General features: G+C 41.1%; 3 protein-coding genes across 5 annotated transcripts; all 3 read left to right on the forward strand.

Moving 5' to 3' along the window:
- The first annotated feature begins 384 nt into the window (after nt 1-384).
- Nucleotides 385-67527, forward strand: SMG1 (SMG1 nonsense mediated mRNA decay associated PI3K related kinase). Of its 2 annotated transcripts, XM_074598728.1 has the most exons (63): nt 385-728; nt 10184-10347; nt 14326-14481; nt 19719-19855; nt 22182-22240; nt 23002-23215; nt 24040-24165; nt 24261-24333; nt 25001-25098; nt 26662-26835; nt 27897-28121; nt 28825-28926; nt 29360-29629; nt 30195-30325; nt 31042-31203; nt 31667-31785; nt 32514-32601; nt 32683-32784; nt 33305-33445; nt 33740-33939; nt 34219-34415; nt 35107-35274; nt 36035-36189; nt 37303-37448; nt 38130-38331; nt 40149-40258; nt 40659-40806; nt 41192-41351; nt 42027-42147; nt 42798-43046; nt 43354-43638; nt 43947-44091; nt 44385-44523; nt 44823-45053; nt 45153-45330; nt 46137-46298; nt 46617-46834; nt 47032-47186; nt 48120-48342; nt 49321-49567; nt 50179-50408; nt 50970-51218; nt 51631-51769; nt 51857-51966; nt 52587-52805; nt 53232-53422; nt 54053-54225; nt 54603-54882; nt 55621-55893; nt 56029-56263; nt 57745-57971; nt 59162-59312; nt 59403-59592; nt 59826-60295; nt 61324-61461; nt 62336-62488; nt 62815-62994; nt 63217-63444; nt 63896-64107; nt 64309-64415; nt 65179-65358; nt 65506-65612; nt 66274-67527. In XM_074598728.1, exons 1-63 carry the CDS (start codon nt 640-642, stop codon nt 66349-66351), a joined length of 10989 nt encoding a protein of 3662 aa, XP_074454829.1. In that variant the 5' UTR covers nt 385-639; the 3' UTR covers nt 66352-67527. The 2 variants fall into 2 exon arrangements, with proteins under 2 accessions (XP_074454829.1, XP_074454830.1); XM_074598729.1 differs by lacking the exon at nt 10184-10347.
- A 5172-nt stretch (nt 67528-72699) lies between these two features.
- Nucleotides 72700-80166, forward strand: ARL6IP1 (ARL6 interacting reticulophagy regulator 1). The gene is made up of 6 exons (XM_074598731.1): nt 72700-72875; nt 75069-75202; nt 76963-77082; nt 77991-78108; nt 78775-78859; nt 79055-80166. The coding sequence occupies exons 1-6, from the start codon at nt 72840-72842 to the stop codon at nt 79171-79173; spliced, it is 612 nt and encodes a 203-aa protein (XP_074454832.1). The 5' UTR covers nt 72700-72839; the 3' UTR covers nt 79174-80166.
- A 535-nt stretch (nt 80167-80701) lies between these two features.
- Nucleotides 80702-85376, forward strand: RPS15A (ribosomal protein S15a). Of its 2 annotated transcripts, none has more exons than XM_074598732.1 (5): nt 80702-80827; nt 82003-82140; nt 82333-82412; nt 83927-84012; nt 85241-85376. In XM_074598732.1, the coding sequence occupies exons 2-5, from the start codon at nt 82008-82010 to the stop codon at nt 85332-85334; spliced, it is 393 nt and encodes a 130-aa protein (XP_074454833.1). In that variant the 5' UTR covers nt 80702-80827; nt 82003-82007; the 3' UTR covers nt 85335-85376. The 2 variants fall into 2 exon arrangements, with proteins under 2 accessions (XP_074454833.1, XP_074454834.1); XM_074598733.1 differs by lacking the exon at nt 80702-80827 and adding an exon at nt 80845-81205.
- Nucleotides 85377-143109: the final 57733 nt, after the last annotated feature.

The raw sequence follows: 143109 nt of genomic DNA on the forward strand, positions 1-143109 counted from the left end.
CGGGAGCTGCCACCTCCCCTCACGCCCCGGGGACTCTGGTCCCCTCAGGGTGCAGGGGTGCCAGGCTGCCCTCAGGGCCCTGCATACCCCGGATCCCTTCACGCTAGTCAGGCTGGGATCCCCCGGCCGCCCTCACGCCCAGGGGCCTCTGGCTCCCCTCAGGACCCGGGAGGGCTGTGGGATCCCCCGCTCCCCTCGCGCCGCGGGGCGTGCTGGCGACCATGGCCGCCCGCTCCCCCACGCCCACTCACGGGGACACCGCCGCCCGGTGCCCCGCGGGGCAGGCAGCGGCAGGGACCCCCCTCCCCGCAGGCGGGGAAGCCCATCCCGCAGCGGCCGGAGGCGGAGCGCCTCCGCCCTCCCAGCCTGCCCCGCGGAGGGGGCGGGCGGCTCATGTCCGCCATCCCGGCATGCCGCGCGGCCGGGCAGCAGCCGGAGCAGTCGCGGCGGCCGCGTCCCCTCCCTCCGGTGTGAGACAGCAGCCGCCCGTCGAGCGCCAGTGAGGAGCTGCCGCCCGCGCCTCTCCCCACCGCTTCCTCCTCCTCCTCCTCCTCCTCCTCCTCCTCGTCCTCCTCCTTCTCCTCCGCCGCCCCTGTTCCGCGCCGCTGCCCGGCCGGCCATGCCGTCTCGGGCAAGGTAATGAGCCGCAGAGCCCCGGGGTCTCGGCTGAGCGGCACCGGCAGCAGGCAGCACTACCACCCGCGGGGCTGGAATGACTGGCAACCCAGGTGGGCAGGGCTGGGGCAGGGGGCGCGGCCTGGCCGCCTGCGGGGCGCGGGGGGCCGGGGCAAGCGGACCGCTGCGGCTGGGTTCGGCTCGGCCCGGCCCCGCCGCTGCCGGGCCCTGGGGGAGCGGGGCGGTGCGGGCCGCGGCGGCCCGGAGCGGCGGCGGAGCCACTTCCTGGCTGTTGGGCCTAGGGGCGGGCAGGAGGCGGCCGCCGGGCCTAGCGTGGGGCGGGTGGCGGCGGGCCGGCCGCCGGGCCTAGGTGGCGGGGAGGGGGCCGGCCGCCGCCGTGGCCTGGCGGGTGGGGATTTCTGGATCCGTGTCTGCCGGCGGCTAGAGACGGGACAGGGACAGGTCTGTCACCGCGCAGGGCTCGGTGGGACCCCGGTCTGGGCTCCGAGCTGGCGGGTGAGAGCCTCTCCCTCCTCCCTCCCCCGCTTCTCCCGGTGTCCCCTCGGTCCCTCCCCGGTCGGGGTGGCTGTAACGTGTGTGGCGGATGGCGGTTTGCGTCCGTGGGCGGCGGCTCCCCGCTCCCCACCTTCCCGGTGGCAGACGCTGGAGTGGGGGGCTGAAGCGTTGGGGGGCTGCGGTGGGGCGAGAGCTGGGGCTGGGCTTGATACCGGCATTTTTTTTCAGCCTATTTCTCAGATGGCAGTTAATGAGGGAAGATCAGAGGCTGCAGAAGTACTCCTAGTCTTTTGAGGGTTAATAAAATAGTACGGGATTATTTTCATATTTTTTTTTTAATCTGGGGAAAGTAGTTGAGCTGTAAGCAGGCTGGAGTGAGAGCTTATACAAGGTGTTAGGTTGTAGGGTGTGCTTATACCTGGCACTTCTTAGCCAGTGAAATTCAAAGTCTGTTGACTTCTTTAGTCAAGTGCAGAGAGTGTATTTCAGATCTCGATTCCTTCTGTTATCGCTGGCACTAGTGTATTTGCTGTACTGCTCTGCTTTGCTAGTCAAAATTGTCATGTAGAAATTGTAAAGAAATGTGATGTTTCTTTTATTATTTTAATGTGGAAGATTTGGGGCTTTTTTAGTGTTTTAGAAACTTCAACACGGTATGGGATCCTACTTTTAAAATTTCCAGCAAAGAACAGTGTGGCACATGCTTGGGAATGTATTTACAGATGACAGTCTGAGTCGCGTGTGATTTGGGCAAGGAAAATTGGGTGGATGTGAAGGTAGATCTTATGAAGCACAGATGTAACTTCAGTATTTGCTGTGAAGGAAGCTTTCCTTTTGCTCGAGCGGCTAGCAGCGCAGCCTCTAGGGCTAACGCTAGAGGCTATCCAATTCTTAATGAGGTGTGGGGCATGGTTATTTATGTTCTAATTTCTTCTGTTATTGAACTACTTGGTTAAATAACTTACTGTTTTTTCCCTCACTTAAAAACTTGCAAGCCTTGTTGGTGACATATTCTTATAGCATCTAGATTTTTTTGGGGGGGATTAAGAAGTCTGATATCTCTCTTACTCCTTCACTACTACCTTGCTTCAGATTTCTGGGCTGCAGCCTGGAATTCTGGACCCTAACTCTTGACCTTCCCACCTGGAAGAAAATGGATGATGTATATCTTGTCTTTGCAGTGGGTGGCTTCTATAAATGCTTTCTAGTTGGATATATTAATTTGTCACAAGTTCTATCTTTTATCCTAAAAAATACCTCTTACCGGGGTCTAGGAAGCTGACGTTTTGCAATATGGTATTGTCTGCAATAGGTTCAGTTGTGTTAGGGGTGAAAGTAAGAGTGTAGCTGCAGAAATGCTTTGCCCGGTGATAAGGCTGCTTGAAGAAGTTGGTTCCCTCTGTGTCTGACTCTGTTCCATTCCCCATGCTGTAGTTTGGTGCCTCCTTACTGCTCAAGTACAGCTGCTGTAAACTGGGCTGCTAAAATAATTATCCCAAAAGCCACAGCAGAAGCAATAATTTGAAAGCAGTAGAGAAAGTGTGGCAGAGTAGGGGAACTTCATAGCACGGATAGGGCCTAGTTCTGTTTCCGCCACACTATATGGTTAGGGCCCCTGCTAAGAAATAGGTAACACCTTTTCACTGATCCTGTCACTTGTAAGAATTTAACTTTATCCTTTCCTTTAAATATGATGATTTTTTTTTTTAATCTGGTGAGAGCGCCCGGGAATCAGAAATGTTCACACAGTCCCAAACACAGAGGACATTTTTCTCTATATGTTATGCTCAAGTTTTCTTAAATTTCAAAAAGATAGCTTTGGTGATATGGAACCTGTGAGTCTCCAGTAAGAGCTTGAAAGAATGAAGCAGAGATTAAATCAGTCTTTGTTGTTTTGGCGTTAAGTAATTTTTAAAAGTGATTCACATGCATGGTTGAAAGGATATCTGTTATATAAAACTGGCAATGAGCATTTCTTTTTCGTTGATTGTTTTGAGTATGCTCTTAGACAAACCCTGCAACACAAATTATACCCCGATATTTTTTCCTTCCCCTTTCTTTTCTGTTGACTGTTAGTTTCGTTTAGCAAGGGTGATGTTACTGGTAAATGCTTTCTTGCAGGGTGTGGAACAGGGAATGCACGTGGCCGAAGTAATGAAAACTATAGTTGTTTCATGTTCCTAAATGGGGAAAAAAGGAACTGCTAATGCACAGGTGTATTATCGGATGGATTGTGTTTTCAAACACACACTTGTGTGTGTAAAAAAAATGACAAGACCGACTGTCATTACTAGGTCCGTATTCCTCTGAATTTTTAGTAATGCTAATCAGCACTGGGAGTTGAGGTGAAAACAGTGGGAAACTGAAGGCCAGAGCCCACGTTGTTCTTTAAGGGAGAGTAGTTTTTAATTAGATTTTGACTTCTTTTTTTTTGTGTGTCTGCATGAATGCAGTCATATCTGTCAGATGCACATGGACTAGTTTTCCTACAATGTGTGTATTGATAGAGCTGTATATTACAGAGGAAGAAGTTGTTCTAACATATGGGGGCATATTAGTGTGTTCACTGAGGTGAACCAGACTCTAAATTAGTAGCAACACAAACACTTTTTAGGTAAATGTTGGATGTATGTGACAGAGAACAGAGAGGATCTTCTTGAGAAGGCTTGATAAGATCTTGTTCACCCTTCTCCTAATCTTCATAGCTTTCTAGACCTTTACTTCTTTTTTCTTTCCTTTTTGCTTGTCAGATCTCGCTGCGTTTTTCCCGATACGACTTCTGGGGGAAAAAATAAAATCATGTCAGTGTGCAGATCTTGCATGTGAGCAGAGTAAATTTGGTAGAGTACTAAAGGCTAATTACATACTGAAACATGCAGTACCTCCCTTTGATAGGAAATGCTCTGGGTGGCAAAGCGAGTTTCACGTGCTTGTGGCGGTACTAAGCAGGAGTGAGAGTGCAGGGTAGCAGGTTAGCAAGTGTAGGGTGCACTGTGGCTTTCTTATTCTTAGGTGAAAGTGGGAAAAGGAAGGTAAGATTTCAATTAACAAGACCTCTCTGTCTCTCTTATCATAAATGTAGATTAGCAGGGGAGTATATGGAAAAGCGAAAAAGAAAATCTTTCACATCTGAGAAAAGTTACAGAAGTGTCTTACTAGGTTCAGTACTGAAATTTGTTCTTGAAAGTGAAGTGTATTCTTCTCATGCAATATAAGTCAGTGTTATGAATTACTAATTTCTGTTAGCACAGTGCTTGCCAAACTAAGCTACCACCTAGGTCCCCATGGGTCTAGACACAATGGGACAAGACAGTAAAATATGATTCTCCTTCCAGGTAGCTTATAACCTATGCAGGAGAGCAGTATTGGCTAGTGCTTCATCGTTGAGGACAAGTACCCTCTGTTTAATTAAAGACAGAATGGGAGGTATTGGCAGGGAGCAAGGAAACTCATCAGAGTAAATGGGCTAAGAAAGTGATGGTTAGAGCAGTGCTTTTTACGTGGCTGTGAAGGGCAGAGGCGTGTCTTTTGTAAAAGGCAAGCACTAGTTGTGGGTATTGTCTGTTCATACTGCTGGATTAACACGTTGAATGACAAGCAGGATGGGTGCTCTATATAAGGAAAGTTGAGACAGAGACCCTTTCTTCTGCGTTTGCATGTACAACAAGGTACACAGAAAACTTTTGTTGGAAGTAGGCTGGAATCTTAGTCTGGATGGATGTGTAATGTAGAGACCTGAAAGATGACAACATAGAAATGTTTGAGGACATTGCTGAAATTACCTGAGAAGGGGTGTAGAATCGTGAAGGGTGAAAGTGGTGAGGCTTCTCCATCTCTTCAGGGATAGTGGGGAGAGAGAGAGGAGAGCGCAAAGGGTGAGAGAGTTATGTACGATAGGGTGAGAGAGAGAAAAAAATAGCCTGTGATGCTGAAGGCAATTTAGAGAATGAGATGCAAAATCAGTTGTGAGGTGCCATTGTGAAGAGGTCAGTGGAAACCTTGGGAGGAGATTCAGTGGACTGTGTGTGGGAGATGCTGAACTGGCAACAAGTAATTCTTGATCTCCTTTCACATCTGAGTGTGGTGAATATGCTGATAAAGTTGGGAAAGTATGAGATCAAAGGGCTTTTTGTTTTTTGGTAAAATGGGGGAGCCTAAGTTTGTGATGTGAAAGCCTTTGTTTTTAATGTGAAGACAGAGGAGAATGAGATGTGAGAAAGATGAAAGAAGATGAAAGTGTGTCAGTGGGAAGAAAAAGGAACTTGGAGTGCTGATAGTCTTCCATACAAGAATAGCCATGCTAGGTCAGACCAATGGTTTAGCTAGCATAATATCCTGTATCCAAAACTGGCTATCAGAAGATGCATATGGAAACAGAAGAATGGGGTGCATATACGTGATACATATCCCTGACATTCCCTCCGAATGTTCATTGCAGGACAGAAGGAGATTGGTGAGCTACTGTGCAAGAAGGGAGTGATGCAGAATCATGATTTGAAAAGCTATTGTGACTGCAGATAGTTGTCCAGCAGTGAAGACAGCAGAATTGCAGTAGGAAAATAATTAGTTGTTATTTCACTAGTAGAAAACACAGCCACTTACACTCTTGTGCTCTCTCAACACAGGAGCAGGCTTTGGGGTGGGGTCAGCCAGGCTTGGGCTTGGCAAGATGGACCAAGTGATGATAGAAGAGCACAGCAAAAGAAGGTTGGCACAGCTGCGTGCCAGTGGAAGGAAGGTTGGGAACTTGGTGGGAAGCTGTTAATTTGAGTGGATACAGTGATTCAAAGTTTTAAATGTTTTCTTGATAAAGATTTTAAGCAATGGAAAATTTATCTGCATTACAGCAAATAAACTTGGCAAATAGAGCAAGTAAAATTGACTGACTTGAACAGTAATACAACTTATACAGTATAGCTGTCCCAGAATAAATCTTCCATGTAGATCCTGTGCTTGGAAATAAAATCAAATAGAATAATTAAGTGATTTTTGTCTCAAAATAATATCCATATGGCAGGGTCGTTCTGAAAGAGCTACAGATATTGAATAGTATATACCACACTGTTCAAAACAAATTCCTTGGACAAAAATTGTTAAGGCTTCCATATAACTAAAGAAACACGATATATTTTTGATTGACCTATTTCTCTTTTTTTCTAGATGAAAAGGTGTATTTTTTTTTTAAAGCCAGTTGTTCTCAGCCGTGCTTTCTTCAGTCATACAAATTGGCTAGTCAAATTGTGCTGATACTTTTGATGGAATGAGATATAGTTATTTTTGGAAAAGTCTAACTTTCCTTTTATGTGTCCTTGGAAAAAAAAATAAAGTAGCTTTTTTTTTTTAGGGAGAACTAGTGCCCATTTCATCTTATTTAGGTGGGTGGACTGTTTTCTTTTTCTGATGGATAAAGGCCGGTTAAAAATCACCCTGCAGAAAACTGAATGCAATCTCTTCTGTATAAATGATATTGCTAAAACAGTGTACGCAGGCAGTTGGCGCTGTGTTGGTGGTAATCAGGTAGTCTTCCACCCAGAACCAGGCACAGCTGAAAACTGTCATGTGAGCTCTTGAAGTACTTTGCTTAGTCTCCATCAATGAGCTTTTCAGGTGGAAATAAAACAGAGTAGTGTTGCATAAAGTGGCAAATAAGCTTTTGAAGCTACAGTATAAGGTAATAACAGTCATGTTCATCCTTGCAATTTCCCATTCCATCTTTGTCTAATACCACGTTTGTGTTTGTACTTCTGCTTATCTGTTGCTAACATTGTATCTTGTGATTTTATTAATATACAATGTTCGTTCATGTCTATTACAATGTCAATATATGTAACTGATAAATCTGTTGTTACATAGACTTCTTCTGAAAGATGACGCTAAACCTTATGTCTCTCACATAACCTCCCATCTGCTTGGCACAACATAATTAAAGCGGAAATACTGCTGTGTGAACAGGAAAAGTGCCCTCCTGCAATGCGGGCATGAGTTGAGGAAGCCGGGGGTACAGTTCTTCCCGTCACCTGGTGGAAGGGCTGCAGTGTGCCTTAAAGGGCTGAAGGGAGGGGGAAAAGGTAATTGTGAGACCTTGGCAAGTACCTGTCCATAGAGTGACTGCATTTTGAGTTTTAAGTGGTTCTTTTTCAAAATCATGAATACGTTACTGACATGAAAAATGGTGTTTTTTCTGGTACAGATTTGAAAATTAAATGTCTCTTCCTGTACACACAGGCTGTGCTTCACTGTGAGTTTACACAGCAGTGTCCTGTGTCACCCAGGCTTCCGTGTTCCTTGGTACGGGAGTGCAGGTGACAGGTACCAGGGCCACATCCCCAGGTCTTGATGAGCCCAAGCCACAAACTCCCTGAGTGCTGATGCAGGAGCCTAGAGTGCGGTTCTTAAATGCGCTTCCCACCTGAGAAATAGTGTGTGTCACTGGACAGCTAGAAATGCGTGGGCCCGTGAGATGGTGGGGTTGGCTTCTGGTGTGACTCTTACGGCAGGCTTCTTCCAGTTCAACATCCTTCAAAGCAATAGGGACCACAGAAGCCAGTTGGGTTACAGAACCTAGTTCTCTGCAAGCAGTATGTTTCTATGAACTGTTTTTTTCCCTGCCTCATAAAGAAAGGGCAGAAACCGCTGGATATCTAAGCTGCACATACGTTGTAGTGGGAACAATGTCTTCAGTGGTAACTCTTGGCTCTTGAATTGAAACAAAGGAGAAAAATATATAAATTTTTAATAAAATTGTGCTCACCTTTAAGTTGGGTGATGAAGTGTGAACAGATTAGCTTGTAGAAAACTGTTCCTAAAGACAGTATGAAGTGAGTGTGTGGTTCTTCCCAGGGAAAACAATAGGCTTATGTATTTTACCACAATGGAAAATTTTACAAAATGTTCAAAGACTGTGCTGTGGGAAGTGAGGTTAGCTGAGAACATGTATAGTCCTTCAGTTGATTGGGATATGCAGAAAAATCTTAAAAATTTTACGTTTAATCAGCTTGCCTTCAGACTTAAGAATTTCAGACTTAATGCTTGGCAATTGGAGATGATACAGTCTACAGCACATCGCCTTAAAAAAAGTGATGCTCTTTGGGGAGGTACGCTGTTAGGAACCCATCAGTACTTAAATTCATCAATTGAAAATTTGTCAGTCTGTTTCATTGAAAGGCTTAAATAATTCGAATCCTCTCTAATAAACTCTGCTGTTCCTCAAAGTGAACTGGAAGTCTCCCGGGGTTTCAGAACAGGAAGAAAATCTGGGTGTTCTGTAGCAGACTGGAAAACTTGCAGGTGGTGTAGACACACTAAAAGTTTGTACCATTTGAAGGTAGAGTGCAGAACTTTGTTGTTGTTCAGTGTGATTTATGTGAATGATGAAGGTCCAACTTGTGTAAGTATTTCTAGAATCCTGGCTGACTGTCATGAGGAGACTTTTACTAAGTTTTACTCCTGAGTAGCATAGCCTATTTTATAAAACAGTGCAAGTGTTTGACAAAACAGTAGATGTGATGCCAGAGTGAATACTGAGTGAGGAAAATGTCTTATTGTGTCTATCTAAAGATGAATTTGCTTATGGAGCAGAAGGGAATAATACCTGCCAAACAAACCTAGTGTTAGCCTTTCACTGTGAGAACAGGGCAAAAGCACAGTTTTCTTCTTTTGAACCCTGTTCCAAATTCCATGTTGTCTTTTAACATTCTCAAGAGAATAAAATATGTGGGGGAGTTTCTTTCATTCCAGTTGTTTTTTCAAATATCAGCCCTCGTGGTATTACTCTTCCAGTTATACTGAGGACGAGCTATATTTGAAAATAGCAAGCCTTCAGAGACAGCTTAAGTAACAACTGCTTTTCAAAAATGTTATCTGTGTTTTTCCCTTTTGTCCTTCAGATGTATTTAATTCCTTTTTCCTGAATTTGTCTACTGGTTCTGATCACAGTGTTGTCTTTAAAAGTAAAAATGAGGCTTTTTCCCAAGAACATGTGGTGTTTATCCTTACACAAGTTGTAGTTAATTTACAGGAATGAAAAGGAACGATCTGTCCCGCTTTTTGTTAAATAATCAAATGAACTATCCAAAGCTTAAAATAAAAACAGTAGGTCTTTAGAGTTTGCTTAGGAAAAGCCCTCTGTAAATAATTTGAGTGATTCCAAATATACTTGAGTTGAACAAAATTCTGCTGATTTTTGTTTTGGATGGGTATTGTTTTAATGTAAAACCTCCACTATTGCTTGGAGGAGTGCCTTTAAAGTGATTGGTTGAATTTAGGTTCTGAAGTCTTGTGTGCACAAGTTAGTATATTGAAGTTACTGTATTTTTAAAAATGAATCACTTAGTATGTCCAGTGAGAAGAGCTAGTTTCATAATTTTCACCTGTTTCCTTTAAAGTTTATTATGGGCTATAAATGAGTTTTCTGATATGAGAGGGCAGATTTTTTTAACTTGCTTCTTGTCTGCAAACACTTACTCTAAAGGGTAACAGCTCTTAATTTACATTCTGGGTTTTTCCACAGTAAAGCCTGTTTCCTTGTTTTGCAATTTTTGTTTTGCAAAAACTTAATGTGGGATTCCTATATTGATTATTAGTTACATGCTAGTACCACCTCCATTTAATAATTGGTTTTACATTGCTCAATAAGGCCCATAGCGTATTATGGAAATGTTCATGTGTGGGTTAGTATTCACTTTCACTAATGATAGACACTGCTAGCTGTGGTATATACCAATACTTAGTCGTATTTTGTTTTTCACTTCTGGGAAGTAATCTGTCCTTATATCTCATATAGGCATCTAGCTGAAAAGAGACTTGAGAATGTCCTGAGAAAAGGCACTGAAGCACTAGAATGCATTTCCTTTGCATGTTGCTGTAATAATTAGTGAATTCTAATCCCGGTGTGAATTTAAGGTCATGTTTTAAGAAGCAGGTTAGACATACAACTCTTTTAACACAGGAAAATACATTTGGGATTGTCATTTAAATATGTTGCATTTATGAGTGAATGTGAATCCCACTCCTGTTATACCCCTACATAAAAAAAATATTTTTCTCTTTATAGAACTGACAGTGCATCAGCTGACCAGGACAATTTAAAATACTCTTCATCCAGAGATCGGGGCAGTTCTGCCTCCTATGGATTACAACCCTCAAATTCAGCTGTGGTGTCTCGACAAAGACACGATGATATCAGAGTCCACACTGACATACAGAATGAAGAAAAAGGTATACAGATTGCTGTTTCATGTGTAAATTGTGAAGGGACATTCAGAGAAAGGCAGTAAACTTGAAGCGGTGGTGATTTATTTTTTTTTTTTTTCCAAAAAGTGTCAGTGAACTGATACAACTCATTGCCACAGTATCAGTCTGTTGAGAGATTTATCAGGGATCAAAGGAATGTTTGCGATTGATATGAGTAGTGAGAAAAATATGCAGTTGCATTAGGAGAAGAATGTAAGAGATGATGTACTGCGTTAACAGATTACGCACCTTTTCCCTGAAGAATAGTGTTCTGGATGTGTTTGTTCTGCAACTTGTAATTTCTTCCTGAATACTATTTAGTGCTTCTGGTATTGAAAAAGGACTGCCTAATTAAATAGACCTACTAATCTGATATTTTATCAGTTGCAGCTTTACTGCAGCAAACTGGAATCTTAGTTTGGGAATCAAATCTATATTTGTCATTGATGGCAATTTCTACTTCTATGTGCCTCAGCCTGACTTCATATAGATTGCGCGATGTATGGCTCATACTGGTTTTTTTTTCTGTTTGTTGGGTGTTTTTTTGAGAATGGAAAGAATTTCTCTAGAAAATAGCTGAAATTTCAAAATCATATCTCTTTACCTTTATGAAAGAGAAATCTGTATTCTGAATTTTTTTTAATCACCAAATACAGATATCAAATAGGAAGATTTTTTTTTTACTTGCAGAGTCACTTTTTAGACTATGTAAATTTTCTTCAGGCAGGCCAGACTCGAAAAAAATCTCACAGTAATATTACTGTGGGAGTTTTTGTTCAGGAGCCTAAAAAGAATTCACACTCCCCCTACTTCTCTGTCCTGTAGCTATCTGTAAAGAACATCTTAAGGGAAGTTACAGCTGGGTGCGCTGATGCAAATTTATTTTTTTATAAGAAGTAGGTACAGTTAGTAGGAGGCAGGAGGATGAAACAGGTATTTGTTTATCTGCATACCTTGAGAACCTTAAGATTTGGTTAACTTGAACAGAGAAACTGCTTAGAAAGTGAGTATATTTGTCAGTGTGTCTGCTAACATGGGGAGTTTTACTGTGTTTTGCCCAGACTGGCATAGTATGTTACTTTTATACTTGGAAGTGTGCTAGTATTTAAAGACTGTACTGGCAATATAGTGAAATAGTAAGTTTTGGAGAAGTTTAGTAATGTAGTGTGTGAAGGTGCTGGGAAATTGCCATTTAAAAGAAAAATGCACCTATTTCTCCCTGAAGTACTGTATCTTACAGGGCATGTCTCTGCTAGCTCAGCACTTTAACTATGCTATTTTGGTCAGGTGTGACTTAAAAAGAGGTGATTAGGATATTCTCTACTATAAAACCAAATTCCAGGTATCTCTAGTTCTTCTTTTATTTTTGGAGAAAATTGTAAGTTTACAGATGCAGAATAGTTTCTTTGCTTACTAAGATTCTTCAATTAATCTGTTGGAATCTGACAGCAAGGAATTGTCGTTTTAAAAACTTCTAGCTTTTCTATCCTGGATAACCATATGTCATAAGTACCTAGAAGAGATTCCTTCCCCCCTCCCCCAGTTTCTGGTGTTGATAATAAAAATGACTTCCAACTTAATGATTTCTGGAAGTTGTTGAGATTTGAAAAGCTCCAAGTATGGGAGGTTCTGCAGCCTGTTTAGTGCTTCACCACTTTCCTGGTAAATGATTGCTTTCTCATATCCAGTTTGAATTTCCCTTGCTGCAACTTATGACTGTTGAGTCTTGTCCTTTTGCTCTGCATCTGTAAGATTAGTCTGACTATCTCTCTTTTTTTTTTTTAATAACCTTTCACATTAACTAGTGGAAGACTGCAATTAGATCTTTCCCCTTTGTCGTCTTTGCTTTATAAAATAAGACAGGGAGTTTGCAGATTTAAGTTTTTAAAACTAAATAAAAGATTCCTGGATTTTTGCTTAGAGATGAGATGTTCGTCATTCCTGTACATTTTCCTCCCTTTTGATTTGTAGCTTTATGATGTGCTCAGAGTCCTTATTGCTGAAAAGATACTGCAGTAGTACTCGTATGTTGTGCTATCTGCATATTTATGCTAAAATTAATAACAGTGACATAGCTGAGCATATTCTTATTTGGTTTCAGATTTAACATTTGAAGGGAAGTGAATAGAATTTGCGTATATTAGAATTTTCAAAATCTTTTCAGACCAGGAGATAACTGAAGAGAGTGTGATGTAATATTTATGTCTTTATTGCTGAAAAACATGATTGCCCTGCTGTTTTTTAGTTACGCTAAATGACAGTTTATTTCTTACTGTTGCCAGCAGTGTACATCTATATGTCAAGTAGCAGAATATTGGTTTGTGTTTAATTAATTTAAGACAATGTCAAATATGCTGTAGCAAATACTACGTGCCTTTGCAGACAACCAAAACCAGGATTTTTTGTGTGGTAGAGGTAAAGTATGAAATAACTTTAAGAACTCCAGTAGTATATGGTAGTATGTCAGGTTTTAATAGCTGATGTTTGTCGTCTGTATGCATGATTATCTGACATCTTCAGTTAAATTAATTTCTTTGTTGCTTTGAATTTTAGTGATATGACTGAACAGAAGTATAATTGTTGCTGTTAGAAGTAATTTTCTTCATAGGACAGTGTTGGTTTGTTGTGACAAAATAATGTTAAGGTGGCAGACATGCTAGTTTATGTTTAAAAATTGAGTTTAATGTTGTAAATCCAAATATACACAAAGTATCCTTAGTGTAATTGTAATTATCTAATTATAACTGAGACTTTGCACAGGACTTTCTGTAATGGTAGGGTAGTCCTATGTGTATAGAAATACACAATCTTCTACCAGTACTTCACAGATTCTTTTTATCAAAAGCTTTGCTTTCAAGATGACATTCTTTACATCTCCTAAGGTCCAGATTCACCTTTATATTTGAACTTTTTTTTTTTTACCCATCCTGTAGCCTCAGTAGGCTGCCTCTTTTTACAGAGAGCCACCTCTCCTTTTCCCCAGGCTTCCTTTTATAGACTGGTACAGGTGCAGTTGTGGGAATATCTTTTCTGAAATATCTTTGGTGGTTCTGGGTTTAATTTTATTAGTTGATTCCTCCCTGTCTCAGACAGGGGAGGCTTTTTAGAAAGCTGCCTGCCTCGAAAGTGAGCTCTAGTAGATCGTGAAGTATTCATCAGGCTCAGGGGAGCAGTTTGACTTCACAGCACGGCGTAGGAAGAACCTGCCCCTCAGAGTGGTGTGGCAGACTGGAAAAATCTTTGGTTTCAAAGATTTGGTTTAAGTATGTAAATTCTTGTTGATCTAGGAGTAAAAATAATTTCATTACTCAAGATGACACTTTTATTTCCGTTTTATATTGTTACTAAAGATGTACCATGTGTATCTCAAGTGGGAGAATGTAGGATTGAGTTTAATTAATTTAAGATAACATCAGTAGTAGTGTGTGAAAATAGTGACTGATGTATGTTTTAAGGAAAGTTGTTCAATCTGTACATGATAGTATAAATAATCTATGGCTTTTTAAAAGCTTCCTCCCTTTTTTTGGCCATTTTACTGAACCCGTGTGGTGGATTTACAGCAAAAACCAAAGTGGAAATTTGATGAACATAATCAAGGAGCAAGTAAGTGAATGCATCTAGCCATGTGTACTAGCAGTTGGACATGAAGGGCCTTGTAAAATACAGAGTCAAAAGTAATAAAAAGAAAACCCCAAATGCAACAAAACCGATGTTAAACTTCATTGCAGTAGAGTTTTTTCATACACTTCAAAAAAAGACTGATCAGATTCTGAATATGTGACCTGGAAACTTACAGGGCATAACAAAATGTTTTTGCATGTGAAAGTGAAAAAGGAAGCTAAAGAAGGTGGTAGAGGATAGGGCTGCTAATTTGCACGTGAATTTAATAACTCATAATATGTACTTCCCTGCTAAATATATGGTCTGACAGCCTGTTTTAATCTTGTGTTGGTTTTTCCACAGGTGGCTACAGTGTCAATGGAGGATCTGGGGAAAATACTTATGGTCGGAAGTCGTTGGGGCAAGAGCTGAGAGTTAACAATGTGACCAATCCTGATTTTACCAGTGTTCCACATGGGAATCGTGCTTTAGCCACAAAAGACATGAGGAAATCACAGGGTAAGGATACCACAGGTTTTCAGGAAAAGAGGATCTCTTTTGGCAACCTCTTTTGTGTTCAGAATATGAAAAGTTCATTATGATTAGGCAATCTGTATGGATTTTATTTTTATTTTATGATTAGATGATGTTTATGGAAACTGTCGTCTTGTATTTACTGTTGCCTGCATTGAGACTTCCTCCATAGGTTAGGCACATCTCTCGAGTATATGGCTTATGCTATCAGTCTTTCAATTTCCTATAAATAGCTTTTGAACCCTCATTCAGGTTAGCCAAATTTGGCAAAGAGATCAAGGGCTCTAAGGAGGAGGATTTGCCCATAGATTTGTTGAAAATTGATGGCTGACTAAAAAGTTGTTAATTAGTGAGTCCCTACTGCGGGAAAACCTGCAACAGTGAGCTCAACCGTTATCTGTTCTCATTCACCTGCAGGTCAACTAGTCATCACATCATACCAGCTGCTTAGTCAGTAGATGTGTACTCCTGAACCAGCCACAATTCATGCTCCCTCTTGCTCAGCTGAGGATTAGAGGCCAGGGAGGAACTGGAGGCATCATAAGAATGTGGGCAAGGTCTTGGGTGATGCAGCGAGAGTAAATCTGGTGTTGCAAGAGGATACAAGAATGCTGGGCATGCATTTTTGAGAAAGAAGGCTTCACTTTTCCCACTATTTGGGTTTAAATCATAGCTTAAAAAAAAAAAGTTGTTCCAATGATTTTTGAATGAAAATAGAAATTTGTTATGACTAAGCACTGTCATTTATTGCATTAGTTAGTGTAAGTGGTAATTGAGCCACTGACAAAAACTGTGACTGCTTTATGCCAGGTACATTATAAACATATGAAGACACAGTGTTTCTCCTCAGGGATTTACATTTCAGAGGAGACAAAAGGTCAAAGGAGAGTGTTCAGTGTGCTTTGCAGCTGAAAGAACTGAGGTGCGAGTGGTGTTAATGACTGTTGCAAAAGCCTGATCTTTGAATGGGTTAAACTCTGACTTTATAATCCCATTCTGGTGTCATGATATAAAAATTACTCAGTCCTTTTAATGTCTTATATTATGTCTATAGAGAGGAAATAGGGAGCTCTGTAAATAATACTTCTGGTAGTGAGGTTGTGTGTGAATTTACTATTAGTTACTACTAGCAGAAAATTGAGACTATTCTCCTAGGTACATGCACACCTCTTTTAATGCTTAAAGTGTTAGGAACTATAATTTTGGATAACTGAAGTTGCTGCCTGACGTGTATCCTTCTGTACGTATTCTGTCCTCTAGATATCAGATTTCAAGAGTTTCACCTCTTTAGCTGCGCTGTCTTTGTGATTGTTGTAGGTTTCAGCAAGTCATTTTGGTTTTTTCATATCTTCAAAATACAGTGGGATTATGTTGCAATAGGATTTTATTTTTTAATTATTTTATACTTCCTTGTTTGTTACTGTGTGCATTAAGCAATTTTAAAAATGTCTGTCGTCTTTGAGTGAGTTAGCATGTGGCTGAGACCTTGCTGATTTTTCACAAGTGGAAGGTCATACGTGTGTGTGTTTACTAGTGCTTTGATTAGAATAGCTTCAGTCATGCTCTGCTTAGTTTATTCTTTTGTATTTTATTTTTAGGTTATGATTATGGCTCAACAGAGAGCTAACACTTACTCTCTTAGGGAGTAAAGCTAATGTTCATCAGATATTAACTGAATAAAAACAAAGCTGCTTTTGGTAGAATTCTGTACAGTACATCTTGTTCTAGCAGCAGTTAAATGTGTGTCTCATACCAGTGACCTTAGTAGTGGTAGTTTTATTTATACAGCTCTGGTTTTAGGATTTTTTTTGTATGTAGAACAGCACAACCATGTTTCAAAATAAATTACAGTTTTCTATAAAGAGATTGCAAACAAAAAGATAAATGCAGAGAAGACAACACTAAAAAGTTGCAAGTTGTGACTTTAATTAAAGCAAGGCTTATACTTACTGTTGACTCTTCATCTGACACCGAAGAGTCAATCAACATTTTTGGGGACAGGAGGGGGGACTTTTTTAGGGACCTTGCAAAGATCTAGAATATCTTTATAAAAAGTTATTCAGTAAAAATAATTTTCAGTGTTTTCCAAAACACTGCATCTTGGCTTGCTCTTCAAGAGCAGTAACTAGTGATCTAACCTGGCTGTGCTGGTGTAGCTTCCCACGTGCTCACCGAGTGGCAGAGATCGGTGTAAACTGGAGGAGGGAAGTGACATATACTGGGTGTTCCTCGTCCAGGTTAGTGTTGGTAGAGTGCAGCTGTAGCAATGCTGTGGAATGGACTTTTTTCTTTCTCATGAGGCATGTCTGTTGTCTTGGAAAGGACTGTATTATGGGGTCGCCAGTGCATTGAATTATTCGAGGACAGATTTAAATTGCTGTTTTGAGAGGATTCATATAGACAGTCTAGTAGTGAAATAAATGTGTGTGGATTCGGTTCGGCTTGAGCTTTCAAGGTACCAGTCAGTAATATAGAACACAGTACTTTTCTAGTAGAATAGTTTTCACATGCAATTATTTATGACTAGCGGTTGCACTTTTTGGTTTGTGTACTGTAATCTGTGTTAATTTCCATTGTAACCAGGCTGTAAAAGAACTTTCATTCTTGTTTCCAAGCTACTCCCTTTGTACTTTCAAAAATTTTTATTTTTCCCTGATCTGACCTTCTACTACTGCCCAGGTTTTAAAGTTAGACATGGTAAACCCCTGGGCAGGCTGTGTCCTTCTTTCTTCTCCAGGGTTGATCAAATTTTCTGGGGTGGGTAACTGCACTAGGTCCATCTTTGTGAAATATGGCTATGTATTGACCAGTGGCAGGCAAGCCTTGGACTACAGCTGCTGGCTTGATTCTGGGCAGAAATACAAGGAGATCTTCAGGTGCAAGTGGTCATCTAGCAGGGATTGTAGTTATTAGTCTGGCACCATCACTCAGGAAGACCTCAGATACTGCTTCAGAAGGTGTTTTTGCTGATCATGATTCCTTGTGTGTTTCTCATCAGACATGGTGACTTTCTGGGGACTACCAAAGATGGTGGTTTCCAGATAAAGCAAGGGGGAAAAAAACCTAATCCTTCCTAAATGGATATGTATGCCTTAGCCTTCTGTAAAATCAGTAACATCTTAAAAGAAGTGCTCTTCATGCCTGTCAGATAACATCTCAACATGTCTTGTGTAGTTGTTCTAGCTAGGAACAAAATGTAGATTTGATCCTTCAGACTCTCTTGCTATTTTAATGTTTGCTAAGCCTGCCTAATCCTTCAGAACGTCAGGTGTCTTCAAAATTAATTGCTTAAACTGATGCCTGGCAAGAAACAGATTATCAAAGCCTATTTTATTCTTACTGTCTTCTAAAATTCAAAAAAAATAAAGACATGAAAATAAGGTTGAGAATGTTCTTCATGACTGTAATACAGAAGACATGCTCTCCTGTAGATGATGTCATGACCCATAAGAGTTACTGGTGGGTTCATAGGATTCTGTAATACACAAGGACGCAAAAGTTTTTGTTTCTTAAGTTTCTTTGTTACAAGTTACTATAAATTACCACTAGTAAAGCAAGTATATACTTATGATTAATTACTTAAATGCACACCTCTATGTATTATTCAAAGTGTTACCAGTACAGCACTCACCAGACTTCTCCCAGAACTGTGGCCGATTGATGACAGGCAAAGTCTCACTTCAAAGATGATTTGCATCATGGAGCCTGGAGTCAGTCAGGTGTTCCCAGCGAGGGTCTGGTCTGTCCAGGAGATCTTGTGTGACGAAGTCTTTGCAGGGGGAGCTCTCGGAGAGAAGCTCTGGTTTTGGTAGAAAGCGAGTTATTTTTATATTGTTAGAGACATAAGGGGTTATAGAACACAACCAGCTGGAGCCACCGGTAGCTTTTACTAACTGCTGTTTTTCACCTGGAACAGCCAATAGATGATGCTGTTTTCTATTTTCTCAGACCAATGTTGGCTTTCTCAGTCTGTTTTTCCAGCGGGAGCAGCCAATAGCTGTTGCCCATTCCTGCTTTGTCAGAATGTTTTCCACTGTTGCAGTCTGTTTTTCACCTTTCCAGGCAATAAGTTTGTTGTTGCAGTTTCTTGGTTTTGTGCTTATCTAGGGTATCTCGGGATGTCTCAGATTCTTAGGTGCCCAGCTGCCCTTCAAGGATGCTCCAAGTTCTCAGGCTAGCAGTTCCCAGACATCATCTTGTGTCAGTATTTTTCCATTATAGCTAGGTTGCCTTTATGGCTGCTCCCATCAGATGGCTGATGTGTAATGTAGCAGAGAAAAAAGCTGTCTGTGGTTGTCTTGGGTGTTCTCATAAGAGTCATGGTGACTAAGAAAACGTCATCATGTTCCATGAATCCTCTAATTTTAATCACCACGAAATATCTAATGTTAAACTTTTCAAAAGAAACTTTGTTTCCGTTTTGCAAATGAGGGAAATTACTTATTCATATGAACTCACTGTAATTGGTGCCTAAATCAGGTAAACTGAGTTGTGACCTTCACTGGTATAAGTAGTGCTATTGGTCAACTTAAATGTTTTCTTAGGAAGATGCTGTATTATTTATTATTCACTTAAATCTCCTGTATTATTATTCACTTAAATCAATAGCCACTGCACCTCTCCACGGAGTATACTTTTGTTCCTCTGTAGAGGAGGAGTAGATCTATTTTCCTTTTCAAAGCAGAATCCTGCTAGCCATCAGAGGACTACTCATAATCTTTCTTCTTGTGCCAAAATGATAGAGAAAATGTTGGTTCTTCATAGTTGCTTGAGCTTAAATCTGGTTCTTTGCTTGAAGAAGCAGCTTGTTCTGCTTCTTCAAGGTTTTCTTTAAATGTTATTTGTTGAACTATTTTTGTTTATATAATTCAGTCAGAAATCTGATTTAACTGTAGCACACTTTTTTTTTTTAGTTCCATTTATGTAGAAGGGAACTAAATCCAGGTTTTTGTGTGGAAGTAAACCAGTCCTACTTAGTTCTGGATGAGTTCTACCCAGGTACTGGGCTGTCCACTGAAAGAAATGAAATATTTTGGTAGCTAAATTAGACTTTACATCTAATTTTCCTCATATTGGCTTTAAAACAAACCAGGCTTTTCTTTTTTTTACTCTTTTCTTAAATTACTATTATGACTTACTGAGTTCACAAATATGCATTTCAGACAATACAGATATTACTGATCAAATGCTGTAAAGAAAAGAAATAATTGCCTTTTTTTCAGAGCGATCGTTGTCTTATTCTGACGAGTCTCGACTGTCAAATCTTCTTCGGAGGATTACTCGGGAAGACGACAGAGACCGAAGACTGGCTACTGTAAAGCAATTGAAAGAATTCATTCAGCAACCAGAAAACAAACTGGTTAGTAATTTTTACCTTTCCATAGCACTGGAGAATTTCTCGTTTTGTACAACTGTCTTTTTAAAAATCTGACTATTGGGTTATGTCTGCAAGGAATATCTTATATATGAGGAATTTCATTCTACAACAAAGGAAGGATTGTCTGTCGTTTTTCCAGCATTCAGGAAACTTTTTTTTATTTCTTGATTACTTATGACATGTTGCCTTAAAGCAAACTACTGAATGCATAAGCTGCAGGAATAAACATGGCATGCATGTGGGGTTTTTTGACTGGTCTTAGCAACATCCTCTGGATCCTTCAGCAAGGAAGTGGAGGAAAAAGGAAGTAAAACATGTTGTCTTATTCAAGAACTGTTTCTGTGTTTTAAATTTAAAATATGCAGATATTTATACAGTCTTGTGAATGGCTCATCTTAGAGTTACTTAGCTTTCTAGTTAAACACCTTTGTATGTGGATTTCGTTTTATGGGAAGAGAACAAAACAAGTCTTTGTTTTCATTACATTTTTGGGTTTTTTAATAGATTGTTGAACTCTCTAATATCCTTAAGTGTTTCTTAAGGATTTGGGGGTGGAAGGGGAAGTATCGCATTGTGGGTATATGTTTTTAGTACTGCTTTTTTTTTTTTTTTTTGAAGTGAAGCATTGAGAGTATTTTGTCTAATGCATCTCCCCCGCTGTTTTGGAGAGCTTAGGAGTTCTCCAGGTATTGAAAAAGCAGGAAGTGGAGGTTTAATACCCTGCCACTCATTTTCGGGCAGTGCAGTGATATTCCAGCTGCGGGTTATGTGTCTATCCATATTTATAAGAAGTTGGTTCTTTCTCTCATTATATATTAATTAATCAGTGGTAATTGTGCTCTTTTCCAAACGGCCTGACAAACATTGAGACTTCTCTGTGCACCTAGGTATAAGCAGACCGTGTGCAAGCCTAATAGCTTGGCTTTGCTCAGAAACAAAATCCTTGTTAATACAAGGGTTTGGGGAGTAAATGCTTTCCACAGTTATTCCATGGTTGTTTTTTTTTAATTACTTCCAGTGTTCTCAATGCATTTTTTTTGCCCCCCCTTTTCTTTTTGTAACAGCATTTTATTTAGTTCATTGATATCTCGGAACATATTGGAATTGCCATTCTAATATCTAACTCAGTGGTGACAAACTTTGTACTTGTTAGTGGTCAGGATGTTAAAAGTTTGTCAGTGACAAACTTTAAACTTCTTCCAGCTTGCTAATGAGTACAAGATCAGATGTCAAGTGATATCCATGATGTCAAGGCTAAACCTTTTAAATGGAGAGTGTTTAACCTAGCAATAGCTCCTGCAGTTCTTGACACTATTAAGTGTAGTTTAACAGAGTTCTTTTCGTTTTCCAGGTTGAAATGTGTGTTCAACAAAGTAAAGTAGTAAAAGTGCTATTGTCATGTGCCATTGTCATGTAATTGCATCATGCTCCAGGTTCTAAATTGTATAGATGCCTTCTCCTGTCTCTTTTGTACCCTTTTTTTTGGATTCCAGGCACGTTTTTAAAATGTCCTTGTGAGTTCTGAGGGGCCAAGGCTGTGGACCTCTTTCTTGGCCCCCAACCCCACTCCATCCCGCAAAAAGTGGTGTTGCTGAAAACTTCACAAGAAAAACTAGATAACATCCACTGTGTTAAAGATTAATATCTTTCTGAAGAAAAGAGAACAAGCCTTTTCATTAACTCTTAAAAAAAAATTCTTGTTAATATCTTATGCAGTTACAGCTAATATATTGTTTTGCAACTCAGCTCACTAATGTGTGTTTTTTTTTTTTTTTCAGTTTTCAGTTAGGAAAACAAGTATTTCTAGTTATGTTTCCTGAGAAGCACTGGTTCATTAATAATGTTTTATGCCTCGAAATACTACTCTGTTTCTTTGAAAGTCAGGATTACCTAGGGAGAAGTTTTAATACTTCAGATTGTATTCTCTGATCAGTTAAATATTCTACTGATACAATTGATTACTGGTATAGGAGGCTATGTCTTCAGTAGGCGCTAGTGATGAGCTGTATGGTGAATGTGATGTAATGTTATCAGCAAGAACTAAACTTAGAACAAACCTTGATCGCAGGCTGCCAGTGTATTTTTGTGGCTACTCTAAATAAATACGAAATACAACATGTAGGATAATATTGCAGTATTGCTTAATATAGTTCATGCTAGTCTGCAGTGGCCATGGAAAGCATAATAGCATTCTATTAGTAACCAGAATTGGCAGTGGTGTGTTTAATGTGGGTGTAAACAGGACCTGGTTTGCAGAAGTTACCGTGCCATTATTATGCTTATGCCTTTTATGTATCTTATATTATAGGTACTAGTTAAACAACTGGATAATATCCTGACTGCCATTCATGATGTACTCAATGAAAGGTAAGCTGAAGAAACTAAGCAGTTTGAAGGCTTTAAAGAGGAAAAATAATCACAACATTATATTTGGATTTCAGTATAGGCATGGAACGGAGTGGGGAAAGGTTGAAAGAAATTAATTTAACTAATTTTGCATGGGTGTGACATTGCAGTAACAGGACGGAACTGGGGGAGAGTTAAGTCTCTCTTAGGTATAACAACACCACTGTTAGTCTGGCTAGAGTACGCTTGAAATGGCGAGAATTTGAATGCACAAGTGTGGCTTTTATGTTGTAGATAATATGAAGTCTGTCTCACCTATGTTTGATCACCTGGGTGTAGTAGTGCACTGCTGTGGTTTTCTAGCTTGCAAATCGAACATAAGTTTTTTTTACAACCTCATCTAATTCATTTACATCCAACTAATAGCATATGTAGAGGGAGCTCAGGTGTGTTTGGGCTTTTTGGTGTTTAGTTCAGTGTTATTACACAAAATTAGCTGTATGTTAAGAATTTTTTTCCTTGGATAGTGTGTTGCAAGTAGAATGGCCTATTTATTGCATACTTCTAACCAAGTTGATTTATTCCATAAAAATAATATTTCATAGAATTTTTCAGATTATTAATTTCAGCTTCATCACTGCTGCCATTAAGTAGGAGAGAAGCAGCTTCATTCATGCATATATTTTTCTGCTTTAGAAAATGTTTTAATTTGTTCGTGATTTCTTCTGTTCTGCTCTCATGTCTGGAGATTCCACATGTCTCTCTCTCTCCCCAAAATACAGTAGCAAATTGCTTCAAGAACTGAGACAGGAAGGAGCTTGCTGTCTTGGCCTTCTTTGTGCTTCTCTGAGCTACGAGGCTGAGAAGATCTTCAAATGGATTTTTAGCAAATTCAGCTCATCCACAAAAGATGAAGTTAAACTTCTTTATTTGTGTGCAACCTACAAAGCACTGGAGACCGTAGGAGAAAAGAAGGCCTTTTCATCTTTAATGCAGGTAGGACTGCAAGTTAAAACAGGGTTATTAATGATTCTTCCAGTGCAATGCTGAATCGACTTTTTAAACTGGACTGAACAATAAATAATGCTATGTTGACATAAGTAAATATAATTACAACTGGAAGGAAACTTTCTGACTGAATGGGATTCTTTGATCGTGATTCCATTCAAAAAATATGTCAAGTCTTTGTAGGATGATATATATTTTGATGCGACTTTTTAGTATATATTCTAGATCTAAGAGGAAGAATCTTGTTGAGACCAAAAAGAGAACTCAAGTGGAATGGTACACACAACCCGACCCTGTTGATTGCTTTGTGCTACCTCCTATTTACAATTGCTAACTTGAATTGTAATTAGATCTGAGAGGCTGTAGCACGTGTACAGACAAATCTGGTCCCTCGTTCAAGTTTTAGGGTCTGTTATTTTGGGTGTAGAACAGCTATATCCAGGTCTCTGCTCAAATTTAATATTGCCTTTACAAAGCCAAAAAGCTTCAGCAAGAGAAAGAGGAACTTAGAACAACTAGTTGTTCTGTGGCTAAAAAATTAAAGAAAACAGTGTCCCCAAGGCTTGAACTGGGGTCTGCCATATTTCAAGCAAATGCTGACTTGAAGTGATTATTTTTGTGCGGTATATGTGATGCTTTTTACTTTTTTCCTTCCTGCAGAATGAGTATTGAGATGTTTCTGTTGTTTGAATCAAAGTAGTTTGCTAAAAAGTGTTCAACACTGAATAAATCTGTGTGTGTCTAATATTTTAACTTTTTCACGTGTTGTTTTAATGAAGTGAAATGTCTAGTGGCTTTGCTTTACTTTTTAGCTTGTAATGACCAGCCTGCAGTCCATTCTAGAAAATGTGGATACACCAGAATTACTGTGCAAATGTGTCAAGTGCATCCTTTTGGTGTCCCGATGCTACCCACACATTTTCAGCACCAATTTTAGGGTAAGCTTACTTTGTCCTCTCTATCTTCTTGCTCACGTAGAAATGTTGGTGTGGCAAATTGGGTAATTAACCGTTTTTTCAAAATTGCTTTCCAGGACACGGTGGACATACTGGTTGGGTGGCATATAGATCACACTCAGAAACCTTCATTGACGCAACAGGTGTCTGGTAAGTTTGGGCAAAGAGTCGCTAATGTAGTCTGCTCTGGCTTGCAGATGGTGAGGGTTTACTTGCACAAGTCTGGTCCTACTGACGTGAAAGGTGACATAAAACCAAAATGAGTTTCTGGCTGCATAACAGGAGACCTTGTTCCTATTTTTTCAGTAAATTTGCATTTGCCATTTTTTGCTGTATCTGGAAAAAGGGTATGCAACATTTAAGCATCAATTGCTTCATGTAACTTTTCAACAATTTTAGTAAGTTTATAGATCTTAATATATTCTTTCACAGATAATATATTTTCTCCTATGTACTTCTAGAAAATCTTTGTGGTAAAGATACCGTACTGGCACTTAAGAAATTGGGAAGCCTCTTCCTATGGCTGTAGCAGTTGTCTTGGAGTTATTCACAGCAAGTCTTATGTTTCTTGTGTCGTAGTCCTAGATTCTATCCTTAATGTTTAACAGCTGTGAAACTGAACCTTAAAATTAATTTGTCAAAGGGACAAAAGAGAGAAATACAACTTAAGTATTTTAAAAACTACTTACATTAAAATTGTCATGCAGATTACCTTCTCTTACTTTAGCAACTTTTACCTCAGCAATATGCAACTAAAATTTAATCTTAGTGTGTTAACTTCTTCCCCTGTTTTAATCGCCCTGGTATTTTTATACAGGATGGCTGCAGAGCTTGGAGCCCTTTTGGGTAGCTGATCTTACTTTTTCTACCACACTCTTGGGTCAGTTCTTAGAAGATATGGAAGCTTATGCTGAGGTAAATGAGACTTTATGGTATATACCAGAGTTAACTGTTGTGGATTTATTAAGAAATCCGCAGCTCAGATTCATGTGGATGTGTTCCGTTTGTAGAAAATAAAATTACATGGTTTTCCTGGGGAAAAGAGGATCAAATTTTGGAGTATACTTAAGGCGTGTACAATAATGACAATTCTACACAAATTCTCATGACCTATTTAAATAGCATCACAGCCGGGCCTTCAGCCATTGTTGACGGAGACGATCATATTATAATAAAAATAAGAACAATTAACCAAACAGGAATGCCTTCATTTTTAAAAAGCTGCAATGAAGACATTTCATTCTCCTTCCTTGGTGTTTTCTCTAATTGTTCAACTTGAGAATTTTTTTTAGAAGTAGTTACTATTGGGGGGAGAGGGATTCTTAATGCTTCTGTAGATGAATGGGAAGTTGATTATATTGTGCAGGAAACAATGCAGCAGGAACTTATAGAAAACTAAAGTGTGTTCATTTCACATACTTTGTTTTGACTTTGACTTTTTCGTAGTTAACAGGGCATAGAGTTTATCTGCTGCTGTCATTAAAGGAAGAGTTTTGGGGGGGGGTTGTCTTCTTAAGGTCTAGATGCTTATAACTAGATTATGCTGTGTTTTATATGTTAACATGCAGATCCTATAGGTGAAATTGTACGGCCAGCATAATCTGTTTTACTCAAAGTAGAATAAATAATTTGATTATATTAGTGTACTTGTATGTACACCAAGGCTTCTGATGGTGCAGCTTTAAGAGGCAGGATTCACAGACCTCCTTGGCAGTGTCAAGCCCACAGAAACCTGCGCTGCTCTGACTGTGGGCCCAGGGTTGATAGCGATTAGTCGCTGCAGTAAGTCGCTGCTTATCAGCTTGTCTGCTGAACTGGACAACGTGCGTATTCTTAGTCACGGAAGAGTTTTAAGATAACATGCGTTAACATAAATCACAGAGGAGGTGGTTCCAGCTAGTGTGTTTTTATCTCACAGTGGGGTAGACCAAGGCTATATCTATACTAATGAGATCAGCACTTCTGGGAATGTTCCCAGGCACTGATGCCAGCTGGCACAAAGCAGCCTGCTGGTAAACTCATGGTCTCCAGATCAAGGTAGCTGCATGTAAACAGTGGGATGGGAACGGCCACTTGAACATCCTGACTCCAATTTGTGGGTGGGAATTGTCTGGGAGAGTGGTAAAAGTGTGCAGACAACTGTTCTAACAGTCCAGCAGTATGGATGGTCATGTTCCAGGGGCCAGGAACATCCTAAGCCTCTGTTTTAATTTACAAGATAAAGTCTCAATACTCTGTTTCAGATACTAAACTAATGAGCAGGAGCTCATTACTGCTCTGTGACTTGCTTGTTGTGGTTGTGTGCCTATCCTCAGATATATGTGAAGTTAGAAATATCGGATAAATATGTCTATAATTGGATAGTATCTATAATATGTCTGGAAAATACATATAATTTCAGTCTCATATTTTGATCTTTTGTGCATTTATTATAACTGTTAATGATGTGTGCTGATATATCAAACTTCTGTGCTGTAGGACCTCAGCCATGTGGCTTCTGGGGAATCGGTAGATGAAGATATTCCTCCTCCTTCAGTGTCACTACCTAAACTGGCTGCACTTCTTCGGGTTTTCAGTACTGTGGTGAGGAGTATTGGGGAACGCTTCAGCCCGATTAGAGGACCACCAATTACGGAAGCATACGTAACTGATGTAAGAGTTGAAGTTCCTGTTTTTATTTTTTGTTGCTGAAATGATTTATCACCATATAGCGAGGCTATTCACTGTTGAGTTTATTTAGGTTTTGTGAATTTTATATGAATATGTATATGCTCAGCTTTGAGAAAATATATTTTCTTGAAGAAACGTGCTATGAGAATTTTATTAAATATTAAGGCATAGATTGTCATAGTGGCACATGGGAGTTATGTATAGCAGAAACTGTTTTAGGCGTTTTAATTTCATGCAGCTAGGTTCATGCTTGTGTTACCTGTCTTTGTAACCATGTTACCACTTATTCAGATTGCTATGAAACTGAATTCAGATTATCGGTTGGATTTTATAAAATGTAGGGTTTTTTTTATCCATGCTGAAATTGTATCTATCAAATCTGGTAGCAAGGTGGTCTTGTTCTAAAGTATAGTATAGAACAATGTAAACTGAATAAATATTAGATAATATGCTAAGTAGCTGCCATACTTCTTTAACAGGAACTGTAGAGAGTGTGAATGATTAAAAAAAAAAAAAATTCAACAAGATAAAAATGCTTACAGTCAAAATCTTGTTGCTGCATTGCCTGCACAACTGGAATTTATGCTCCGCAGAGTTCTGTGAGGTTCAGAACTTCTTGGATAAATAAATGTATAGATTTCCCAACTAAAGCCAAGAGAGTTATGTAACTTGTCTCTTAATCTGCAGCAGATCCTTGTGTCACAAGCTCAAAAAAAGAAAACTAACCTGTCTTTTACAAGAGGAGTTCTGTTGACATCAGTTGGAACGGAACAGAATTCTGAATAATGAATTTAGGTTTTCTAGGTCTTTGCAGGTCTTTAACTAAGTAGGGAAACCAGGTAATTGAAGGTTCACTTTTTGTTTTATTTCTGAAGTGTGATGCTGTGATGTGCGTTATTCAGAATATTTTGCTGGGAGAATTTACCAAGCTGCAGAGTAGGTGATGGGTCAGGATATCAAATGGATATGAGTAAAATTAAATAGCATGCAGTCCTTGGCTCTTTTTAATGGAGTTTAATTTAGGTATGTTTTTAATTTTCCAGGTTCTGTACAGAGTAATGAGATGTGTGACTGCAGCAAACCAAGTATTCTTTTCTGAAGCCGTACTTACAGCTGCCAATGAGTGTGTTGGTGTTTTACTTGGCAGCCTGGATCCAAGTATGACCATACACTGTGACATGGTCATCACCTATGGATTAGATCAAATGGAAAACTGTCAGACTTGTGGCACTGATTATATCATTTCAGTCCTGAATCTGTTGACACTGGTTTGTACATATTTTTTTATTACTGCGATTTTCCCATTGGGAAATATTATTTTCTAAGCAACCTTGCTTTTTTTGTGTGTGTATTAGATAAATATTTGAAACTCTTCTTTTCCTGGTCACAAGCAAGAAATTCCTCTTCTAAATGCTTGTGTTCTTTTCTGTAAAGCGTATGCTGCTAGCTTGCTTATGCATTTGCCTTGTCGATGAAGTGGTGTTTAGTTTTAGCCTGGGTGTTCCATGTTTTGTTTTTGTCTTTTTTTTTTTTTTTTAACTTTTTCTCCCTGTCTGGCTTGACTGTCAGACAGTGCCATTCTCTGGCCTCTGCAGTTGATAACATCACCTGATGAATTTCAGAATCTTAGTGCTTAATATGCTCTAATTATCTACTTATGCCATGACCTGGGAAAGCAGACTTCTTCAAAACTTATCTCTTTATGTGTAGGCCACAAACTCTTAAACACATCAGTCGTGCACCGTTCTCTCTCAGCTGTGCTGTTAAAGCCTGAAAATAACTCATTCTCTGAATGTGAATTTGGGAAATTCACAAATACAAAATAACTTGCATTGCTGGGAAGCTGTTTTTCCTAAATATAGTGTATACAAGCTAGAAAAACAGTATTTTAATTAATCTTTAATAATCTGTTCTAATAAAAAATTAAGTCAGGTAGTTAAAGGTATTCATCATTTTGGTTTTTATCCTCAGATTGTTGAACAAATAAATACAAAACTACCATCGTCATTTGTAGAGAAATTATTTATACCAGAGTCTAAACTACTTGTTCTTCGTTATCATAAGGAGAAAGAGGTAAGAGCAGATGATTTCTACAGGTGTATTACAACAACCTTCATGCATTTCTTAGAATATATTTATTAAGCTGTAAAGCTTTGTTCACCTTAAATATATTTTTTTATCTAACTATATGAAACTTCTGAAAAGGCAGATGTAGCTAGATCTTGGTTTTGGCATCTAGGTTTGATAAGGAATTGGTGAGTTGGCCATCATGCCAGATAGAGAAGTCCTTAGTTGATGTGACTTTTGTACTCAGCATGTTACGTGGATAATCCAGAAAGTAATACATTCTGTAAGTAGTACTTACAGAAAACTGAAGATAGGCATGTGCATCAGACTAGGCTGTTCATAGATAAAGAAGCAGAACTTTAAATTCTGTGTTGGTGATTAACATAGCTTATGATCTCATGCTAATCAGTTATTACTGTAATTATTTTATATTCTCAAGGTCATTGCAGCAGCCCTTGCTGTATACCAAGCCGTATTGAGCCTGAAGAACATTCCTGTTTTGGAGACTGCATACAGGTTGATTCTGGGAGAAATGACCTGTGCTCTAAATAGTCTTCTCTATAGTTTACATCTTCCTGAGGCCTGTTCTGAAATCCAGCATGACTCTTTCAAGAAGCGTATATTAAATGTGGATAATGCAAAGTTTGTTGTTATATTTGACCTCACTGCTTTAAGTACTATTGGAAATGCTAAAAACTCATTAATTGGGGTGAGTAAAACTCTACAGATAAAGTTTGTGCAATAGGTGTAAAAGCACTCTTTTACATAAAATACACCACAATGTATTTCCCCGGTAGTGCACCTTTATAATTAAAACGATAGTATTTTTTCTCAACTTACGTTCTAGAAAAACTTCCAGTATTAAAACTTAAGGAAACAGAATGGGTGGATTGTATGTCTAGTTGCTGCAAAATGAAAAGCAGTTTCTAGGGAAGAGCACCCTATCAGGGTTATTAATTGATTGATTCTAACATTGTCATAATCATTATTTTTGAAAATCAAGACTGATAAAAGCAGGTTTAGTGTGTCCTCTTTTAGTATATCAGCCATGTGAAAACTCTTGTTCCAGATCTTTCCAGTTAAAAACATAAACTGCTTTTAACGGGTTGTTTAAAAAGGGGAAAGAAAATAGTTATAATTAAGGTCAGGAAATTAACAGAGTTAAATTATTTCCCTTGGGAAGAAGCAAAACAATAATTAGTGGTATGGAAACTACACTTAAAAATAGATCCTATGTATTATGTTTCTTTGCTTATCTTGCAATTGTTTTATAGATGTGGGCCCTTTCACCGACTGTGTTTGCACTACTGAGTAAAAACCTGATGATTGTTCATGGTGACATAGCGGTTCATTTTCCTGCTGTCCAGTATGCAGTACTCTACACCTTATATTCACACTGTTCCAGGTACGAAGATTACTAATTCAGCAGGATTTTAAGAGCACTAGGATGGACTGATCTGAATAGAATAGTGTTGGAGGGATGAATTTAAATGGGCTGTTACAATTAAGCTTTTGCCCGAACTTCCCTAATCAGTTTTTACTTTCATTAATTGCAGGGAGTCTGTATCTCAGCCAAGAAAGCATATCCTGGCTTAAAATTTGGCATTTTATTCAAAGGCATATTAGAAGTCTTGTGTTTGAATAGAGATAACTGAGGGAGAACTCTACTGAAAGTAAATAAGGAAAGTTTATTTACTATTTAGCTTACTGTGAGATCTAGGAGAGGTAATGAAATGTAAACAACAGATTTAAACACATTATTACTACAAAGTATTGTCAAACTAAGGGAATATACTAGTTTAACTGCTACTTTGTATGTGTCTTGGTTTTTGTGATTTTTTCACTAAGTGTTTGATACTAGCCACAGTTGAAACCAGGTTACTGGGCTGCGTGGACTGATGTAAAATTGTAGTTTTGGTCTTTTAGGGCAGGGATCAAAGTACTTGGGATTTGATACAAAGTGGTTACTGTGTGGGTGTACGTTAACTTTTGCTGCTGGGCTTTTCGGTTGGGTTTGGTTTGGGGTTTTTGTTGTTGTTTTTCTCCCCTCCTGTATACTTTAAGGAAGTATCCCTAATCTTGGGGTGGTTTTATATTTTATGTTTTTCCTTGCCTTTTCAGGCATGACCATTTCATATCCAGTAGCCTCAGTTCTTCCTCTCCCTCTTTGTTTGACGGAGCGGTTATAAGTACTGTAACCACAGCAACAAAAAAACATTTCTCAATCATACTAAATCTTTTGGGGCTACTGCTTAAGAAGGATAACCTTACTCAAGATACCAGGTAACTAGCATTTTCTTCTTAATCAGGAGGGTAGTTTTTTCCAGTAGAATGGCTTAATTCAGAAACAAGGATAATTTTCATCGGTAAAACTTGGGGTAAATCAGTTGAGTATTTGTTTTTTATGAGAATTAATAATGAAATACCTGTGGAAAAAAGCAGCTCATTTTTATGCATGAAAACTAGAAACATCGAAATAATCATAAAATCTATACAGTAAAAGCAGAGCTATCAAACTTTACTGAAAAAGCAGTTTTTGCTCATGGAACGTACCCTTTTACTATAGGTACACTCTTGTATTACCAAAATGCTGTGAAAGCTAGGGATATTTTTAATGTTAGAAAACCTTTTGTTTCAAAAATACGAGTTAAGGTATGATACTAATTTGTAACATGAAGTAGTTTGTTATATTAAAAGATAATCTTTCTGTAACTGTATAGAGTGACTAATACTTTTGGTTTTTAAGGAAACTACTTACGACATGGGCTTTGGAAGTGGCTATTTTGATGAAAAAATCGGAAACATACGCACCGTTATTTTCACTCCCATCTTTTCATAAGTTTTGTAAAGGACTTTTAGCAAACAGTAAGATACCGCATATTTTTACTTATTAACTCTCTTTAGCATGGCATAATGAACTACATAAGGGACCTTGTCATATACCATTGATAGCTGTAAGTGTACTTGTTGTTTCATTTATTTTTAGGGATGTTTCCATTTTGTATTGTGCAAAAACTTACACTTCCTTCTATAATTTTTCTTAAGCTAGCTATTACTTATGCAAATAATGTTTTTCAAAAATAATATTTGTGATTGTGAAATTGATCTACCAAAAACGTGAGTGATGTGCCAAATCTTGTAAGAATGCATTTTATTTTATCAAAAGTAGTGGAATAATTCCATAATGTGACGTATTGTTTTGGATTTCAAAATAAGCTGGAAATAGAAATATGGGAACAGATGCTTTCATAGCATAATACTAGCAAGAGCAGTAACTCCCCAAGGCCAGAAACTAGCTAACTAACTTTACCATAGTTCATTCTTATTGAAATATATGGTGTATAATGCCAACGTATAGAGACCATAGAAGGATTAATCCGTCAGCCATCAGAAAAGGCCTGCAAGTAACACGTAATGCAAGTGACTTCCTTACTAAGTGTTTACTTGTTATAGTAAAAACCAGTCAGCTAAATCAGGTATTGCTTAAAGCCTCTGTCTCCTTCTATGAGCTATACTGTTCTGCCACAACCAGAATAATATGTAATTTGTGTAATTCCAGCAAGAATAACTTTTCTTTTTACTCCTTAATTCAGCACTTCTGGAAGATGTGAATATTTGTCTTCAAGCATGTAGTAGCCTCCATGCCCTGTCTTCCTCCCTCCCAGATGACCTTTTACAAAGGTACTTGCACAAAATTCTCTATATTTTGAATTATGGAGTTAGTGGAAATGTTATGACCTTTTTTCCTTTTTGGTCATGCAGGTGCGTTGACGTGTGTCGTGTTCAACTAGTACATAGCGGTGCACGTGTAAGACAAACTTTTGGAAAACTTTTGAAGTCAATTCCTCTAGATGTGGTGTTGAGGTAAGTTGTTCAGATTAGCTGAGAGAGAACTTTAATATAGAGAAAATTCAAAGAAATTTATCTGAAAAAATAATGAATATCTGAAAAATAATGCCATCCAAATGTCACTGTATTTTCTTAATTTAAAATCAAAAAGCATGACAGTGTCTTGCTGTATCTTCTACTGTTACAGGCTTAAGAACAGTGGGTAGTACACGAAGTAGTTAACAAATTTGATAAACTGTGCAGCATTTCTGGCAGCCAAAATGAATATTTGCAAGGTCCATGTTATCCAGAGCTTCAGCAATATTATGTCCGGCAATTTGTCTCAAACACCTGAACACTTAAAGCACTTTTTCTTAATAGCAAACAGTGTACTTAGTTCCAATCACTGCGCATATATATATATATATATACATACACACACACATATATAACTTTTTTGCACAACATTTTTTGATTTATTCAAGTACATTATAGCATGGGTTGGATTTTTGTTTTGTGTTTTGTTTTTTTTTTTTCCCCTCCCCTCTTCCTGCAGTAACCGTACCCACACAGAAATACAAGAAATTTCTTTGGCTATAAGAAGTCATATGAGCAAAGCTCCAAGTAATACATTCCACCCGCAGGATTTCTCTGATGTCATTAGCTTTATTTTGTATGGAAACTCTCACCGAACTGGGTAAGAACTTCCTTTAAAACTGAAATTCATGGATATTGAATTAATAGTGACCAATTCCATACCATATCTAGTTTAAAATTTGTAATTATCTTTATAAATTACATCGCTTTACCTTCAGTCTGTCTTTTAACCCTTCTTTGGGGCATTTAATAAATATCTTCAAATACACACCTATTTGCATACGTACAAATCTCCTATAAGAGATTTGTTTGAGAGTAATAGGTAGCTGAAGTGCGTGCAGTATAAACTTGTTATCACATGAACTTATATTAACGTACTGATGTTTTTTTTCAGGAAGGATAATTGGTTAGAAAGATTGTTCTATAGCTGTCAAAGACTAGACAAGAGAGATCAACCAGCCATCCCTCGTAATTTGTTGAAGACTGATGCAGTCCTTTGGCAATGGGCTGTTTGGGAAGCAGCTCAGTTCACTGTTCTTTCGAAGTTGAGAACTCCTCTGGGTAGAGCCCAAGATACATTTCAAACAATTGAAGGTAATGTAAAGAATTTAATTTATTTTAATGAAATTTTTTTTGTAATAAGAGATTGTGCAGCTTCATGTCCAAGGCAAGAAACACAATGGCTTTATTTTTCAGTGATTATAGACTTTTAGTCTGTTTTGGTCTGACACATCAAGAAGCGCAACGGCAGACCACTTGCATAATTACTATTAGTTTCTGAGTGATTTTACTTCAGCATTGCTATCCCTTGACATATTTAAATAAAATATTATCTGGTAATGTTCTTTTCCTTTGTTTTGGTAAAATGTGTAGGTATTATTAGAAGTCTCGCAGCCCATACATTAAACCCTGACCAAGATGTTAGCCAGTGGACTACTGCAGACAATGACGAAGGACACAGTAGCAACCAGCTTAGGCTTGTTCTCCTTCTACAATATCTGGAGAACTTGGAAAAGTTGATGTACAATGCTTATGAAGGATGTGCCAATGCCCTCACCTCTCCACCCAAGGTTTGTCTGTCTTACAGTGCTGATCTTACCTGAAAGAGTCTATTGAATGAACAGTGTTTTCAGGGTTGTTCAGGTCTTAACTGTGGAACTTCAGAAGAACTTCTCAAACAAAGTTTGAGACTCTTAATTCATCTGGCTTTGACTTTGGCTTATTCCTAGAGAACATGTGAAAACAGGATTTATTTCTGCAGTACCAGCTTGTATAGTGCTGCAAATCAAGCAAGTCTGTAGTACCTCTAATTTGTAGCAGTCATGTATTTGTAGATTGTCAGCAGTCCTGTTATAAAGTAACACAATTATTTGGGGCTTTAAACTGCTTCTTGAGGAATATAATAATTATTTATAATCAACGTACCCTTTTGTGTAGTTCTAACTGCAAAACGTTCTTCAGTGTTGAAGTAAGCTGTTTAATTACTATACTTTGACATGACAATAATATATAATTTAGAGTCAGTTCATTTCAAGATTTTTAGCTTGCCAGTAGCATGCTATGCATGATTTCAGACTGTCTGTTTTAAGAAAATTCAAGATGCAGAATTTTACCTGTTTCTTCATCTCTAAATTGAAAACTCAACTGGAGAAAATAAACTTGTCCTGACTTTGATTGTTATAAATATTAAGTACTTAATATAACTATTTTGATTCATAGAGAAGAACGGTGTTGTATAACTTATCTTTTCTGTCTTTAAAGGTTATCAGGACATTCTTCTATACTAATCGTCAGACATGCCAAGATTGGCTAACACGGATTAGACTTTCCATCATGAGAGTTGGATTGCTGGCTGGCCAGCCTGCGGTGACAGTCAGGCATGGTTTTGATTTACTCACAGAAATGAAAACTAATAATAGTATCTCTCAGGTACTCTCTTCTCAGACTCTGTAGACTACTGCAAAAATATTCACGTGGTATTCTAAAAGACCTAAGCTAAGGCAGTCAGTGGTCTGTAAAAGACTGTGTTATTTAAAGCTACATTTTAAACTTATAGTTCTGTATTGACAGACTTTTGTGGTTAAGTGATACAGTAGGTTAGAGATTAGGATGTACTGTATACATGTGGTCAGATACTATATGTAAATGAATGCTGTAGCGGAAGGTTCTGCATAAACATTATGAAACTTGTCTTGTATTAGTGTGAGACCTCCCCGAGCTTGTGGTAGTGTAGTGTCTTTGCTTACCTGTGAGTACCAGTGGGAGGGGGATGTATCGTGGGGGTATCCTTCCTCTATAAGTAACTAGCAGGTAGGTGCGGGGATGGGATGAATAGATATAAAGCGGTTAAGCCTTTTTAAAAAGGTTGAATACTTTTTTCAGTACCTGACCTGATTTGCTTAAATATTTTACCAAAGGAGGTTTGATAGATATTTATTGCTTCCTGCGTATGAATTCTTATATAGGTGTAGGCCATCACCTTGCAATGGTCAGGCTGTGAATTCAGAGCATATGCTCTACCCTTAGCTGCCCTGCTTTTCCAAAAGCAGTGTTATGAATGGATATGCAGAGCCCTGACTTGTAGATGCATGCGATGAAATACTGCTTTACCCTTTCTAAGTGTTTAACCATGTATATAGCTCTTATTTTGTATGAGATTTGTTAAATAAAGCTTTTGGTTTGATTTTAGGGAAATGATTTGGAAGTGACAATTATGATGCTGGTAGAAGCACTGTGTGAGCTTCACTGTCCTGAAGCTATTCAGGGTATCGCTGTCTGGTCTTCTGCTGTACTTGGAAAGAGTCTTGCCTGGATCAATTCTGTAGCTCAACAAGCAGAAGGGCGGTAAGCTTTCTTGGGTAGCTGGATGTTACGAACTTGGACATTTTTTTCCTTCGTATGCATAGTTCTGCTTCCGAATTCTTTAAATTGTGGTGTGAATCAAGGCTACTGATCTAATTTCCATGTCAATTGAAGTCATTGTGTCTTTTAGAGATACCTAATGCATGCAACATTTTTAGATATATATTTTGAACCTTTAGTTTTAACTAAATTACCAAGACTTAAATATAACTGGTGCTCCTAAGCTGTTTTTTTTAGTTTTTTGTACACTGCGATACTAATTTCATATTGTATTTAATTTTCCATTGCAAAATATTACTAATTTAAATATTTTCTAATGAAGTTTCTGACCAATGGCATGATCTGATTATCTGCCACAGTTTGCCAAGAAAGGGAATCCGAGAGAGATGCCTTGCAGTTTTAGTTCAGCTTTGAAAAAGTGACTTCTGTGTCTATTGAAGTAGAAACTTTGGCTGCAGATACAAATAAGTGGGTCAATGTTCCAGATAGGGTGTGCCTTCATTTTGGTGTTTTCGTCTCCTTAAAGGAATGTATCCTTTATTCTGTATGAAATGAAAAAGGGACACCTTTCAGTATTTACCTGAAGTGTAAAAAAAAAACCCAAACAAAACAAAAAAAACCATGGGGGTTTATATTTATAACTATCATTTCCCTATTTTCATAAGATTATTTAAAATAATTTGCAGCTTTGTAATACCTGAGACGTTTCTCAGGAATGTCAAGTTTAAGGTGTGAATTGTTGCCCTGGAACCAGTTTTACAATCCTCTGTTAAATGATATATATTTAATCACTATTCAGCTTTACTCATTCAGGTAAGAAGTGAGACAGTCTTATATAAAACTCATTCATCTCCTTCAATCTGTATTTGGTTTGAAGTTAGCATTAGAACCTGAATGGAAAAGCTTTTATACTATGCTATAACCTGGAAATTCAGCCAGTAAACTTGTATTCTATGTTAACTCCTTTCTTTTGCTGAAGGTGACACATGGACTCTTTGAGTATTGTGGCAAAGAAATGTTTAAAATATAGTCTATTTACAGAACCAGTTTTTTCTCTTTTGGTAAAATGCTGACTAAGATATTAAACCATTTAAGGTTTGAAAAAGCAACTGCGGAATACCAGGAGCACCTGTGTTCCATGACAGGAGTGGATTGCTGCATAACAGGCTTTGACAAAACTGTTCTGAAGTTGGCCAATTCAAACAGTCTGAATAATGCCAGCCCAAAGCATTCCTTGAATGGTCAGTATTTATTGGTTTCTTTTTAAGAGAAATACAGTTTTGTAACTGTATGTACAAAAAACATTAGAACACTCAATGCTAGAGCCGTGGTAATGGTAGTGTCTCATTCTTAAATCTGAAAACCTATTTGTCTGCAGTTAAACTGAACCACTTCATGCCATTGAAATCGATATTATGTGTAGATATGAGGGTTTGCGGTAGTGAGGTCTAGCTGAACGAGACGAAAAATAATAAGTAAATTATTCTGTAATTTACTAATGTAATTCTAAATTATTTATTAGATCATCATAACTTAGCTTAGTATTTATGACATAATTGTACCATAAATGCACTAGTTACTCTGAGTTTAACTACTGAGACTTTGTTTCAGTATTCTGTTTCATCTTTGAAAAGGGCCCTTCTTTGTTTCTAGTTTAGTTCTTCTGGTTCCTTGGTGTTTCTTTACAGATATGGACTTAACTTTTCCAACACCTCCTTTGAAAAGGTTCTTCTTAAAAAAAAAAAAATAAAAAATTGGAAGAATAATACTTGTGTAATGTGTAACTACTGGATTTTTTTTTTAATTAAGTAGTTTTGTTGACAAAAGACATAGAAATTACATTTGAGTAATAGAATTTATACGTAAACGCATATCAGCATAAATATATATTTAAGTATATATACTATATTTTCATTTTGCAGGAGAAACTAGAAAAACTGTTCTGACTAAGCCAAGTGACTCTTCACCTGAAGTTATAAACTACTTGGGTAACAAAGCATGTGAATGTTACATTTCCATTGCTGACTGGTCTGCTGTTCAGGAGTGGCAAAATATGGTCCATGACTTGAAGAAAAGCAATAGTAATACCTCAATCAATTTGAAAGCAGACTTTAACTACATAAAGTAAGGATTTAATTAATTTATTCAACAGTACCTTAGAGTTCAGTATCTTAGAACTGAAATATTGAAGTTTTTATGGATTTTAGAAACTGGATGTCATTGAAATAGGGGTGTGATAAGAAGGAAGTTGTGTTCTTGGAAGGGGGAAATCTTGGCCATGATATTTACTAGCCATACAGATAAGTAAAGAGGTAATGTCATTCTAAATAGTTACTCTGGCTTTCTGGCTGCTGAGATTTCTTAGTATTCAAGAAAAACATCTTTTCACTGAAAGTAAAAGATAGCAAATTTATTCTACTGGCAGAAGGTGCATCCTTTTGTACAACTCAAGTAATAGTAAAGAATAAAATGCCTGTCAGTGGTACAGTTTTTTAAAAAATATTTTAATTCATTGATGTAATGTAAAAAGTATATTAAGGAGGTGGTCTTGGATGCTTAATTTTTTTGTTTGTTTTTTGAAATGGAATTTAGAATTGTAGTTTGTGCATTTATTTCCTAACCCTTGATATTTGTCTGGTTCATGAAAAAAATCTTTGTGACATTGAAATAGTCCTTCAAGGTTTAAGGGTCCTTTCTGTTTCATTTGACTACTTGATGACTTTCCATCCTTGTACTATTGTGGTAAACATTGTAAAAATCCTTTTGGCTGAAATTTCTTGACTTCAAGATAAAGGCATAGAAGGAAGCTTTGAAATAAACCCTTGCAGGTCTGCTAAGGTGACTACTTCTGTCAGAGAAAGGGTCCCTCCTTTTTCTTACCGCATAACTCAGCGTTGTGCAGTTAATCCATTAGGGTAGTGAGGGCTGTCACGGGTGTGAAAATGTATCATTGCTCAATGTTCATGTCTTTGTAAACTAAACCCACTGTACTTCTGATAAACATCATAAGTGCTTGATGTACTACTGCAGAGGTTTGGCCGTTTGGGCTGGTTTGAGTTAGTTTTTCATCCAAGTAATTACTGGAAGTAAGATACTGTATCATCAGAAACATCCTGCAAAAAGCTGCTGAGGATGCACAGCACTTTAACTTGACAGGCTGAGAAGGGACTCTGTGTAGTAATAAGATTGAAATAGTTCAGCAGAAAGGGGAGTTTTCACATTCTGAATATTTTTTTTCTCTTTTCTAATACAGATACTTAGATAATTCCTTCTTCAGTGGATAGTAACAAGAATATTGAACCTTTGAGTCTTCTGTATTTAGCCATCAAGCCTCTTAACCTTTCAGTGTCTTGTTTTGTGTAGTTCTGTGAAAATCTTTAATGTCCAAATTATTTCCTAATGTAGAACAATGGTGGGAAAAAAGTTAATTACACAGATTTATATTGCATAACGGCCTGAAGCAGCAAATTTATGATCTGCACAATAGTCCAGTATTTCTGGAATTTTGGTTTCAAGTAAACTGCGGAGTTGAAACCACAGCATCATGACGTTCTGCCCCAAAACTTACTTTCCTGTGTACAGAGGGGAGAAAAAAGTTTTGGTGTTTTCTTTGTTTATTTTTAAACTCTTCCAAAGTCAGCCTTTTCCTTCCTGATTATGGTAGAAGAGTATTATATGTAGTGTGATGATAATATGAAAAGCTTCATAGCTGGAGAGGTGTTTTTTCCTTTCACTTTGATATTGAATTTATCCATTTGGTGCAGTTCTATTGCCTTTTATTGACCTATGTGGAAATAGGGATTTTTTGCTTAGAATTAATCATAAGTGCTCTGTAACATTTTAAGTTAGACTTGAGTCTTTCTTTTTTACTGTGTAAGATATTTAGCAACTGGAATGCAGTGAGAAATATGGAAAATAAAACTATAAACATTGAATTGCAGATCTTTGAGCAGCTTTGAGTCTGGACAACTTACTGAATGCACTGAACAACTAGAATTATTACCAGGAGAAAATATCAACCTACTTGCAGGGGGATCCAAAGAAAAAATAGGTATAAATGCATAAGTTAACATATTACTTCAAATACAAAAGTAAATACCTCTTCATGTGTCTGCCTCTCTAAATGACAGACTGAAACTTATGAATGCAGTTTGCTGTGTTCAGTGGACTGACCATAACCTTTATGACTCAAGATTCAAAACGATTGGCAGTGGTCATTCTAAATGTTGATACAAGTGTTTTTTCTGGAGTTAATGTGTGTGTTTATAAGTAATCTATCATCAATTTCTGATATGAATACATACACATTTTTATATTTGTATATATTTTTATATATATATAAAAAAGGCTTTTTTCCAAACTTCCTTGCTCTCAAAAATGCATTCTCACATGGTTACACTTGATAAAATTTGGCAGTTCTAGTTGGTTTCAATTGTTTAATCTCCATGTAGACATGAAGAAGCTCCTTCCTAATATGCTAAGTCCTGATCCAAGAGAACTTCAAAAAGCAGTTGAAGTGCAGCTTTTGAGAAGTTCGGTGTGTCTGGCAACAGCTGTAAGCCACATAGACCAGGAGCAAAAATGGCAGTCAATATCTGAGTAAGTTGAAATGTGCTTTGAATGAATGTAATATACTGTGAAAAGCTGTTCTAGTTTGTTAAACATAACTTTGTGAAAAGCATACTCTGCTTTGTACTTTAGCACCTGTGGTAGTTTGCTACCAGTTTCAGCTGTTGTGAGTTATAAGCTTACTGAGAAAAAATAATATGAAGTTTAATTTGGAGATTATGTAGCTCTTTGAGCTGATAAAGTACTGCTTCTTGTCAGTTTAATAATGAAGTATCATACTATAACTTGCATGTGATATTGCAAGATTTTCTTATCTCTTTGAAGATGCTGAATTTGCTTTTTCTTCAATAATTTTGATATTACTGTTTACTCTTAAAGTCTAACAAAAATGAGTGATCTGATTCTTTTATTTCAGAAATCTTATTAAATACTTAAAGCAAACATCACGAATAGCTATTGGACCTTTAAGACTTTCCACACTCACTGTGTCTCAGTCTTTACCAGTGTTGAGCACTCTTCAGTTGTATTGTTCTTCTGCTTTGGAAAACACTGTATCCAACAGGCTGACATCAGAGGTATGTCTGTGTTTAAAACCTAAATTGGACTAATGTTTTTCCTCCATGTCATGTCATGAAGTATTGACTACGGAACATACATTAATTGTTTTGACTGTTGTTAATTCTACTGTAAAAAGACCTCATTTAGTTTTCTAACATGCCTTGACCCATGTTTTTTTAAATTTACATCTCAGTTGGACTTCTTTCTGTAGTTATAAATATACTATCTCTTTCAACTACTTACAGCATTTTTAAAATTTCATTGGTAGTTGCTTTTTAGAGAAGCATTGATATATGTCTACATTGTAATACTTAGTCCTACAACACCCACGTGTAATGTGGTGCTTTAACTTTAAAATATTTATCAAAACTCAGTCTATTTAACCCAGTTAAAAACTCAATGTCAAACTTCAACCAGCATGAATGATCTAGTTCTAATTTCTAATAACATTATTCAGAAAAGAATTCTGCTTGATTTTGAGCTATTCCTAGTGTTATCTTCTCAAAATCAGCATGTCTTTCTGGAGTTGCACAAAATATATTTGTGTTTTATTAGTTAACGATAAAGAGTAGCTGCTGTACAAGTAAGAATATTTACTCTGCACTAAAATGGTCTTTGGTTTTGGTAAAGGAAAATACATTTTAGTGATGATGTCTCTGATGACAACTATGCAACTTCTGTGCCTCTTTCAGGACTGTCTCATACCTCTCTTCAATGATGCTTTGAGGTCATGCAAACAGCATGATGTAAGGCCATGGATGCATGCGCTGAGATACACAGTGTACCAGAATCAATTGATGGAAAAACTTAAAGGTATAATAAGCTTTCATTTTAGTATTACGAAAAGTAAATGCAGAATATGAATTTAAATCTTCTACTGAAAGCAGTGGCTGTGTCTTTTTCTTTAATTTAGATGCATTACTTCTTAAAAGCTAAGTTTTGGTTATTTAGGTGTCTTGCTCTTCAACTAGGCGTCTCAATTATTACTGTAATCTAGACAGTGTCAAAAAGAAAAAAAAATTATTCTGAAATGCAGTTCTATACTCAGTCTTCTAATCACACTTGACTTGCTAATCTCTTCATACTTTTAACTACTTTAGTTCCTGAACACAGCCATTTAAATGTGCGGTATGAGAGTGGGAGAAAAAGTAGTTCTGCTAGGGGATAAGTAGATTCCTTAGTTACGAAGAATGCTTGTAGTGAAAAAATTACTCTTTTGCCCAGCAGATAATCTATGGATATATTTCAGATATATATTTCAGATGGGATGTATAAATATTCTAGGCAGAAATGAAGTCATCTAAATTTCTGAAGGAATTTCTGTTAGGAAATAGGAAAGAGCTGAGCAATTTTTTACTGATGGCCATGTACAGAATACATTGGGTAGAAATTAGCTGCATACCCCAGATGCAATTATTGTTTGTTTAATAATTTTGTTTAGAATGTTCTGCTTTCTTCTTCAGAACCAACAGTCCCAATTAAAAGCCATCTAATGGAGCTGGGCTTAACAGCAGCGAAATTTGCACGGAAGCGAGGAAATATTGCCCTAGCTACACGACTGCTTGCCCAGTGCAGCGAGGTTCAGCTAGGAAAAACTACCACTGCACAAGACTTAGTCCAGCACTTTAAAAAATTGTCTGCACCTGGTCAGATAGATGAAAAATGGGGTCCTGAACTTGATATTGAGAAAACAAAATTGTTATACACAGCAGGTGAGTATTTGCTAATTATGTTGTAGATACTTGGGCATCTTTTCTTTATAACCAGGCTAATTCCCCTGACCTTAAAGAAATCGTAATAGGACAGTATCATTAGGAATTTATTTCATCCTATTAACTGTTGTCTCAGTCTGAAAGTGTTTTCACAAGTCTTTTCTTCCATGTCATTTTTAACTTCAAAAGATGATTTTCTTTGTAAAAAATATATATTGTTACAAGCTGTATCTGAATATGTTGCATTTCAGAAATGTTTTGAATAAGGTTAACACACTACTGAGGACATGCTTTTCGTGATATGCAGGTCAGTCAACGCATGCCATGGAAATGCTGAGTTCTTGTGCCATATCCTTTTGCAAATCTGCCAAGGCTGAATATGCAGTTGCTAAATCTATTCTCACTCTGGCTAAATGGATTCAAGCAGAATGGAAAGAGATTTCAGGACAGTTGAAACAAGTGTATAGAGCTCGACAGCAGCAGAATCACACTGGTCTATCTACCTTGTCTAAAAACATATATACTTTGATTGATCTCCCAGCTGTTAATACACTGGAAGAAGAATATCCTAGGATTGAAAGTGAATCTACAGGTAGAGTTGTGTTTCTTACTCATTTTTTGTTAAATTAGTTACTGATGATCCCACTGAGGGATAGCACCGATTATATTGATAAAGTCTTAAGTGCTCCATCACTCTTGTATTTATTTTACTATTACAAATGTAGACAGTGTGCATTTGTGCGATAGGCTACTCTACACGATTGAAAACCCAAACACCTTAATATGATATTTTGCATTTCTTTCACATTTTTCTCATCTTTTGCTGTTATTTTGTGGGTTGAGGAAATTACAAGTAGGTTTTACATCATAACACGTGCTGCTCTATTTCTCCCATCACAGTAAATATTGGAGTTGGAGAACCTGATTTCATCTTGGGACAGCTGTATCACTTGTCTTCGGTACAGGCACCTGAAGTAGCCAAGTCTTGGGCAGCCCTGGCTAGTTGGGCTTATAGATGGGGCCGGAAAGTAGTTGATAATGCCAGGTAAATTCATCCTAACGTTTCAATTTATATGGCACAACTAGTTTTCTTTCTTAAGATAAACCCTAGCTTTGCATTTGTGATTATTCTTCTCTGGGGTCAGAAGTTGCGTGTGAGCAGAAAATTGTGAATGTTCTCTCAACTTCTTGCGCTCTCTAAAAAGAAGTGAGTTTAATTCTGAGTTAAAGGGGTGAAGATTTCTTCCTTTGGGAAGTTTTATATATACAATGTTAATGGGTTCAGTAACTCTACAAATATGAATATATTGGGGATCAATAATTCATTAAATGTTACAGTCAGGGAGAAGGTGTTCGTCTGCTGCCCCGGGAAAAATCTGAGGTTCAGAACTTGCTTCCAGACAACATTGCAGAGGAAGATAAAGAGAAAATCTATGGGATTCTTGGGCAGGCAGTGTGTCGTCCAGCTGGGATTCAAGTAAGTATAAATATGCTTGCTTTAAAAAAACGTTGAAGTTCAGCATGAAACTTTTCCTCTACTTCTGATTCATACTAACTCTTGTAAATCTTTTGAAGTTGACTTGGGTAATGCAAGAGTTCTCTAAGCAACCATGTGTTAGCGAAGTGGTGACATGCCTGTTCTGTGGCCTATAGGAATATGAGCAAGTAATGCAATTTCATGAGTTGCCTAGACAAAAACTGGATTAGGAACCAATTCTGCTTGTAGAAATAGTTGGAGGACTTAATCTAATCTATTGTCTCTTAATTTGCATTTAGGATGAGGATATGACTCTACAAATCACTGAAAATGAAGACAATGAAGAAGATGATATGGTGGATGTTATATGGCGTCAATTACTAACAAGTTGTCCTTGGCTTTCGGATCTTGATGAAAATGCAACAGAAGGGTTAATTAAAGTCTGGAGGAAAGTTGTGGACAGAATCTTCAGTCTCTATAAACTCTCCTGCAGTGCATATTTTACTTTCCTCAAACTCAATGCTGGTCAGGTTAGTGTTTGTACTGATGCGGAAATCCAGTTACAAACTTTTCTAAATGATGATATGAACTACATACTTAGCTTAGAGGAGTATTTCTTTCTTTCCAAGGTTCCACTTGATGAAGATGATCCCAGGCTGCACTTAAGAAATACTTCTGAGCAAAGCACTGATGATGTTATTGTGATGGCAACCCTAAGACTGCTACGCTTGCTTGTGAAACATGCTGGAGAACTTAGACAGTATCTAGAGCATGGGCTAGAAACTACACCTACTGCCCCTTGGAGAGGTAAGTACAAGTTATCTAGTTGTTAAAATTAATTTTGACACATTTTTTCTAAATGCAAGCAGAAAGGTATTCATTGCACTTCCATCATGCTTAAATAAAAATTTTTATGAAAGGAGAGCCTGTTTTTAACAAATAATTTCATTAAAGGCATTCAAGTCTCCACCATGCATTTTGATCTTAGAATAGAGAAGTAGCACAGATTCTGACCCCCCCTTCCTCCCCCGCCCAAAGATATTGAAGGGAGATGTAGTTTTTGAAGTACTACGTTGCATTACTACCTTAAAATAATGAGGTGGGATTTTTTCCTAGCTGCAGTTCGAAATACAGTTCAGAGAAAGATGTCTCAGAAGTAGTTGTTCGTCACTACTGGTTCTGGTTGTTTAGGGACTTTCCCACAAAAGGTTATTGAGTGAAAGTGCGGAGGGCAGCAGAAGAGGAGGCCAGCTATTGCAAAACTTCTTTTGAAACATCAAGTTATGCTAACTTCAAGAACTATTAACATGACTCTCCTTATTTTTTACAAATGAAATAACAGAGATACAATGTGCAAAACTCAATTCCTAGTGCTTGACTAAAGGATTTATATATTGCATCAGATGCTATCTGTATGTGAGTAGTAGAAGAAAATAAGCTATTGCCTGTATAGTGAAAGACAGTTATTTAAAACAAGAAGTTTTTATTGGGAAACTAGACATTTATGTTCTCCTAATGCAAAACCAGCCTGCTTTTAAAAATAAAACAAAATTCTGCTTTATTTGAAGTATGTGGAAATGAATTGGCACATTTTCTTTTCCTCTTTATTGAAGGTATTATTCCTCAGCTTTTCTCCCGCCTGAATCACCCAGAAGTGTATGTTCGTCAGAGTATTTGCAACTTACTGTGTCGAGTGGCTCAAGATTCTCCTCATCTCATACTATATCCTGCAATAGTGGGTACCATTTCACTCAGCAGTGAATCCCAGACTTCAGGTATGGAGGGAAAAATAAATGTTCAAATACACTTTAGCTAATATATTTTATATACCGGATAAAAGTTGTTGATTTTCTTATTTTTTATCAGTAACTCTGATACTGCTTCTTAACAACATTTTTATTATGGGACCTCATTGATACCTTTCATTTGATTTACCAGTTTGGCAAATAAGTTAGTTTTTTCCATTTTATCATCACATACTTGGTCAGTACTTAATGTAATATGGGGACCTGATGCTAAGTGTAGTATTGAGTGATGTATTTTTCAAGGCCAGAACAGTGTAAATAATATTTTAACATCTGCTTTTAATTTAGGAAACAAGCTGCCTTCTGCCATCCCTACTTTGCTAGGTAATATCCAAGGAGAAGAACTGTTGGGTGGTGAATGTGATGGAGGGAGTCCCTCAACTTCTCAAGAAAGTAGTAAAGATGACACAAAAGTTGGATTAAATGAAGATCAAGCAATGATGCAAGATTGTTACAGCAAAATTGTGGAGAAGCTCTCTGCTGCAAATCCAACAATGGTATTGCAGGTAAATAATCCAAATATATGTTACTTGTGCTCTTCCTTGAACCACAAAACACATAATTTGTATATCTTGTGGGTAGGCCTAATGAAAGTTTGGTGCACCTTTGCAGTTAGGCTGTCATCTTTTTTTCAAGTTGTTCAAGAATAAGTCTTCATACTAGTACTCTTAAACGTAAGTGAATCTTAATTTATTTTATACAGGTTCAGATGTTAGTGGCTGAGCTGCGCAGAGTTACAGTTCTTTGGGATGAACTTTGGTTGGGAGTTTTACTGCAACAGCACATGTATGTCCTCAGAAGGATTCAACAGCTGGAAGATGAAGTCAAGAGGGTCCAAAACAACAACACTTTACGGAAGTATGTCTTTCCTGAATAATTCAAGTGAGAATTGTAACAAATGTTTGTTCTTGGGGAATCATACAGTCAAACTGATCAACAGTGTTGTTGCTCCTGAATTCGTACTATCCTAGCTGCTTGTTTGTAAGCCAGTGACCTTATGTCAAGAACATTGTGACACTACAGCTAATACTCTAAGTAAATGAGAAACAACGACAGTCTGCCTGTGAATCCATGTTGGTGTTTCCTCAGCAGTGATGCGTTAGAACCCAATGCATATGAAGTTGTGGATTATGAGATCATATATTTTTTCATTCCGAGATCTTTCTTACAAGTCAGATGAAATGAGGACAAGCATGTTGAAGGGTGTAATCTATTTGGAGTTTACTGTAAACACAGAATTTTTTGAGTAAACAGAACGTCTCTATCTGCTCTTGGTTTTCAGTGTTCACAAGCCTTTTTTGCTCTCACCTGGGTTCTGTTGTGAATGGATTTGTGGAAGATGAAAGCCATTCACTGGCTAAACTTAACAGCACCTTTTGAATTCTAAAGTCAGGGCTTACATGGAATGGGAGAACGTGGTGATCTAGATAGCACTCTTCCCCTTCTTTATAGTGTGTTGTACCCTTAGGAAGTAGTATTTAGGAACTCTTTTATTAAACAAAACAGTTGCTTAGGGCGATTTGAGCTCTCTGAGTGTCTCCTCAGGGTTTCCAGTGGTGAAGAGCCCAGTTCAAATGTTTCAAATTTAAAAAAAGTATGATTCGGAGGAACATGCATTCAGTGTGGAATGAAATACTCTTAATGCAGTCATCTTTGAAGACCTCATTTTAGAGATGTAAACATTTTTGTGAATTCTTAGAAACTTTGTGAATTTGCACTCTTATTTTAATGCTCTGCTTATGAAGTAACTTTGTTTTATGGAGTTAAGAGGAAATTCATTTTTTTTAATAGAGAGGAGAAGATAGCAATCATGCGTGAAAAGCATACAGCTCTAATGAAGCCCATTGTATTTGCTTTGGAACACGTACGGAGCATCACTGCAGCTCCTGCAGAAACTCCTCATGAGAAATGGTTTCAGGATAACTATGGAGATGCAATTGAAAATGCGCTAGAGAAACTTAAGAATCCTTTGAATCCTGCTAAACCTGGAAGCAGCTGGCTCCCATTTAAAGAGGTATTATATGCACAGACTAAGAGTACAATGTAGAGACTCTTGCTGCACCATGTGCTTGACCCTATCCGTAGTATTCTCTTGCCGTATCAAAATTGTGGCCTGAAACTTTGTGTTCTCTGCGATCACCACAGGCATGCTAGGCACTAAAGCGAAGTAACTGTTGACTCTGTAACAAGTCTTACTGACTGTCTGCATTATTGCATTTCTACCCAATGAAATTTTTTTTTTTCAAATCTTGTATCTTCTGCTGTCTGAGATCCTGTCAGTTTTGGGGGCTTTAAATTTTTTAAACACTGTCTTTCTGAAACTCTATGCCGTTTGAGTTTAGTGGATTTGAATTCTAACAAGTTGATACTCTGGTTATCTAAGCGTAGTCCTCAGGCTGTGCAGTAGCCTTCAGATGATCAACCATTCCAATATTCACTTGTTTTTCAATTATGTGATCTTGTCTTATTAGTTTTTTATGGGTATAAGGAGAAACAAAATATGTATTCACTTGGCTATCCAGAGCCAACCTGTTAGTCTTTAAAAAAAGTCCTAATAGACAGAACGTAGGTGTTACGCACAAATAGACTTTTTTTGTAGTTCCCCTTTTGCTTTGCAGAACAAGTAAGCATGCAGATGCATAAACAGGAGGTTGCTGAACGCTGCTGCTTTTGACCACAGCTCAAATATTTATAAATGCAGGAACAAACCTCCTGAGGAGTTTGATTTGTTGTGACTTTGGTGCTTATCACCAGGTGGGGTGTATTTCCTCTATAAAGGGTGCTTTTTAGATTATTTTTTTTATCTTCATCCTAAGCTATAAGTGGATTAGTAGGGTGGCAAGGATGAAAGGTAGTTTAAGAAAAATCTCCATCCTTTGTGGAAGATGACTACCATTAAGTCTGTTTTGGTGTTTGGTGTTGGTTTTTGGTGTTTTTAATGCTAGCTGTTAATGTCAACCTCAACGTAAACCAAAAAATTTCTTTGGAATAGGTTATGCTAAGTTTGCAGCAAAGAGCACAGAAGCGGGCTAGTTACCTTTTACGGCTTGAAGAAATCAGTCCTTGGTTGGCTGCCATGATGAACACTGAAATAGCACTTCCTGGAGAAGTATCTACCAGAGACACAGTCACAATTCATAGTGTGGGCAGCACCATCACAATTCTGCCGACCAAAACCAAACCTAAAAAGCTGCTTTTCCTGGGTTCAGATGGGAAGAACTATCCCTACCTGTTCAAAGGTAAGAAATTGAGGTTTTCTTGAACAAGTTACTGTCTCCTCTTATAAATCAGACTATACGGAAGTCGGGAAGACGCATCATTGCAACTTTTGCTCTCTCTGCCTGTATGATATGGAGAAAGTGCTGTTTGGAACATCTGTTCCCTCTCCTCCCCACCTCACTGTATATTTTTTGAGGATTTTTGCATTGCGAAGCTGTAAGTCAGGGGTATTTCAGATCCCTTCTGTATAAGGGTTGCATGAGAAACAGTGCTCTGCTTGCATACTGAAAGGATTATCTGGATGCACTTTTCCAGAAGCTTAAGGTAGCACCCAGAAGAGAACTTTTGAGACTTCATGCCTTCCCTGAGAGGGAAGGACCTATTCATTATGTTAGTGACTGTTGTGTGTACTGCTCACAGACACCTGTCATAAACTGGTGCTTCTAGTAGGTAAATGCTATGTAAACATTTAGGTATAGTCTGAACACCTCATCCTTAATCTGCATAATCTATAAAGCTATTCATAGTCTGAAATGAAGTAGGATTTCAAAAAACGCTGAGTTTTGGGCTTTAAGAGAATAATTTTTTTTCATCTAGAAACTAAATTTTAAACAAAATAACTGTATTGCAGGTTTGGAAGACTTGCATCTAGATGAAAGAATCATGCAGTTCTTATCAATTGTGAACACGATGTTTGCTACCATTAACCGTCAAGAGACGCCGCGGTTCCACGCGAGGCACTACTCTGTGACACCTCTGGGAACAAGGTCAGGCTTGATCCAGTGGGTGGATGGAGCTACACCTTTGTTTGGTCTTTACAAGCGGTGGCAACAGCGAGAAGCTGCTTTACAAGCACAAAAGGTAACAACTATGTTTTATGCCAGCTAGCACAATTCAGAAGGGAAACATTTATTTTGATTTGCTTTTCCATTCTAAATAACGTAGGCTTTAAAGGATTGTGTTTTGTTCATAATCATGCAGAATGGTTCTGTGTATTCATATCTCTTGGAATTTCACCAGATGTTAATGAAATTGCATATATGTATTTATATTTATTACAGTATGTAACATAAATATACTGTTCTGGTATGATAATTAAAGAATTGTTTTTAACAAATAGAGTTAACCTTGCTTAAAATTATTTTAGTTCTGCATCTCCTTCTCATTTCATTTTAAATACAGTTTTGTTTTGTGTTTTTTTTTTTAAATTGGTGTTGATAAGAGTAAAGTTAGGCTAAAGCAATGTGTTTTCAGTTTCTTCAGGTTTTCGTAATTACTGAGTTTTACAGCTCAGAATTCTTTCAAAAGTCATCCTCAGTAGAGAAGTTGACTTCATATTATTCTCACCAAAACTGAATTTGGGATACTTTTCTGTGGTAACGAGAGCTGCAATATTTAAACAAGCATTTTTACCTTTTCTAGGCTCAGGATTCTTACCAGACTCCTCAGAATCCTGGAATAGTGCCTAGACCCAGTGAACTTTACTACAGTAAAATTGGACCCGCTTTAAAAGCGGTCGGGCTTAGTCTTGATGTGTCACGTCGTGACTGGCCCTTGAATGTCATGAGGGCAGTTCTAGAAGAACTGATGGAAGCAACTCCCCCGAATCTCCTAGCTAAGGAGCTCTGGTCATCATGTACTACACCAGATGAATGGTGGAGAGTTACACAGGTGAGTTACAACAAATATATTTTCCCTTTGAAAGATTGTGTATTTTAATGGGATGAGGGGCAACAAATGCCTGGGGTGTGTTCAAGCAATGCTACTCCTGAGTTAGGTGAGCTAGGACTGCTGAAGTTTCACGTAACAGGAAATGTTAATATTTGGCAGGAAATGATGCGGTTGTACCACCTGGAATAAAAAAAATGGGTATACACCTGATAACTACATTATTAAACTAGAATTATCAGCCTAAAACATGAAAACTCTTGTAAGATATCATCAGACAACAAATAGAATACAGCTTGGAATAAGATGGTTTTGATTTGTCTTACGCTTAAAATAATGTTTTAAGATGGTAGTCAGTCCAATGTGTTGGCAGAGGATTCCCACAAATAATTTTTTCCTGAAACTCTCTTTAAAGTCGTATGCAAGATCCACTGCAGTTATGTCCATGGTTGGCTACATCATTGGTCTTGGAGACAGACATCTGGATAATGTTCTTATAGATATGACTACAGGAGAAGTTGTCCACATAGATTATAATGTTTGCTTTGAAAAAGGTAATTTAAAAAATGCTATATGTTATTCAAATAAAAGTTTTCCCTTCTTGACAATTAAAAGAAACAACTTAAATTTTTATCTTAAAGGGAAAAGCCTTAGGGTACCAGAAAAGGTTCCGTTCCGGATGACGCACAATATTGAAACGGCACTTGGAGTGACAGGAGTAGAAGGGGTTTTCAGGCTTTCTTGTGAACAGGTAAGTTAGGAACTTGCAAAAAAACTGAGGGCTATCACTTACCAAATATTCTCTTAGAACTTCTATGCATTCCGCTGTTGATTTATAAAGCCTTCATCTTTTCTGGTGTGATTTTAATTGGACTTATTTTAACTACATCCTATAGCAGATCCTTAAGAAATGTGAAAAAGTCAGATAAATGCATATGCAGGTAGTGGTACAGCTATGATTTGGGGGGGAGGAGGACTTGTAGCTGCAGATGTAAAATGTTATATTTTCCGTGAAGCGTTTTTTGTGAAGTTTTGCTTATCCTCTTTCTTCGGGACTTGTCCTTTATAAACATGACAGGCGCGTTTTTAAAACAAAAAGTGCTCTGAGCAAAGGAGAGGTTTCTTCCTCAGGTGGCTGCTGTTAGTTTATGGAGTTTGTGTGGAAGGCTAGAATGCACTCTTCTGTTTTAGTGATGTTACTACAGGCTAGCTGCATTTGTACCTACTGTGGTGGTCTTCCTGTGTTTGTGCCGGTTAGGCGTAAGTTACATATGTCTGTACCTACGCAAATACAGTATTTTGCATTTAAAATTCCACTATTCTGCAAGGACAATGCAAGATCAGAATGAGTCTGTTTAAAATACGGTGCAGGTCCTTCATATTATGCGGCGTGGGAGAGAGACTTTGCTTACGTTGCTTGAAGCTTTTGTTTATGATCCTCTGGTGGACTGGACAGCAGGAGGCGAAGCAGGATTTGCTGGTGCTGTCTATGGTGGTGGTGGGCAGCAGGCTGAGAACAAGCAAAGCAAAAGAGAAATGGAAAGAGATATAACGCGTAGTCTCTTTTCTTCAAGAGTGGCTGAGATAAAGGTGAGCTTATTACAATAATTTTCTGTTTTAAAACCATAGTAGGCCCTGTGTTTTCACTTCACTTATTTGCTTTTTGCTGGTGGTGGAAGAAGTGGTCATTTATTAAAAATAGTTCAAAAATTTTACTGAGCTAAATTGAGTTTGTATTGAGGGAAGTGCTCATATGGAACTTGCAAGTGTTTAATTTGCACTTTCTGTGTGTTTAGTTCTAAAACGTGTTATAATGTTTTGCCTGAATCTGGGCTAGAGGAATAAAAATAGAGGTGCAGAAAGCAGTCTAAATAAAGACTGTTAACGCTTTAGCACTTGTAGCCCTGGAGGCAGTCCTAGATGAACATCAATGAAGGGTTAAGTGCTGCCACGTATTGCTTTCTCTTACCTGTTTGAATTAAGTTCAGTTCTATAACCTCTGTGTCTTGGTTACAGGTTAACTGGTTTAAGAACAGAGATGAAATGCTTGCTGTGCTGCCAAAATTGGACAGTAGTTTAGAAGAGTATCTGAACCTGCAAGAGCAGTTGACAGATGTAGAAAAATTGCAAGGAAAACTACTGGAGGAGACAGAATTTCTGGAAGGTGCAGAAGGAGTGGATCATCCCTCCCATACGCTTCAGCACAGGTACAGAGGAGCTGAGAATTCTGTCAGGAATCTCACAGATCTATATATATACACATTCGGTGGTTTAGTAACATACTTATGAGTTAAATGTTAAAAATGTGTGGTTTAGGGAGATTAATAGCGGGGTAAAAGCTGTTCTTGCAGTAAGCAAGTCGCTCCTTGTACGGAAGAACTGTTGAAACCATTTTCCTACTGAATAATCTTATTTATATCCTACGCTTCATAGTCAATATAACACAAGCTTGTCCATGTTCCACTTTTGACCCCCAAGGCAAGAGACAGAATGCACTGAATGTGGCGTCCCATCAAATTAATCTACATAATGCAGCTGTTGATAAATAGCACAAAAATCTCTTCATCTAAGTTTCTAATTCTTAAATGTTTTCAAGTTTATTTGAAATTTATCAAGGATTTCAGAATTGCATGAATATGCATGTGCATTTGTTATTTTGTAGGAAAGCAGAATTAATTATTAACAAAACATTGTTAAGGTTTTATGTAATTTGTGAGAATATATTCATTTTCTGGTCAACAAGGTAGTTGTATTGTTCAGTATAGTTTTGTATTCATTATAGTTAAGTATTGTTTTTCTTGTAGTACCTACTTGATTCTGTGGTATCAATAATCCAGGTATTCTGAGCACACGCAGCTGCAGTCTCAACAAAGAGCGGTCCAGGAAGCAATCCAGGTGAAGCTGAATGAGTTTGAGCAGTGGATAACACATTACCAAACTGCTTTCAGTAACTTAGAGGCAACGCAACTTGCAAGTCTTCTTCAAGAAATTAGCACACAAATGGATCTAGGTATAAAATAGTATTATTTTTTTTAATGGGATGAAAATAACTAGAGTTTAATATCAGGAGGCACTGTGAGTATCCTGTAACTTAAAGGCAAATACCTGTATATAATAAATGAAAGGGGGATCTTCAAAGAGTGATTTAGAGCACTTCAAGGTTTCTGTGCCAGGCTGTCTGAAGGAACTTGCCTGTTTTACCCTATCTGGGCACAAGATTATTCTCTTATCTTGTGCTCAAATTCTCGATATGAATTCTCCATGCCTCCTTTATCACAAGTAAAAGAATATATTTGAAAAGATGTTAACGCCTAGTATTTGTATACTCTAAAATATGTGTTCTTAAGAGAGGAGTAAATCTTAATTTTTAACCATCTTTCTTAAAAGGTCCTCCAAGTTATGTACCAGCAACAGCGTTTCTACAAAACGCGGGCCAGGCACATTTAATCAGTCAGTGTGAGCAACTGGAGGGGGAAGTTGGTGCTCTTCTCCAGCAGAGGAGATCTGTTTTACGTGGTTGTCTTGAACAATTGCACAACTATGCAACAGTAGCTCTTCAGTATCCAAAAGCTGTGTTTCAGAAGCACCGAATTGAGCAATGGAAAACCTGGATGGAAGAACTCATCTGTAATATGACGATAGAGCGTTGTCAGGATATCTTTAGGAAGTAAGTTGACAGAATAATGAATTGTTTGCAGAACTTAGTTTTCAAGCTACTTCAGGATTTTAATTTTCTAATGAAAATTAATACTTTTGTGAGGACCAATCTGATTATAAACCAAGACAAATTAAGTCGTAATTCCAGAAGTTTGGAGAAAAATATGAAAAACTGCTTAAAAAATATTGTTCCAGAGTTTAATCTGTGTACTGCAGAAAGAAAACCAAGTAATGTTGCCCTGTAATGAACAAATCAAGACTCATGTTTGTGGCTTTAGGGTAGTGATATTTAGGGGCTTTAGAAACTTCTAGTATTGAAAAATCACTTAAGTCAGCTAAAGATTTTTTTTTTATTAAAGCAGATTGTCAAGCAATTTTTTAAAATCTCTTTTCCTCCAAAGTTAGCCCATTTCAGCATTATTACTGCTTGGTTTATCTATCTATATTATATACAAGCATTTACACTGCAACCTGTTTCCTTCCTATTTCTGACCTTCTATTCAGTCTTTGCCTCAAGGACTACGATTGTTTTCTGTCCTTGCAAATAGTTAAGAAATATGGTGCATTCTAGGACTTTATGAAAAGTGTCATTAGGGTAGCCGTCAACTGCTGAGGTGTTTCAGAGTTGATATGCAGTAGGTGATGTGGGAGCTGTTCAAATGCAGAGCATTCTTCCTACCCACAGAGCAGAATGCAATTTGCTAGAGCTTGAGAAAGGAGAATTTGTCATTGTACTTTTGCTTTACAGGTATGAAATGCAATATGCTCCTCAACCACCTCCAACGATGTGTCAGTTCATAACCGCTACAGAAATGACTCTACAGCGCTATGCAGCAGATATAAATAACAGACTTATCAGGCAGGTGGAGCGTTTGAAGCAGGAGGCAGTTACTGTACCTGTTTGTGAAGAGCAGCTGAAAGAAATTGAACGTTGCATAAAAGTTTTCCTCCACGAAAATGGAGAGGAGGGCTCACTGAGCTTAGCAAGCGTCATCATCTCTGCTCTTTGTACACTGACGAGGTGAGTTACCTCTTGTGAAATTGTTTTGGATGCGCTCATGTTTGAGACCACATAAGAGGAGTATTCAAGTGACATAATTACGTGGAGAATGCAATAGCAGGCAGGTTGTCTAACTAAGTGTCATAATTCATCTAGGCGAAATCTCATGATGGAAGGTGCAGCATCTAGTGCTGGAGAGCAGCTGGTTGATTTGACTTCGAGAGATGGAGCTTGGTTCTTGGAGGAGCTTTGCAGCATGAGTGGGAATGTTACGTGCCTTGTGCAGTTGCTGAAGCAGTGCCATCTTGTACCCCAGGATTTAGATATTCCTAACCCAATTGAGGCATCAGAAGCTGTTCACTTAGCTAATGGAGTATACATCTCACTTCAGGTGATACTTACATTTATGTTATGTTTTATTTCCGCATCACCATCCTCCTTGGGCTTTAGCTCAGCCATTCTTAACAGCTTCTTCCTTAAACAGCTAGATGTTTGCTTATGATACTGCTGAGATTTTTTTTTTTATTGTTGGGCTTCGGTCTTGGTTGCTGTATTTGGCTGAGCTGAACAGGAATTTACCTCTGCCATTTACGTTTTTATTGATTGAAAGAAACCATGTTCATCTATACATGACAAACAGTAAAAACTGCTGTCAAGTAACCATGAGAAAGAAGTTAGTATCAGATTATAGACACACCAGCTTCATGCCTTGCCTTCGTTCTTTTATTCTGTTGCTGGCAGTCCAGAACAACTTCCAAACCGTTTAATCTGTGCTTTCTGTTCCTGACAAGCCTTACTTATTTTCACCTGAAAATAAGTAGTTTGAAACTATGAAAACCTGTTTTACAGGCCCTTATCTCCAAGATTGGGAAGGAGAAAAATGCACTTCTAATTTTGTGTTTTAGAAATGTTTTCACTTCAATAAAACAAATAAAAAATCATTAGCGGCAGCTTGAGTAAAATATCTGCTGAAGACATAGGGGTTTATGAACTGTGGCTGGTGTGAGTAGCTTTTTGAGGCTTTTGGTTCACTATTTTGCATTCCCAGAATAATTTGCTAGCAACCTGTGTAAGTGCACTGAGATTTTTGTAACTTTGTGTCTCCCCTCTTCAAAGTATTAACGTTTCAGAAACATGCATGCAATTTAATTGCATTGCAGCTGAGATCTTTCACCTACACGTTGTTGTCCTCTCTGTGAGCTCTTAGGTAAAATGTGTAACTCACGGAGGAGCCGAGATAAGTAATCTTTTTGTTGTGTCTTGTCTAATTTTGGAGACAGAGTGCATTGGTTGGTTCTTTCTGTAGCTGTATTTGCCCCCTGATGCCATTTGCTGGGGAAAATTGCTTCATGCCACTTAAGGTACTGTTTTTCTTACCTGCACTGATTTCTGTGGCGTGAGTAGGAGACCAACAAAACAATCACTTTCTGGCGCGTTTTTGATTCTTTTCCCTTACCTAGTCCAATCAGTTTAGCAAATCATAAATTCAGTAAATAATTTAACTCGCTCATAGTTACCTAATGGAAAAGAAAAGCTACATAATTTGATGAAATTGATTTACAAAGTGTGATCTCTGTATCACTAATCCTCTGCTGAGGGTTGCTGTAGGGTATTGCTGCTGACACTATTGAGGTAGCTGTTGCCACATTGTGCAAAGGTCAAACCTTTGGGTTTGTACAGGGCTTACTGTGTTCCTGATTTCTTTAAAAAAAAAAAAAAAAGTAGATTTTGACCCTTGGCTGACCACTATGATGTTGTCTTTTAGATAACGTCTATGGCAGGGTGATGTAATACTAAAATGAGAAAGATGTTGTGTATGATACTTTTTGAGAGGGGAAAATTTCTTATGTCTTCATACTTACTTCCCAACAGGAACTGAACTCAAACTTCCGACAGATCATTTTTCCTGAAGCGCTTAGGTGCTTAATGAAAGGAGAGTATACTTTAGAAAGTATGCTCCATGAATTAGATAATCTTATTGAACAAACAACTGATGGAGTCCCTTTGCAAACGTTGGTTGAATCTCTTCAGGCCTACTTACGAAATGCTGCTATGGGATTAGAGGAAGAAACACACACTCATTACATTGATGTTGCAAGGTAAATCACTACTTTTTTTTAAGTTCAGGTATGAGACAATGAAGACTGGAGAACATTAGTTTGTCTAAATTTTATTATTTGTTTGATGTACAGGCTTTTCTTGCCCAAGAATAGCCTTAAGCAGACTGCAGTGTCTAAAGTGTGCACGTTTCCTCTCTGTGTTTGAGCATTTATCTGCATACATACATAGACATACAGAGCTATGGTAATTTACATCTGCTTAAAGTTGACTTTTGGTAGTCAACTTTTTCTAAAATATGTTGTTGTGATTTTGTTCGAAATTAAGGAATGCTAAAAATAGGAACTGGTCCATTGGTCTGTGGGAGGAACAGTGAATGGGAGAACTTGTAACCACGGCACTCCTCTCATCAGGAGGTTTGATGAGCAGCTTTTGCAAAATGAATCAGTGACTTGATTAAAAAAACGAAACACAAACAAACAGAACCGCAACCAAAGAAAGACTTGTGCATCTTGTAAAGTGAGACAGTACCTTCCTGGGGAAGCACTTGGTAGATGACTGAGCCAATTCAAAGCTTCCTGCTGAGCAGAAGTAGTGATCTTGCTGCTTCCCTTGGGCCAGTTGTGGTGACTCCCATCAGTTGTACAATGAAGGCTGCTGTAGCAGTTGAAGACAACTTACTTTTAGGTTAATTTTCTTCCTGCTTTACTCATTGGCAAGCCTGCGTAGCCTGTTCGTTGAGGGTCAGAAGTGAAATAAGGGAGGGGAGAGGATAAGACTGCTCTTTCAGGTGCAGCAAGCTGTTAAACCATCTCAGCCGTAACCTGAGACCTCATCCTCTACCTTTTAACCCCATACTCCATTCAGTCAATTATATATGAATATGTTATAAAATCAATACCCAGTTTTCAAGGAAGGAAAATAAACTTACTATTCATAACCCTTTTACTGTGCTTATAGGAATTACAGTCGGTATTCTCTATCTGTATTTTGTAGCTGGTCCTTTAGGATGATCCCATCTTACATGGTATCCTTAGCTGTTTGTATGAGACCAGCATTAGGATTCACATAATAAGCAGGGCAGGGGAGCAGGTAGGAAGAACCTGAAAAAATATCACCTTGTTCAGGTGCAACTTAATGCCAATCTGCTCTGGCTGTGCGATCAATCAATTTAAGAAAATCCTATTTATTTCCTGTAGACTAAGCAAAAACGTGTACTTTTTTTTTTAAGAGTACTTCATGCTCAGTATGGTGAGCTGATTCAGCCAAGAAATGGTTCAGTTGATGAAACTCCCAAAATGTCAGCTGGTCAGATGCTTTTGGTAGCCTTTGATGGAATGTTTGCTCAAGTGGAAACTGCATTTGGTTTATTGATTGAAAAGGTATGGATTTGTTCTTTTCAGAGTACTCTGGGTAAGGAACATGGAAGTTGTATAAAAACAAACCTAATTTATTTCCTTTGTATTGCTCAGCTAAACAAGATGGAAATACCCGTTGCTTGGCGTAAGATTGACATAATTAGGGAAGCGCGCAGCACCCAAGTTAACTTTTTTGATGATGACAACAATCGGCAGGTTCTAGAGGAAATTTTCTTTCTGAAGAGACTGCAAACAATTAAAGAATTTTTCAGGCTCTGTGGTACCTTTTCTAAAACATTGTCAGGTAAATAAATGTTAGCAAATATTCAGTGTCTTTGTCTACTTCTCATCCTGTGTCTTTTTGAGAAGAATGTAAAATGGTCACTTGTACTATAACTTACCTTTCATATATGGCAAGTATCCAGAAATTAAAAATTAATTCCTGTAATGTTGCTGTGTTTATAAGTCGATAATATTTTTCTAGATGCATCAAGTGTTTTGTCTATAGCAAAAATACTATTTATTTTCCTTTTAAAGGAATCAGTTCACTTGAAGACCAGAATGCAGTAAATGGACCCGTTCAAATTGTCAATGTGAAAGCCCTGTACAGAAACTCTTGTTTTAGTGAAGACCAAATGGCCAAACCAATCAAGGCTTTTACAGCTGACTTTGTGAGACAGCTTTTAATTGGCCTTCCAAATCAAGCTTTGGGACTTACTTTGTGCAGTTTCATCAGTGCTTTGGGTGTGGATATCATTGCTCAGGTAGAGGCTAAAGACTTTGGAGCAGAAAGCAAAGTTTCTGTGGATGACCTGTGCAAGAAAGCTGTGGAGCACAATATCCAAATTGGCAAGTTCTCGCAGTTGGTCATGAACAGAGCAACAGTATTAGCTAGTTCTTACGACACGGCGTGGAAGAAGCATGATCTAGTGCGCAGACTTGAAACCAGTATTTCATCTTGCAAGACCAGTCTTCAGCGAGTACAGTTGCATATTGCCATGTTCCAGGTAAGACCGAAGACCGCACCGCATGTTAATTCTTTCCAAATTGTGTCTGTGGAAAGTGAACTTTAGTTACTGTTGTTTTTGTTGAATGAGCTTCAGAGTATTTTAATGGACTTGATAAAGTAGTCGATCAAAAACCTTGATTTAGGTTTTAAATTATTCTGAAAATGTATAAGGAAAAAGTATAAATGTACAAGCTTCTGAAGACTAGCTGCCTTGTGAGATGCAACAGTGGCAGCGTGTTCATTCTTTTTTGTAATACACGTAACTTTTTTTCAATAACCATTAAATAATGTATTAGAAAAGAAGTGATTCACTGTTCATTGGCTTTCTTAATAGCAATGTTGTCCCATTCTCCCCCTGTTTTTAAACAGACTATGAATTTAAGGGAGGAGATTGCTTAAAACAGAGTTATGCGTTGCTGAATGTCATCTTGTACCTTTCCTTCCAAGTTTTAATGCACTAACTCTCCTTGCTCAGCTGTTTGCCTCATGGAAAAATATAAATAGCAGCAGTATCAATCCTGAAAATGGTCTTCTGAGGCTTTAGATAAATGCCATTGTGGCCCTTGAACTGTATGCTGGTGTCCAGTTGTATTGTTGTATCATTGATCTTCATTTGGTAGTGATTTGTAGGTTAAGGCTACAGGCTTTCTCCATGTCAGTTATGAAACCATTTCATAGACTGGTAAGCAAAACTGTCTTCGTTTTAATGCATCACAAGTGAATTGTTTCTGAATATTGCTGGGTTTTCCTTTAGATCAAGGAAATGTGTGTAGATCACTTCCAGTAAGTTAATGACTGATTTAATGGTATAAATATTTAAGTCACCAAAACAGTTTACTTATAGAATTTAACACACTCTAATGATTTAGAACTTGTAAGTGTGCTGGCATCATCCTCTGACACCTAGACCTTTTGAAGCGCTCTTGCTTATAAAGCGTACCAGAGCACTAGAATTGCTGTTTGTGAAGCAAAGTATTTTGTGCTGAGCAATATTGATAATCAAGTGTTCCCCTTACTATCTTAAAGTGGCAGCATGAAGATCTCCTCATCAGTCGCCCACAAGCTATTTCTGTGACTCCTCCACCTCGTTCTGCAATTTTAGCCAGCATGAAAAAGAAACTTCATACGCTCAGTCAGATTGAAGGTTCAATTGCAACAGTCCAGGTACTACTATTGTTGGGGGGTTTATTCAGCAGCATGTTGGAATATGACTCTAACGCACACTTATGTTATCTCTCTTGCTATCGAAGCACAAATTTAGTGGTATTTTCATTGATCGCAGCCTGTCTGGTGTGTACTGTAACGTTGGTTGATTTTTGCACAAAATATTCCCTCTGGAATATCGGTATATCTGTTTCATGAGCGAAAATACAAATATGTGGAAGTACCTTTCATTCTGAAGGCTGATAATGCTTCTATTCTTTAAGTTTGTCTGACTTACTTAGATCATCTGTCATTTTACTAGCTGTCAGAAGCTTCCTTTGTAGATCTGGGCAAATCAGTTGTCCTGTGTGTTACGGTTTCTGTGTGCTGTGGCTTGGCTCAGCTTTTTAGAATTTTGGGTATCAGTAATATAGAATGTTTAATTGTTTAAAATAAATACTGCTTAGCTGCTTGAATTTTAACTTCCTGTTTAGTTGTGAACGTACTATTTGTAATCATTTTTTGAAGATTATTTGTAAAATAATTCAGGACTTCTATGGTTTTGTATCATTTTAGTCTAGAAATGTGATTACTTTTAACCTCCTTTTGTAATTTTTTTTTTCTGGTGGGTTAATGTCTAGACAGGTGGCTTTATTTCCATAACAATCAAATACAGTTGTGACGTGTGCTGAAAATAAACCTTTAAACAGCATAAGCTAACATTTGTCAATCACGAATACCACATTCTTTTATATATATATGTGCATATGTGCATATAAGAATGTGTCTGCATGTGTTATGTACTTGTAACTTTTTTAAAGTTAGGCTTAATGTGGTATATATCAGTATGGATTATCTACATCTGTGTACCTTTTTTTTCCCCCCCACAATGCAGGAGAAACTAGCAGCACTTGAAGCAAGTATTGAGCAGCGTTTAAAATGGGCAGGAGGTGCTAATCCTGCGCTGGCACCAGTCTTGCAAGATTTTGATGCCACTATTGCTGAAAGAAGAAACCTTGTACTGAAAGAAAGTCAGAGAGCAAGTCAGGTACTATACATTAAGGATGGTGCTATTGACTTGAGAAGTGTGTTCACTCTTCATTTCCTACTTGAGAGTTATGTTTTTCTCCTCAGCATCTAAAGAGCAAACACAGATAGCCAAATCCTTCCAGGAATCCCACTTTAAAAGCAATATGAATAATCTCTGTGAGAATTGCTGCAGGGTTGGATGACCCTGAAATGATACCGCTACTGTAACAGAGCGGCTTTATTGCTGTATTTAAACTCTCCCTTCTAAGGATATGGAACAAATGTAGCTTGTATAACAGACAGTTTAATTGGAATAACTTTTCTCATTCTTGCTTTGATTTTCAGGTCACTTTCCTCTGCAGTAATATCATTCACTTTGAAAGTTTACGTACTAGAACAGCAGAAGCCTTAAATCTTGATGCTGCATTGTTTGAACTTCTCAAACGCTGTCAACAAATGTGCTCATTTGCATCGCAGTTCAACAGTTCAGTCTCCGAACTGGAGCTTCGCCTGCTTCAGAGAGTGGTAAGTAAAGGTCAGAGCAAAATATGTAATGTCACAAAATCGCTGTGATCATGAGTTCCCAATTTTGTCTTTCATTCTAAATTAACGTTATGCACACCTTCTAATGGGTTGCGGATCTACAGAGTTTATTCCATCAGCTGCTAAACCCTTGGCAGAAGCGTCTACACAGTAATTGAATTTTATCTCCAGATACTGATACAAAAGTGTTTCTGTTATTTTTAGGGCACTGGTCTTGAACATCCTATTGGCAGCTCTGAATGGCTTCACTCGGCTCACAAGCAGTTGACCCAGGAAATATCTACACAAAGAACAGTACAAACAGAAAGAGAACAGCAAATAGAAACAGTTTGTGAAACAATCCAGAACCTGGTGGATAGTATTAAAACCGTGCTCACGGGTCATAACAGACAACTTGGAGATGTCAAACATCTACTGAAAGCTATGGCAAAGGTATGCCTAAAACTTCGGTAAATTTATTCCTCAAAGCCATGACAGTATAGTTTAAGAAAAATAACACTGTGATTTTTAAAGTATCTAGAAACAGTGAAATGTGTTTATGCATGTGGAATTCAAGACAAAATTCACCTCTGAGAACACATAAAGCTTTATTTCTTTATTTTATTTCTTAAGTTAGGCTAATCAGGCTTTGGTTGAATTAAACATTTGCTCTCATTTTGGCAGTTGAAATGTTTCCTTTGTGTTTACAAATCCTCGTGGTTTTTAATCAGTAAAACATTTGATCTTTTTCAAGTTTATTTTCTTTAAATGTAACTACTGAAAATGATGGTTGTTTGTAGTCAAATGACAAATGGAAGGGTTGAAAAGGCTAGGAAATGCTCAACTTTATTCTCTTAGCCAAAATATATTGAGTAGTTAACCTTTTTGCACATCTTTGTTACAGGATGAAGAAGCGGCCTTGGCAGATGGTGAAGACGTTCCCTATGAGAATAGCGTTAGGCAGTTCTTGGGCGAATATAAATCGTGGCAAGATAATATTCAGACAGTTTTGTTTACATTAGTTCAGGTTATGGGTCAAGTCCGCAGTCAGGAACATGTTGAAATGCTGCAGGAAATAACTCCCACCTTGAAAGAACTAAAAACTCAGAGCCAAAGGTAAGAAAGTCACCTTCTCTCGGGTGAAGGCGTTTTGCTTGTCTGCTTGTACATAGCAGAAGCACAGTGTGGCGTACCACCTTTGGTGGTGGTTATCGTAGAATGCAGAAGTCTTTGCAAAATTTGACTTAACTTTCATTTTAGTTTTTAAATAACTCAAGTAGTTGCATGAATATTTATCAACTCCATTATATTTCCTAGTGTCTACAATAATCTGGTGGGTTTTGCGTCACCCTTGGTAACGGATACATCAAATGAATGTTCAAGCCCAACATCAGCTGCTACATATCAGCCAACCTTTGCTGCAGGTAATACTTGAAAAAATACAAACATTAAAACATTGGGAATCGATATTAGAGACGTCATCATAACTGTTATTAAACTTTGGAATACAAACGATCTGTATAAGATTATACATGTCTATAAAATTCAAGTCATTCAGCACTGTGTGCTGCATTGTATGCTAAATGACTGCTTGGTCATAGCCTTCGAGATCTGAATTCACTCGACAAAGCCCAGAATACATGGAATGCATTGTCACGTATATCAGCTGAACTGTAATTTCCGTTGAAATTAGTATTAAAATTTATGACGACTTTGGAGTTAATTCTGAAACCCCTAAAATGCATTAATGTTTGCAAAATTTTCATTACTTTACAGTTCAAAACATGAATAAAATTCCTTATGAGTATGGATCTCTTTCAATTTAAAGGATTATTCTACTGTCAATATTTGGACGAAGCACAGGTTCCTGATTTCTCTCAAGAACAAGAATTGTATTTTATAACTGCTGTACAAAATGAGAGAATCAGAGGTTAAGAGAGCCCATAAAAATTAGCTTCATGTAAATAAATGTTTTGCAATGGAACAAAACCTCTTGTTTATGAAGTGAAAGAAATTAGAAAACAGAAAGATTGAAGTGAACAACTGGTGCAGAGTTTGAAATACAAGTTTGAAATGCATTTGTAGTGAAGTAGATAGCTGCATTTGATACACATTTAATTGTGCCTTTTCTTGTGTCTATAATATATTATTTTGACCACTTTGACCGCTTTTAAACCTTCTTTACAGCTGTACGTAGCAATACAGGGCAGAAAACTCAGCCAGAGGTGATGTCGCAGAATGCAAGAAAGCTAATTCAGAAAAATCTCGCCACATCAGCAGATACTCCTCCAAGCACAGTCCCAGGAGCTGGCAAAAGTGTTGCCTGTAGTCCCAAAAAGACAGCCAGGGACCCTAAAACAGGAAAAGGTAAATGCGGGGCTTAAAAAAAAAAAAAAAACGCAAAACAACCAAAAAGCCCACCACTGACAACAGCAACAACAACAAACCAAACCAAACACCTCAGGGGGCTTCTGTGCCAGAATGTGAAATTGAATTCATTTTTTGTACCCTTAGCCGTGCAGGAAAGGAATTCATATGCAGTTAGCGTGTGGAAGCGGGTCAAAGCCAAGTTAGAGGGCCGAGATGTGGATCCCAACAGGAGAATGTCTGTTGCTGAACAGGTGAGTTGAAAATGGTAAAGTACCAGTAAACCGGTCCTTGCTTTGACTTTTGGTGGGAAGCGCGTGTGTAAGTGTGCTGAAGTGTGCCTGAAAGACTGAAATCCTGTTGTGAATGGGGGAACCCTTTTGAGTTCTGTCGTTGATCTTGCAATGCAAGTCAAGGTATGCTGCTGCCTTGTATTGCTGCATTCATTTATTTTTTTTTTGTCAAATGCTGTTTTCTGTGTCATCGATTTATCTAAGCTCATAAATTGGATAAAATTGCCTTTTGTATACTGGTAAGCTAACATTTGTTACACAGCTGTTGATGTCCAGGGAGAACACGAGATCTGTGCAGCTGTCTAAAGGACAGACCTTGTCTGTGTTTGCTGGCGTAACACAGCCACGCTCCTGCCTCTGGGAAACTGTGGTGTCTGTTCTCAAGAAAGGGGCTATGAATGAGATCATGCTTCAACTTTTTTTTTTTTTGCCCCTCCAGTACAATTTCCTATTTCTTATGTGGACTACACAACGTGATGTAAGGTTAAGTTTACAGCTACTATAGAATTTTTTGACTGAAGTTTTGCATTTGCAGGTGACATTCGACGGTAAATTTTAAGATCGCTTAAACACTTTAAAAAATCTAGCTTATTTTTAATTACTTGTTTGACCTTTTTAATAGGTTGACTTTGTGATTAAGGAAGCAACTAATCTAGATAACTTGGCTCAGCTGTATGAAGGTTGGACTGCCTGGGTATGAGTAGGGCGAAAGCAGATCGGTCTGGTTCAGCGAGGTCAGACATCCACTAGAATCAACTCGGCCTCAGGCATCCGTAGCCGCACCACAGTCGGTGGTGATGCATACTGGGGCTTAATCTGAGGAAACCTAGGAAATCTCGGTGCACTGGGAAGTGAATCCTGCAGGATAGCTGCACTCAGGGATACGCTAAACACAATGGTCTGCAACCCCCGCGGTCAAGGGTGAAAGCTCACCGCTTGAGCAACACGGTTTGTCTTTCTGCTACGGAAGAACTGCAAACGTGTCTGGGGGTTAGCCGCAGAAAGAAATCGGGATGCTACAAACCGCAGAGTGATTTGGAACTCAATTCCACCTGACCCTGTGAACAATTCAGGAAACACCGAACACTGTTCAAAGAAAAACAGAAAAAAATGGGGCCATGAAGAAATCACAGCAAGGGAAGATTTGATGCATTCAGATTCTTGTTACTCTTGTTGCGTGGCAACAGCGCTGGTTGAGTTGACCAGTTAGTACGGAAAAAGGCTACAAAATGTAAACTTCAGAAATGGACTGAAAGCAAAGAGCTGTACATCAGATATACGCTGCATTGGAAGAACTTCTGAGATAGAAGAAAAAGCCTTTGTTCTCTTCTCCCTTTCCTCTTTCCTTTCTCTCCTCCCTCCCAGCCTCTCCCTGCATACACCTCTCTTGGCTTATTCTTGTAGGCTAGGCGTACTTCCAATATACTTTTTATTTCAATCCTTCTACTTCACAGTTTAGTCAAATTAACAACTTAAATTTTGTTTGGTAAAAAAATTTTCCAAAAGCACTGAAAATATAGAACATCAATGATTTACTTATGAGTTGGATGGTCAAATGCACAATGTAATTTTGGTTATTTTAAAGTCATTTCTGTGATTCTATTATGTACAGTTTCTCAAAATTGTCACTGTGCATTTAAAAGTAATGAATCCTACAGGCATTTGATTTAATGTGCACTTCCCTCTGCTTGCAGTGTACACTTTTTTGTAATTCAAATTGTCTCTCCAATCTCATTCTACTGTGATTGCTGTAGTTTCTTTCGTACGACGTAGCTAATCCAATGTAATCTTTACCTTTTTAAAAACCAGGATAGAGTATCTAGTAGAGTTTTACATTGTTGATGACAGATAAACAATAAAGTGATGTTCTGGTGGAGGTAGAGTGATACGCTTTTTACTTCACTTTCCTAATACTTTTAGTTTACACTTGTAAATTATAGTGCTTCAGTTCACAGGGGTATACGTATAATCCAAGAAATGAAGGACTGTCCAGTTTTTGTTAACTAGATCTGTAAAGATTTCTGCAAAGTAACTTTCCTTTGCCATATTACTTCTGTAGATGGTTGTTCAATAATGCATCCATAGTGAATCTTCCAACAAGGTTTTTTGTTTTCCAATCAGTTCTGCACTCAAAGTGTGATTATGGTCAGAAAAGTCTCTTTAAAAATGGCATCTTCTTACTTAGATCGATGTCCTGCTTGTGTCTCGGTTGTCTAAAGGACTTCTTCCTTCCTTTTTAAAGTGGGACACCTTTAGGAAAAGGCAGCTTCCTTTTCTTAGAGCAAATAAACCTGACACGATTCAGTTACAACTACAGGATCTTACAGGTGCTGATAGCTAAAGCAGAAATGTATAAAAAGGTTCTCTTCTATAAACTTGGTGAATTCATTACGCACAGTTGCTGAAAAACAATAAACAGGGGAAGATCCTTCATGCCATTTTAGTCACTTTTCAGAGTCAAAACACACTTTAAATACAGCGTTTTTCCAATCCAAATTTAAGTATTAAAGGATTTGAGCCAAGCTTACTACTGGCGTAAAATTCATTGACTTGAATGGGTTTGCAGCAGTTCATCTGAGTAGAAAGCTTGGCTAGTAATTTTCAGGTAACATAAACTAACACCAGGCGTAAGTAATAGGAGAACGTGTATTATTTTCAGTATTTGCACTATGCTAACTGCTCTGCCTCCTCAGTAGGTCTTAGAATTCACTTTCTCCTCTGTTGCCAATTTTTCGTGAACACGCACTTTGAAGTGTAAGAATTTTCAGCAGACACACGGCCTTTTTTTGCATTCTGATTGCCTGATTAACTCTAGGGAAGTCCCAGGCTCTATATCTAAGGATACCTGTGCAAATGCATTCCACTGCCATTGCTTCCTGACCCCTCTGCCGCGCCGTGCATTGCAAGGAAGAAGGTGTTTGAATGTTGCAGTGAAGAACATTCATACGCAGAACAAGACACTTGACACTGTTGGTCCTTTTTTCTTTTTCTCCAGTTAAAAAATAACCTTACAAACAACCTGTTTGGAGCACCATAGGGACAAGAGTGTATTAGACGTGCTGTTTTATTTCTTGGAAGCTGGGGGGAAGGGAGGGGTAACGCACTCACCTGTGGCTCATGTATTATACCTCTGCTATCCAGAAATGAAACACTTGTGTGGAGATGGGTTCTTACTGCATAATTTAATAAAGTTTTAAAAAAACAAAAAAGAACACGTATTCATAATTTCCTTGTATGCAAAACTACTTCTGGTTGTGAAAATTCCAGGGGAGAATAAAGTGCCCAATACAGACCAAGTCCCTAATTAGAGCAGGATTCTACAGAGACATCAATTTGTGTAACTAATGTGCTTTTGTGTACATTTTTCTCGGTAAATGTTGAAAATACGGCAAATTCGTACAGTCTTGGTTAAACCTATAATGCAGATTAAATAAGACTGCATTAATTACATTATCTTTTAAAAGATAATGTGTTTCTTATAAAGATAGAAGGTTACTTCATTTTTTTCCAGTAAAACTGAGACACTTTCTCTGCAGTGAAACAGACCTAGAATAATGCAAATCAAGAATCGAGTCTTTGTAACTACATAATCAGCTGAAGCTATGGAAGTCAGACTGTTCAGTTGGTGGCAATTTTTTGCATGATGCTCACCTGCAGTAAGTGTTAACCAAGCGTCATGCTGTAGACTAATTTCTAAAAGTCAAATTGAAACTATGTTCATCAAGTTTAAGTTGATGCGGCCTCCAAGTTCCATGGGCTGGTGGTTGGGATGTTCTTAGCCCTTTGAAGACGCAGTTACTAGCTTGCCCGCCGCCCTCTGTAAAGCCAGGATGTGGGCACTGCTCTACCAGACGGGTCACTGGGATGTGTTAAACTGGAGTCATTAGTGGTGTCTTAGATTATTTCGGCAAAATAATGGCAGTGTCAAATTAATATAACTGAAATGGAAATAACAGACGCACAGTTAAATTATTTTGGTACTTTGTAGGGACTTCATGATCTGTTCCTTTGCAACAATTAGTTTTGCCTTCAGTGATTAGTCTATTTAAATAGTAGTACTTTTTATCTGTAACTTCTCAAATATCTATAAAGCCTCAAGTCTCTTGTATAAATGAGATATAAATCAGAGGGAGGGAGCTAGTTTTCCAAGGAAAAAAGAATGAGATATCTATAAAAGCATTGGCGACAGTTAACGCTCGTGCTTTGTGACATCTGAATGAAAAGCACCTATACAAGTATTCCTTCAGAAATACTGGAGGGGGTTGGAGAGGTTTAAGCTCCGTTTCTCTAAATGCTGTAGTCCTTAAGGTTAATTTGCCTCAATTATTCATCAGTGTGTTCTGCGCCTAGTACATTCGGCCATCCTGTTTGAGCACACTCAAGTACTTCAGAGGTTTCTTTATGCTTTTTTTCCCCTTTCTTTTTTGCAAGCTTTTCCTAAAATTAGCAGACACACCCCTGAAAAAAGTTTAAGATGACACCTGCCATTCATCTTTTGCTTTCTTAACACAGTACCCAATTATCACATGCAGATTTTTTTCTTTAGTGGAAAATAGTCATTCATGAGTATACTGTTAACATGTTAGTTGAAGAATTTCATTGTAAACACAGATATTACATAAAACTACTGTTGTATGTACTTAAATGCATAGCTGATTAGAGCAATTTTGCCATCCATCAGACTAATTTTTTATTAATACCATAAGAAAAAAGTTTGAGATGCATTTATTATATTAGGCCTCCACCCACTCATCATACCTAACATGGAAAATTTGTCTCTGAAGTGCACAGAGCAATTAAACTGCTCCTTTTAAAGGAGCTTTGAAGGTAGCTTGGGCATTTAAGTTGCTGCGCATTTGCTAAGAGAGAATCTCAGCCTAGGAAGGATGTAACACATTGCAGCATGAGCTGCGTCACTGAAACGTACAGAAAACTACTGGCTTCCTATAGCTCAGGTAATGTATGGGGGGTGATGAATAGGTTTTCCGCTCTGAGCTACTGCTGTTACTATTCTCTGCTTTCTACATTAGGACTCTGATTTTAATAACTAAATTTATACATGTATATATACATACACATCTGTGTTTCACTTCACGTTGTGCCTCCGAAGGGCTGGCTGCTCAGGGAGGGGGCCGTTGAGTATCGTGGCAGGGCCCCGTGCTGTCCTGTTCCCTGCAGCGCGATGGCCAGTCTCCTTTTGCGTCTCTGGGCGATGAGGGTGTCCCGTGGGGCTCGCGTCTCCCTCTTTCCCCCCTGAGCTCCGGAGAAACTCACATGAGGAAATGGCACCTCTGTGGGCCCACTAAGATGGGAGAAGAGCTCCAAGGGTAGACTGACTTGGGAGCTGGTATTTGCAAGACTAGCTGGAGGATAATGAATCTGCCGGTAGCTGGAGATGATGGAAATCCTGCTTTTTTTCATTGGTAAGTGCTTGGGGTTTTGCGGTGAGAATCGTACAAATGGATGAAACCAGGAGGAGGCTGATCCTGTCAAATAGCCACAGAGGTGGCCTCTGCAGGACACTGCAAATACTCCTAGGAACAGCAATGCATCATCCTTCTGCCTGTATCTGTACTTCTCAAAAGACTAATCAGAATTATTGCTGGTATTGCTTTTTTGTGAAATTAGTTTTTGTTTGAGCTTTGCTGTGGTGCAATTATGGATTTTGAGGGTGCACTCCATCATTTTTAAGTGAAAAGCAGCACACAGAAATACTCTTAGCTTTTATCAAAGTGTAAATGAACTTCAAAGGTGTTCAGTAAAGTAGCTATTCTTTACATGCAATCTTGAATGAGTCTGAAAAACACCCTGTAAAAGATCAAACAATTCAGTACGGACATGCTTTTGCTTTTACAGTATCATCCTTAGTGCTTCTCTTTTTCCTCCTCATCGAGCTGCTGAGGTGGGTTAGAAAACTATTGCAGTTTTGGTGCCAGAAATGATATTTTCTTTGCCCTCATTTTGGAATTGCATTACATTCTAGGGATTGTGATTAAGCTCTTTAACATACGTGACAAATATTTAGGAAGTTGAGTCAGAAAAAATATTTACATCCCAGTGTTTTTCTCCTGTGTTTACTTCCATGCTGCTACAGCTTCTGAAAAAAATAAAGCAAGTTGTTGGACAGATGGTGATTATCATAGGCAGGTCAGACAGTGGTGGTGTCCAGAGCTGGAAAACCTTCCCGTGACGTTAGGAGTTGTTTCATCAGTATAGAGTCATAGACTTACAGAATGGTTTGGGTTGGAAGGCACCTTAAAGACCATCCAGTTCCACCTCCCCTGCCCTGGGCAGCGACAGCTCATGCTAGACCAGGTTGCTGAAAGCCCCGTCCAGCCTGGCCTTGTTTCCTGTGTGGTGATGGGGGAATCCTGTATTTGCGATTCTGCTGTCCACAGCTGACACACTGTCTGCTTCCCAGCGGTCGCATGCAATAAATAAATACCTGTGCTGGAAAAACAGCAAAACTTTTAAGGCAAAGGAAGTTTGTTAGTGACTATGTTATTTCAGTGCCATGTTATTTCAGCACTAACGGGCTACTTGGTAGCCTTGAAACATTCTCCATCAGAAGGCTCTGCCTAGAGCATAGGACACGTATGCACGCGGTGTATGTCAAGGTAGCATTTTTTAGACAGCACATCATGTTCTATTCGTTTGCATCCTAATAATCACACGTTCAGCTTATACGGGTCAGGCTTTTTCAAATAAAAGCCTTATCCTTATAACTCCTGGTGGGGAAGTGACTGCTACCATCCCTGTGCCGACGCCTGGGTTGCCGGCTCGCCTTCCTCGGTCCGCTGCCGGGCTTCCTCACCGCCCGACAGGCAACAGCCGGCGCCACACCTCCGCCAACGCTCGCCTCGGGCCCGGCTCGGCCCAGCCTGCCAGCCCCTCTCCCACCAGGGCCGCCCGCCGCCGCCTCAGCCGCCGCCGCTCCTGCCTCCGCCGCACTGCGACGGAGGAGGGAGGGGCGGCGCGGAGGCCCCACGCTGATTGGTCGGCTGTCGCTGTTCGAATCTCACCAGCCAACCGGCTGTCGATGGGGCGCGACGAAAGCTCGGGGATTGGCCCGCGCTGTGTTTCGAGAAGGCCAATCAGGGTGCCGAGAAGGGCCGCGGAGGCTATAAAGGGCGGCCGGCGGCGCGATGCGGGAGGGCGCGGCCGGCGGCGGTGTGAGGGCGGTGCAAGATGGCGGAGGGTGACAACAACAGCGTCTACCAGCTGGTGAGGGCGGGTGGCACGGTACCGGGCGAGTACCCCCTCCTGGGGCTGGCGCTGGGGAGCTGCTCTGCCTCCCGGTGCATGAGGAAGGGCCGGCGGCCGCTCGGCCCTGTGGGCGGCTGAGGGAAGCGGGGGAGCCGGGCCTGCTCGCGGCAGGGGCTGGCGAGGGCCGCCTCGCCCCCCGAGCTTGTGAAACGTGGGGGAACGGTCTCCCTGCGCTCGCTTTTGCTTCTGAAAGGTTCCCGTGTAGGGATCGGCTTATGCCTGAGGGCCCGGCGGGGGCTGGGTCTGAGAAGGCGCCGTCCTGGCAGCGGGCACGGCTGCTGCTGGCAGGCCGGAGCTCATAACAGTGTCTGGCTTTACCTGATGTGCAGGGCTCGCGTTTAATATTCATGTCTTTGTGTTTCAACAGCCTTTGGCTGTATTATCGAATGCTTCAACGATGCAAGAAAATGGCAAGAGCTGGGCGATTAGCCTAGCGTAACAGATATGTCAAGGGTGGGCATGAATACTTAAAAACTTAAATAAATACTAGCATATGTATGTTTATGTCTGTAATGTTAAACGGCTGCTGTAAGAAATGGGAAAATCAGAGTAAAAGCATGTGAAGGGGTTGAAGAAGGGAAGCTTTTGGATGCGTTATTGATCGGTGCTGTTTCTTGCAGCAAGAGGCTGTACAGCCTGGGAGACGCAAACTCTCCATAGCGCGGAGGTGCGGATTTCTGCAGAAAAGTGCACAGAACTGTAGTGCTAAAACCAAGTGCAGTGCTCGGGAGGGATGCCCCTTTCGGAGCAGAAGTTCATGTTTATGGAAGCTTATGTTGTTTGATTAATGAAAAAGCACTTTTGATGGATGGGCTCTGGAATTCAGTGGTGTTGACAAAAGCTGACTCAAGCTTTCTCTACCTGGCCCAGGGGGAAAACAACTTACAATAGTTGTCTTCTAGGCTGCCAGAGACAGGCTGCTATTAATAACACTGTTATAGTCCAGTCTCTTTCCCAGTAAATTTTCTCTTGGTTATGATGTTAAATGCAGACAGCCAGAGGTAATAAAGCAAAACAGTTTGCCATAAAATGTATTCTGGACAAACACTGCTTATTTTTTCTCCAGGTGACAGTTTGTGTTTATAACATGAATAGATATGATAACTGGAAGGTGTTCAGCAGCATGTTAGATAGTTTTCCACTCCTTTTTTTTGTCCTGACCTGTAGTTTTCAAATAGTTTCCAATGGTATTGTATGAGAAAATTGTCTTTACTATGGTAGCTTTACTCAGCTGTCCTTGTTATTCTAGTGGTGTCAGGGTTCTGATTTGAGGTAAGCGTAGCACGCAGTTGAGAGTGAAACCTGCTCTGCTATCTCTGCACAGCACATATGCAGGTCTTGATGACTTTTCGCCTCTTACTGCTTGAGTAGTGATCGGTTCTGATCGTGGTTACCTGAGTTCTGTCATTTCTGAGATCCCTTGTCCCACTGAGGGGAAACTATTAAGCCATGTTAAATGTAGAACACCTCAGGTGAACTGCTTAGTGAGTTGATGCCAGAGCAGATAGGGCCACCTTGCAGAAGATGGGTAGGGAGGAATGTAGGAATAATGTAGGGAGAGGAGTTTAAAGGCTGCCAGATCACTGTCTTGGGCAATCTGTGGAAAAACTGTCTTTGCTGTCCAAATGTGATCAGTTGGGTAACTTTCCTCTACTGTGGATTCTGAGTTCTTATCTATCTTCCACGTAATAAAAAACTGGCGTTGGACAGCAACTAGAAATCTTCAGTTTAAGATAGTAGAGTTGTCTTTGAAAATACATATATTTTAAATAGTTCTCATGTTGCAATTTTCCAGATGTTGATGCTGAAAACTTGAGAGGCTTTAAAACTTGACTTTCTACTAATCTGGGGGGAGGAAGTATCATAAATGTGAGATTAGGGGAAAACACCTTGGCAAAATCTAGGAGGAGGTATAATTTGGTCTAATAACATATGCTGCTACTTTGTTAGGATCTTGACTGTTTTAAAGTATCACTGCTGCAGTTTTATAACTCAGTATAAAACTTAAAATATTATTAGTAATCTAATTACTCAGAAAGGTTTGCGACTGGGGTCTTTAATTATGACACTTTTTTTTTAGCTACTTTGACTGTGGGAATTCATTTGATACTCTGGTTAGTAATTAAAGAGTTTTCTCCTCTTTTTTTCTAGGCTTCAGAAACTGCTAGCTTGGAAGAGCAGTTGCAAGGATGGGGAGAAGTGATTTTGCTGACTGATAAAGTTCTTCGCTGGGAGAGAGCCTGGTTTCCTCTGGCGCTGATGAGTGTTGTTTCCTTTTCTTTTCTGTAAGTAGCTTGTGGAGGGAGCCTAGGACAACACTGCACTTTGATGGCAGGTAGCAAAGCTGTTAAATAAATTAGTAAGACGTCTTTAAAAATCTAATAGGAAGGCTGTTACTCCAGGTTCTGTTTCTGAATGTGTGTGAACTTTCTTGAAAACAAAAACCTTAAGTACAGGAAGTAACACGAGTCACATCCTGCTCAGAGGGGAAGAAGTGCTTTCTGCAAAAGCTATTTGCCAGCAGTGGTTGTTGTGGCTTTTTACTGTGCTCAGCTGTATGTTATTCATTGGTGTGTTCATATTCTGCCCTCATCCTTTGTATCCTGCTTCTTAGTCAAGTCTGGTTATCTCCTTTGGCTTTTTTCCCCAAACCAACAGTAATATTGTTTTGGAAAATGTGTTTCCATAGGGCAAACTTTCCTATTCTGCATCTCTGGTGGGGTGTTTAGGATGAGTTCAATGGGTTTTGCACAACTTGGTTTTTTTACGTTCTCTGTGCCATCCTTTGAGAAAGGAGGAGAAGGAAAGACTGCAGGTAACCTTCAGTCAACAGGATGGGAGGATGTTGCCTGTCTCTGGATTGGAGATACAGAACTGGCTTGCTGGAGGCACTTGTACATGCTTTTACCTAACATGGTAGTAGTCAAGATGACCCCAGCCTGCCTTGTACAGATAAGTGTCCATGGCAGCTGTGGAGTTGGGCAGTTGCATGTGTTTTTGGAGTAAGGAGAAGAGGGGAGTTACCAAAATAAGCGTTGAACCAGGTGAGGTAGGGATGATTGGTCTTCTGAATAGTATAAATTTTATGGTCTTCAAGGGAGGTGAGGAGGATGGAAATCAAATGAAACTGAAAAGTAACTTCTTTTAAAAGAAGTAATTGCATGAACTTCACCGTATTCTGTTATAAATTCTGTTATTGCAGCAGGAAAGACCTTGTGTTGAATAGTACTTTGAGGAAGTAGACAGAACTACTTCAGATTCTGAATTGGTACTTCATCAAAAATGAACTTGGACATTCAGCGCAGTAGCACTGTGACAGATGTATAGAAAGACTGGCCCTGCAATGGACTGCCATTTCTTTACTTTTTATTATTTCAATGTTCAGGAAGTTCTGTTAAGTGCAGATAAGTAGCACGGGGCACAGCTGAGCATTAACAGACGCTTAAAAGATGAACTAGCTCTTGTCCAGTACCCATACTGCTGCATTTGAGTGATGGCACACTTCGTATGTAAAAGCACAACACTGTCCTAATTGGAGGTTTACGGCTCCTTGTCCAGAACAGGTTTGGTTAGCTCTCACAGGTGAGGCAGAGCAAATGACAACCCATATGGATCTGAATGCTGTGACTTATTTAAGAACCAACAAGATTAGAGCTTTCACCCTACCTGGTTATTTCACATGTTCACTCACTCATCCTCATCTCGCAGTCAGTGTTAAGTTTGCTAGATGTCAGCTTCTGAGAGAGCAATAATGAATTTTTCCTTCTGCTGAACTTCATACTATGCTTGCTGTGTTGTAGCATTTTCTTATCTAGTACGTTAAGAAAATTGAAATTTTTTTATCTGTATATCTTTGTAATAGTTGTTGAAGTACTTAAACCTCTTCTTATTAGTAATAGGAGCAAATAGAAAATCTTTTTGAGGTTGGGCAAGAGGGTAGGTCTACTGTTTGAAGTCGTGAGCCAATCTGAAGAGGTAACTAAATATGTCTATTATTTTGGAGTCTGAGCATCCAGAATTCATTTCTGTTATCTTCTTTCTGCAGAATGATCTACTACTTGGACCCATCAGTTCTTTCAGGCGTCTCCTGTTTCGTTATGTTCCTCTGTTTGGCTGATTATCTTGTTCCTGCTCTTGCACCTAGAATCTTTGGCTCTAATAAATGGTGAGGAAAGCTTGAATTAAAACAGTTACTTGAGTGTAAATAAATCATGAATTTTATCAAAATGGATATCTGACTTGTAAATTTAAAATGATTACTTTTTAGAGTCACTGTAGTAAGAAATTGGCAATCTATAATATGTGAATTGAGGACACTAGTAAGATGTCCTTCATCGTTCTTTTTTTCTGAAATGTTACTACTACAACATATCTTTATTATTCCTTCTCATCTAGAAAAATAAAATTTTTGTCAAAGGAGTAGGCACATTCTTTACTCTCCATTAAGGATGCTAGTTATTTCTGCTGAACTAGTTTTTAGTAATTAATGGGTAATAGATACCGAGAACTAAAATTATGAAGGGTATTGGATTATATGTTCGGAAAGAGTGGCAGTAGTAAATACGGTGAAGGAGAAGAGTAATGCGGAGAATAGGAATGTGATTGAAACAGATTTGAAGAAGGGTGAGGCTTATGTAAAAACAGTAAGCTGGAGAAGAACCTTATTTAAACTAAATTTTGAGTTAAAAGTAAATTTTAGTGTAGCTGCTTTAAGACGACTAGTGGATAAATGTTCTCTAATAATGAACCAACATAAAAGCTAAAGTAATACACGTGGGTATTGGGTGTGTATGACTTGCGTGTATCACACTGGTATCAGATTGAAATCAGTGGTCTTCTGGTTTGGATGCGGTTGCTCTTTAGGAATCAATTTAAGAGAGTCAGCGTACAGAAAAATTACATGAGCAATTGCATTACAATGCTCAATAAAGATAAGGTCTAAAACTAAGCGAAGCAATTGCCAGGATAAGTACTGGATAAATTTTTACTGCTGGAAAAATACTGTGGAAGATTTTTTTAAATTTTAGATGAAATCTTGAATTCTTATTTCTGTCTTTTTTTCTTCAATAAAAGGACTACAGAACAGCAGCAAAGATTTCATGAGATTTGCAGCAACTTGGTAAAATCTCGTCGCCGAATTGTTGGCTGGTGGAAACGTCTCTTCACGCTGAAGGAAGAGAAGCCTAAAATGGTATTGAGTTCCAGGAATTCATCTCAATCGTCTTAAGATTTTACTTGTTTTGTTTTGTCTTAAGTATTTTAGCAAGGCACATGTCTGAGTAAACTGGCATTCCAAACCAAGAACCATCGGTTCTGGCTGTGACTTAGTGCCAGTCACACATCTTATTCAAACCTGGAGTGGCAAGATACATGACTTAAAACTCGCAATACAGTGCAGTTAGGAGCATACCCTTGATATTAAGATAAAGCTAAAGTCGGTTTCTTTGGATAAGTTAATTTTTGGAAACACAGCTTCTTTCCAGTGTACACAAACTGTCTGAAAAGCTAGATCTTAGTAATGTGTCAGGTACAGGAACTACTGAGTTTACTGTCCTGAAAACAGCTTCAGGTACTGTGCGAGGCTGAAGTGTCAATGGGGATGGCGTAGTGCGACTCAAAGGGATATGTGGACAGAAAAGAACTGCCATCCTGTAAAACTGGTGGTCTGAAAATAAATGAGAACATACAATTGTAGACTCTGTAATCTCAATTTTAATAAGCCTATGCGTAGGTATCGCACATGGAAGAGCCAGCAAATTTCAAGTTAGTTTTAAATGTTGAAGTGTTGCTGGATACGGAAGAGAAGGAGGAGAGTTCCCAACAGATCTGTGATAACTGTTCCCTTTTCATTTTTCAGTACTTCATGACCATGCTTTTCTCTCTTGCGGTGGTTGCCTGGATTGGACAGCAAGTTCACAATCTCTTTCTGACCTATCTTATTGGTAAGTATGCAGCATGCAAAAAAAGTAATTTTTTTGTTAGCTGCCTGAAACGATATGAGGGTTTGCAGGGGTTTATTTTTCAGTTTTCAAGCAGTTAATGGGGTTTAAGGGAAGCATGGAATTGCAAGGTAACAGAAGCTTGTTAAAGGAATATTAAGTAACTTCCCCCCCCCCCTTTTTTTTTTTAATCTCTAGTAAGTTTCTTGCTGCTGTTTCCTGGACTAAACCAGCACGGGATCATTACAAAGTATGTTGGAATGGCGAAAAGGGAGATAAACAAACTTCTCAAGCACAAGGAAAAGAAAAATGAATGAAGACTTAACTGCTGTTCACTCCTGTAAAAGGTTTCCTTGGGAACAGTTTTGAGAATTAACATATAATTAAGATGATAGAAGTTGTATCGCTCACTGGCTTTTTTTTTTTTTATTGGCTCCCTGATGAAGTGAAAATGTCACTCTAGCAACTGCTGTGGGTTTGTGTCTCTGGCTGTGCTTGACTAAGGTTCTGCAGCTGATCTTAGAGGGAAGATGCTGATCTTAGAGGGAAGATCCTGACCTTTGGTGTACGGCGCTTATTAAGTGTCTTCACCAAACTAAGAGGCCCTGTAAATAAATACCCCGACTCAAGGAACAGCAGAATTGTAATGCGTGATAGCATTTCTGTAACTGTGGTAGTTTCACTGATCATTAATTTGTAGCTACAGCAAGTATGAAAGGCAGTTCTGAAAGCTTACACTTCTTGGAGGCTTATTACTACTGATCCTTGCGGAAGGAGGACAATTGGCTGAATAAGAATGATCGTGGCTGAGGGTGCATACCCGAAATCGCTGCAGAAGGTGGTCCCATTGTCTCACTGAATCCATTTGCTTTTTTTGGCTGCATATACCAGATTATCTGTTGACTAGGGGTCTGGAATATATAAAGTTGTAGTTCAGTTATTTAGCTGTAGCGTAAATTTCAACTCATTGCACTGAGACTGTAGAAAATGAGTTAAGGTATGTGTTACCTTAACAGCCGATTGTTCTGAAAACTGCTGTTGTCGTGGAGCCATGTAGCACGTTTGGTTTTATGAATGTTGTTGTCTGTATACAAAATCACCTTGAATATGCTAGATTTGTCTCTGTAAATAAGCCTGTCTGAATTGTTTGTGCTTTTCTATGACTTCTCCCTTCTTTTTTAAAAACTGAATTTTTTTCTTTAAAAAGCTGAAACCTGTGTTAATGCATTTTAAAAGTTTACTGTTTTAAAATGAACTTTCTTCAGTGTCTATTGTAACTGTCAAATAGGTAAATACAGACTAAAGAGGAACTTCGTGAAGTCTTGCTCTTTGTGGACGCACAGACAGTTGCGTAAATGCGTGTGTCGGTCGAGAGCGGGAGCTAGGGGTGGCGTGTCGCTGGCAGGAAGAAATGCGGGGTGTGAAGAGCCGGCCCCCCCGCCCCTCACCGATACCCGTCCGTGCTGCGGCACCCGCGGCCCCCCCGCCCCTCACCGACGCCCGTCCGTGCTGCGGCACCCGCGGCCGCTCCTGCTTTAAGTCACGATTGGGTATGAACCCGGCCCCTCCGCGCGGTGCGGCCTTGCTCACCTCGCTCCCTCGCGGTGCGGAGTGGCCGCGCTCTTTTCCCGCGTACGTGGCCCCGTTAAAACTCCGGTGAAAAGCAGCGATATTAGGAATTCCTCCGTTGTCCTCCGCTGAACCCCGTTTTCAGGCGCCGCCTCCTGTATGTCCCTCACGCCGCGCCGTAGGGCCGCGCGCTGCGCAGCGTCTCTGTTGCCATAGGAACCCGGGTCGGGCCGTCGCTCCGGAAGTGCGATCTGCGGCTCTCGGCCAATGGGCATGGCCAAGGCTGGGACGCCAAGTCTCGCGAGATCTGTCGGGGCGCCGCGCGCCACCTCGCGCCCATGGCCCTCCCATAATCCCGCGCGGGCGCCCGGCCTCTTCCTTTTCCGCCATCTTGCTGCACCGGTGAGTTGAGGGGTGCGGCGGGTCCCAGCCGCCATCCGCCGCCTCCCGGCCCCATCCGCGCCCCGCCGTCGCCTTCAGCCGCCTCGCCGGGGCCCTGAGGGTGCACCCGACCGTCCTGGCTCGTTTTGAGCCGTCGGTGCCTCCCCTAGCGTTCTCCGGAGCCTCCGGAGTGCAGGGTGGGGGAAGCGCCCTCCTGCCCGTGGCTCCGCTCTCCACAGAGATGCGAGGAGGGAGCCGGGGGCGCGGACTGGCGCGGCGGCCGGGCCCGGGCCCGGGCCGGTGCGGTGGGAGGCTGGGCCGGGCAGGGCGCGGGGGAGCCGGGTCGCGGTGTCTGTGGACTGCGGGGAGTGAGGATCGTGCGGCGCGGCCCGGGAGGAGGTAGCGGAGGGCTCGGGGAGCGGGTGGTGGGCCGGGCCCTGGGCGAGGGGGCGGCCCTCGGGACGGGGGGGCGCTGTCCGCGTTTCCCCCGCGGGCAGAAATTACCTAGGCCTGCTCGGTTGGGGGTCCCCGGCTTAGTGGTAGCAGCCCTCGTGTGCCGCAGGACGCGGCCAGCTCGGGAGTGGCCCTGTGGCCCGGGTCGGGGGACTTTCCCGTGTGGGTCCGCCAGCACTGGCTCTGTTAGTAAGTGGGGCCGCGGTACCGAGCGTTGTCATGCCTTGTGGTACTCGGGGGGCTTGTGTCTTTATCCCTGCAATGCAAGAGCTGATGCCCAGTTTCCTTTCTAGAGTGCTGTGTTGCACTTGCATCCTGCAGGTTTTTGCAGATAAGTAAGCTGGGCAGTATCTGTTACGTTTAATACCATCTATGACCTAGTTCTTGAAGAGCGCTAATATTGCATAATTGGGTTTTAAGGTTCAAAATTATTCACCTGGAAAAGGCATCACACTGATGAAATGTTGTCTAGATGGTGGTGTCTAAATATTTGTGTATGTGTGTTGATAAAGCCAAGTTTAAATCACTGTGTCAGACTTCCTGACTTGTCAGTATAGTTGTGAATCTGTTTGAGCATACCTGAGTATGTGATTGATCTGCTTTTTAGCCTAAGAGTGCTTTTTTAAGGTTTGATGTAACTTTCAGAGCTTTTAGGTCTAAAATTAGACTTAAACACAGTGCACTGCTCAATATTTCTGTCCTGAAAAGCTGGTGTATGTAACTGCCTCTCCTTTTCCCTGCAGGCACCATGGTGCGCATGAATGTTCTAGCCGATGCTCTCAAAAGCATCAACAATGCAGAGAAACGTGGGAAACGCCAAGTTCTCATTAGGCCGTGCTCCAAAGTAATCGTCCGGTTTTTAACTGTGATGATGAAGCATGGTAAGTCTGGAGTGCACAGCACTGACTTTTTTTCTCATTTATGGTTTCTGTGACTGCTGTTGTGTTAAGGTGTTTTGTGACTAAAAGTAAATCAAGAGGTTTGGACTGATTCAGTACAACATAGTTAATTGAGTTGTATTAATGTAGCTAAGTATTATATATTTGATTTGTCTGTTTGCTAATCTTTTGTAGGTTACATTGGTGAATTTGAGATAATTGACGATCACAGAGCTGGGAAGATTGTTGTCAATCTCACAGGCAGACTCAACAAGGTAGGATTCCTCTTCCTGAATTCAGTTCCTTACAAAGGTATTTAAATGAGACTTTTTTTTTTTTAATGTTTACTCCATTTCTGAAATAATTACTAGTAAAGAAGGTGGTATTTGTGGGATCCATGTAAATGGGAGTAATGTGGGTGTTATCAGTGGTTATCAAATGTTTGCTAATTTTTCTGGATTGATAATGGTACAGTTGACTAATTAAATTTCCTTTAAACTCTGAATATGTAAGACGCGTTCTCAGGGAAGTCTGCTTGCAAGTGCTGCGTGTTTCTTTCTTTAAAAGCTTTCTGGCTACCTGGTGATTTCTCAGTTTCTTTGATGTTTAAGCTATCTGGAAGACTTGTCTTAAGAGATAGAAACTGAGTTGCTTTCCAGTTGATGTTTAATACCTGTAAATGTTGAGAAGACAAACCTCATGCCGCTAGATGGGCTTTACTTGCCGTTGAGGGAAACCTGAATGTTATGTTAATTGGTGATTTTTAAGTTCCTGGGGCCTAGGAAGTATTCATGTGTGTTTTGGACATTTTTAAAACGCTTTTGTCTCAAAATACTGAGCTGTGTAGTTCTGTGATGACTTGTTATGCATCATTGTTTCCAATTAAGCTGTTCAAGTGAGAGGTGACTCTTTAGTAAAGAAATAAAAAAATTACTTGGTCAAAATAGGTTGGGTGGTATCTCCACAATGAAAAAATATTGCAGCTGAAAATTGCTTGAGTGTAGTAGGCAGAGAATTCTGACACCACCCAAATTACTAGTGTTATGTGTCTGTAATAAAAATACTGTATGTCAGGTATGAGTGTAGTGTTCCTTGAGCTCTTCTATGATGATTTTGTCACAGATCTTCCAGGGTGCAGCTCGATATAACGTTTCTCTCAATAGTTGAAATAAGGGAATAGTTGATTGTTTCAGAAAAATGTCTGTCAGTGGCAGGAAGGTATGCTGTTTTGTTCTTGGTACTTATTAAGATGATTGGATCCAGTGAGGTAACTGGGGGTGGTAGTGGTGGTCATGGTCAGTACGTAATAGGATTAACTTGAAAACTTCAGTGACTTGCTGCTTGTTAGTTTTTCCTCGTGTAAAATCTACAGGTATTTTTTGCTAGCTCTGTGTGATGATTAGAAGTAGAATGTCCCTGAGTAATCACAGGATTTTTGATGATAAAGGATGCTTAATAATGTTTATAGTGTGCTTTTGTGCTCTCCCAGGTCTAGCCATTAGTTTGTTTAGGTTCAGCAGCAGTGTCAGTCACTCTGTTTAGGCAAGGAGGAGGAGGCAAGGCTAAGGAAGTAGCAGCTGAATAGCTGTCTGCGCATCTCGGCTTACCTGAGAGGAAGCGCTCTTTCCTATTATAGGTAATGGAGCGTGCTTCTTGGTACTCTAATCTTTTGCTGCCAAAATTATATTAATTGCAGTTGTTAAATTTTCTCATCCAGTACATCGGAATGACAAATGTGCAAATCCTGTTTATAAAGGTCTTCAGTTTGTAATGGAATTCTGTTTTACAGTGTGGTGTGATCAGTCCCAGATTTGATGTTCAGCTGAAGGATTTGGAAAAGTGGCAGAACAACCTACTGCCTTCACGTCAGTTTGGGTAAGTATGGAGAAGAGTAAAATCTGTCTTGTATGTAAAAATGTTGGGTTTTTTACTACACTTTCATACTGCCTAACTTGCCTGATGCCTTTCCTTTCTGATCAGTCTGGAGGTCTAAAAATCCATCTTCCATATAAATGCCCTTTTAACCAGTTTTAAAGGGGCACTGCTAATCAAAGACCTGTTTTTGCTTGGCTTTGGTAAATACTGGTTTCACCATATCTATCTACAGTTTACTTGTAAAATAGGACTTTTTCTCTTACTTGTTTTAATTTTATTAATGTCCATTTACAGATGGGGAGGAGTCATGTAGTTACAAGGTCACTAGAAGTAGGTCGTACTACTTTAATTTAAACGTCCTGATTGTGTATGAGTTGTTTAGATATTAAGCGATGAGAGACTCAGAGCCTCTGTTAAACCTGCACACACAGAAAATCTTACTGTGCGGTATGTTTTTCCTTCCCAAAATTCACTGAGTCAAGAGTAATAAATCTCAGTGCAGCAGGATGACAGAGCTGGAAGAGTCTTCAGGGGCTCAGCCAGCCTGTCCCATCAAAGGCAGGGTGAACAGTTCCTTGTCATTTCTGCTCTTAAAGCTCCAGTGATGAGCCGCTTGCTTTAGCTGTACCGATACAACTTACTAGTGTGTGTTGTCATATCGAGTTTTAAGAGCATTTATAGAGTGGTGGGACAAGAGGTTCTCAGGCACGAAGCTGTGTGGATGAAGTGCTGAGAATCCCAGTGTTGGCGTTAGCAATGACTAAGGCTGCTTCAGTTGTCGATCCAGATCCTTATCTGCATCTGTGCGCAGCGTTCAAAACACCGAGACGGAGTGCTCTGAGGTGAGGAGCTGTCTGGCACCATGGCAACTCTACCTGCTCTGAAGAAAAATGTCTGCTTAAAATAGGCGCAGACTTTGTGTAGATAGAGTTGCTGCTGCTACAACAGCCAAAGTGACTTTACAGTGGGAACATGATGGAGAACTTCTTGCTGAGACTGAGGCAAATATTTGGAGAACGGAAGCCTGTAAATGTCCTTTGGGTGATGCAGGGCTGTACTCGTGAACGGAGTTTCTTTTTCATCATCTAATAATCTGATCTTAGTTGTGTTAGGCCCATTCTTACAGAAACAGGTGGTACTGTTGTAACACGGAATTGAAGTTAGTGCTGTCAACTCTGCACGAGCATAGGACAAAACGATAAACTGAGTATCTGTTCTTTCTTTACAGGTACATTGTACTGACAACCTCAGCTGGCATCATGGACCATGAGGAGGCTAGGCGAAAACACACAGGAGGCAAAATCCTGGGATTCTTTTTCTAAAACTTGTAAAAAAAGAGGATACTAATAAATTGTTCAAATGGACTCTGGTGTTTTCCAGTCAGTATTTTAATGACTTCTAACGCTACCTGTGATAGTGCTTGTAACAGACGGCTCTTCAGTAGTGCTTTAGTTCCATCTTTACTGTAAATAATGTTCGGGTTCCGCACCATCTGTGGTCACAACTTTTATTTCTGTTAATAATATAACGTACTTTCAATAATTACCACTTGAATGACAGTTACAGGTCACTCTACGGAATAGCCTTAGCAGGGAAACTCTAATGTTCAACTATGTACTCGGCTGTCACGTGGTGGGATCGCGTCTTGGGTAGATATGCGTGTCTCCAGAGTTACATGTATGCGACTGTTTAGCTAAACAACAGCAGATGCCTTGCCAGAAGATATTTCCTGTTTATGGTTTAAAAAGTTAGGAGATGTGGAATTGTGGAAATAACTAAGACGGTTGGAGTTTCGTTGCAGATCACATACTTATTTCACATCTTAAAGTGTTAAGGAGTAACTGAGGTAGAGAGGTGAATATTTTTATTTTTTTCCCCCATCAAATTTCTAGTTGAAAGTCTTTTGGAACACCAGCTTTGGGTAGGGTAGTTGCTGTGCAGCTGCTTTACATGTTGTCATGAAGACGTAACTGCTTGGGATTTCTTTAAGTTACTTTTTGTAGCAAGGAAATAAGGGTATCTGAACCTACAGGTAGTGAATGTTTAGTATTGAATGAGTTGTTGGCCTTTTTTTCAGGCATCCGATGCATGACAGCATCGTGTACTTGATGATACAGAAAAACCAGCAGATGTGTTTCAAAGCAGTACACGGAGCGGGTGACTACAGCTGAAGAGCTGCTGTGAGGTGGTGGAGAATGGAAGCCAGCCTCTGGGCTGACTGCGTTGTCCTTGAAATGCCTGGCCTTATTTTGCTTTGTTTGGAGCCTTTGTTAGGAAGGAGCCTATTGAAATGTGGCAGACTTCTTTCAACAGGCTTTAAAACTATTGAATTTGTGGTTCTCCTGATGCAAACAGCTGGAAGCAGTTCTACTTCTTGGTGATACATCCTGGTGCTTGCTAGGTAGTTAGAAGTGTTGTACCCTGAAGGTGGTACTTCATCACAAAGCTTTTTGGAGAGCCTTGGGATGGAAGTGACTCTTCAGGCAAGAAGTCTTTAAACTCCATAGTTTATAACTGTTTCATTCAGGCTGTTACTTTTTATGGAGAAAAGGAGACCTTGATACTGCTAAGCAAAGGGTCTTGAGTTTTTGTAGACAGGCAGCAGAGTCTCGCTGAATGTGGTGGCTGTTCCCTGAGGAACAAGAAGCTGGGAACAGATCCATGGAGGAGTGCTTACAGTATGTGGTTGGTGGTGTACGCTGGCATCCTGTAACAGAGGCTTGCAGCTTGACTGAGAAGAGCAGGGGAATAATAAAAAAGGCTGGTTTACCTGTTCTGTCTCAGTCACGCATGGGTTAAGGTCACAAAGTATGGGGCGCAGATGGCATCAAAACATTCAAATGTGATCAGTATGGCTCTCAGTTTGATTTGAAACAAATTTGCTTAGCTGAAGATAAATATCTGTGCACTGAATTACAAGGAGTAGTTACAAAGTCAAAAGTAGTCTGTCTTGACCCCTTTTTTAAAAAATTGTCAAATCAAGCTATTTTGTTACAGGTGGGTTTTTTCCTATCCTTACTGGGCATAATTCTGCGGTACTAAGCACTGATACACACACGAGCTTTTGTGTTTCTTGCTCAGAGTAACCCTGACGGTACACCAAGATTCCGCTGTTCCTTTTTATAAAATATTGGGTTTTATCAGTCCAGAATAGAACTCGCATTTCTGATGCCTGATGGAAGAAGGTCAGTGATGCTTATGGGTTCCTTTAGATGAATTTACTATGGCTTCAAGTTCCCTGATAGTTTGACATTCATGTTTTAAACCAATTTTATACAGGACCCGCACACACACTTGGGTTTTCTGGACCAGTTTGTATGTCCTGTACTACCCAGAGACTTCTGAAGTAAGAGAATTTCCGATATTCTCCGTTGACGGGCTGATAATTTATTTCACAAGCCAGCCTGACAACTTTTTTAGAATTATTAAATGCAAATTAGAGCTCCAACGTAAGAAGAATGACTTGGAGGGAAGCGTGCAGCAGCAGATGCGCCTTTTCCGCGGTGTGTCTAACACATGTAACTACACGCTGGCTTACCGCACGTGGAAGCTGGTGTAGCTGATCCGAGTTCAGAAGATGATCTCTGAGCTTGCACCTCACTGACGAGAGCTTTGCTCCTGGGCAATGGCTGCTGGCTGGGATCCAAGGAACTCCTGACGTGGGACTCCGGAGCTGACACATGGGCTTGTGACGTGCCCTGCAATGCAACTGCTTTAAACGGGTTTGCAGAAATTCTTATTCTCAGATGTTTAAAATGTGAAAGTGGTATTTTTTTTTAAGCCTCAGTGGTGTTTTCTGGTATGCCTTGGGAAAGCAGTGTTTGTAGGTAAAAGTTAACTATCATGTAGGGTAATAAAGGGATTAACAGGGAGAGGCAAGCGTGGAAAAAAGGCCCAGTACAAGTTGCAACCGGCAGTCGAGGCCAGGTGTTCGTTTAGAGAAGGTGTTTGGTACCTGTGGAGCAGAGGGGGATGCTAATGACGGAGGAGCCCCCTATGGGACAGAGACAGCTGACCTTCGTGTGGGGAAAACTGGGAGAGTGGGTGACACCAGAGGGAAGCGTCTGTGCTGCAAACCCCTGACTTGGCAAGCTTTACCTCTGGTGTCGCCCTGGGTACCTCGCAGTCTAATGCTGAACGAGCCTGGAAGTGGCTGTGTCACCTCCGTACCCGCCGGTGTAGAGAGAAGTCCTGGCCTTTTGGCTGGAGATCTGCTTCCACTTGCTGAATAAAGCTGAACACCTGGTCGGTGTGAGCGTGGCCGCTTGCCCGGCTGCTGTGCTGCAGAGAGGCCGGTACGGATATGTCTGGGGATGGTATGGACAGTGTCCGGCAGTGCTGCGCTACCTGTAGTTCCTCCGTACCTGCTCAGCTGATCACAAGAAGGTGGGCATCAGTGGTCCCAGTCACAGGTGGTAAAATGGGGTCAGAACTTAAAATTTGAGTTGTGAAAATTACCAAGTCCGAAGTAGTTGGGAGAGGGTTGGTGGCCCATCTGGGGGTACGGCCTGGTCTCACTTCTGCTGTCAGATACATGATTGGTATTTCCAGGTGCCGATTGCCGTTGCGCCTTATGCTGTTGTTTAATAATAGGGTAAAACGTGTTCAAACCGCCTGCCATGCATTAAGAGAAATACCTATTTATTGTTGCAGTGGGAAGGTGTCAACAGATGGCAGCAGCCGACTTTGAATCCCTGGAGGCTGAGCCAACTGTGTGAGAGGGGTCCCAGGAGGGCTTTGGCATTGCCGCTGGTCTCCCTGCTCCTTCTGCAGAGCTAAATATCCTGACTTCTCCTGTACCCTGGTCCTAAAGGATAATTTTTTCTGTCTTTGATGCAATAGAGCCTGATTTAGGATAATAGGGGAGGTGAGAATAAGCACGGATCTTCAAAATACAGCGACAGGGTAAAAACCCTGGTGCGTGAGTGGCTTCACTGGAGACCTGCTTCCTCCTCCTCTCCTCCTCCTCGTCCTTTTGTTTGTTTTCTGCTGCAGGTAATTCAATCAGCTCCCTTCCCCTGAGCGGGGCGTGTGTTTTCTGTCTCAAACTCACGTGCCAATTACTTGCACCAGAAACGCATGCTGTAATTAAAGCTTGTTCTCCAATGTCTGAACAGTTATTCTAGTGACTCTTTCACTCCTGCTGGAGTCTAGGCCAAAGCCAGCAACGACAGATGAGGATGTGCGTGATGGTGCAGCAGAAAGCAGGGAAAGAAAATGGGTTGAGATGATGAGCGAGGTTTTAGAAGTCGCCCCGGTGGATTTGGCACCGAGTCGTCGTTTCACAGCAGTGAGAGAAGGAGAAGTCGCCGTGGCTGGCCTGGGGGCCCTGGTGTGGGCGCAGGAACGGGGAGCATGGTGATGCGCACATCAAGGTGGGCAGGTGAGGCTGGTAGCAGAGGATAGGAGACATCCTTTATTTTTGAAGGATCCGGGACTGCCAAAGCTATTATTTTGGGGTTTTTAATTAAAATTACATGATCTCAAAAGACAAGATTTTTTTGTGTTTTGTCTAATGCTGTTTTAGCTAATTAAAGACAAGACTATATTGTTCAGTGTCTTACTGCCAATTAACGCAAACATTGGGCTCTGAGTAAATATCTGGGTGGACTTAACCACAGTTTAGTCCAGAGGACTATTCTAGTAGAGCCAAGGAGTTTCAAAAGCTGGTGGCCTCTGTTCTCACTCATGCCTCTTTCTCTGCTCAAGTGCTGCCGTTTTACTCACGCAGAGAATTATCTGTTTTTCCTCTTCATTCTCCTGCTATTTACCATCTCTTTGCTCTGGTACGTTCTGTTTTGACTACCAGCTCACGGCCTGGCTTTGTTTGCAAATATTTTTACAGAGAGAGAAGTGCTGACATAGCAAATGACAAGAATAACTGGGTAAACTTTATTGCTTGGTATGCAAAGATGCATCTTCTGCTGGGGAAAAAAAATAAATTCCATTGACCTTCTCCTGCTCTTCTTACACAAAGCGAATGAGGATATCTGAAGGCATAAAGCTTTCCACTTAGTTTTAAGTTGATCCAGTCTGGTGTATTTTGAGAGATATGTAGGAATAATCTCTTAAGAACACTAGAAACAGAGGAGAACACGTACAAAGAAATATTGTGGTTCTGGTGTAGGTAATGAGTTTTGACCTTTGCTAGGACCACTCTTAATGTGATCGGGTAGTCCTGCTGTCCCCCATTACCTTGTGGTTACCCACGGTTTCGGAATAATATTTGTGTCACCAAGACAATTGTTCCACCTTCTAAAATCTGAGCTGGGAAGTAAGTCCGGAAGAGACACTCGGTTCTCTTCCCTCACCTTGGTATAACAAAGGCCCCAGGCCTCATTCCTGTTGAATTTCATCCCATTTAGTTCTTTCCAGGTGTGAGGGAGCAAACAAGAACAGGAGGGTATGCTAGTGGTGAAGCTGCCTGTACGAACGGGGCAAAGCAAGGATGATGGCTCTCAGCAAGCAAGTTAAAGCTCCTTTTGCAAAACCTCTGATGAGCCGGTGGCAAGCCTCCGTCTAACAAGGTAATGAAATTCATGTCTGCTTCCTGCCATGGACTGAATGTAGCTGACTGCTACAACTGCGTTACGTGTCCTACAGCCCTGTTCCCCATCCTTGTACGCTGGTTGTGACACTCAACTGTCTAAGCAAAACCTCCGGGGATGTGTGTTTTGTTCCTGGTTGGCATCAGGGCAGTAGTCATCGCCCAGCTGTAGTTGATCATATTTTAGTGCTATGCAACAGCATAATGCAGCAGGACGCTTGAGATCAGCCAGCTGAAACCACCCAGCAACCACCACTTACACTTTTTATAGTGACATAAAACATTGTTGAAGTGGATGCCAAATGCTCTATAAAAGCAGATGGGTCAGGTGCATGTTTTAATGAAATGGGTGGCTTGTTCTACCTGTTCTGGGCTGTAATTTTCCTGATCCTCAGGGACGCCCCATCTCGTCAGTCTTGGACTGAGTTGGGAATAGTGATGCTGTTGGTGCACTTGTGCTGGTGGGATGGACGTGGGCCTTTGCTTTGGGATTAAAAGGGCAGGATTCAAGTTCCAGGTTTGCTTAGTTACATTCTGTTGAGCGTTTCATCAGTTAGTGCTGCACTTAATCATTGCCTATGCATTCCTGTAGTATTGCCTGCCTTTGGATAGGGTGCCCTGGCAGGGTATTTGACTCACCCCAAACTTTCTGTCTGCCAAGGAGCTGCTTTTCTTCACAGGTTGGGGGTAGCAGTGGGTGAGGGCAAGCCATGGAAATGGAGAGAGTTCCTGCTACTCTGTATTCCATTGCTGTTCCCTCATGGGTCTTCATCATTTGCAACCAGGAGTTGATTTGTTTCGTATTTTATTTATTGTTCCCACTCTGCAAACACATCGTGCTACTCATTCTGCAGAAAAACTGTTTTTCCAGAAGCTTGCGATCACCAGTCTGTGATCTCTAGATGTCTCTCTTGCCCCAGTATAAGAAAATATGAAAAAGCCAGGAGCAGCAGAACACTTGGTACGTGATCTTGGATAGGAACATGTACGTGCAACACCCCTCCATCTTCACCAGCTAGATTAGAGTGGGATTTGCCCCTTCTATTGTGGGGAAGAAACGTGGCATAACCATTCTTGTTGTCTTCCACTGGTGCAAGTAAATTGTGCTTTCAGCTGGAGCAGGCTGTAAGCAGGAAGGAGCAAGGATTATATCTGGGAGCAGGAGAAGAAAAGCGGGTGACAAGTGGGGTTAAAAGAAAAGCTGCTGCTGAAATCCACCTCTGGGCTACTTTCCCAGCTCTATGGATGGACCCTAATTGGTGTTTGGTCCGCTGTTCTGTGCAGTTTTGAAAAGCAAAGGAACGTCAATGAGAACTTTAGGTTTTTAGTGTCTTTACAAATCAGGCCTTTAACTGTAAGAATGAAAAAAGTCAGGGGGAAAATGAAAGTTTTTTGTTTTGTTTTTTTTTTCCTTTTCTCCCTACACCTCTGCAGTTCACATGGATGCTCGTCTCCTCACTTGCAATAACATGCCCAGCTGTATTCTTGCATAACAGGATCCTTGGCATATAATCCACAAGTCTGCGTGGGCTGGTAATTAGCGCTGGCCCTTGTTCAGTCCTTGGGATTCATTCCTTAGGGCAGCAACATTAGCCCCTCACTTAAGTAAGCATCTGTGCTCCTCACGTTTGAAATCATTTTTACCTCACTCGGGAAGGCTGTGGGTCCCGGAGCCGACTGCACACGTCGCTTGTGTTTGTGCGAAGGCCTGTGTTTGCCCGGGTGCGGATGGGCAGGTCACCTGTCCCTCTTGGGCAGAAGTCAAAGCCTTGCTTGTTTTCCACGACCGGTGGAGGGTTTCTGACTCGGTTCTATTTTCAGTTTAATGTGAAAAATAATTATAGTTCAGCCCAGGTAGCGGGAGTTTCTGAGTTTGGTTTGATGCCTTGCTTACCGTGTTTGTGAAGCATTGTCAGGAGAAAGATGAGATGTGCATGGTGGGACCACTGAATTCATCTGCTACCTGCCAGGCAGACATTTGCTGTAGGAGGTAAGCAAAAATCAGGGCACTATTTTTAGCTCTGAAATACTTTTCTTGAATGACATTTAGTCCTCGTCAGTCTTTGATGAGCAGAGAAATAATCCCTCAAGGGAAACCGAGGGTGCCTGGACCTGGACTTGGCTGCCGGCAGGTCCCGGCGTGGCCGTGGGAGCAGTGGGGCAGTTCCCGGTGCAGCGTCCGTCCGCAGACATCACCTAACGGCAGGCATTGGGCGAGAGCCAAATGCACGCGGGGTGGCAGGGAGCTGGAGTGCAGGAATGTGTCGGAGTTTGAATAAAAATGACTCTGAGCCCATTTTCTTGATAGAGACCCGGGTCTATAGTGCGGGGCATGGGGCTGAGAACCGCCAGCCATTGTACGTCAGGACTCAGCCCTGTTCCCATGCCCACATGGGAGAACCCAGCTTGCAAATTGTCGAAATACAAACCCAACGGTGGTAGGTGGCAGCTCCAGAAATAGAAGGATACAGTGATAGCAGATAACACTCCCTGATAGCTGAAATAAAAAGAATTAAACTGTACAAAAGTGTGCTTTAATTGCTAACTCACTCCTGTCTGCTTAAATCACTAGAAATAAAGGTCTCCTCTTTAGTGATGAGCAGTTCCAGGCAGAACAGACGTGATGGGGGAAACATGTTTGGAATAAATACTGATGTGAATGACACTTATTAGCTACAGTGTGGCGTATTTATTTCTCCGTAGTTAGCATAATAGCACAGCTTGAAATGAGAAGGGTTCTTTACTCGTGTCTGTGTGTGCGTGTGTAAAAATAACAATGGATTGTTATGGGTAGAATGCAGATGATTTTCCTGTCTCTGCAATTAGCGCCGACGTTTGGATGGCATCATTTGTTGTGGGAGATGAGCGAGTGGCCTGAGCATGGCTGTGCTTTGAGAAAACCTTCCCTTCCTTGTGTCAAACAGGAGACGTGAGACAACAGCACAAGAGGCCGGTGCTTCTCCCCCGTCTCCGTGCCAGAGAGCTGCCTGCCCGCGGCAGCTCTGCTCTGCTTTTGGGTGCTGCAGAGCTTCTGTGAGGGCGAGATGCTCCTACAAGGGCGAGACACCCCTCACCAGCCCCCCTGGGACTCCTGGCAGCCTGGCCGAAGCCAACAATCTTAACTTGAGCTGTGGCTGGAGCAGGAGGGGAGTGGAAACATCCCGATTATCTCACAGGAATTTAATTGCAGACGTGTGGGTGGCCCAGTGAAAGCTTTATTGTCTTCCGAGGAGTTGGATGCTCCAAGTGGGGATTGGCGATGGAGATAAGGTTGGTTGCTTGAATGTGCAGGTTGCCTGCCTTTCTGCTGATGTGAACCTCCTCATCTTATCCTTGTCTTGCTTTTCTGTGCTTGTGCGCTGGATGGTTTCAGGTGCCCCCATCCCTGGCGCTCGTAGCTGGGAGCGGTGTGGGAGGCTGTGCAAGAAGGTGCTTGTTACTCGCTTGCGTAGAGCCTGCTGCGTCCTGCCGGCTTCATCGGGGTCTAGCGGTGACACTGCTGCCCTGCCCCTTCTCATCTCATGGGGGCTGGTGTTTCTCGCCCTTAGAGAGCGAGAGCCTGCAGGAATTTTAAAAGCATTGTCCAGCTCAATGAGGGCTTCCCACTAGAGTTGCTGTTTCTTCCCCACGTTTCTGGAGTGAGGGAAGGAAAACTTTGTGATGGGTCTGTGTGTTGGGCAGATGCTGGCTGCCAGGCAGCATGGGGCGAAGGGCTCCCTTGCAACAGCTGCTGGACAAATCTCTTAGCACTTGTGTGGTTTAGTCGGCATTGCCTTTTAGATGCTACTTTGCAACAGTGGTAGGATTTCTCATCTGTTCTGCATACGTTTTAATGTAAGAACATGTGGAAATGGACAATCTTGGACCTTTACTGTCCTGTTTAAGATTTGAGTGAAATTGGCTGGTGGGTTGCAGAGCTGCCTAGCGAAGACAAGACAACGGGGTGGACACACAAAGGGACTGTCTGAGCTCTGTTTCTTTAGGAAAAATCATGAGGCATTTCAAATGAGAGGAGCCAAGAGCTTCTCAGGTCAATTGTGAACACTGAGTACTGTCTCAGGAGCTGTCTTTGAAGCCTTTCTGTTGAGGGGAAAAATTATACTGTGGCAAAAGTATTTACTTGCCAGGTATTTGCCTGCCTTATTTGTACTGTGCTCTTCCATTGCTGAAATGTAAGATGTAAAACCTTAAGCCATATGCCTGGGAGTAACAAACTTTCCATTCTTTCTAAGTTTGCTTGATTGAGTGCTTGGTTTAGAAACACCATAAAAGTGCCAGGCCATAGCTTGAAATATCTCATTACCAGGTGTCAGGCCGCTTATAACTTTCACTCAGGGATTGTTGAGTTTTTTGTGTGGGTTTTTTTTTTTTTTTCCCTGTTGGTCTTCTAATGAAATTGCCAAAGGGGGAAAAACTATTACAAAAAATAAAAAATGCTGCTTTGATTGAAAATAAAAATGCTGAGCCAGCAGTGGCTTTCAGTAGTGCTTGCTCTATTGTATGGCTCTGACTATATATTATTTCCCAAGCTTATGAGATGGTTTATGGTGTGAGGGCATGGACCTGCTGGTTTTCAGCACGCTGGGAGGTATTGCAGAGCTGAGAGATGAGGAGGTAGTTTATGGCAATAGAGGGACCCAACAAGTAGGCAGGGAGGAAAAACCACAGACGCTGAGGTTACAGCACTGACTTGGCTGAAGTCAGACAAGTTTCCACCATAGTGTGTGGGAAGCACAGCCAGCTGGGGGGACAAGAACCTTGATGGATATTTTGTGGCTGCTGGTGGCCTGTGACAATGTGGGGACACTGTTCTAATGTTCTTGCCTTCCCTTACAGGGTTGTCTGCTCCTCTAGCTTTGGGCGCCAGCACAGTAAGTGATGTGAGAGTGTTTATGGCATCGCCAGGCCCTGTGTAACAGGTCTGTAGGACCAGTGGGGCTGCTGTGGACCTGTGAAAGAAGGCCAAATAAGCAGCTGAGAACTTACGGTCCGAAGTATGAGCAGGCAGCAACAGTGCTGGGAAGGAAATGTGGGGAAGACTAATGCAGAGCGCTGCTGGAGAGGCCAGGGAGGGCAGATCTGCTCTCCCTAAAAGGAGGGGGAAAGGTGCTTCTCTGGAGACCTTAGTCATGGTTGGAGATTCATGTGGCATCTTCAGAAGCCTCCTGTCATGGAGAAGACGATGCTCTAGAAAGACAGTCTTGGCCAGCCCCAGCCTGTACCAACTTTGTGTGACATCGGGATCTGTCTTCAGTCCTGGACTTCAGCAGTGCTTCCCTGCTGCCTGAGCATCTCCAAGTGCTGGCAGCAGAACTGATGGTTTGAGGATCTCCATGTCACACTGTAGAATGTGCTGTCAAGGATGGAGGTGTCACAGCTTGCGCACCAGCACCCAAATGTGCTGGCTGCTGGGAAGCCTGTGATCCTGCCTCTCAGTGAACCATGCCCTGGCATAGGAAGGTCTCTGCTGCCAGGGGCATGCAGACAGAGATGCTCAGATCCACCATGGTTCCACCGAGGGAGGTCACGGTGCCCCAAGAGCAGCCTGCATTTGTGGGAGGTTTTTGTGGTCCTCTCCTAGGTTCAACTGATTGCTTCTTTGGGCCTCCCAGAAGCTGCAGTTCCTCCTTACAGCAATGCTGGCACTTACCGCAGCAGGGAAAGGGAAACTTGGAGACGTGGCAACCAATTTGCAAATAATAAAACACTTAAAGCTATACGAAAAGCATCTTGCATGGAAAATTAGACAGGGCAGGAAAAACAGCACTTACCATCAACATAATGCAGCTGAAATCTCTTTCTTGGAGATAATCATCTCTGACTCCAGCCGTTAAAATAAAGGACAAAAGCTGGAAGAAGGCAGAAAGCATAGTCGTGGGAGTGAATCTCGGTGAAATGAAAATTAAAAACACAATGAAAGGCATAGAATTGCCTTAAGTAAAAACAGAGCCGTCTGCCTAGAACAACAACTAAGATTATATGGGAAGCACATGGGGGTGCAGAGACTGGGGCTGAGTGTGGGGCTGCAGTGGGGCTGGTGCCACGCCAGCACTCAGCCATGAAGGAAGAGGTGGGAAGAGACCCTGCCTAGACTTGAGAAATATCCAGATTGCAGGTGTTCCTCTCAGTTTAACAGACATTCAGGTCCTTGCTTTTAGCACCTGATCTGAAGGATAAAGTAATTTATGGTCTATCTGGAGGATAATGGCTGATCCTGGCCAGTGCCCGCTCCTGCCTGGTGAAGCTCATCCCTGACCTGCTGACCTTTAATGGACAGTATGTGCTGAACCGGCCTTCCTCAGTGAATCTTGCGGAAGCTCACATTTAAAGGTCTGTGCAAGTCAGTCCTCATCCAAAGCTTGCACAACTGAAGGGAAGATTTCTGCTGGCACAGATCCCAACCCCACCAGGCTGTGATGGCTCAGAGAGGCAGCGCTGCCAGCTGAACCGAATTGGGAGCAGCCCATGGAGTTCATTATTGTCCCTGCTGTTAGGGAGCATGGTCTCATGCAAATCAGAGCTACAGAACTGGGCTCTAAATGTTTCCCACTTCAGGGTTTGAACAGTCATTTGGACACCTTCATTTAAAAATAGGTATCAGTTTTTAAGTGCTACAGGAGATGCATAGCCTTTTATCAAAGGATGCCGATGTGTGGTGTGAATACCTATGTTTTGTGACTAATTTCAGGCTGACATGGACGGATTTGTTGCGGTAAATGTCATAAAAATCAAACTGTTCGATAAACTATCTGCTATTTCCCACAACACCAAGAAGCACCTGGGGCCCTTTTGCTCCTCGTAGACAATGGCACAAAGCGGCTTCTGCAACCCTTTTGCTCTGCTGGTGGCTGCTCTCTTCCAGAACTGGCACGGTATTTTTAGATGCAAAGGAGAAGTGTCACCTAACTATATGCTAATCACACTTTCAAAGCTTCAGCTGATACTAAAATGATTCAACCGTTGCCTGAATTCACATACTTTTGTTTGCCTTCAAACCCTTTGTATGCTGTGTGTAGCTTTTCATATGACTGTGCCTATTTTCTACCAAAATCATGGTTTCGGAGCTGCCGTGCAACAAAGGATGTTTTTATTCTTTTTGAAGATCTTTGGAGTTATCTCTGTGCCCAGCTATCTGAAATACAGACTCATGCCCATATATTCTCTCTGCAGGCAAAGAACAGAGGCAGGAATAGACTTTATAGCTGTGGTTCTCAAATTTTATTAGACAAAGGGCTGCCTGACCTTCATGAAAAAGAAAATAATCTAGGAACCATCATATCTGATGCTGCCACCCTGGTGTTCATTTATGGCCAAATAACTTCTTTATAAGATGTATTTTTTATTAGTTTTGCTTGCCCTTTTGTTTACTTGCTTGCCTGGATGGGAACGCGCTCAGTAAATGTCTTTGTCTCTCTCCGTGGGTCGCTGTCTGGTGTCTCACACAGCACCCGGGGGACCACGCTGAGTGCGGGTCTGCAGCCCTCGTGGCCTCTGCCCCGTCGGTCTTACGTGGTGTCTGCTAAGCTGAGGAAAACAGTCGTTCTTCTGCAAATGGTGTGGTGAAATTAGTCCTTTTCTTAGTAAAAAGATGTCATGTACCCGGCCCAGCCCATTGTCTGATAGCGAAGAAGAGTCCAACACAGAATAAACTCATCATGTACTTATATGAACAAGGAACACAACAAGCGATTGCCGTAGCTTTTCCTGGTTTACCAGGTGCTGGCGAGCACTCTGGCTTGGAGCAGGGTCCTTGCTGGTGGGTTCATTGGAACCGAAGGGGAGGAGATGGGAAGACCCAGCTGGGCTTGGCTGGTGTTTCTAGGCCCGGGGTGCTCACAGAGATGCCAAGGGCTGTCAGCCGGGGTCATCTCTCTGTGGAGGTAGGTGGAGTTTTGGGGACTCCTGTGTAGGACTTGGTGCTTCCAAAGCCAGGGCTTTCAGTGGCAAAGCAGCGCCCAGGTTTACCGTTCCCAAAGGCAAGGGCTGCTGCCCCCCTGGGCCATCTTGGCCTGGTGCAGAGGAACCAGGCTGGGGGGCTCTGGGCCCCCCTCCCGGGCATTTTGGGATCTCTCCCCTTGCCAAGCTGCTCTCCTGGTGCCCTGTCCTGGCTTGTGGTCTCGGAGATAGGCCACTTGAGTGCATGCTTCCCTGATTCCAGGGGAGGCTCTGACCGTCCCTCGCTCCCCTTTCAAAAGCCCTTGCCTGTGTTTTTTTGCAACGTGATGCCTGTGGGAAGGGAATGGCCTCCTGTGGGTCACCCCTAGAGACGGAGCTGCTCCGGGGAGGGCAGCGCTGTGAGGGAACGCTGCTGGGGGTCCCTCCTCTCACCAGAGGCCAGGCAGGCAGGTGGCCGCAGCCCTGCTTCCCCACAGGCCGGGACCACCTGACATGGCTGCCAGCCCTGCCCCAGCTGGTGCAGGCCCCCAGCTGTGCTGGGCCTGGCCCAGCCCCTCCGGAGGGGCCGGGGAAAGTGGCATGGAGGGCAGCTGACAGGGTTTTCAGCTGTCCCAAGTTCCTGTTGCTTTGCGGGTATTGAGTCTCCTCTTGATTTTCAGCTGCCCTCTCCAGACCAGTGGCCTCTCGGCCCCTCGTGTGTCCCTTCTGCCCAGCCATGAGGGCTGGTCTGGCCCGAAACCACCAGATTCGAGTGGGAACAGCCACGCCAGCATCCCTGGAGAGCAGTGAACGGCTCTGGTCTGGGCTCCAGCAAGGTCCCTGCATCGAGGTGAGGCAGAGATGAGGTTTTGAAAGAAACTAATCTTGTGTAATTCAAGCACCAGAGGGAGCAATTTGTTCTGTGCCCCCACTCTTCCCTGTGCCGCTTTTCTTCCCCTCCTCCTCCTCCTCTTTAATCCCCATCTTTCTTGGATTCAACTTTTTATCCTGATCTTCAAGGACTAATGCAAAATGCTTCCACAGCAAGGAAGCTGCCCGGATTTGCATTTAACATATTTAAATATTTAACATATTTAGGGAGGAATTAAAGCAAAGGGAGACAAAATTGGGAACAGACCGAAGAATAAGTGCGTGTGCATGCGTGTGTGCATGTACGAAGGAATAAAGGCAGTGCTTGCAGATATGCAGGGAAAATAAAACATGGGAAAAAAGACAGAGAGAACCCGGTCCCTTTTTGTTGTCATATAAAGCACACTGTGACTAATGGTGATAATTTTTCCCCCCATCAATACCATAATAGAAGAATAAAACTAATTGTCATCTGCCACCCACTGTTTGTAAAGCAGCTTCTCTTAAATAGTTCGTATATATTGAGTTCAGCTGTCAAAAGGAGCTGCTTTTTTCATGGTCTGCGAAATGCGTTTCAGTATGAACACAGCTCGATGCAAAGGTCACCCCATCAAAAATGTTTTCCCTCAGTAGTGAGTATAATGGCAAAAAAAGGCATTTCGCAGACTATTCTCACTATTTTACTTAATATTTCTTAAATGGTAGACAGCTGGAGATTAAATTCCCTTTGATAGGCAGAATTTGAGGGAGAATGTTTTGTAGTGTATTTTGGGTTTCCCTGTCTCTTCCATGCTGCAGTATGGGCTATTGAACAGCTACTTATGACAGGTAGTATGAGCCATAAAAAGAGCGGGAGACAGAAGAAAATTAGCTATTGTTTTTCAGATTGGCTATTGTTCCTTAGGATATTAGTTTGTGTTCCTGTGTCTGCTAGTGTTTTAATGGTAGTTTGTTTCCTGGATGCTTAAATTACTCTCCCTGTCAGTGTTTCCCTTTACTTGACACATTCCAAATCTGAAAAGACTTTGTGAGCCAGCCTACAGAGCAAGGGAGGCCACGATGGCAGTAAATATCACTACAGACAATAGGCAGAGGTCACGCAGCAGCGAGAGGGACAATTCCTGCTAACAATTCCACAGGGGAGTGGGGGTAAGGTGGTTTGAAGTTATAATTTCAGGTGTACTTGTGCAGGGGTGTGTGCTCCCAGACCTGCTTGTAATGGAAACTGGCGGTGGCTGTGGGGAAAAAGGGTCGGTCTGTCTTCTGCCAGGCATCTGAAAGCTGGTGTTACATCTTCAGGGATATAGCTTGCATGTTTCACCCATGTTTTTAGAATTTTGCTATGTTTTGGAGTTCTGGAGGGGGAGTCTGGAGAAGGCTTTACTCACCTGGAGAGGAAATGGTTTCCGCTGTTGTGCTGCCTGGATTAACTCATGGCGACCCTTCCTGCCTGGATTAACTCATGGCGAGCCCATGTCCGACTGTGTGCAGACAATGGAAACAGTGGCTTTGCATCAACTCCTACCAAATACATGTCAAATGATCTTCCAGCAATGGCAAAGGGAAGCTCAGGATAGTTGAGAATGTAACCTCAGCTGTTCTTTTTCCCCTAGAAGGAGGAACCTGTCTTTCAGAGAGATATTTCTTGCGATTTCATCTGCAGTTCGATTGTGTGCATTGATTTAGGCTTCACTCTACTTATCTGCACAGAGATCTTAAAGAAAAAAATAAAACAAAAAGCAAGCACCAGTGGTGCTAAGCCTTGAGGCTTAAGACCTGTCATTAAAGGCAGTCCTCAGGAGAAGTTCATGTTGTAACGGTGGCTGGTGATGAAGTTGCCCTGGAAGATTCAGTGGTGGTAGTGGTAGCTCACCCTCAACAGACAAGAGGTTGTACTGCCTTGAGGACAGATGGGTGGTGTCAATATGCAGGGAGAACCAGGGCTTGCCTCAATGAAAGTAGCGTCACAGTAGTGTCCTTGTATGGTGGCATGGGCAGACCCTGTCCTTGAGTTTGTGTGAAAACAGTCAGGACATAACAATGGTTTGGAGATCTTAAACATCTGGATGCAAATTGAATCTGGAGTGTCTAAATCATTAAGCCTGGGCTGTTACTGTTTCATCTGTTAGTGACTAGCAGTAATGGATGGAAATTTCTCTTGGACCAGCTTCTGAGACAGCAAGGGGTGGCTCGGATAATGTAGACCACACCTTACCTGCAGGGAGGTAGTATCCAGTAAGCCTCGAACAACTTCTCTGGTGGTAGGAGTGTTGTTCTTTCCCAGCCACCCATCAGAACAGAAAACTTCCAAGCCTCTCTAGGCCTTACTCTTCTCTTAAATGTTAGATTTCCCTTTTGTAAAGGGCAACTGTACCACATGTAAAAGATTTTAGTTCCGAGTGTGCTCTGAATGCAGCAGAACCTGTTTTGTTCTGTTGTGCTAGCAAAAACGTGTTGACAGGGACGGGCGTCGAAGCCCCGGGCTGAATTAACTGGCCTGGAATTAGGCAGAGGATGTTTTCCAAGGGTGTTCCAGCTGGGGAAAACCACACGCTCTGGTCTCGCTTCTATGCTGCTGTGCAGTCCAGAGAGCTCCTTTGTTTTAAATCGTGTTGTTTACGGCTAGTAACAGGGGTGAAGGGGTCCTTCCTTTGTCTCTGGGCCCCTCTGTGGGGGACAGTGCCACGAGGTGGCAGTGGCCACCAAATAACGTCTAGCCAGAAGTACAAGGTCCAGGCAGTGAATTTACCCAGCTCTTTGCTCTCCGCTGTAAGGATGCGAGTGCAACCCGGCCCCTAAATGTCAGCCAAAGCACTGCTCTAGCTTACCAGCTAGAGATGTCCTTTGACTACTTGTCCTTTGACTTTCAGGTAGACCTGAATTCCTATTTCTCCATTCCCATGTTGTTTGAGCACCTCAGTAAAGTCAGGGTGAGAGATGACTGAATTCCTGATGAACTGTGCATTGCTTTATTGTGTGCACACTTCCAGAGACTTACTGTCTCTGGAGGGTTTGCTCTTACTTAGGTTGCACCTTCCCTGCAGGATTATCTATCTCGCGTGTTTTGTGTAATGGTGGTTCTGTCTCTTTTCTTAGACATTCAGTTTTTGTCTGACATTTTGCTCTTCTATGCCTGGGCTATCGGGGATGCAGTGTGAATAAAAGCTAAATCACTTGAGTGATGATGCTTCCACTGCCTTCTCACAGGCCTTTGTGTCTGAAGGGGGAGAGAAGTTTTCCCACAGTTAAGCGGGACAGACTTTTAGAGATGGTTGACTTGGAGGCTTTGTAGTAAATCAAAGGATATATCTGTTAATCTTGGTGCTGCATGCCTAAAGGAATTTGCAAGACCACAAAAAGTCCAGAAGTCCTGGTAGGCCTCTGCCATGTGCCTGAATTGCCTTGCTAATCCTGGGAAATCTGCCTTCCTGGCCTGGAGGAGCTGGCCTGCGCCCAAACCTACCTGCTGTAAAGGAAAGGCCATTTACATTGTGGTAGGCTCTGTAGGCTTGGCCGATTTAAGAACCAAACCATAGACAGATAGACATGTCTTGATCACCAGCTGATGGCTTTTTGCTGTCTTTGGCATAAACAATGTAAAGCAAGAACCATGAATGCATGGTAGACATGTGAAATGTCTGATAAGTGAGAATAAATGTTCATGGGTGGCTCTAAGGAGAATGGCTAGGAATGACAGGATGGCTTTTGCATTCTGCAATCAAGTTACTGAATAATCTAAGGGCAGGCCAGGAGGATGGAAAGAAGACAGGAATCACCTCTATTCTGCTTTTCTGCTGATTAAATCAAGCACGACAGCACAAAACTTAGTAAAACACTGTGACATTTTAGGTAGAACATTGTACATGGGTGAGATGTGCTGCCTACTCATGATGGAAACTTTCCAACATGGGACTCCGTTGCTGTCATGTCATTGGGGCTGGTCGATAACACGTGCCATAGATTTCTGCAGGCAAAATGTTAAGACCTCTCATTTCTGGTTCTTCTCTGTAAAAAGGATTTTGCTTCACCCAGCAGGGGTGATGCGAGGATATGTTTGTTGATATTCTTGGGGTCCTCATCTATTTTTGGGAGAGCACTGTGAAAGGCTAGAATAGGAAATTCTTTCTGTCAAAGCATACCCATAATTAAACTGGTCTGTTTATTCCTGAGTTCAGGCAGGCTTATTATTGTTTTTTCTAACCTTGATCTAACAAATTGTGCAATGTGGTCTGCCACACATCTGCTGCTCCATGCATGCTGGGGAGGGTGGACACCTGGTGTCAGTAGAGGGAGAGTAGTGGAGTGGAAAAAGTGGCCTCACTGGGAATTTCCTTTGAAGATAAAGCCCTTGCATGGCTATTTGTGAAATGTTTCTTTTGAAGCAGCAGCATGGGTAGGTTTTTCTTCAAGCAGGAGACATTATAAAAGCAAATAACTGCAAGCTGGCCAAGTGCTTAATGAGGATCTGTGAGTTGTGACAGGTGAACTCATCTGGCAGCAACACTGGCTGCATTGCTATGTCACACGCTGGTGGTTGGTTTGTACAGTATACCTGGTGCATGTGTTGCTCCTCCTTGGTGTAAGACACAGGCTGTTTCCATCACATTGTCTTGTGGGTCAGATAGGAAAATTACACACATAGTCACGTGCAAGGACCACAACTGTTTCTGCTTTCCTGAAGTTGAGGGGAGAAAGGGGAATGTCCCCTTGTGGACCAAGTTTGGTAGGAAGGGGAAGCAACCTGCTGGAGAGGAGTGGATGCCTGAGCATTGCATCTGCCAGCGTGGACACTTGAGCCTTTCCAATACATAAATCACAGAAAATGTGTGTGCTTTTCTCATTGTGTCGAAGCCAGAAAGCCCTGACCCAGCTGGAGGAAAATAACAATCTGAACAGAGATCTCATCAAGCAAGATGTTCCAGCTCTTTAGAAAACAGCCTACTGTATGCTTGAGAGGCGCCTGCAATGCATAAAAAGAAATGGCTCGTTCTTGCGCTGGAAAAATCTAAAGTAAAATAGGCAGATATGACCTCATCTCTTCATGATGGAAAATTACTGCCACTTACCTTGGTGTTTTTGCCATCTGAAAGTGGTTACTGGGGTGTCTGTGATTTGGGAGCAAGTGTAAATGTGGCTCAGTTGCTTATCAAGTTGGAGCAGTCTCTTGGTTGGAAGTATGTATAATGAATGGAAAAGAATTGAAGAGGCAATATTTTCTGACTTTTTAACTGGCCTCTTCCAGGTGTCTGGAAGGCTTGGGAGGGAAGAAGTCCAAGTGAACTGTGTTGCCTGACCTTGCATTGAAGGCAACTATGGTCTTCCTAATCACAGTACAGACTGGTGTCCCACCATTTCATTTGGGAAGTGTGATCCCAGTGATAGACACTGCCACAGTGTTTAGAAAAATGAGCCAGTTCCATGACACAGGCACAGTGTGTGATGTGGGATCACACCAGTTCCATGACACAGGCACAGTGTGTGATGTGGGATCCATGACACATCACGGTGTGTGATTTGGGGATGATCTAAGTGGGGGAGCTATAGATGGCACAGATGGCTGTATCAATCTGTTCTCTCCTCATGCCAGTTCAGAGTACTGGGCTTTTGCTGTGATGGAAGAGCTGGGGGGAACCCTGTCAGGCAGACCTGGAGGTGAGGTCCGCTCACAGGCTGCGTGCTTCTGGGAGGGAAGATCACCTCTCTGTGGTGGGCTGCCATACTGGACTTCTTTTGACTAGAATATGGGCTTTGGGAGATGATGCTTTTATGAGCAAAAAATAGTTAGGCCCAGCATCTCTGGTACTGCAGCCATTTCCAGAGAGTGCACCTAAAGAGAGAGAAGTTCCTAAGAGAAGGAGAGAGTGGTGGCAGTGGCTGGAGGGATCTACAGTTTGTGTGACTAATTGTCGTGTGTTTCACTCATGAGTGGTTGAATATACTTTTTCTTCAGCAAATTCTATAGTTCTGAAAAAAATAAACAGGGTCTGTTTCTGAATATAAGAGCTCAGGAACTCTGAGCCTGGTGTGATCTGGAGGTCCCCAGGTTCCCGCAGACCCTGCCAGGGGAGAGAGAGCCAAGCCCTGGCTAGGGAAAGAGCTTCTTGGCTGCAGGCTCTTGTGTCACAGCAGGACATATGTAAACCAAAGGCCCTTAGCCTTGAGGCAGGTTATGTGGGATGGGACCACTGCAATATGTCTATTTGGCACGCTTGGATATACAAGGATAGTTGAAACAGATTAACGTGTATCACCCAGCAGTGATATACTTCCCAGTGGGGAAGTCTGCCACTTCCCCAGGGAAGCTATTCCAAAGGTTTAATTATTCTCAGTGCTGGGAAACAAGCTTTTGTTACAAAGCTGAACTTGTTTGACTTCAGTTTCTGCCCATTGGGTCCTATTTTGATGAGCCTTACTCTTGGCTAGCTCTTCCAAATGCAAGTACCTGTGAATATCAATTGAGTTGTCCCTTTGTTTTATTCAGACACATTAAATTCCTTATGTCTGTCTCTGCAGGAATTGTTCTCCAGGCCCTGTTTTTTTTTTTCATCTCTCATTTAAACTCATTTATGTGTCTTCCCATTCTCGGAAAGTTTTCTTTTTGGTCTGGATGCAGTTCTGTGCACTTCTCAGGCCTACACACAGAGTTAAGGTCACTCTTATGCCGCCTGGCTCTTCAGTCATGCACGAATGGCATCAGCACAGCAGAGATCATTACTTTCTTCTCTGAATAATTATTTTCTGTCTTGTAAACACAGTGTTGCAATTTTGGTTCCCAAATCTACAGCCTTGCATTGTATTCTGCAGCACTAATCCAACAAAGCCCGTGTTCACCTCTGCAGACAGTGCAGCAGGTCTGGTTGGAGGTATTGGCACAGCCTGCCAGGTTGCTATTTTCTACCAGGTCCATTGTTTGTGTGTTACTAGCACTCATGGAAATGGGAAAGTTCTCTCTATCATCTCCATTTCTCAGTTATTTGCTTTGCAACTTAATTGATGTTTGTCAACATTAGAAAATTTCTTTAGGCTTGTCTACGTTTCAGCAGAGTGGGGAAACAGGAACTGCTCTCACTCCTTCTGTTGGGATTTTGCTGTCTATCAAGGGAAAGGTGAGGAAGGGAATGTGGAGAAGAAGCTGCGTCTGATGCCCACCATGAAGGCCTTAGGGCGCTACCGAGATGGGTTGGTTTAGGTGTATGAGCTTTTGTAGGCAGTTGCAGAGTGGAGCTACTGAATGTGATTCAAAGCAACCATCTGCTGTAGGCAGGCTGTGCTGCTGTCCACAAGAGCCATCTCTGTTTATAATGAATATTTTCCTTCGCATGAGCTCTGTCTTGTTTGGCCACTTACCACAAGAATTGGTTAACCCCTTGAAAACTCTCAGAAAGTGGGTAATGTTGCAGGGAGTTGATGTTTAATTAAAGATTAAATTATTATGTCTGCCCCCCTGTGCAGTGTAACATACGTGAGCAAAATCTGGGAGGACAAGAAAACAGCCAGTTATCACCTGTGAGACCCGGTTTGCACATCAGAATAGTAAATGTCTGACCATAATGAAACAGTGCTGGAATGAATAACAGGTCTTGTTCTTCCCACCTGTTCTATGTCTCTATCGTCTGCAGTGTCTGAGTCTCACAAAAGCTGCTGGGATTTCAATGCAGTGCTTGGGCATATGCTTAGTTTCTAAGTTCTCAGATTTAGGAGGGTCTGAAATGTGCGTTAAATACTTTGGTGAATGGCGATCTTTTCTCAGAAAAAAAAGTACAGAAATCTGAACCAGAAGGCAGGATATCTTTTCTTTTTTGTTAAAGAGTTTACGTTTTTCTGTTTAAAGGCAAATATTTCTCCTTGACACCCTCCTTGAGGAAAAATAAGGTGATTGCTCATCGTGGCTATGCTGCTTTCCTCATTTGAGTCTGCTGCTATAAAGGCAGTCAGATTAAAAAAAAAAAATTAAAAAATGGCAGACGGTTGGGCGGAGTTGGGATGTTAAACGTTGCAGAGAGCATGGAAACCCTGTGTCAGCCCAGAGCTTATAAAGGGAAAACTATCACTTGGCAAAGACAGCTTAATAGGCTTGTAAAATCTGGCACCATCAAAACCATGATTTGGGTTTTATCAAAGCATGGCAGGGGAGCCTTGAGAAATGACAGCTGTATTATCTGTCTTCAGATCATTCTGAGAGCAACATCAGGAGCAGGCTGGAAACAGTTCAGAAAATAATTTCATATTGAGGGTTTGCTGGGGGCAGAAATGTATAGGGAAAATTGAAATGAAAGAATTAATAACAGTATCAATAACCTTCCTACAGCAGCTATCAGGCGTGACATGAAAATGACTTGAAAGTTGTCATCTACTGTGTATTTTATTCCCATCAGGAAGGTTTGAGGGATGAGAGGAGAATCCAAACAAGGCAATTAGAAGACTGGAGCGCATTGGGGAAAGGGGGAATGGCTGGTGTGTAGAACCTTTCAATGCAATTTTCCCTGCCAGACAAGAGCTGGGACAAATTCTGATATAGTGGAGCAAATATTGGAGCGAGCAGATTTGTGGATTGACACCAGTGATTGCAGTGTCAGCTGGTGTGCACAAGGGCAGTCTATGCAAGATGCTGATCGTTGCAGCAAAAGACACAATGCAGCCCTTCCTAGAAGTGTATCCTAGAGGCAGAAGACTAGGGTTTCTCACTCACCACCAAAACCTGTGAGTCTTTGAGTGTGATTCAAATTCACTGAAGTCATCGCCAAGGTTTCCAGTACTTTTTCTGGGCTGTGGACCAATCCTGCTTAGTCCAGTCCAGTTAATGTGGGTGTAGGGGATGGTAAAATGTCCTACTTTTTTTCTATCAGTGTGTGTTGACTCTGAGCCATTTGTACTCCTTTCTTTTTCTCCAAGATGAATTGACTCACAGCCAGGAGTTCACTGTACTTGTCTCAGGCTTTGGGACTCTGGGCCCAAACTGGAACTACCCATAACTACTAGAAAAGAGAGCCCAGCACGTAGGTTAAATCACTTAAAATGATGGCAAGGCTGAGGCAGCCAAGCTCTATTTCTGAAAGTGACTTAGTCACTTAAGAAATAAAACCTCACTGAAAATGTTCCCCTTCCTGAGGTCCAAATGCTTTTCAGACATTACCTAAGCCATCGGGCTGTGATGGGACAGACTACTGTGATTCCGTTTGCCAGTTTCAGGTCATTAATGTGCAGAGGAGAAGGAACTTGATTTTCAGACTTTCCCAGAGACAGCAAGTTTCTATTGCAGTTTGTGTTCAAACTTAGCCTGCAAATCATTCAGAATTGACACTGTTTTTGGACCTATATTTAGCTATATTTTTGCCACATAGCTGGCCAAACTTGTAGTGTTTCCAAGCTCAAAGGGAAGAAGTGAAGCTTGCAATCTCCATTTTCTGAATTAGCCATTGTATGTCTGAGAGTTTGAGAGTGCTAATCAGAGAAGCTAGTGAAGAAGAGAAACCACTTGCATGAATGCACGCTGAATGCTGAGGCACAAGCTCAGGTGCACAGGGCTGAGAATGCAGCCATGTTTATATACAGAGGAGAAAAATGGTACGAGATGAGCAAGCTGGTCAGATCTGGAAGATCTTTTGCTCTCAGTCTCTCTGAAATTAATCAGTTACTCCTTTGTAAACCTTTGAATGTTTTATGCTTTTGGATGGAGCACAGGCACTGAGCTGAAAAGCAGGTACTGTCTCTGCTGCAGGAGACAGGCTGGGGTCTGCCAAGCAGTTGGAAGTCACTGGGGAAACAGGGAAGCAGTTTGACAGCTGGAGTGAGGTTGGCCACCCATCTGCAGCTCAGTCCCATGCTGCACTAGTGACAGGACCGTATGCTGCTCAGTCCCAAGCCATGGTCCACACCAGGAAGCCTCTGATGTGCTGGTGCTCAGAGCTGTGATATACACAGACCATGGTCCCTGAAGTCAAAGAATATTTGTGCTGCTGGGGTCGCTCCTAGGGTGGGAACGTGCTGTTATAAAGCAGAACGGGGCTTTCTCCATGTCCATTCCTGTTCCTGTGAGCTTGGTAGAGAAGCAGAAAATGCCTTTACAAGGGAAAGAAATCAGTGTATTCACTGGTCATAGTGTTCACTGGGTTTATTTGCCAAAATAACCTATGTGCACCCAAAGTAAGAAAAGACCTCCACGGCACCAAGTCTGTGATTCTAGGTCCCTTCTCCCTTTGAACATTTGCTTTTCTTCTGCAATATATAGTTGGCTGGGACTTATTCAAAGGTAGTTTCAAAAGATCAAAGACAGATTTAGTCTTTATGTCATTCATGCCCCTGCCATTCAGTTTATGCAGATATTAACGAGATGCATTTTATATAGCCTGACATTCATGTCTTCTGTTTACTCTAACGAGATTGTTCTGCGGTCCCTCTTGTTCTAATAAGTAACAGAGTCTCCAAGATCGTGTTCTACAAAGATATTTTTCCACTTTAGGATTAGCAGGAGCAAAACTAGGAATGATAATTTTAACAGGCATAAAACATCAGAATCTTGTGTCTGATGCCTTCAAAGCAGAGCATTCTCCTCTGCTTCGCCTACTCTGTATTATCACAGGTTTCAGGCTAACACACATTTCTTACCCTTTTATCTCTCTAATTGTTTTCACAAGTTCATTAATGATTTTGCAAAAGCTGTAGTGAAACTAAATGACATGCTCATAAACCTTTAAAGGAGAATGTACCAGGCCGGTGATGGGGAAAAGTCTCATTAGTCTTTTCAAATCGCTCCCAGCAGGTTTTTCTGCAGATTCAAACTTGTTAGGCACATAAATATGCTTCTCTAATTCAATCGGCTGTGCTGATTATGTGACAGCTAAAGTTTGTTCTGCTTTTACATAGCCACTAAAATCACCTTTCTAAAGCAGATGTTCTGAGAGCCAGAATTGGGCTGAATCCTGAGGTGTTTTTTTTTTTTTTCCTGTCTGGAATTTCTTGGGCTACTGATGTCACCTATGCTTTGTTTCCAAGAAAATCCTGTGGTAGCTCTTTGGAAAATCACTGGGTTTCTCTCTGAGCTGTGAATATTGAGGTGATGATGGTATAGCATCAGGCTTAAGATGCTGTGGGAGTTTTGCTGGGACAAGGACTAGATTCTGTAGGATTAATCACAAAGTGATAAGCAAGCTCTTTTGTGGTCTCTGAAGACAATCTGTTCTGACACATGTGCGGGGCAGAGAGAAGAGCTGGGTACAAATGAAGGCAGCTGCAGCATCTGCAGGAAAATGTGCAGCATGTCCCATGGGAGACGGTCCAAACCTCAGCAAGGCATGCCAGCATCATGCCTGGCCCCAGCGAGGAGGTTAGAGAAATCGTTCTTTCTCCGTGGTGGTGTTCAGCAGTGCTTTGGGCATGAAGCAGTGGTGGGAGGGAGAGCCTGATACAACTGTGTTTCAGCACAGCAGGACATGGGGGCAAGTGCAGAGGACTGGCCTCAGCGCTGAAGCAGCCGTGGCAGGAGGAGGAGGGCTGGAGGCTGAGGGGGGCGGGTGTCCAGGTGCGGAGGAGCCGAAGGGAACCGAGACCAGAAGGCTCACTGCTTCTGCAAAGTGCAGGGGACATCCTGAACAGCTAGAGCAGCACATTTTCACCCTCCATCTCAAAGATGTTTTTTCTATGCTGAGATAAAGAAAGAAAAGGATTTTCCAAGTCTTGAGAGTGCTTTCCTTTGAGCTTATCTAGATGAGGATATTTCTACCACACAAACCTTAATTGAAGTGTTTGATTTCACTTTTGTCTGTGGAGTTAATTTATATGACAATTAAAATACATTTTATTTATACAATAGGAACTTAGAACTGGAGTAGGTGATTAAAACTACTGAACAGCCTCCTCTGAAATTCTAAATTTGCTAAAAGCATAATGATCCTTTGACGTGATATTCTAGCTGAGCATTTTTGAAAGTAAGTTAAATATAAGGATGCATTTTAGATAAATACTTTACTATGCAAGCTCTAATTTATGCCTGACACTAGAGATGCTGAAAGAGTTTTAACTGGACTAGGCAGGGGATACTAATATATGTCTTGGGATTTACTGCTCAAAGTTGCCTGAATGAAGTTGAACTGTCCAGTACTGTTACTTCAAAGGGGTGAAAAAATCCCTTCTGGCTGTGTTCATTGTGTGTTATGTTGTCACCTCTCCATGTAAAGCTACTCAGCACCAAACAAACTGGCATTCTCACATTAGAAAGTGAGTAGTTCTCGGTAACACAGAGGAAAAAAACCCTCTCTCCCCACGGAAGCAAAATAAGCACATCCAAACTCAAAGCTAGAAACCAAACTGCATTGAGCTGGGTTTGCATCAGCGCCAGTGACCGACAACGCGCTCTGCGGAGTGCTCAGCATATAGCAGAGACCTGAGACATACCTTTTATGTAGCAGTGAGCACAACTGCTATGTACTTGTCTTGTACAGGCCTCTCTTGGAAAGGGGATTCAGCTGTAACTCCATTTTTAAGGCCCTGCTTTGTCTAAGACTTTGCTGAAGTTGTAAATGGCTATTTTTGGTTGTTATAACTGACAGCTGTTGTAACCTGCACTTTTGCACAGCGCTGCGTGGATCACAGGAAAGTGCAACCGTCAGCCCTGGCTAGCCCAGAAAACAAGATGCGCATCTGCTGGCATTTAACCTTGGCTCTACTGCAAAGAGCAAAGCCCTTCTCGGGGTTAATTGCTCAGCTGAAATGTCTTGGGCAGGATGTTGCACGTGTAGGACTCTCCTGACTACGGCAAGAGCTTGCTGAACACGGCCGGGGGCTGTAGATGGCCTGCACACCTAACTGCAGTCTTTGCATCTTCTGCAGGGTGGCGGAGACAGAAATCTGTGCAGGCTGTGCTCTGAACAGAGCTGGGCATCCTCCTCAGGCCCCATCTCTGCCGCTTTCACCACCCGTGCTGCACCCCGCTGCTGCCCCGAGAGGGACAGATAGCTGTGGCTGTGCTCAGGCGAGCACATCCTCATGTCAGTTTTACTAGCTGGGTGGTCTCCGATTGCTTTACAGTTTCTCTGGGATCAGAGACTGAAAGCTCAATATTTTGCAGAAGGTGAGGTCACAGGGAAGTGCTGGATTCTGTAAGTGTCCCAAACTGGATTTTGTTGGGGACCATCTGAAACCGCAGAAACAAGATTCTAAGTTACCATTTTAAAATATGTTTGGCAAATCTGCTTGACAAAGCATTCAGGATAAACTCCTCAAATTTTGTTGTTGTTGCTGTTTGTTTGCTTGTGAAAATCTTGACCTCTTGACCTGACTTCTTGGGATTAACTGGGGAAGGACAAATCCATTTTTCCCTTCTTTCTTCTCCCCCTGCCCCTGCCCAGGACAAAAAAAAAAAAAAATGTTTTCCACACAAATCTTTTGAGCCCTCATTATCTGAAAGTCACAAATTTCCAGTCTTTCATCACTTTGGCTATTTTAGTCACTTTTTTGGTGTGTTTCTTTGATTTATTGTTCTCAGTTTCTATAATAGAGCAAATTTCTCCTTTCTACAATGTAGTTGTGCTGCTGCATTACTGTGTGCAAAGCGTTTGCATAGGAGGTACAGTTCAGTGGCAAGTCCTTCTGTTACACATGAGAAAATAATTTGCAATTAATTAAGTTATTGGATGAATTCCTCTTTTGTTCTGTCTGAAAAATGGCCTGTGAGCAGATTGCTAAATTCTCAAACAATTCATTACAACAAATTGTTTGTGAGTTTATTCCCTAAATAATTCCTGGTCTGACCAGAACAAACAGTTCACAATCTGTATGTGGAATTCATAATTTCTTAGTTTCTTGAGTGGCTAATATATCGAGAGAGATTCCCCACTCAATGTGAACAGCAGGTAGCACAAGACATGACTCAAAACTCTCTTTTGATCTGTGCTTTAATACTGAGATGTTGGGCTGTGGCCTGAGCTTTCGTCGTCTTGATGGACTGAGCACAAAGAATAGAGAGTGGGTGGGTTAAACCTTGCTTTTAGGTGGGTATTTGCAAAGGTGGTGTGTGCGTGTCTGTGTGTAAGAAGAAGCCATGTGCTGGCATTTTAGGAGGGTGGGATTAGCCTGTGTAAATAGATAATTTTAAAACTTCCAGATATGCTGAGTGGGAGGAAAAAAATATGGACAACTCTTTGGTGGAGGAGGGAGAGGTGAGCAAATGAAACCTGCTGTGTGGCTGGAATCTGAGGTATAAGGCAGCCCAAAGACGAGGAGCTGGACACAAGGATGGGAAACCAGGACACACTGGCCACATCGCTTGTGTCTGGTAGTGCTGGTAGAGGTTGTGTGGTGGAGCGCTTGATTGCCGAATCATCACCCAACCTGTCCAGCTAGTAAGTATTACAGGAGCTGAAAAAATGAATGAGAGCATAACAGAAAATGTCACCGACTGTGCCAGCAACTGAAAAGGGCTGGACTCAGCGATGTGACACTGTCAGCCCTTTCCATCAGTGCTGCAGCTGCAACTCCTCCGTGCTCCTTGCCGGCAGCTGTCAGATAGTTCGATGTGCATTCATCTGCTCTTGGTATTTGGAAACAGCACAGGGTGCAGAAAGAGAGAAGTAAATTTTTGCTTTGTTGTGTTCTGTTGCTTTCTGTGTTGGGGTGTTTTTCTTGCCTGACTTAGTATAAAAACTGGCTGGAGCATTTTCTCTGCTGTTCTCTAAATCCCGTTTTTACACCGTTCTTTCTCTCGTTACAAGGAATTGCATGTGGCCCTGCTAAAGTCTGCCTGTGCTGGCTCACAATTGGCTGTTAACACAGAAGTGAGCACCAGCTAATGAAGACGGAAGTGTTGGCTTTCAGACTATTACTGATTTGCTAGTCTCTGGTCTCGATATCTTTGCCCCCCCGTTAAAACCAGCTAGGTAGCATATGCCGCAATGTTCACTTTGTCAAAATGTTGGCTGTCCTTCTAGATTAGTGCAGCTCCCAGATCAACTACACTGGCATCAACAATTAGTTTACCCGCCTCTGTTAATTAAAATAAGCTAAGAGTTTCGCATGTTATCGTGGCTTTTAAAAGCATACACGTATACTTGTGTCTATCAGCCTGTTCCCATGGCTGATCTTTCTTGACTGTTTCATTTTGTGTCTGTGTAATGGTTGCTAAATCTGGAGTGAAACAGGAACAACAATTAGTAAAACCCAGAAGATTTCTTGCTTCTTAGCTGTCTTTGGCTCAGTGGCAGCTTATATCTCTACTATCTCTCTTGTGAAGCGCTAAAATTAAAGATGCATCCCTTGCCGCTTGGGTGGTGGAGTGAAAACTATTGAAGCAGGAGTCAGTAGATGGCACTGTTAGACCCTGCTGGGGAGGTTACCGGGCAGGTGAACAGTGCAGGTACAAATCTGAAAGGTGTTTTGGTGTTTGGACTTGGCTTCTCTCCTGGGTGCATTTGTTGTAAGTGGCAGGTGGACCTTTTGTCCACTTAATCTCTCCCGCCAGGGTCTGGTGATGAGGCTGGGGGAAGTGCTTTGGCAGGGGTTTCTGCTGGAAGGCTCCATCCTCTAAAGGTGTTTTACTATCTCCGCTCAGGGACCAGGTCAGACAGGGCAGTTGGTGTTAGCTCCACAGACATCTTCCTCCATGCAAGATAACCGATGAAAGTGCCCAGCTGGGCTTTGTGAGGATAGGGGCAACGTTTCAGTTTTGATTTCTGTGAAGGTCACTGGGGTATTTCTAAGGGGCAGGGAGAGCCGTGGCCGCTGGGGGAACCAACACAGAGGCAGCATGATGTGGACATCAGCACCGTGCTGTTCTGGGCCAGCCTGGCTCGTTCTGTGTGGCAGTAACTCTAATACTTCAAAATTGCAATATGGCCTTACAGACAATAGCCAGCTCTGCACTGCTGATGAGATAGCCTCATTTCCTAAGGGATGATTCCTAGAAAACTAACTAGCATTGCTGTAAAATGAGGATTTGTGGTTTAACAGTTATCATGGGAGCAGCTCCAGGAATCCCTCTGCTGCGCAGTCGCCATCCTGCACAGACTTGTGTTCTCCTGCAATGCCTTTCTTCCAGCTTCTGGAGCAGACACCGAGCTTGACATCATGTTCATCTGTCCATGCACCATAATATTGTCAGCGTCGTTCAGTACTTTGGGGATTTTGGACTGCTGACGTTCAATGACATTTGGAGCAATCTCCATGGCCAATGTGAGATACTCCTCTGTGCTAAAGAATATAAAAGAGACTGTTGCATTTAATATATTGCAGTACCTGAGACACAGCAGCAGTTTGGGTGATTTATTGGTAAGACAACAATGCACCATAGCATGTTCTGTAAATATAAGCACAAAAAAATCATGCTACATCCCTCTGTAAATTTCCTTTACTGCTAAAGTGTTTAAATTAATAAATGCAGCAATAATGGATTAATTCAAACAATAGGTTCTATCACAAGCTACTTGGTCATTAAGATGGGAGCACACTTGGTTTCCCTGACAGGGATATAGGACTTCAGATGATGGTGACATGGGAAAAAAACAACATGTCACTTAAGGTATGGCCTGATGCCCTTGAGTCTGCGGGAGGTGGCTAGTCCTGGGGAGACTGGGGAAAGGGGCTGCCTCAATTTCTGTGCTGTAGACTATGCTCTCTGAACCACTTCTGTATCTTACAAGAAAGAGTAACGTGCATCTATCCCTGGCTACCACCCCCGACCTCCCTTTTTAATGTGTTTCAGGCACCGGACAGGTGTTTCCTACATTGTAGTGTCTGAATCCCTCTCATATTGGATTCTTATTCAGTTTTGCTCTCTTTATATCTGGAGGGTGGGAACAGGGAGAATTGCTCTCAATTTCTTTGGGCAGATTCCCCAAAAGAAAGAAACAAGTAAGTAAATACATACATTTTTAAAAACAGCATTAATTTTTACTTGCGTTGAGGCTGACAGAAGAGAGAGGCTGGCTTACAGGAGGCAGTGTGGTGTGTCTGTTATCACATCTCGTACAAAGTTTGATGTAGCCAGCTGGCAAATACCAACGACTCTCCTGAGTTCATAGCTCACCCTGTTTGTGTTGACATTTCTGGCAAGGAAAGGTAAAGAGTTATCCCAACTGCAATAAGCTGTGAGGTCTCGCTCTGCGTTCCTCGTAATTTGCCTGAAATTAAAGTCTCACTCAGCAGGAGCGATTCACATGTCAGCGCTTCCCATCGTTACTACTGGCTGGGGGACCTGCAGTGGGAGGATGCTGTGGGAGATGGCACCCATAGTGTTCCAGTCCCAGCTGCAGAACTGCACACCAGTAGCCTCACAGCTTACACCTTCCTTTCCTCTCTCTAAAAACCTGACTGTGTTTTAACCTGGCTCCCCTAAAAAATGCAGCACAGGGCTGTTGTGGGGTGCTGCAGCCCCCGAATGAGCCCTCCTGTGTTGCTGGAGAGGCAGGTGTGGGGATGCTCAGGAAGCTCCTGAAGAAAAGCCCTCAAATTAGTATGTTGACCATGTGTCCTTGTACGGGGGACTTGCTGTTTTAGCAGGGAGGGCTCTGTCCTCCCGTGGCTAAGTCACCTCTCTCACTGTTCGCAGCATGCCATGTTTATGCTGTTTGCAATTAGGAGTCAGTTGGGATTGTTTTTTATTAATTGTTTGATATTAGCTGCTGAATAACATAGAGAAGCTTTACCTGAATTCCTGCCCAAGCATGTAAGATGTTGCTGATGGGCAACATCTCACACCTTGTAAAACACCTTTAACTCTAATAAAGTAGCTGATGCTGACAGTGGGTTTCCTTTGAACTATCGAGAGTCCTTTTCAGCTTCAGATGCCTTTGCACAGAGCCCTTGACTTTATCATTAACATTGAAGACTTTGGGCCTGATTCTTTTGTCCTGCCAGACTTACCCTGAGGTGACACTGGAATGATTTCCCTCTTGATTCTTATATATCAGGGTGAGACAAAAATCTGATTTCCAACATGAACCCAGAGCATATATTAAAAAACCCCCACAAACCAACAAAACCCAAACACCCCAAAACTGAGCCAAAACTGACAGGCCTTTTGCTCTACAGTGGAAATATAAGGCACATGTAATACAAAATTGGTTGGAGTTGTTTGGAAAGATTACTTTCATTGTAGTGGTCTTTTGACATAGGATATAACGGCATGGCATTTTGTCTTAGCACGTGAAGCCTTATTAAAAATATAGAGTGGATGTCAGATATTGCACTAGTATTTTAAATAAAAGAACCAGTGATGAAGTCTGGAGAATGTTTTCTTTCATTTGAAATAGATGCCAGAAAAAAATCTGCTATTTTAGTAATCTGAATTTTGCTGAACATATTTTTGATTAAATACTTTGTCCTTTGAATGGCTGCTGTAGTTTAGGTGGAATATGTCAAGTAGTTCTATCATTATCTGATGTTCTTTAATAAACTTAACCTAGCATCTCTTACTGAGAGGTGGCAGCAGCATATTTGACCTTTAATTCTCCTCTTCCTTTTCCCCCACGTCAAGAAAGGAAAGGGTACCTGTTCCTCCTACAGCATTGAACATGTTGTGGAGGTTGTTGGACTGTAAACTTGCTCTCACACATATGCTCTGGTTAGGCCACGATAGTACTAATTAAAAAGCCCACAATTAAAAGTCAACAAGAGGAAAATGCTTAAAAAGTGGTGATAAAACTATGACTGAGCCAGAGCTGATTTTTGAACTGCTGCAGCAAAAGCACCAAGGCTCTGGGGAAGAAAGTTCCTCCTTAACTCTTTGGCCTTTTTAGCCTTCTGTACAAGCAGATGCTTGGGGATGGCAAGTTTTCCTGAAAACTAATTTATAGGACCAGCTAAATAAATGCATATAGTTTCAAAGGAACTTTCTTTGTGCCTTTGTCCATCTCCCCTACCAAAATAGTTCTTGTTGATTTTCCTCCTATTAACCAAGATTTTCAGGAGATAAGATTCAAGACAGCAGTTAATTGTCAAATTCATTAAATGTTAAGGAACAAGTCATCTGAAAAAGAAAGTCTCCAGACAACTGTTAAGGTCTGGAGAGGGTGTTTTCTCATTGCATAGGAGGTAAAATTCAATTTGAATCAATATTTAGTGTTCAGTGGCAGGGTCCCAGGAGGTATGTGAGTTATTGATAAGTGGGTTTAGATGTCTTTGTTTAAAGTATTTTGTTGTTTATATCTCTAAGTCCCCCCAAAGCAGTGAATTGTCAGACTTGGTTTAAGTGTTAGTGGTTCTGCTGTCAAATCTAGTGAATCAGGTTGTATGACTCCTAAAACATATTTGAAAGCCTTCACACCTTCATGTGGTGCTGCTTGGAGCCTTTGTCAAAACCAACATTTTCTGATTTGGCATTGGCATTACAGATGTAAAAGAGAAGAAACATTTCTGAATGCTGACTGCATGGGAAGCTTGGTGCTGAAGTGACGGACTTGCAACCCAAATTTCTGGGAGGCAGAAAAAGTTTACGTTGAGAAAAAACAAATGCTGTTCTGATTGCAGTTGTAAGCAGCTTTGGTACAAGTCAGAACACAGAGGTGAGGGCAAATAATGAGAATATGCATCTCCAGCTTCACTGATGTTTAGGACAGACACCGACTGGGTATGATCCAAAGCCTGCCGAAAGGAGGGCATGTTTTTGATGATGCTGGTTGGCTGTGGCCTGGGACTGTGATGAGTTATGGAGGTGGGAGCAGATTCTGTGTTTACCTGGTGCTCTCTCAGGTGGTGGAGCTCGGCTGGCAGGGAGCATGGTCTGAAGACTTAATCTGGGAGCACTTTTTCATTCTTGGCTCTTGACTTCTGACCCAACCAACCCGTGGCTAACTAGCCATGGCAAGGAAGTCCAGGGGACCTCACAGTGATTAAGATCTCTGAAGCAACCCCTTCCTTCAAACAGTGCAAGTGGGAGACACTAGTGAGACTTTTGCTCTCTGTGGCTGGAGCTGTGTGGTCCTACTTCCTTGAGCAAGGCTCTGCGTAAGTTGTATTGCACCTGATTTTACTTGGAGTGGATCAATTCTGTGTGATGGTGCTTTGGGTTGTACATTGGCCTAAATATTTGCTGTCCCCATGCGGTCTCTTAAAAACCTAATTTCTGCCACTGCCTGCTGCTGCTGCCCTGTCCACAGGCGAGTTGGTGTTATTAGTTGCTGTTACCATACTGATTGCTCTCCAGGGGAATGACCATCACATCAAGGTTTCTGCTGAGCGCAGGATGTTTCCTGTTCCTGCTGCTTCAACCCCAAAATCTTACTTTAAAAAAAGGGCAGATCTTGTCTTCTGTCGTCACCCCAGCTGTGCTGTCAACTTCACTTGTGAAGGCACTCTGAATAATTGATTTCTGCCTTGTGCAAAACCAAAGGCCAAAGAAAATGTCATTGACACTAGTAGATAATTTGTCTTAAAATTCTTAGTGAGGCAGTGACCTTGCATAACTGAGGGGCCAGAAGATGAGTGCCACCAATTCTGTGGTCCCTATGATCTTGTCAGCGCTTTAAAACTACTCGGGGGCAGGTACTGACTAAATCTGTGCACACACACTCCTGCGCTGGACTACACCAGTGCAAGAGTTAATGAGGGACAGATCCACGTGTAAGGAAGTCAGTGATGGACCATGCAGTGCGTTGAGCTTAACCACTGCTGGACAAATGCTTTGTGAAGACTTCTTTCTCTCTGGCTTGATAAACAAACAAAAATACTTTCTCATCCTTAAGAGCTGATAATTTGCCTTCACAGAGAGGAGAGGAAATTAAAAAATTAAAGGAACCCCAAAAAGATTTGACTCTCTTGCCAGCATCCTATGTTTCCTTAGGCTTTGCTCCAGTGCTTGCATTGTCTGTACTGTGTTTTCCCCTTGACGTTAGCTACTTTTGTATTCTTGCCTCTTTTTAAAAATGTGACCTTTGGCTTTTGAGCTTTCATAATGACTATTAATCTGTTCAATAAGGACAAATAATAGAAAGGGAAAAAAATATAATCTGGTCTGTCTGACTTCAGTCTTTGACCCCAGTATTTTCTCTTTTAGAAATCTGTCTCCCCCCACCCTTGGGAATGCTAACCCCTGCCTGCAGGACGGCTGCTGGGAGCACATGGCTTCTCCTGTGTGCCTCCATTGCAGCCTTGTGTAGAGGAAAACAGGCTTCCTCTTGTTTCTAATTAGGTTTTGGTGTCCTGCCCTTCCCACTGCCTTTTTGACCTGCTATTTGTATTCAGTAGCCACAGTTATCCTCCGGCTCAACCTCCAGTGCCCAAGAGGCCTCTCGGTGTCTTGCGTTCCCTGGAGCTGTGCCTGGGGTATAGTTTTATTATTCAAAACCTCAGACTCAGTCAATTCAAGATGATAGTCCCGTGATCAAAGCTGGCTCTAAAACACCTTGTACTTTCTTCCATGTCTTGCAATTTCAGAGCAAACATACTTTTAAACTTCAAATATTTGAATGACGGAAAGTTGGTTTTTCAACCCTTTTCAAGTAGTTTCACTCTGTCACTGTACTTGTCCTGAGCGGGATCCAGACCATTCTTTGTCTACCGTCTGTCCCCCTTCACAAACTCCTCGTATTATAATACAGTACAAAGTGAACAAATATTGAAGATAAAGCTGGAGACCAGAAGAAAATTCCTTTCCTCTCGTATTAGCCATGAAAGCATCTTTCCAGCACCTAATGCTTGAGTAAGTCTCCTCTAATGCCTGAAAGCTCTGCTCACCTCCGCCTTGCTGGCTGACTGAACTCACGTTGCCTCTGTCTCCTTCCAGGATGACAGCCAGGAAATTATTACAGTGCAATTTAAAGACCATAAAATACAGGATGAGCAGATGGCAGGTCACGTCTCCTTCCCATGAATAGCCTGTGTCACTGTGGCACTGCTTCAGCGCATGCTGAGCCGCACTCGCAAAGTCCAAACAAGAACCATCACCAGTGGAGATGATGTCTGTCAAGGCAACATCCCAGCAGCACAGACCTTACGACTGTGACAAAGAATTTGGGCATTGGCAAGAAGCTTTAGTGACAATGAGCTTTAAACACCTGCTGCTAAGATAATCACAATAATCTGTCTGCCAGCTTTTTCCTAATGTGCATTTTCTAATTCATTGTGGGAGGCAAAATCCTTTGACTGGTGGAATGAAGACGTGGCACTGTGACTATAATTTACATTGTTAAACAACTGGAAGGAGCAGCTATCAAAAGCTGGAAATCCTATCCAACACAGAATAGCTGCCTTCACAGATTAATTTAAAAAAAAAGTGATGCAAAATTAGTGTTTTCATAGAAAGGAACTCCTGATGCAAGGCATCCTCCGTGCCTCGGTTCTGTGAAAGGGATTAAAAAAGTGAATGTCCCAGTTGCAGGATTTGCTGGGATTTTGTTCCCATTCTGATCTTTTTGAATCTACCCTCGGAGTAGGGGATGTTGCCCTCTACCTCTCGCTGCTCTGTGGACTACTGTGCTTTGAGGGGACGGGATGCTGGAATAGCCATTATGGTCATTCCTGTCGTCCCAAAGAGGATGTTTTTGAGCGAATTAATTTCTCTTCTATCTATTGGGAAACCCAAACAGAGCTCTGTCATGTATTTGCCCTTGGTGCAGTAGTCAAGATGATCCCCCTTTCAGCATTAATTACAAAACACCTCTGCTCCTATGAGCAGCACTTTGCCGAAGAAGTCTGTATGTTACCTATTAATTAGCAACGCAGTCGGGTATATTTGATGCACAGGGACACACCGTGGTGTAAAAATTGTCATCATTCCTTTACTAATAGTGGTACTAGAACAAAAGAAGGATCTGGGATTCAGCAATTTCTTGGTAGAATGGAGTCAGTAGTTTGATAGGAAAGCATCTTCTCGAAAAAATGAGGAAAACACTACATCTAAATGAACGACTGAGCTCTAACAGCAGGGCCAGCAGGTAAGTAATGCGTACTGAGAGAAGCACAGCTATTCAGAAATCATTCCTTACACAGTTTATTTTCAATTAATGAAGGCGATTGTTTCTCTTCCTTTCACACCCAAAGCCTCCTTTCTCCCCTGCCCCCTGTGGTGAGTGAGGGTGGCAGGGAGCAAGGAGCAAATATTCAGTGGCTTGTCAATCTGCTGCCCAGCAAAGAGCGGCAGCTCAGGACCATGGTCCTGCCAGTGGTGCCTGGCTTGCATGCGACCTTCTCAGGCACATTTCCACGGCTCATGGAAAACACCTTTTCTTTGTTCCCCTCTAGGTGAAATCTGCTGTAATGTCACCTGGTTCCCATGTGAATATGTCTGTGCCCTGCAGAGGCTGTATTTGGCACCCTTCTTGGTAAACTCCTCTGAGAGGCAGACGTTTGTGGAGCTGGGACTTGCAACTCCCTGCTCACCTCTGGAAACAGCCCTTTCAAGGACGTTTTCAAGGCATGTTTGCAGAGGGTTGCACTGCTGCTTGCTGTTCATGCTGGGGAATAAATTGGATTTGACTATCTGCAGCTGCTTTTGGCACCTTTCACTAGTACAGAAATTCCCATTGTGATCTGTGAAAAAATAACCACCAAAAATTCTTCATTTTCTAGGAAATATTCCTGGGCAAAATGTCACCTTTCATATAGGCCGGCTGAACTTAGCCAATTGTACCGTTTATTCAACAGGGAGCATTATAGTTTGCACTTTGCATTTCTAAGAATTGAATTTGCTAAATGGAGCACTTCCCACCGACAGAGCCGGAGTTGTGTTATGCTTTATGCTTTTTTTTTTTTTTTGCAGCTGGAAGCCATTTTTACTTGTATCATGGAGCTTCTCAGCCCTGTTGAATCTGGCTTAGTGTTTCTCAAGGGACGGAGGAAGGATTGCTAATAGCTTTCCAACCCACTTTAGTCTCTCTTTTCATAATGCAAACTCTCAGCAAAACAGGCTCGAGCAAGGTCTTTGTCCTGGATGACTTTTTGCTAAATAAGTTAGCAATGCTCTAGTTAGCAAAATCTCTGATCCCCTGTGGATGTGTTCAAACTTACTGGTACACTACATTGGGGCTGGGACAAAGATAACATGAGAAGTGCTAAGAGAGGAGTTGTGTCACGTTTAAACCTTAATGCGGCCAATACCCAACATGCATACTCAGACCTTCCAGGGAGATAAAGAAATATTTTGACCTGAATCAGAAAAAACTGTCATTTTACTCACAGAGAAACTGAACAGACAGAATAAGGTGTCCTGTTTCAGAGAATGAGTTCACTTTGCCTTTCAGGAAGAACATTTGTTTCTTCTATGCGAAATTTATTAATAAGTGTGTTTTGCAGAGCAATTTCACTTCCTAAAAATATGTCTCCTACGTTTTGTTAGAATTTTTTTTTTTAAGACTTTTGTGGATGTTTTATGCTGTAGGGTCATGCAAAAGGGAGCAGGTACGTGTAAAAACTTATTGCAAATTCATCCAGACTAGATTCCTCTCTCCTCTCCTCTCCTCTCCTCTCCCCTCCTCTCCTCTCCTCTCCTCTTTTCACAAAAAAAGAAAAGCTTTTTCTTATTCCCATCATACAGTGAAATGAATCTTTAGATGACAGATACTGGACTCTGACAGGCATCTCATCTTGTACTGAGGCTAGTGACAGTCTGAAAGAAATTGCTCATCTGAGTCAACAGCCAGCTTCTCCAATTGTGTTTGTCTTCAGCACTAATTTCATTTCTTTGCTCAGTTTTCCTGGAATCTGAGCACACACACTGACCTGATAAATAACAGAAGCCGGCAATAAAGATAAAGGAAAGTTCTACACTCCAGAGGTCAAGCTAGCCTCCAAATCGTATTTGCCCTAATGGAGAACAAATTCAACACTACCAAAAGTCAAATGAATGTTTAGTCACCTGAGAAAATACCATTATAAGCTGAAATGAGCTCTCATTATTTTTTCCATTTTATTTCTTTAATTTCTCCTTGGCTTCTGCTACAAAACTAAAAATAGGGGCATTAGTCACAGGGTACTTCAGAGGCACCCTCAAGGCAGAAGCAAGGTTCTAAGGTAAATCAGAGCTGGTGGCTCTTAAAATGGATGAAATTTTGCTTGCATTAGGCCTTCAGGATGCATATTTTCATTTACTTGATTTATTCTTATTGTTTAAGCTGTGATGTGAAGTGGCACAGACGAGACGGAGCCAGGCTGATGAGGGACTTTATACTGAGCTGTCAGGGCAGAAAATCCCATTGCGAAGGGACCCTTTCCTCAGGGCTGTTTGTGAGAATGGAGCAGCAGAAAGCTAAGTGAATGATTTAAAAGGAAAAAAAGAAAAAGAGAAAAGACACATGGGGAAATAGGCAGGTAAATTATCTGACATGCTGCTAGGCACCAAGGCATTGGACAGCCTGGTGCAAATGGCTGCAGAACTGGACAGAGGACAGAATCAGACCTTTTTCTGGAGGTGAGGTGGTGATTCCTTTCTGGATGTGAGGAGGAGCTGGTCCTTTCCTTCTCCCAGCCTCGGAGGTGCTGGTGACTTGTATCCTGATTATATCCATAAGCTCTCCTCTGCCTTCTACATGCTTTGAGCGTGTGAATGCAAAGGCTGGTTATTGTCTGATCCAATATTTATGACAATATTTTTGGAGCACAAAAGGTGGTTAGTAAATATTTTTTTTTCTGTCATTGCTGATGTCATCAGGTCCCATTCCTGTGTCATTGTATCACCCGCATCCTAGAAAGAACATCCTGGCTAAAGCATCTTGGCAATGACAAATTGTTTTATTGATAGATGTGCTGCCTTCTGGAGAAATAATTGAACTAGCAGGGCCAAATACTGCTTTAAAAGCAAGTCCAGGACTTCCTCTTGCAGTTGCATCTTGGAAATTCCATACACTGCATTTATTTTGCAAAGCATTGAGAGAGAGAAAGGAGTTACTGTGGCGGTAGGTATTAGCACGGATTGGGGAAGAGTGGAGAACCTTTTATGTATCCCACTGCGTCCCTGTAAAATCTCAGCACTGTCTTACCTCACTTGATGTATATATTTTGTTACTATGGGCATATGAGTCCTAATTGGTTATGGGAACTTTTCTACTTAGGTTAAGTGCAGTTATAGAGTTCATTAAGTTTAAGTGCAGTTATGGAGTTCATATTTATTATAGAAATCTCTTTGTAATGAAACTTCATCTGATTTGTGTTCATGATGGCAAAAGTAATTCCGAATGGTTGACTTGCATGTTAACGTAGGACATGGAAAAGGGTGGACACATCAGTAATGCCTCTGAGTTTCTGTGCTACAGAAACATATGTACATCATAACAGAGCTGTCAGCAAGTTGTAATGAAGCTGACTTACCACTTACTTAAGCTGAATTTTTTCACCTATGTAAGACAGCGTGTGGGTTTTACAGTAAGTTACATTGAACCAGCTTACTGAAGGATGTCTTACGATATTTTATGGCTTTTGTTTATCTACTTGTGCCACCTTTGTAATAGGGATTCATTTGGTGCAAGTTCCCTGTAAATGTCAAATGCAAAATCCCCAAATAAAAGTCACCAAGCAACTCCTTAGTCCCACCAAAATATTCTCAGAAGAAAATTCTGATTTTTGTCAAAATTATTTTCTCTTCAAAAAAACCCCCCAGGCAATATCATGGTTTGTTTCAATATTAATAGGAGCTGTCAGAGGTGGTGTATCTTTAGTGACGGGTGTGTCCCTTCTCTTTCATTGACTAGGTTTCCAGCTCGTGTATGGCTCCCCTGGTACTGGGACATTTCTCTTCTCATGGAGCTGGGGGATTTCTGTGTCAGTGATGCCTCTGGGAGATGCAGCCTAGTGACGGAGGCCAGGCTGAAGAGGAGACTGAGAGCAGGAGGTATGCAGCTGTATGGATACAGTCTTGGGCAGTTTACAATCAGATATGTCAGTATTTTTTTTTAAGTGAAGTCTTCTGAATTTTTCTTTCTTTTAAGTCATATCCCTTTCTTTCGTTCCCTTTGGAATGAGAACAAATGTCAATTTGTCAGACGTCTTAATTTTTGACCAAATGTATACAGAGGTCAGCAAGAGTTTTGTTTTTTCCCCTGTTTTCCCTGTCAAGGGGTCAAAGCCAGCTCCATGAAAGTGTGTCACTTCCTAGCACAAAATAACCAGTTTTAAGGACAAAAGGACAAATTCTTTTCTGGAGGAGGCAGGTTAGATGATTCACAATTATAATGACATGTTTATTCCAGGGCTAAACTTGACCAACTGTTTATAAGTGAACACAATATAACAGATGTAAACGCGGTATATATTGTTTGGCTGTAGGAGAAGGAGTGCTGCTCCTGGCATAAAAACAACAAAGTGGATGTATCTGAGAGCTAATACGATATCCTAGGCACTCCTCTATATATCAATAGACGGAATAGTACTAAAAAGGCTGCTTCTCAGATTTTAATAAGATGGTGTCCGTGAAGATTACATTTTGGCTTATAGTACAATATTTCATTTTCCTCAGTTCTTTAGCATCTTTTTTAATAATACATCTGTGTGTACATTTTGTGGTTGCAAACATATTTTAGGTTATTCAGTCAAGTGACATTAAAAAAAAAAAGTGCTAACAATGAATTTAAAATGCTGCTGGTAGATGGGTGCAATAGCTCATCTGGTAAACAAGCTGTTACTGAAAAAAAGGTTACTGGTGCTGTGTACGACAATTATGGCAACTGAAAATGTTAGTTCAGCTCCATGATGGGAGGACACTACTATCTCCACATCAGACAGCTGCTGATGGGGAGATAACCCCAGTCAGACTGACCATGTCTGTTCCAACAGCAAAAATAAAGTTTGTTTTCCTGTGTCTGTACTGAACATAGCCCATACCAACCCAATATCCTGTTGAACGACTGGTAATAAATCTCCAGAAATCAACCATTCAAAGGAAATACCTTGTTCTCACCCAGCACTCTCCCTTGATCTTATACTTTGCTGTACCGTTAGTGGGGCTACATTATGTACTGGGCTCTTATTCCAGCCATGCCTTATAACCAGATGTTTGGGAAGCTGGTTCAAGAGAAATTCTTAAATGCTGCTGATTTAATTTTCTTCCCAATATTTAGATCCTGCTATTCAAGTATGCATGACACCAGTGTTGTGTTTACTGAAAAATGAACAACTTTTGCAGTGGTGGGAAAATTGTCTGTCTATACCTCATCTTAGATTCGACACCTGTGTCAACGCTCCCACTTTTATAAGAGAGGCATTTCTCTACTAGTTGGCAGAAGTACAGGCAACCCAGCAAGTATAAACTGCAACCCTGAAAATTCCTGTTGCTGTATCTGGGGTGGCAAAGAGTGACATTAGTCTTTTGAGCTGAACGCTCAGAGCTGGCCATTGCTGCTTTAACTGAAAGCGTGCAGAATGGAGGAGAAAATGTCATTACTTTTATGTTAAGTGAGCGAAAACGTGCAAATCGGGGAATATGCTGCAGTTCTTTAAATCTCTTGAGGACAAAATAGATCTGTATAAGCTTTGCTGTAACTTACTTATTCATGAGGCCAAATTTCATTAAAAGAATAGCTCACAGAAATTATTTGTTGATTTAAACTTCTCTAAAGGATCTGAGGTCTTGTGCTGGCACATTTGCAATAAGCATTTCAGTGTAAGGGTGGCTCAGAGTAAAACTTGTTGGTGGGTAGAATTCTGGATTTAATATGTTCAACACTATTAATTGTACCAGCTATTTACTTAGTATTTTACAGGCTCAAGTTGTCATTCTCACTGATTTATGCAACAGTCAAGATCTTTTATACATTCTAATGTTGAAGCAGGACAGTAAAATGAGAAGACTCATGTCACCGAGAAAGTCAGTAGCAGTGTTAAGGTTGGTCTCGTAGCCATCAGAGGCACGTAGGGGCTGCTTCCTCCATTTTACTGTTCGTGGACACTCATATGGCTGAAGTTTAATTTAGGTAATTTTTCAAGAAAAGGCCAATTCTTTCTGTGTGTCTGATGAAAGAGAATGTGTATAGGGAATGACCAAAAATTCTTTTAGGAATAATCTGAAATGTTTAATTTAGCTGAGAGAATACCCAATAGGCACTGAGACACAGAGCTAAACCGAATAGCCACCAACAGTTCTCTTTATGGCCACCGTGTGAGCAGTCTGCACTCTTGAATATATTAAGCAGCTGTGAGTAATGAACAAACTTGTAAAAATTAATATGTTTTTGGGAGGGACAGTTAATGAGCTGAAGAAGGGCTAAATTTATTGAACAAGTAATTTATTTAATGAACAGTTTGACTCAAGAGCATGGCGCCTCTGTTGCAGCTTGCAGCTGGACCTGAGGGGCCTGTATGTTTTACTTGGGCATAAACTGCCTTGTCTATATTTTAGTGCTACGGTAGATTTCTGGCCTTTGCAACAGCGTGTGAACAGTTAGATAATGACAGCAAGCAGAATGGAAACATTGGAGTTAAGTCCTGGAGGAGCATCACCATGGCCAAGATACAGCAAGATTAAAAAGGGGATTGGACTTGTAATGGAACTAGCAAAAACATCCTCAGAGGTGACGTTAGCAAATTTTGGAAGGAAATTATATGTCATCCTTCAGATTGTAAAGTAAACTTTATTAGTGGCTGGGACAAGACTTTTTTGGAATGAGAAAATTATCTCCTGTGTCCCTGCTGCAGCCTCTGTCTGATGGATCTGAAGTTGTCCGGTGTCCTGCGGCAGGACTTATGCAAGCCAGAGGCTTGATCCATTTTAGCATCTTTTAAATATTGTAGACACTTCCAGGACAGTCACGGTGTGGGTGTGTATAGTAGAGTATGATGGAGAGGCTACTTGCCTATTCCCATGGCAGGTTGTTGATAATTAGTTTTTCCCAAGGCACCTGGAACTGGTCACTAGATGCTTGACTCGGCTGGCTGATCCCATACGGTAATTCCTATACACTTTTCAGCCTTACTATGCTTAAAGCTAGATCAGCCAGGGAGAAGAATTTAGTTTTCTGTATATTTGCTGATGCCTGCACTGGTGTTTGAAAGGAAATGGCTGACCATAACTCTCACATACAAACCAGAGAGAGCAAATCAACAAATAAGCTGTGCGATATCATGCCAAGGAAGCCACTTCCCAGCACCTGCAGCATATGAAAAGGGATATAGCACGGCCATTTTATAGCCATGGGAATACTCGGCTCCAAGTTAGCAAACAGGATTAATGAATTATTGTTTTGTTGATGAAAAACATCTAGCATTTGTGGACCGTTGAGGGAATCAGGTGCCAAGAAGAAAACGTACTAAGCCACTGCTTTTAGCCCTGAGTGGAGATGCGGCCCTTGGAACTGGGAAAGGGTATGTTAAAGAGTAGAAAACAGATCAATAAGTGGTTCTCAGGGAGGAATGTTTGGTGCTGGTTAAATGGTCAACCCACAGGGAGTTAGAGAAGGAAAAGCTGTATGAGGAAGGATGAGAAAAGCTGTTACAGAAAAAGGGATTTAGTTGTTAAAAGCAGGGCCATAACTGATTCAAGATTTTTTCATACTTTAAAAAAAAAAAAGAAAACCTAACCCATAGTGAATAAAGCATCAATTTTCCTACATTTTAAATGAGATCTAAAAAAGAACTCAGTAATGGCATTGGTTGCCATGGTGTTTAAAGGTGCAGCTCCACAGACACTTCAAATAGCAGGAGATGCTTTTGTCTGCCTATGTGGCTGAGTTAATTTTCATCTGCTGGAATTATTCATTTAGTTTGCTTTAATTATTCTATATTGGCAGTATCATAAAAGGGCCTGATCCTGCCATCTTGATACAGACAGAGCTCTTTTTTACTCCAGAGGAAGAAAGATTAGATGCAAGCTGAAGTAGTCTGGAGCTGCAAATGGGAATGCTGTGGCTCTGGGCTTGCAGAGATGCACATAGAAACTCTGCTGATGGCATAAGTGTCTGTTTAAATAGGGGTCAGGGCAGAACCGAGGAGGGAAACGCTCACCGGGCTCTGGGGTGTGAAGGTGCATGGAAAATCCACAGAAGAGTTGCTGTGTGCTGTTAACACAGGCACTGACCCTCTCCCAGGTCTGTTTGGAGGGGCTGCTGTTGGAAGATTCGGTCTTGTGTCCTCCCAGGTTTTGCCCTTCTTTTGCCAGCGCAGTAATATCCCCATCTCAGGGACCTTGGTGAAGCAGACAAAGCCTGTCCCCTCACTTTACTCACCTCCAAACTGCTGGCATGTTGGACCGCCCCATACAAAACAGGCTTTTGAGCTCACTCCTTTTGCGTGTCTTTTGTGGCACTGGGAATGGTTATTGACCGAATAAAAAGATTACTAAGTAGATGGGACCTGCAGTTAGGTTTCCAAATCCCTATCGTACGCATTGGTCTGACTTTTGAAGTGCTGAACGCTTGGCTGCTCCCATGGCCTTCAGTGGTACCTGCTGGGCGGTTGCCGCCACCGGCAGCAGCATCACTTGGGTGAGTGCTAAAATCCCCACTCCTGCGCTCTGCTTGCACTAGCATCCCCATGCCCATGAAGAGCCTGGAACTTGTTTCAGATCTTGGCTCATATACACAGTTTATTGATCCTGTACCTTACTACCTTTGTATCTCACTGGCTTAGCTCCCTCTGTCCCCTTGTATTTTGGCTAAGAACACAGCCATCAACACTGGCATTGTATCTCTAAACACAAATACGTCTTTCCTGTATTTGACTTAAAACACTGGAACAACCTGAAAGAGGAAAAATTAGAAACTGATGATGTGAGATGATGCAGCCCCTGTGTAACTATACTTTGGCTGTCGTTTGAAAGAGGTGATCAATAAATACATTTATCATGTTTTCTCTCCAAATATTAGTTGTCACATAATCTGCAATGAAATGGCATTCAGAGTCTCAAGATCTTTTCCAGCACCCTCTCTATGCTTTATTTTATTGATTTTTTTTCCTTGTTTCCCTTAGAAGCATGAGTCAGGAACCCTCTGTTATTAAAAGCAGTCCCAGTTGCACATACCTTTCATTTTCTTGGGATTACATTAATTGCCTGACAGCTAAAAGTGATCTGGGTCTTTCAGTCTTCAGCACTGGACTGTAAGAAATATTTACCAGCTACAGCAGATTTATAAAGATGCCACTGAGATGCCTTTAGACTAACAATCAGAAAACACAGTGGCAAAACAACACTATTTTTCAAGGTTAAATGCTCAGAATGCTAAAAAGGAATTGCACATAATAAAGCCAAACAAAGACTTGGATTCAGCCCATTTTTTCCTCCACTTGTCTCACATAAAAGGAAGATGCTGGTGGTTTAAAAATGATTGCGCAGCATCACACGACAATTAGAAATTTAATAAGGGAGCTTTAATTTTAATTTGGTTTTGGTTTTGTAGTTCAAATATCCGTTAGTGTCAACCCCCTACCTCTATTGCACAGTCATTTTCTTTTCATGCATGCCTTGTTCCCTGTCTTTGTAAGACTCGCTTAGCTGACGATGGCTGGATGATACTAAATAAAGAGCAGCTAACGTGAAGGAGGGATTGTCCAGGCTGATGTTAGCAATCTGGAACTCAAATATGTCCTGCATGACTTTGCACAAGTCATTTAGCCTCCCTGCACCCTGTTTCCCAGGTATAAAGTGGAGGAAATAGCACTTCTCACTCACTGAGGGTCAGGAGGATAAGTGCTTTCAGAGGTGCTCAGGTGCTATGGCAACCGGACCAGGAAAGGAGCTTCAACAGAGGAAATACCCTCTAGATGTGTACTGGGAAGGCAATGATACAAAATTTGCAGGCTTAAATACATCAACAACTTTGCAGCTTTGTTGCAATGACAGAATTAATAGGCCTAATCCTCATTCAGCCACGGCCACCACGTCTTGTGCACAAAAAGACCCACCTTAAGGCTCTGCGTCACTGGCAGAGATGCTGTCCTCAAGCCATAGATGCGTACTGGGGTCTTTTACACTGCCTTGAAGCACTGACTGAGGTCCTCACAAATGATATGAAGATATTCCCTGCCTTAAAGTAACTTCAGGTTTGCAAGTAAAAAAATGAAACTTGAACTTCAAGTAATAGTTCTTTACTGATCTTGGTGTAATTTATAATTCAAAATGCAATGTTCTGTGTATAAAACCAATAGAATTGAACCATTTAAAATTGGTCTGCAAAGGCAGTAATAACCATTCTTTAATGATACTCAGTGACAAGAGGTGATGCAAAATATTACTAATTCTCATCCAAGTGACCTTGTAGCAATTGTTTGTGTTTGTTCGTGCTTCAGATAAATGCTGTACGATTACATATTTGTAAATTATTTTCATTCGAAGGCAAAGGACTTGCTCAGAGGGGATGACACTTGCAGCAGCATGCCTGGTCTGTCCTGCGGTTCTGAGAGCCAGGGAGAAGTGGACCACCTCCCAAGGTGAGTGGGGATTCTAAATAACAGAGGTGCCCAGCATCCCTGCTGTACCGGCCTCAGTGTGAAGGCCATCTGAAAGGATTGGTAGCAGCAGGGAAAAGCTGGAAGTGGTAGTCTTTTTCTTCCTTTCAGTGCCTCACTGTGGGCTTAAAAGAGGCTGTTATGAACTGCCAAGCTGGTCAAGTAAGCCATCTTCCTGGGGCTAGCCAAAACTGCCTCCAAAGGCAGCTTAAACACCCTCAGTGGTGAGGAAACTGTTGAACCCTTTGCTACTTTCTGAACTACATTTTTGTAGCACCACAAGTCTGTGCTGGGAACGGGTTTGAATACTACCTTAACGGGGAAAAAAGGAGAAGAAAAGTTCCACAGTGGTATAGCCTTCCATTAATAACAATTGAGATATCATCGAGAGGCACTGCTGTCTTTCCAAGCCTTTCTTGAGATATTAATTTCACTTAGGAGGTGGATTAAGTTTAGTCCATTTGCCCATAGTTTTTCTGAAAGGTGCTATTTCTGCAAAGGGGGAAGCTGATGGAGGTGAGCAGCAGAGCTGCTGTTGCAGGTGGCCTAGACGACTCAGTTTGGATGGCCTGTTACTCAGCAGCTTCCTGAAATTGGTTTGCAATAGGTAGGTGACCTAGGTACTTCCAGCAGACCAGAAATGTGAGCCGATAGCGAACGCTGCAGGTTGCTAGCAGTTTAGCACAGCGGGGTGGCTGGTGCCAGCAGTGGTTGGAGCAGGGTCAGCCCTCACACTGTACCGTCTCCATTACGCAGGACAGAGCGGTTGGTGGCAAGGAGTTTTACGGTCTAGTTAACATCTACGCTATTGACTTGTGTGTGTGTGTGGGTAGAAGCTGAGGGATATATCCTAACTATTTTAGGGAAATACATCATTATTATGAATCAGAAATACCTACAGGGGCTTGAAAGTTTGGATTAAACTATACAGACTCTGTTGAAAAGTACCTTGATTTCAGTTTGTCAATCTATTTTCAAAGGGTGTTAAGAAAAATAATTAAGACTGGTTTTATTTAGATGAACTTCTCAATGATGTAATGTGGTTTTAACTAATCTGGTATAAATCAATATCTTTAACTTACCTTATTCTTTCTGTGCACACTTCAATAGATGAAGTCTAAACATAGGCTTTAAAATCTTCAATTATTATGTCAGCAAGCGGTAATGCTTGTTTTGAGATCCCATCTTTGTGAGTGGTTTAACAAGCTCATCTTTTTAATGTGTGTAAGCTATTTTTTAAATGGGATCTTTACTTTTAAAATAGCACAGATTTTTTTCACAAGCGGGTACTTGGTATTTCTATTATTTCATATGACTGACCGTCTTTTGCCAACATGGCATTGGAAGAACTGTTTTATTTTTTCAGCCCCTGAAGCACTGGATTGAATATTTTGTTAATTTTGTGAGGTTATATCATATTATGACTCCAGGTTTATTTTTCCATAATGAATATGGAAAGATTTTAAATTTTCAATGCCCTAGAACATCACACCTGTTATTATTTCTTATTTTCCTCCCTCTGCCTTTTAAGTTGGAAGGAAGCTTTCTGCCTTGGAAACGTGTCTCTTTCTCTGTGGGCCTTCAAAGTCCCTCAAAGCCTAAGGCTGGCTGCAGTAATCCTGCTTTATCCTTTTTTTTAACCCCTAAGAAGAATTAATCATGTGAATCATTACTCATGTGAATCTGCAGTACTTGTTTTGTTGTTCTCAGTCTCGACTTTCACTGCGTTTGATGATTCAACTCAAACCGGTATCACATGTTCACTTTCAGGGAGACGCTTTGGGGAACTTAAATTCGTCTTTAATCCTACCTCCAGCTAACAACATACTATGAGCCTTTGGAACGGAGAACGTGTGTGTGTGTGTATGTGTGTGCTTGTGTGTGCGCATGTCTGTGTAGGCTGACCTGCTTGAGAGATCCTTTCTGCAGGCTTTGCCTTATCTGTTTACAGATTCAGTTAAGACCACAGAGGGATTATACCTAGTGTTCTTTGGCTCCAAATGCTCAAGTCATCTCTAAATTGGAGATGCCTTGGTAGTGGACAAGGGAACTGAACCATTGCTTTTACAGACACATTTCAATATTGTATATTTAACCCGTAATTTATTGCTAAAAGCAATTGCTTCCCAGATCAGGTACTCCTAGGGAGCAGGAGTGGTATTTGTGTTTGTGGAGGTCTTCTCATGAGGACTTCCATTTTGGTCTTTTTTTTTTGTTCACTTGTTCTGTTAACCTGAAATAACAAGCTAAATTTGTTAATCCTTGTGCATTGGGGGAGGATGGGGACGAAAAGGTATAAACTTTTGCACAGTTAATCAAAAATCCTCCAAGGCTTTGAGGTATCTTCCTTTTCACCCTGCATATAAACAGCAACAGTATAAACAGTCTAGACAGTTAGTTACGTGCTGTTTTGCACTTCTCAGTAGCCTCAGCAGCAGATACCTGCATCGGTTCCTCGTCTTCTAATCTGTACTGTACTATGGGAGGAAAGAAGGGGAAATCCTTAGAAGTGGGGGAGATGCCCAAGGGAGAGGATAGGAATTGTCAGCTGTGTTACTGCAATAGGTGCAGCGATGAGGGAAGGGAGCAGTAAGGAAGCTGGAAAGACTTCCACAAGCAAAAAAAACTAGTTAGTTATCCAGTACATTTCCTCTTCTTTAAGAAAATTAGGAAAAGGTAGGAGATTAATTTACCTCCCTGTGTGAGATGAACAAAGTTCCAGGGAGAAGAGACTTTAGTCTCCAGAGCAGCGCTGAGATATGAGAGCTGGCTCTGTTCTTCCCATTAGGATGAAGAAATCATTCTTCCCATTCTGCTGCAAGCGAAATGAGTATCTGACTGAATGAATTTGAAGGAAGCAGCTAATAAAACCTAAAATAAATGAGATTACTGAATCAAATCATAGAATGCAAAATATTTGTGTAATTGTATAATTCAAAGCTGTTGCAATATTAATGAATATTATAATACAATGATTAAACACAGGATTCATTTCCGTTTTGCAAATGTGCCTAAGCCTTTAATCTAGCAGGGTATTGCAACATAGGTAAATTTTGTTAAACCTTTCTGTGAAAGCATTGTATTTAAAAACACAGCTACAAACCCCTTCCTGTTCAAAGCCCTCATCATCACTTATTGTTTCCTTTAGTCTGCTTCTTCACATTGTTGCTGGCTCACCTACTGTAGATAAAATGAGACAATAAGCAACTAAGATGACACATTGAGCAGTGAGAAACCAAAGATGTAGTTCAGCACAGCTGAAGTCCAATTGCCTAAAGCACCCTTTTATTCAAATCCTGCCTTTTCTTTTCCTGTAGTCTGATCTAGGCTCTTGTATAAAGTGCTTTTTCTCTGAATAATCTTGCTGTTCACAGTGAACTCTTTAAGGAGCAAGGTCCTACTTAATGGTAGTAAGCGTGGCAAAAAGCAGCCCCAGGAGAAACAGAAAAATCTAAAGTGCATCCTTATTTATCTCAGCCCCTATGTATTTAAATTTTGTTTATACATCCCAAAGAGCCAAATGTAAGCCAAACAGTGTTTTTTTCCATATGTGTTTTTGGATCATCTTCTCTTCAATAGCTAAAAAAAAAAATGATGTTCAAACACCTTTGTGCTTCTTTCGATCCTTAGGAAAGTTGCAGAATTTCAGTCCAGGCTGAACAAAATTGATTACTCCTATTTTCTCCTGTCTGGTAACTAATCTTGGCTCCTTGGAGCCTTGCTTTAAGTTGTTCTACAGAGCTTTTGTGCTGTTGTAAATCACTGCTGTTGTCAAGATGGAAAAGTTTTGAGCTCCCATCCATCCTTAATGCTCAGTAGTGCAAGGTTGTTGGTTTGTCTCTGAACTCTGCTTGATCCTGGCAAGAAGAGGGGCAGATTGCTTGACTGTAGCCTTTATGTTAGCACTGTGCAGGTTGGGGTTTCATGTCCCGTGATGGGCTAAGAGGTTGTCCAGCCGCCCGAGTACCCTTCCTATTGTTTGTGCTTGAATCTGTTCAAGCCACAAAACTGGAACTGTGTGGGCAATGGGGATGCTGCGATAAACAGCTCAGGCACTCCTGTCCTAAGCAAGGCAGGTGGTTTTGCTGGTTCAGTGTCCCATGCTCATCTCCCTCTCCAGAGAGCTGTGACACTGGGCCCCCTCATGTCTGCACATCCTCTCCCTTTCCCTCCTGCAATGTACCAATGATGGCCACACCAGTGTCAGTTCACAAAAGTGCCCATCAGGTCTGATTCAGCTCCACAGGCACCCAGCCGTAGGAACCAGGCATTTACCATTCTATTGGTGAGTAGACTGTAATATTGATGGCCTTGAGAAAGTTTTCTTTCTCAAAAACCTATTCCACCAGTAGAAGCATCTCCCCAGTCACTGAAAAACCAGTGAAGAAGGAATAGATGTATTATGCCTAGAAATAGGTGTACGTTTTTGCTGCAAGGGGAGTTAATCATTTGAACAATTTACCTTGGATTGTGCTGGATTCATTGTCATGTGAAGTCTTTAAATCAAATCTGGATGCCTTTTCTAAAAATAAGATCAACTTCATTCAGAAGTTATGTGTCTGGTGAAGGACTTACTGGGTGAAATTCTGTCATATGCCAGGTGGAGAAACCAGTGACCATTCTAGTCCCTTTTAACACTAAAATGGATATGAGTCAGTGCTAGGAAGGTGAGTGAACCTCTCCCACCCTCTGGGCTACCCAGCATTGAACTGCATGGCACTACAACGATTATGTGAAATGTCGCCATGCTTTTTATTCCACATACTTGCACCCATCCTATACTGCAGTACTGCTCTATCTCCACTCCCGTATGTCTTTCTACACTTACAAAAATGGCATTGGTTGTCCTTTTTAGGCACTACTCCTTCAAAAGTACTGCGTATCATAGGGGTGACTAATATCATCCCATTCATCTTCATAACATTACAATCATTCTGCCACCTTAGAAAGGTGTGGGCACCTGTATCCAAGATATGCTAAATCATAAGAATGAAAATAATACTTTGAGAGCTTTGGTGCAGGAGAATAAAAACCATCCTATAGCAGCTGTAATAGGTTCTGGGAATGTTTTTTTTTCATAATGGAAGTATAACCAGTTGATTTTAATACCAGCAAGACAATGTGATAGGATGCATTCTTTGCAGGATGATGAAGGGATCTGGTGAAATGACTCGCTCCGCAAAACGAGTTGCAGAAGGGATATTAGTAGATCTAAGCTGTACATGGACCTGTATTTCCCCTTTCACTCCTCACAGGTTGCAGAACAGAGGGTAGCTGTCATTTTCTGTTATACGCATGCAGGCTTTTGTGCATCCTTTTGTAAATATAGACCAAGATTTGGATTCCTGGACTCAAACCCCAAACATACCAGCATGGGCATGATGTTCCTTGAAAGGCAGTGAATGTTGTTACCATGCTATTGCATCTCATGAGGAGAGCAATAAGAAAATGAATTTTGGGGGAAATGTAGGTAGTTTTGTCTTTCATGTGAAAGAAAAAAATCAACATCACTCCAACCCAGCTATTTCATTCAGCTTGAAATTAATAGCTAATTTTATTTTCAAATGATCTAAGCCTTTTAATTTTGCTTTGAAAAAACTGAACAAAATTTCTGTGAAATGTCACATCAGTAATGAATCTGGAAAATATAAAGTAAGATCAGTAGGCTTTTTCAGTGTTTCTCCCTCTTTGGTTAAAGTGCTTGCTGAATTCAATCCAAATTTACAAAGCATGAGTTTGCTATTAATTCAGTTTTCCTTTTGCCCTGCTTACAGTACTGTCTTGGTTTAAGGGTAAGTAGTTTGATGCTTGCTACCAGCAGACAGGGAGGTCAGGAATAGACTAAGATTGATCCTGGGTTGTATAGGGAGAATAAAAGGTGAGTTTGGCCACTGCAGAGGGCATTACTGCAAAGCAACAACATCATTTGCACATTTTTTTGGATCAGCCATGTGCATGGAGTATATGTTTAAGAAAGGTCTAGCAATGCATCTAAGGACTGTCCTAGCTGCCTGCTGGGTAGGTTTGACTGCACAGTAATGTCTCGTTTCCCTGTCCTGACACTCAAGATTGTTGATTCCTTTACATTACAAGCAAATTCTATTTCCTAACAATGATCTTCTGAAATAGCTTTTGGTTTTTTTCCCCCCAAGCTGAGTTTTGCACTAGAAATTACACATGTCCATGTCTTCAAACTTGTAAATGAATTGCAGGTGCAGGTGGGGCCAATTGCACCTCTCTGACTGCAAATTTTAGCCCTCAGCCTTCAAAAGACTGTGGATTCAAATTACAGTCTACAAAATAACAAATGGAAAGCCTCTCTGAAAGTCAGGTGTTTACTGAGTATGGCTGAGCTCCCCCTGAAGCTGTTAAAGCAATGAGAGGTGATGAGCACTGCTGGAAATTAGGCTACAAGAATTTATATGTCCTAACTGTGGGAACTCTTACAGAGAGGCCTCTGCAGCAAGTAACCCAGCCTGAAACACAGCAGCCACCTTCTCAATGCACAAATGCTCAATTTAGTTGTTTTCCTTTCCACATCCATTTTGCATCAAAAAAGTATTTGTACATTCCTGTCATCTTTTTGCACTTTTTCTCATTGAATATTCCCAGGTTGTCTCTGCAGTTCTGGTTGGGGTTTTTTGTGTTATTCTCTCCCAAAACAGCAGTCCCCTTAGGTGAGCAGTGTGGATGACAAACTGTGACCATGAATGCTATTAAGATGCGGAAGAGGAGGCATGGTGACGTGGGAGAAGAACTTGTGGAGGTGGCAGCTGAAGGTCTGGTGGCAACCACAGTATGGTGTGAACTGACTCAGGGACTCAGGAATGGTCCAAAGGAGCCCAGAGCAGAGTCAGGCCACAGAGCAGCAGGCAGGGATTAGCAGAAAAGGAAGAGCAAAGAACAATTTGTATGCAATTCCTATCTCTCTGTGGCCAAAACAATTCTCCAGAGAGGCCCTTGGTGTGGACACAGGAGTGAGCTTGAGGATAAGTTTAAAAAAGCTGTACAAAAGCAGGGAGCATGGATGGACTCTGTGACAGCGGGACTGTCCTTAGAGTGAAGAGATGCATAGTCAACCTGAAGCCTGGTAAAAGAAGATAGGCCAAGGAGAGGCAAAGGTAAACGGAGCATTGAAGGTGTCAAAATGAGATCATGCATGAGGTACCTCTGCATGGGATGAAAAGGAGTGAGATGGTCTCATCACCGGGTGGCTGCCAACGGAGCCAAACTGAAATATAACTAAGGAGTTTTTCCCTGCGTTGGACATATCTAACCTACTTTCTTCATGTTCCATGGTTTCCCAGCAAGGGGATGTGTTTCTGTGTGTGTCCTCTTTCACCGTGGTTTGAGTTATCATTGCTGAAATACTCCTTGGCATCCTATTTGGCTGATACTATACTGTTGGTACCTTTGTGTGCTCTCCACAGCTGGGAATGCTGGGCATAAATCACTGCTATGTAAGTGCTCTTTTTGTGTGCGACACTTCTGGCAGCAAAATGGCGTTCAGCTGCATTCAGGGCGAGGGGGCTGCAGTGTGCATGGGGCAGAAATGCAGTGAGGGAGAAAGAGCATGAATGTTCATAGCCTGACCTGCCTTTAGAGGTACTGTGCTGAGCTCTCCTGTAGGCTTTAATGCATCCCTATGCCTGATGCTAGCTTGGAGCCAAATTACCCATCTTGAGAGTTAGCATCTGACACAGAATTTATGTTTTCTTAGTATCTGTAAAGCATGTGCTATAAGGACAATTTTACTGTAAACAGGGCCCACCCATCATTTTGAATAGGAACGGAGCACCTTTGAAATGAATTGCATTATGCTGCTCCATTGAGGTGTTACACGGTTTGATGAGCATTTCAAAGCTGAAGCCCTGCCACTGATTAGTAACAGTGCACATACATCATGCACCCTACCCTGTCAGCAAAGCCGCTGCGGGGCTGCGGGGAGTGCCAGCCGCCCCCTCCTGGAATATAGCTCTACCACCTGAAATTTCTCCATTTACCGCTTATTGCTTATATTGCTTAGACTTAAGAATAATTTAAGAACAACTCTGCATTTGAGTACTTAGTTTTGAGATGGCCTCTGACGTTCAGGCACACATCTGAACATATTTCTCCCCAAAGCATGAGTGCCCGTGGCTTTCTGAAAATGGAGCTGTTAGTATTTCCTAAACCTGGTAACGTTTAAGCACACAAGTCACTTTGGAAAATACTGGCTCTCATCCAGCTCTCCCTATAGTCACATTAAAATGACTAATTAGTATTTCTTTCCTCCCAAAGCTTTGTGAGAAGACGCAGTTAGTTTAGCAGTACCATGACTCTGCTACCTGGTTTGAGGGAGGAATTTCTTCCTGCTTGTGTTTTGTCAAGACCAGAATAGCCTACCAGAGGTTTGGGCAGGAGAAGAATTGCTCAGCTATAAGAAGGAACAACAACAACCAACCATGTCTTGGCAATCAAGCAGAGAAGCAGTGACGTCCATTCTCCTTTCCTGGGGGAGAAGTAAGACCAAATGTCAGCAGGTACTTACATGAACAGGGTGCTCTGTGAGAAAGAAGCAGGACTTCCAGGTGGTGAGACACCGAAGGCGGCTGCTGCAGTGACAGTGAAGTGAGTGCCTGAAACTCCTGCTGCCACAGGAGAGAAAAATCAACCTGTTTGCTGCAGAATTGCTCTGCTGCACTGGTCAAGCTCTTCTCCCTTGGAAGTATTTTGATTTTATTGACAGCACAGCGAGACCTAGCATTAGAAACACTCAGTCTGCCTCCTCAGACAGCATTTTCCTAATAGTGTAAGCAACCATTTGTGCAACCACCAAAATCTGGCTGTGGGAATAATGACCGCATTTGAGATTATTTCATTTCACTAAACAGAAGCTGTGCCTTTCAATGCAGCGGTACTAATTCCTATAGAAATCCTGTCCCTCAAATATGTAGTGCCTCTGCTCAGACTGTGGTCTGCTTTTTACAGCTGGATTTGCTGTAAGCATTTATGTGATCATCCCCTCATTGCCCAGGCCCTGGCTTGAAGGCTATCCTTGTCATCCATACTCTCATTTGGTGTGAAGACTTTTTCCTCTCAATTCCCTGGTCAGATATTTACCACTATAACTCTGGCCACAGGAAGGTGGAATGAATGTTGCTGCTCGGTGTTGCATCATCAGGTTATTACATAGAAAGCTGGGAGTGAAAGGCTGCGGAGAGCCTCCAGGGACCTTCTAGCTCAAGGTGCTGCTCTGAGGAAGGATCAAGTCAGCCCACACAGCTCCCAAGGCATATCACAGTCTAACTATTCTCAACAACTCCAGTGAAGGGCTTTTTGCACACCCAAAGGCAGCACATCTCAATCCCTTACTACCTTAAGATAATTTTTTTCTTAGTATCCAAAAAGAATATTTGTTGCTAATAAAGCACATTTTTTTGTCTTTTTCTTTATCTTTCCTTTCCTTTTTTAAGAATTCTTTAGATTTCAGAAGAAAGTTTCTAAAAGCAGGTCTGTATTCTGTAGGAGAATACTACCTTTGAAGCCTTCTCAGCTGGTAGAGTCGATGTAAGTAATACAGGGAGACGTGAAGAGCCCTGTGCCTGGCCAGAATGAGATTCCTCTTACACAGCCCTTGTGCAAGAAAGCTATAGAGCTACATCCTGAAGACGACCTGCTCTCATCTGGTGGGAGGAACCGTAGTAGAAACAAACGCAACTGCAAGCAGAGCCATCACCTGCTACTGGTGCAGTGACACTCGCTTCTCACCAGTGATGATGCAGCGTACACCCAGTTAGTGCGTTACTTGGGTCATCTATCTAGCACATTTAGGTATAAAAGGGCATGTGTTATATGGTGATGTATAGACCCCTAGGCTAGAGAGGGTATAATTTATAGGAACTCCTTCTTCTGAAATGGAAAGAACCTGACACTAACATAATGTATTACCTTCCAAGCATGTGTTTTCTGCTAAAGAAATTTATGAGGTATATTTGGAGCTAATTGGTACTTCTCAGTCACTGACCTGCAAATATATGTTGGAATTCAAAACACTGGAGCTCCTATGGCTTCATACAGATTTTCATCTTTTAATCTTTTTTCATCTACAATTTTCCTCAAAAAATTTTAAGACAACATATCATAGCCTTTGAATATGGATTCCACAGAACAGCCTTTTCTGTGGAGTGTCTCTCAGTTGGATAGGTTCTGAGTGCTGTTGAAAATGTAATACTTTATTTAAAGTGTCCTGGCAAATACTTTTATCGAAAAATTTCCCAATGAGTCACCTAACAAAACTTGCAGCCAACAACAGGCAAAAAGGGAGATTGCTTTGCAGGGAGGAGGTAAACTTTCTACAGTTCTTTTGTTGAACTCACAACATTTTTCCTATTTTAGTGGGAGGACAACATTTACCAACACATTCATCTTCGTGTCTTCTAAATAGTATCTAGTAACTAGTAAAGGTCTTTTCCTTTATTCCAAGGACTATTTATTTTCATGCAGAGAACGTTATATATCTTATTTAAAAGGGACAA

The sequence above is a fragment of the Larus michahellis genome, chromosome 8, assembly GCF_964199755.1.
Source record: "Larus michahellis chromosome 8, bLarMic1.1, whole genome shotgun sequence".
In the NCBI taxonomy this organism is placed as follows: Eukaryota; Metazoa; Chordata; class Aves; order Charadriiformes; family Laridae; genus Larus; species Larus michahellis.

Excerpts from the sequence above, each read along its gene's own strand:
- SMG1 (XM_074598728.1), top strand. The coding sequence starts at position 640 with ATGAGCCGCAGAGCCCCGGGGTCTCGGCTGAGCGGCACCGGCAGCAGG. Across the intron at positions 34,416-35,106 it reads CCCTCACCTCTCCACCCAAG|GTTATCAGGACATTCTTCTA; the intron begins GTTTGTCTGTCT and ends CTGTCTTTAAAG. Across the intron at positions 57,972-59,161 it reads CATTACATTGATGTTGCAAG|AGTACTTCATGCTCAGTATG; the intron begins GTAAATCACTAC and ends TTTTTTTTTAAG.
- ARL6IP1 (XM_074598731.1), top strand. The coding sequence starts at position 72,840 with ATGGCGGAGGGTGACAACAACAGCGTCTACCAGCTG. Across the intron at positions 72,876-75,068 it reads ACAACAGCGTCTACCAGCTG|GCTTCAGAAACTGCTAGCTT; the intron begins GTGAGGGCGGGT and ends CTTTTTTTCTAG. Across the intron at positions 77,083-77,990 it reads ATCTTTGGCTCTAATAAATG|GACTACAGAACAGCAGCAAA; the intron begins GTGAGGAAAGCT and ends CTTCAATAAAAG.
- RPS15A (XM_074598732.1), top strand. The coding sequence starts at position 82,008 with ATGGTGCGCATGAATGTTCTAGCCGATGCTCTCAAAAGCATCAACAAT. Across the intron at positions 82,413-83,926 it reads TCACAGGCAGACTCAACAAG|TGTGGTGTGATCAGTCCCAG; the intron begins GTAGGATTCCTC and ends TCTGTTTTACAG. Across the intron at positions 84,013-85,240 it reads CTGCCTTCACGTCAGTTTGG|GTACATTGTACTGACAACCT; the intron begins GTAAGTATGGAG and ends CTTTCTTTACAG.